The sequence below is a fragment of the Trachurus trachurus genome (assembly GCF_905171665.1).
Source record: "Trachurus trachurus genome assembly, chromosome: 21".
Lineage (NCBI taxonomy): Eukaryota > Metazoa > Chordata > Actinopteri > Carangiformes > Carangidae > Trachurus > Trachurus trachurus.
This window is the reverse complement of record NC_139899.1, coordinates 16,491,070-16,611,863: the sequence shown is the minus strand read 5'-3', so window position 1 is coordinate 16,611,863 and position 120,794 is coordinate 16,491,070. Positions and strand designations below refer to the sequence as shown.

At 40.6% G+C, this 120,794-nt stretch overlaps 8 protein-coding genes across 14 annotated transcripts in view; 6 read left to right on the top strand and 2 right to left on the bottom strand.

Moving 5' to 3' along the window:
* Positions 1–23,417: 23,417 nt before the first annotated feature.
* On the top strand, positions 23,418–33,224 carry chn1 (chimerin 1; the record flags this gene model as incomplete). Its single annotated transcript, XM_083997440.1, has 7 exons — positions 23,418–23,669; positions 24,959–25,043; positions 28,061–28,234; positions 31,114–31,191; positions 31,918–32,055; positions 32,556–32,661; positions 33,053–33,224. The coding sequence occupies 7 exons, from the start codon at positions 23,418–23,420 to the stop codon at positions 33,222–33,224; spliced, it is 1,005 nt and encodes a 334-aa protein (XP_083853566.1).
* Positions 33,225–38,631: 5,407 nt separating this feature from the next.
* Positions 38,632–45,341, top strand: LOC311004226 (acetylcholine receptor subunit alpha-like). The gene is made up of 9 exons (XM_083996182.1): positions 38,632–38,915; positions 40,023–40,165; positions 40,255–40,299; positions 40,871–40,980; positions 41,411–41,606; positions 42,503–42,740; positions 44,279–44,502; positions 44,755–44,991; positions 45,079–45,341. The coding sequence occupies exons 1-9, from the start codon at positions 38,873–38,875 to the stop codon at positions 45,205–45,207; spliced, it is 1,365 nt and encodes a 454-aa protein (XP_083852308.1). The 5' UTR covers positions 38,632–38,872; the 3' UTR covers positions 45,208–45,341.
* Positions 45,342–48,495: 3,154 nt separating this feature from the next.
* gpr155a (G protein-coupled receptor 155a) lies at positions 48,496–56,850 on the top strand. The gene is made up of 16 exons (XM_083996787.1): positions 48,496–48,730; positions 48,950–49,485; positions 49,995–50,394; positions 50,728–50,896; positions 50,994–51,149; positions 51,751–51,834; positions 51,970–52,090; positions 52,206–52,290; positions 52,599–52,689; positions 52,786–52,993; positions 53,794–53,883; positions 54,018–54,148; positions 54,516–54,611; positions 54,695–54,759; positions 54,892–55,029; positions 55,202–56,850. Exons 2-16 carry the CDS (start codon positions 49,044–49,046, stop codon positions 55,395–55,397), a joined length of 2,472 nt encoding a protein of 823 aa, XP_083852913.1. The 5' UTR covers positions 48,496–48,730; positions 48,950–49,043; the 3' UTR covers positions 55,398–56,850.
* Positions 56,851–56,934: 84 nt separating this feature from the next.
* scrn3 (secernin 3) lies at positions 56,935–60,277 on the bottom strand. The gene is made up of 8 exons (XM_083996788.1): positions 60,172–60,277; positions 59,755–59,927; positions 59,444–59,625; positions 59,027–59,226; positions 58,028–58,240; positions 57,760–57,922; positions 57,489–57,669; positions 56,935–57,405 (listed from the first exon to the last, which is right to left on the bottom strand). Exons 2-8 carry the CDS (start codon positions 59,908–59,910, stop codon positions 57,244–57,246), a joined length of 1,257 nt encoding a protein of 418 aa, XP_083852914.1. The 5' UTR covers positions 59,911–59,927; positions 60,172–60,277; the 3' UTR covers positions 56,935–57,243.
* A 726-nt stretch (positions 60,278–61,003) lies between these two features.
* Positions 61,004–66,852, top strand: cirsr (corepressor of RBPJ and splicing regulator). Of its 2 annotated transcripts, XM_083996471.1 has the most exons (10): positions 61,004–61,175; positions 62,619–62,713; positions 62,930–63,003; positions 63,128–63,141; positions 63,240–63,292; positions 63,390–63,438; positions 63,896–64,016; positions 64,723–64,829; positions 65,148–65,233; positions 65,670–66,852. In XM_083996471.1, the coding sequence occupies exons 1-10, from the start codon at positions 61,104–61,106 to the stop codon at positions 66,367–66,369; spliced, it is 1,371 nt and encodes a 456-aa protein (XP_083852597.1). In that variant the 5' UTR covers positions 61,004–61,103; the 3' UTR covers positions 66,370–66,852. The 2 variants fall into 2 exon arrangements, with proteins under 2 accessions (XP_083852597.1, XP_083852596.1); XM_083996470.1 differs by lacking the exon at positions 63,128–63,141 and having other exon boundaries at positions 62,930–63,020; positions 63,243–63,292; positions 65,670–66,847.
* Positions 66,853–69,105: 2,253 nt separating this feature from the next.
* Positions 69,106–70,988, bottom strand: sp9 (sp9 transcription factor; the record flags this gene model as incomplete). The annotated part of the gene is made up of 2 exons (XM_083996259.1): positions 70,871–70,988; positions 69,106–70,404 (listed from the first exon to the last, which is right to left on the bottom strand). The coding sequence occupies exons 1-2, from the start codon at positions 70,889–70,891 to the stop codon at positions 69,106–69,108; spliced, it is 1,320 nt and encodes a 439-aa protein (XP_083852385.1). The 5' UTR covers positions 70,892–70,988.
* Positions 70,989–74,404: 3,416 nt separating this feature from the next.
* On the top strand, positions 74,405–114,630 carry LOC311005123 (obg-like ATPase 1). Of its 2 annotated transcripts, XM_083997455.1 has the most exons (11): positions 74,405–74,588; positions 74,718–74,809; positions 79,796–79,939; positions 80,881–81,008; positions 91,957–92,132; positions 95,707–95,787; positions 96,190–96,287; positions 106,992–107,132; positions 107,682–107,778; positions 111,983–112,105; positions 114,165–114,630. In XM_083997455.1, exons 1-11 carry the CDS (start codon positions 74,574–74,576, stop codon positions 114,264–114,266), a joined length of 1,197 nt encoding a protein of 398 aa, XP_083853581.1. In that variant the 5' UTR covers positions 74,405–74,573; the 3' UTR covers positions 114,267–114,630. The 2 variants fall into 2 exon arrangements, with proteins under 2 accessions (XP_083853581.1, XP_083853582.1); XM_083997456.1 differs by lacking the exons at positions 74,405–74,588; positions 74,718–74,809 and adding an exon at positions 75,127–75,232.
* Positions 114,631–119,959: 5,329 nt separating this feature from the next.
* sp3a (sp3a transcription factor) overlaps positions 119,960–120,794 on the top strand; it is an 8,394-nt gene continuing 7,559 nt past the window's right edge. For 4 of the 5 annotated variants that reach the window (XM_083997402.1, XM_083997401.1, XM_083997400.1 and 1 more), the window contains exons 1-2: positions 119,960–120,114; positions 120,495–120,598. In XM_083997402.1, coding sequence (XP_083853528.1) covers positions 120,108–120,114; positions 120,495–120,598 — 111 coding nt within the window. In that variant the 5' untranslated portion in view covers positions 119,960–120,107. The remainder of the gene's footprint in view (positions 120,115–120,494; positions 120,599–120,794) is intronic. The other variant, XM_083997403.1, reaches the window with a different exon arrangement.

Here is a 120,794-nt window from a genome sequence, read left to right as displayed (position 1 = left end):
CTGGTGACCACAATACAAAACAACTTTGTCTCTGTCAGGGTAGATGAGGGTCACTGTTATGACATAACATGTAAAAAATGTGACGCTTGTGTGCTCTGTGTTTTTTTCAGTTAAATATTGTCACTGGCACCAATATGCTGGTTGCTGTTGATTAAAACGCACATAGACCCCCACTGCCTTCACTAATTGCCTCTGTATGCCTGAGCACATTAGACTGCAGGCCCCTGTTTTCATTCAGTCTGACTGAAAGCTGGGCCCTGCATCCAAATCATCTATGGATGAAAACCTTAGTATCAGTTTTACAGGAGTGTATGTGGCCAGCTCTGGTTCTGCTGCATGAGGTAAAAGAGGGTAAAAATTGTGTTGGATCATTTATCGGATTAAATAAAGAGAGAAAACACTGTGATGTCTATGTAAATGTGTCACAATCACAGACGTGGTGATATTCCTATTGCTCTCTCTGGTGTGATCTTGCTTTTATAACCTAGGCGAGTTAGTCCATGTTAGTCATCAGTAATAACAACAGATTAGTAATTGTTCAACAAAATGTCTGTGAAGGAGCATTTACGGGACTCAGACATACACGTTTACTTTTTATATCATATCATGTGAGCTGCTGGACGATCTGAATTTCCCTCCTAATGATTAATAAAGTAATAAATAATCAATAAAGTATTTTCTATTCTATTCTATTCTATTCTATGTGTCTCCTGTTGTGGAACGCCTCTCGTCCAATCAAATGACTTGGTTGGAACTAACGGTTGCATAAACATGAACTGATGGCGGAAAAATAAAGTGCTCCAGTTAAATATCGACCATTGTACGAAATATAATAAGGAAGCTGTTTGACAGCATGAACATAAACAAAAAGAAACAAATAGGACACCCCACCAAAAATATGTAATCTAGAGCTGAACGTTTTCTTAAATGAATCCACCAGCACCAGCTTCCAACTTCCAGCAGGTGGCGCTACATCCAAACCTAAGCCTCACAGTCAAATCTCTGGCTCGCATCTATTAGTAACACAGTTCAAATTAATGATGAATCCAAAGATATCACTCAAAATGATTCCTTTGGGTTCACCGAGGAAAACAAATCTAATTTAAAAATTTACTCTAAAATAGGACTTCACAAATTCAACGTGTCAACATTTCAAATGTCTGACATGACATGAGATCATTAGTCAGTGACAGTGATAGTTTATAGATTCAGCCGTGTGTTTTTCATCTTACTTTCAACACACTGACTCCCTAACAGTAGCTAACTGGGGCAGCCTTGATTAGCCGCTGATCACAGAGGGGAGAATTGTAAATGTTACTATGTAGGTCACAGTGTTGGTGAATAACAACACTTCTGGCCTGATGCAACGTATTTACAAAGCTGCAGCCCAATGATGCTACAGTAGGGCTCTGCATCTTTGAAGTTAAATCAAAGGGGAGGGGAGGGATGTGGGGGAGAGGGGGGGAGAGGAGCGTCAGTGCTATTTTTCATTGGTTTTCACCTCCACATGCAGGCTATTCATTTTAATTGTTGGATTAATTGAATTCCCCCTGGCAAACAGCACTGTGTTATTCATTATTCATTCCATAATGATTTTAATGTTAATTTCATGAGGTTTTCATTAATGAATGCAGAGCGTTTAGAGGTTTCCCCATTTCCTGGCTAATGCAGCAAGAAAGAGAGGCTTTCAAACAGACAGCAGTCAGACAGTCCTGGTGCTGAGCTGAACATGATCCACAAGCTGCTTTGTGGAATGAAAAAGCATTGTTTATGAATTTGCTGTTTTCCCCATCAGCGGACTCCATATTTCACAAAATGATGAGCCCCCCACCCTCACTCTCTCTCTCTCACACACACACATGGAGCCTTCACATGCAGCCACATACAGAGTTTAATTGGGAGAGAATGTAAAACAGAAATAAAGATGGCCAACATACCACAGGAGCTGCAGCCTCCTTGTTTTCAGCCTCTCGATAAATGAGCAGGATAATAATGTGGAGCTGATCTGCTGACAGACAGGCTGCTCCAGCTGTTCCCATAATTCGACAGGTATTACGCTTTGGCCCTTAGCAGTCTGTCTCAGCAGACTGGCACTTAATTAGGCAAAGATTAAGGCCAAACAGCCTCATTTACGTGAATTGTATCATAAATACAAAGTGGCTGCCCTCTTTCCTTCAGGGGGCATCAGGGGTAAATGTGAAAAACGCAGAGGTTTGCTGAAAAGATGGTGCCCCGGGCCTTGCACTCCAGATTTCTCAACAATGAAGACTCTTTCCCCCTGCTGAGGGGTGCTGTTTTTGAGCACACGCTTTAACCCCTCAAATCCAGGGAGACAGAGATGAAACAGCTTGATTTACATTTAATTCAGATTATGTAAATACACTGGTTGTGTCCCAAACCAAACATGGGACACAATACAAGCTGCCTGCAGCACCGAGCAAAGATGGCCTCCATTGTTATTCAAATTTAAGGGATAAGATATTTCTTTTATATGTGGTCGCTGCTTTTAATTGAACTCCTGATGAGATGTAATATGTTCCCCTCACAAATACTGATAACCGCTTATTATTTTCAGTTGGCAACCTCCACAGACTATCATGCTAAGTCTGTTTGCTTTTGCTCTTATTTGGAGGGCGACTGAACAGGGCATCTGGTTTTTGCCACCAGGGATGCGCATCTATTTAATAGCATTATAGGAGTGTATCAGCTATCACCCAGTGCACGGGTGGAGGCAAATCCCCAGTGGGCATGTGCACGGGGATGGAGTGAGCCCAACTCTGCCAGTCTTTCCCCTGGGCACAGTGGCCTCCTCCTGCGTCTGGAGGCTCCAGGACGTCTCCCCCTCTATTATTCTTTGCTGACATTAGTATGCATGAGGGTCTATGGTTTACCTATTACTGTATGTGTGGGTCCTGCTCCATTACCCAGTCCTGCTTCCCACATGAGTGTGCTGATTTTGTTATCAATATTTTATGGCGGTCCCTCCACTCACGTTGTTCTGATGGTACGAGGGTGAAACCACAGAGGCAGTGGTGCCGCCAGAGTCTTGTCAGGCTTCAATTTGCTGCAAAAATGCAAAAGTTATTCAGATTTTTCCTTTATGTTTTCTTTACATTCAGATTTTACTGAAGTACAGCAAAATATACTGAAAGAACTGATCTCTGGGTTTTTTTTTCTCTCTCCAGCAGCAGTGGATGGTTGTTTGTCTCTATGTGTCATCCCGTGACAGACTGGCAGCCTGCCCCACTTCTCACCTAACGTCAGCTGGGATCAGCTCCATCTGCCACCAGCTGTTTAGTCAGCCAACCCTCTCTTCTCTTCAGCTCCAAATACAAACTTTTTCCTTTAGTTTTGCCATAGCTGCTCCCTTTGGACTGACTCAGTGGACTTATACTATTCTATATTATTATCTTGACATTGTTGAGCAGAAAGATCCCTGATCTTTAACATTAACAATGAAAAAACATCCTGCAGGTCCCTTCACCACTTCACAGTGGGTAAATTATTTTAAATGTGAGTTATATAGTGTATCAATCGTCTCATCACAACAAATTGATTAGCACGATGGACACTGATGTATTATGATACTGTTCTGCTGCTGCATATACTCACTGGAGCACTGGTGCCTAACCTCTCCACCTATAACCTGAAGCATGAAGCATGAACTTCTTATTTACATGTTTATGAACTGTGAGCAGTTGAATTTAGAAGTTGAAGCTGAAATTGGCATAAGCTATATAGCATGTAGAAGGGGGCTTTTTGAAAATATTATAAATGACTCATGTCACATGATTTTGATCCCTTTTGAAAATGTCTCATACCCCCAAAATAGGATGTTCACACCAATAAATGCACAATTGGCTAGACTAGAGTTTGCAGAGTTGCAATATTTGCAGAAAATTATAGGCCATCCCCTTTTAGCAAGTTATTAAGTCTTTTTGAATAATTATACTTGATGTTTTGACCCAATTTACATCTTCAGAGGGAGAAAATAGTCTTGGTACTGAGGGGCAGGATGATGAGACAGAACTGAGAGGATGGACTGATAAATTAGTGGTTTTGGGTTTTTCATGGGATTTATTTACTGAAACACCAACCTTCCTTAGCCTACACTATTCTCACAACCTCTGCTTTTGTTCCTTTTCCTTTGTTCGAGATGAGAGACAAAAGCTGCTGTCTTCTCCACTGGCATCTCACTCTCTTTGTTCGTGACAGAATCTGAAGGCGAAACTGTCTTGATGTTTGTTTCTAATTCATAATTCATAAACATTGATTCACTGAAGAGACAACAGCAGTGGAATTGTCTTCTGATCTCACCGTGAGGACAATTTATTTTTTAATGATTTCAAAATGTGCTGTCAGCGTGCCTCCTGAGGTGTCTCTTTACTGGAGTGTTGATTGACCTTTTGCTTGAACATGCTCACACGAGGGAATCTTCTTCACTAACTGCTGATCAGGGCAAAGCCGTATTGATTGGCCAGGCACTTCAGCGGGAATCTGAGGATTGATTTTATCCAGAGAGATGTCAACAGGAATTCATATTAATTGCAAGAATTACCATATTCATATGAATTCATCAGGAGGCTGTGTGCTTAATTATTTCATGCTTAAGACAAAGTCCTCATTTCATCCTGTGCAGAGAAAATGAAGCTGTGCTCTTTTTAAAAGCCATAAAACATCATCACTGTGCTCTTGACATTGACTTGCTTTACACTCGACCCCTGTATGTGTGTCCCCTCCCCCTCTCCCCAGTCCTCCCCTCCACTGACCAGTGTTACTGATTGCTCCTGTATCATTGCAGGCACAGTTGTGTTGATTTATTGGCTCTGCAGCGATCTTGATCCCCCTCATTAGCTCCTTCATTACGCCGTCGATCATTTCACGGTGGGCCATATTGTACAGATTGTAGTCACTTTTATTGAGCTGGCTCTCTGCACAGTCTTGTGGTCGGTGGTTATTGTGATAGATTCCTTATTTTCTCACATTCGATCTTCAGCTTCTGTTCACTTTGTTGTCAAAAATAAGTAAGACGAGTTCAAGCACCAAAAGGTTTCCCACTGTTAACATGAAAAGATTTTTATTTGTCTGGTAAACGATCAGATTTTTGATAAATCAGACAAAAGCCAACAACTACACTGCAACTCAGTCACATTATTCACCTGTAAACCTTCTTATGAGATGTATCCTCCATACACTACATACTACTGATGAAAGTTGCAGCTATTTTCTTTCTCATTTGACTGCCAATGATTTAACCTATAAAATGTTAGAAATAGTAAGTAAAAATTCTCCATCACAGGCTCCTGAAGCCAGAGGTGATGTCTTCAGATGTCAAAAACCTAAGATAAAACAAAATATTCAGTTTACAAGGATATAAAACACAGAAAAGCGCAAATTCCTCACAGCTGCTGTTACTGTAATGCTGTCGTCTGCAGAAACACGACACTTACTGCTTATATGCTCTGTTCCCTGGTGTGAAGATTCTGTTCAAGTGGAATTTTTACGTTTAGGTTTTTTTTTTATTTTTTTTTATTACAACATTCATCTCTGTTACTCACTTGAAATTATATTTATCTTATGACACTTTGAAGTGCAGATGTTTGTGTGTATGTGATATTTTTATGCTTTGTTTTGTATAAACTGGTAACTAAGAGATTCAGAGATTCATCCTCTGGAGAACATGACATCTCATTTAGGTTTTGATTCTTTTTTATTGTCTATAAAAAGAACCAAAAACAGCAGACTTTTACAATATATGACATCTCATTGATTTTATTTTAGTGACACTTCCTGATTGTCTGGCATTTCCTCTTGTGCCATCATGATGTTTTCATTCAGACTTTTGTTAATAGCTACAGGTCAGTAACTAATGGATGGATTGCTGTGATGGTTGGTGGTGCACACATTCATGGTCCTAATAAGATGAACTGTTATAACTGCGCTCCCTTGATCTTTCATGTTGCATCATCATCTGATTCACATTTCGTTTTGTTCAATACTTTATAACTACTCTGTGTTCAGTGACAGTCCTGCTATCCATCAACATGCTAGCATTACCACTGTAGCCTGTATACATGCAGATCATGTTCGCATTCATCTCAAGTAGCTACAACCTCACAGACTTGACAACATGGCTTAGTCGTGTTTCAGTTCTTCTGCCGTGGCATTTTAATCCTCTTTTAAGTGATCAATATATTTATTTGTATCTTATATTAAGAATCTAAGATCTTCCTTCATTTTGGTTTTTGTGTTGACTCTACTAACCCACTTTACAGAACCATCGCACTAAATCAGTAAGTGTTCAAGTACATCCTGCATTGTACTAATCGTTGGGGCCTCACGTGAAGTGGGGGAAGGTTTTAGTTTCTAATTTGATGTGATGAACAAAGTAAGCAGCTTTAAAACATCTGTGCCTGCTGCTCTATTCATTCATTCATTCATTATCAAAGCAACATTACTATGAATGGCAAATTCAAGGTTACATGCAAGATCACACTTTCCTGTTGTAAAATGGACAAACTGTTGTCCTCTCTGCTTTGCAGTATTCAATAAAAAAATTTTTTGATTTATTGCAGTTATCTAGAAGAAACTCATTGACTTCTAAATGCTGCTTGGCTCCACTGCCCCTGAATGCATGAAGCAGTTGTCTCAGGTTTGACTCACTGTCATGCTTGGAGGCTACAGCTCCACTGAAATGACCTTGTGGGATAAAGGCTAGGTGAGGATTTCACATGTGACTCAAGATGATACAGTATGCAAAGAGGCCATTTTCTACTGTCACTCACAATTATATCGATCGAGAAACTGCTGTTTTATTTTCCACTGAATTGTTTTTTATGAAGTTAATAAATCTTCTTATTTCCATCAATAACCATAATGGGTATAATGAACAGGCATCTATCTATACATCCTGACGTACAGTGCTGCTGCATTTTTATATTCATTATGCGACAAGAAAGATGAGCTAAGTCCATTTTTGTCGTAACAGCTGTATTTTCCAATTTCTACAGCACTAACTCAAGTCAGTCACCCTTTAATGGGATTTCCATAAATCTACTAAATGGGTCTGGGGTGGATTTCAGAAATCCTTATGTGGACTTTAAAAATATGTTCAAGATGCACACAATTTGACAGAATTAGTTCTGTCTCAGCGAAGTCCCACATGGTCTCACACACAGATTTTCTCCAACAGTTAAATAGGGGTTGAGCTTGATGAAGTTAATGGGATTACAGAAGAGGCTGCTAACCCAGGATTTAACTATCAAATGTTTAAGAGCAGCGCTGCACTAATGGGGGCGCACATGAAGGGGAGTGTGATTACAGTGGTTTATCAGATGGCACCAGGGACTGTGAGGTCATTGCTTTTATTGGCGGTATTAAAGTCTGTCTTATGCTTCTAAAGCTCATAAACTGTGTTATCGAGGTGAAACGAGGATCGGGTCTGTCTGACAGGTCTACAGAGACTGAATAAACTCCTCAGCTTTGGCTGTCGCAGCTGTTGACAAAGCTGTTTGGCCAAAAACTGAGCTGTGAGAGGGACATGATGTCAGTTTTCTTCTGATATAGGACAATTATCTGCTGTTTACATATTCAGTTATTTTGAAGGACAAGTCATGTGACTTTCTAAAGACTAACGTTTTCAAGAAATCCCATGAAAAGTATAAAAGCAAGTACCAACAATTTTTGATGATCGAAAACATGATGTTTTCAATTGGCTGGTGGTGACATTATCCCACATGTCTGCATGATATGCATGATGACTTAATTCTACCATTCCACTGAAATTAATTTGATCTTTGTCTCTGGTGTCATGATTTGGAAATCTGTCTTTAAATAGCAGGAATTCTCTCAACCAAATTGTTAAATGGTCCAGTGAGCAGATTGGTGAGTCACAGCTTAATTTAGCATCACTGTGCACCAGTTACAGTTACAGTGGATAACTTGCTAGATCTTAAATGATGACTTGTGTCACAACCTTTGAATGATGAACTCATCTTCTTTCTTCTGGACAAAAGTTCATTGTCCCAAAGTGCAGAAATGAATACTATGAAAGGACCATATAACCTACCTACCCACCCACATGGTATTTCACCAAATGTGTATTAATCTGCAGATGACAATAGTCCCCAACAAATACACTGTTTATTGCTGTACCCTGCTGTGCTGAGCTGTGGTGCTGGTTCTGAGGAGCACTGAGATCTGCGTATGACTCATGACTACAAAGAAAAAATGTTGAATACTTCCACCAAATAGTTTTATTATTCAGCGTCAAGGATATTTTCATTCTGTCAACACTCTGTTCCTGCTGTAGACCAGACCGTGATGTCTGTATTGTTGCCCTATTAAGCCAAAACAATGACTCAAGTTCCCCTCTGTGTTTGAACTGTGAACTGTGAAGTCTGTGAGTTATGCTGCAGTAACTGGGACATTGTGCAGCTAACAGCATTAACAGTGGCTTTGTTCTCACCGTCAGCGGCAGGAGAAGCACAGGTGAAGCCTATTCTGTGAATGATGGCTCGGCTGCTGCATCAGGTGGAACAGGAAGTGGTGGCGGCGGTGAATCAGCATCCACAGAGCTGGACCCCAGTCAGAGCTGGATCGCCTGAATGTAAGCAGTCTATACTTGATTGAAAGAAATCAGTTTATTCTCACGTGTTTCTAATTTGTATTCCTTGCACGTCCTCCATTTTCCTTCCCTCCTTTCACATACAATTCAGTGTTGAACTGGATTAATTCGACCCATTATCCATCTGTGTGTGGCTCATAATATAGTCTATATAAAAACAACACTGTATGCAGCCCAGTCCATGGCACAAAGCCCACAATTAACAATTTGAAAGCAACAAAGAGATGATTACCTTGACTACCTATGGAAAAATATATTAAATCACGGTATTTCCTATAATTAAATATAAAAATCACAACTTGCTTCTGCACTCACATAAGCTCTGTTTAATGGGTCAATGTTTTGGTCTACTGACTTTCATCAGGACCAACATTTTACACTTGTTGTGTGGCTTCCTTTTAACACATCAGCACACTTATGCAATAAGTTGATTACAGGTGTGTGTGGTTATCAGAGGAAGTGACATCATCACAGAAAAGGAGAGGAAGTCATGGCTTAAAGCATTCAATTAAATAACAATACATTCTGGACTGCAGTAGAAAATGTGTAGCAATCTAGAAAAGAAGAGAAAAAAGGGATCAAATATAAATATTATTGTCACCAACATCTTGTAAATAAGGGGGAAAACGCTATAATTAACCCTTAAAACAATGTGGGTTTGATATGTTCCTGTTCTGAAGTCATGACGGATGGTTTGTGCACTATAATATCTTTTCCTCACACCAGACAGTCATGGAGATTGCCGTGTTGTGATGATTGCTGCCACTGATTAGCAGACTTGCAGCTGCTTGCTTTCACACCACTGAATGAATTAATCAAGACAACAAAGACAAGCTAATCACTGTTTTAACATTCGCCTATTAAATGAAGTGACGGCTAATTACTGTTTGTGCTTTAAGACAGGCTTTCAGGAATTTTTAAATTGCTTTGAAGTCAAATATCATCTCTGATTGATTTTTAAAAGCTCTCTTATTCTAACCTTACACTGATGGTGGCAGGGGTTCGCTCTGTTTGTGTGCACAGAGACACAAAATCCTCAAACTTTGTTTCATCTATGTATGTGATATATACACTGACAAAACTAAATATTTTCATTTTGTCACAGCATTTAACATTATAAACGGTTAGTTCTCAGATATTAAAAGAACATGAGCAGGAAATCTGAACATCAACAATTCCCCTCAAACCTCCTGAGGAAGGTTGTGTGATATGAGTGAAAGCTCCACAGCAGCCACTTAATGGACCATGTGGTAAATTAACTGTTTTGTGAGCTAAGGTCAGGACTCAGGAGTGAACTTTTGTCTCAACCTGACATTCTGAATATACTTCTTTTTGTTTCTTTTGTACCTTGTAATTAGGGTCAACCCTTTTAATAGATAAAAATAGTAACTTAAAATAACTTCTCACTGGAATTACTCTATAAACAAGAAACCATCCCCATGAAAAATGTTAGTAATGCAATTAACTAACAACACACTATCGTATATTTGATTTATTTTGTAGTATTTGATATTTTAATTTTCTTATGCAGCTAAAATCCATACACCACCATGTATTTGATCAGAATATCACAGACGTGATGGCTCCAAATGGGCAACCAGGGGTAACTGAAGACATATATGTTTAATATTGTTGGTAAACATTTAAAATCTGATTACTATCAGTGGATCTAATGGCCATTAGATGACAGTGAAAGTTAATCTGGTGATGATTTTGATTTACTGTTTTATTATTTTTGAAAAAGAAATTAGTCATCACGCACTATAATTCCCCGTAATAACCCTTTCAACACTCAAATCATTAGACTTAATCTTACCAGAGAGCAAATATACCCTCACAAAAATTGCAGTATTATTATGTTTTGACAAAACTGTTACACCATTTCTGGTATTATCAATTCCTGTCAAGCTGTCCAGTGTAAACACGCAGGGCTGGTACATGTAAGTCATGACAGATATTGATCATTCCAGACACACAGTGATATTTTCACCCTTTCATTACATTTATGTCTCAGTGCAAACACACCTAATGCCTCTCCACAGTGTGTCAAATCTAAGATTGCAGTTCTCCACTATTCCCCGGTCAGGAAAGCAATAATAGGGAATTAGGGCGACTTCAACCACAATCACTCTGTCCACCTCATAAGCCTCGCTTTGTGAAGACTGCTGGTGGACCGTGCACTCTGTGGGCCACAGCTCTCTCTGCTGTTATAGGCTGGTATTATATATCTATATCTGAGGAGAACACAGAACAACTGGGGAATGCTGAAGGAAAAGAAAAATACACAGACTTTATTTTGCATGCTTTTATTCACTGTATTAATTTGACTCATTTATGTATGATCAGTTCAGCTCCTGAGCTTCTGACCAACTGGTTGGTTAATAATCATTGTGCTATCAGTGGCAGTCGGTTGTGTTCATCATGAGGAGAAGCTTGAATGAATAATCAGAAAGAGGGCCCCATAATCAAAATGAAAAACGGTTTCCACATCAGTGCTTCAAGTTCATATCCATACTATATCCATTTAGTTCTGATGAAAAAAAAGAAAAAGGTGGTTTTTACATATAGAAAGATTACCTTGTAAACGGAGAGGAATCTCAACTTGAGATCCATTTAGTAGCTTTTCTGGAGCTTTTAGTCATATTATAGGATTTTCATCCTGAGTCAGTGGCCACTGTTGCTACGAGAGACAATAACACTATGCTTCTGTTTAGCTGAACACATTTTTAGTTTTTAGCCAAAACAACTATGCTGTTATAGCAGAGGTGAAGAAGAGTCATTAAGACAACAAATTGGCTCATTATAAGCATTATACAAAAACACTTACTCGAGCTGTCAAAATTAACACAATAACAACAATGGGTTAAATACCAATTCCTTCTAATGCCACTATGTTTTTTTAATATTGGTTTGTCACATTGTTTGAATCAGTTGCTGGAAATGAATCAGTTCACAGTTGCAAGCTCAATCATTATTGCTAACAGTAACCAATGGTTACCACTTGGACGGTGTCATCATTTGAATGTATTTTTTTTATCCTAAACACAGTGAGGACATTTGAGCTTTTCTGGAAAACATTTTTCACTGTTGAAACAGCATTTGTTTATTACTAAATGTCCTTTTGAGGTGCATACATTTTCAAAAAAGTGTGATTAATAGGAAATTAATCACACTTTTTTGAAATTACAGTAATGCGCTAATGAGCTCATTCGTGATCATGATTAAAAAATATTTTATTGTTCATTTATATAAAGTTTGCTGACATTAGGCATGACTGTAGCAACAACTATTTGTGACATGAGCACCATGAACAATGATATTTCTTCTTATAGAAAGTAACTTTATCCTGCTCAGAGGAAATGGACAAGATCCACCTGCTAGTGAAGGTCATGTAATGTGATGGAAAGCTCCAGAACAGCTACCTAATGGATTGTAAAGTGTAAGTGCCCATAGCCAAGTTAACAGCAGACACATAATTACAACTACTTTTGGAAATGGTGTAACTGTGGCAGCCAGCTATCATTAATCTACTTGATGGTATTGCATTGTAAAGAGTAAACACTGATCCATCATGAGTTACTCATCTGATGAATACAGAAGACGGGAGATGAACTCTGACTCCAGAGAGACAGGCCTCTGGAGGAAAACGCAGCCCCCTGAAAACAGACAACCAGCCTGGAGCAAGTGAGGTAGCGTGTCAACAATGAGCGAGATTGTCTTTGCTTAACGGTGCAGGAGGAGATGACGTATTTGACAATTTCACATTGCTTTGAAATGTATTCAGGGGAAGGAAGAACGGTACATGGTGATCTCTGCTGCTGAATTATGTCTGTGGCCAATTTTCCTTTTTTCTGCAGTGTGTGCTGTGTGTCTCACTGTGCAGGGAGCTCATAAACAAGGTTGGATAATAGTGGGTGGTGGGGGTGTGTGTGGGGGTGTTCAACCTCAGCGCTTAAAAACAAAGAGCAACCCTGTCTAAATCCTGGCAGATTACACTCATTAGCCCACTGCTTGTGTAACGTCTTATTCTGGATATTATGTAAATTAAAGATGCTTTTCTATGGACTAAACCATCCAGACAAAATGACATTTTTACTCCTGCGTCTGTTTTTCAGTCTCTCCTCAAAAACAGAAAGAAAAAAAAATCTGCTCTCTTTTCTCTTTCTGTCTGAAAATACATTTCTGTCTTTGATATGCTAAAAAGCAGGCAGCATGGGGAGAGCATCATCAGCAGACACCGGTTGACCAGATGTCCACCAGTCGCTCTGCTCTGTGTAATTTTGAATGATTTGATATTCATGGCCTGCTGATTTGAAAACCGCCTCGAGCCAAACGCCTTGTTTTCAAGAAACATAAATTCATATACATTTCAGTCTGCTGGCTTGTTGTTTATGCAGCAATCAGTGTCAATCATTTTGTCTTTGCCACCTGCCACACTACAGTTAGTTTGACATTGGCAGTGCTGTTTTTTATATATAAAGGATAACTCCAGGTAATTACAAATTGGGTCTTATTTTGAAAGCTCTGTTTGATTATGAAAACATAGTAGGCTACTCTCTGAAAACCGGGGACTGCAACATTACTAAAATGTCCAACAAAGACAACAGTAATGACAAAAAATGACAAATAACTGTCACAATATCACATAAAATGGGAGAAAACACTAGACAATAGCCAGATTATTGAATACAAACTGGAAGTAAAATCCAAATTAAAGTCAAACCTCATATTAGAAATCCCCCTTTACTGTGCAAAACTAAGAGAGGTGCGGTGGTACAAGGTGTCTGTAAACACAGACCAGCTATGTAACTATTTTACAGTTGACCTTAAATAGGTCTGAATCTAGGAGTTTGCATACAACTTAGATGATTGTGTAACTGCTTGTGTTTCTTGCCCCATTTATCTGAAAGCATCACGGAGGGGGGGTCTGTATCTACGTCAACTCTCACTGGTGCTCATCTGTGGTGGTCAGAGAAGAACTGTGCAACACCGATATTGAACTGCTGGCTATCTCCCTTCGCCCATTCTACCTTCCACGGGAATTTCCACAAATCTTCATCATCCTGGTCTACATTCACCCCAAAGCGAAAGCTTCTGCTGCCACTGAACATGTCAAGAACATCATGAACAGGTTAGAATCAGTTTCTCCAGATGCTCCCAAATTTCTTATGGGTGATCTAAACCATTGTTCACTTGACAAAACACTTAAAGGGTTTGAACAGTATGTTGACTGTACCACACGATTTGGCAAGACTTTAGATAAATGCTATGGTTCTATTCCAGATGCATACAGAGCTGTTCCCCTCCCCCCCCTAGGCTCTGCCGACCATAACAGCATTTTGCTTGCTCCTGCTTACCTACCTGTAGTAAAGAGGTCAGACAAAATAACTAAGAACATCAAACAATGGACCCCAGACAGTATTGACAGACTACGAGGCTGTTTTGAAACAACTGACTGGAATTGTTTACTGTCCCCTAGTAACATCGATGAGCAGGTAGACACAGTGACTGCATACATCTCCTTTTGTGTGGACAGTATTATTCCTACCAAAACTGTTACAATATTCCCCAACAATAAACCCTGGGTCACAAAAGAATTGAAACAAGTACTCAACAAGAAAAAGAGGATTTTCTTCACTGGCTCGGAGGAGGAAAAGAAGGAGGTCAGTCGAGAGGTCAAGCGTGCCATTAAAAAGGCCAAGCTGGATTACAAAAACAAAGTGGAGGTCTCCTTTACCCAGGGGAATCTTCGCTCCGCCTGGCAGGGTCTGAAGAACATGGCAGCGGTGAACTGTATTGCATCCAGTCACAAACCCATCCAGGTTGATGGCTGCAATACAACATCTTTACCCAATGACCTCAACTCATTCTTCTCAAGATTCGAAATGGACAACAGCACAGAGCTTAAGACCATCATCTCCTCACTCCATCCTGGTGACACCACCATCACCTTCAGCAGGGAAGAGGTGGTGAGAGCCCTCAAGAGGACAAAACTCAACACTGCCACTGGACCTGACAACATCTGTGGGCGGACCCTGAAGCACTGTGCTGAGCAGCTGGGGGAGGTATTCCAGCAGCTGTTCCAGACCTCCATGAACTGCAGCACAGTGCCCCGGAAGTGGAAACATTCCACAGTTATCCCCATCCCCAAGAAGGGCCCCACTAAGGTATTAAATGATCTGAGGCCGGTGGCCCTTACCTCCCTGGTGATGAAGGCGATGGAGAGGATAATTAAAAACTCTATCACCAAGTCTGTTGAGCCTATGATGGATCCATTGCAGTTCGCGTACAGGGCCGGCAGGGGAGTGGATGATGCCAAGATATTTATCCTGGAGACCATCCACAAACACCTGGAGACCCCCAACACCATCGCCAGGCTCCTGTTCGCAGACTTCTCTTCTGCATTTAACACCATGCAGCCACACATCCTTGCTGAGAAGTTAAATACTCGCTTTAACTTGGACCACCAGGTCATTAAGTGGGTTATTGACTTTTTAACCAACCGGTCTCAGAGGGTGTTTGTCAATGGTTCATACTCCAACATCCTCCACACCTCCACCGGCTCCCCGCAGGGCTGTGTCTTATCGCCCCTGCTCTACATCCTCTACACTGATGACTGCAGGTCCACTCAGCCAAACTGCCACCTGGTGAAATTTGCTGACGACACAGTCCTGCTCTCTCTGCTCTCTGTCCCTAACCTGCACCATGGCTCTGTATTTCAGGATTTTATTACCTGGTGTGAGGGCGCCTGTCTCCAGCTGAACTCTACCAAAACCAAAGAGGTCATTGTAACATTCTCCAGCAAGCAGAGACAATTAGCAGAGGCTGTCACTACCACCATCCAGGGGGAGCCTGTGGAGTTGGTGGAGGAATACAGGTACCTGGGCACAACATTCGACGGCCTTCTAAGGTTTTCCTCCAACACCGAGGAGATCATTAAGAAGTGCCACCAGAGACAATACCTGCTCAGGAAGCTGAGATCGTTTGATGTGAACAAAGATATTCTCCTGACCTTCTACCACTCCTTCATTGAGAGCGTACTTACATTCTCATTCATCTCATGGTTTCACTCAATCAGCCTGCAAGACCGGACACGCTTACTCAGCATCACCAAAGTCTGCTCTAAAATCATTGGACACCCTGTTAGAGCTTTGTCTGCCTTTTGTGACCAGCAAACACTCCGCACCGCTCACAGGATCCTACACGATTCCTCACACACATTACATTCTGTGTTCGAGTGGCTCCCATCGGGACGCAGACTGCGTTGTCCGCGCTGCAGGACACAAAGGAGGAGGGCCACCTTTGTTCCCACAGCAGTCCAACTTATGAACAATGACCCCTCCCTGTCTCAACAACTTTGCCCAGCCCCCGCCAGACTGAATGCACATAGCACTTTAACATGATGCACAGAGCACTTTGAAATTGACAGCTGCTATAATTTTTTACTGAAGCACTTTGTGAATGTTTCTATGTTGTCTGATGTCTTGTTTGTCTTAATGCTGCTCTTTATGCCTTTTTAAATTGCCCCTTGGGGACAAATAAAGTGTTTGATTGATTGATTGATTGATTGATCTAGTGCTGGTGTCACCGTTTTCCCAGGATCTCATAGTTGAGAGTTGGAGCATCCAGAGCACAATCAACTCTCTGTATGTGAAAAGCCAGAAGCTGTTTTGATAGAGATTTGCAATAGAAAGAACATATTCTAATTGGTTTTCACAGCTTTTCCAAATGGCACTTGTGAGGTGTGAACAATTAACAGAAACCGAAGATAGATTATTAGAAGGATCACACATACAGGCTTCAATTTACAGCTGATATGACAGGAGGTACAAAAGGTGACTGATCTGATGTGTGAATGTAACACAATGTAGCTGTTTAAAAAATACATCATGCTCCCGGTGGAACATGCACAAAGAGAACAGGAGCGGTCCCAGAACAGATCCCTGTGGTACGCCATAGGTCATTTTCACAGAGGAGGATTGAAACCTGCTAATGGCTATGCCACAAAAAAAACTTTCACCATCAGAAGTGCTCACACTGCTGTTTATAAACTGTCAGGCATTTTAATAAGCTGATCCCTGAACATTTTCAGGGATGATTAGAGCTGCAGGCTACCGTTCTGGAGAGCGCCATGCTGCAACGTTACATAATTACCGGGTATGTCTACTTTTTTTTCAATTAGTCATGATTTTTATTCTCTCTCCTCTCCGCATTACTTAGAAATGAGAGTGAGATGCATTTAGACATACATTTCTTTAACCATAAAACTACACTCAGTTCCTCAGAAAGCAGCATGCTTTCAGTTTAAAGTGCACTAATCAAATTATTCATACATCAGCACTTCTAAAATATCTATTAACACCGCCCCCTCCTGGGACTAGTTGGATCACTTCAGCCAGTAAGATAAGCGATGGTGTATAAAAGAAGTCTATCGACTCAGAAACACTGTTCTCATGGGAACGGGGTACAAAACAGATGCTATTCTTCTACAGTGAGTGAAACACAATATGGTCAGCAGTCCACAGGTTGTTGTCCTCTCCAGCCGGAGCAGGCAGCGAACAGATTACTGATCAGAGAGTCAAGCCCTGCTGCTTAGATGTGACTCTTGGCCACCTGTCCACAAACACTGAAAAACGGAGCCACAGGATTGTTACAGTGCAGCTTTATTCTGAAACACACATTTTCTTTCCATTGCTTATGTAGGCTACTGTAAGAAGCACGTACTCATACATGTATTTTCTTGTCTTGTCTTGTGTCTATAGCCTACCCACAGAGAATAGCTGAAGATTAAATTTGAGCATGATTTTTTTTTCTATCATTTTCTTTCTTTTCTTTTTTTACATTTAACCTTTGTGTTATTATTATAGCACTGATTAAATGTGTGTTATGCTCTCCATAGCTTTGCGTTCCTCATCATTGCCAATGTTCACCATAGAGTCAAACACTAGTATGTTGCTACAACAGCCTCTACTCTTGTGTGACACTGGTTGCAGGAATTGGTGTATTTTAGTTCTGCTGGTAATTTCCAGAAGAATTTCCTTGAAATTAAATCTTAAAAGTTTGACTTACAAGATTAGTTATTAATTAATTTAATTTATTTATTGGACATGTTGAACAACAGTTCTATTATGCCTATAATAATCATAATTCTTTCTTTTTTTTAGGAAATTAATTTATTTCTTTTTGGACAAAACTCTATATATATATATATATATATACATATATATCGAAGGACGTGTTTTGACATATATTTGATCTATATACGTTGAAATCTTTTAATCTTCTGTCAGTATTTTTGAAAGAGGACCATAATGCTTTTATTATAACCAACATGACGCTTGACATGACTAAAACACATAATGTAATTGGTATGGTTCAGCTTGCTTTGAGGATTTCTGTCATTTGTGGGTCCTTTGGGTCCAGCTCCAGCTGTGCACCCAGCTGCTTAATCTAGATATTTTCAGGAAGTGTAAATGTTCCTTTGTACATCACTTTCTCATCACTTGAGTCTTATGATTTCTGTGTGATGAGAACAGAGACGACCTTTGACCTGGTGTCTCTTATTGATAAGACCAAAGCTGGTTGTGTAAGAGCTGCATGAAACCTCTCTGTCCTCCAGGAAGCTGCAGGGACTGGCCTTTGTCTCTCCGGGGATGCGGAGGAGGAAGGTACAGTTACATAAGCGTGAAAAAAAATATATGTACTGGAGCTTCTCTAGCCATCAGTGATTACGAGAGCAGCGTGTGATGTTCTGCACCAGATTATTCCCACTGTGGATGCTCACAGGGAGTTTTTCATGAATATGTGAAGCATTAGCACACATCCACAGACAAGCCTGCAGATATTGTGATTTAACTTTTTCCTTTTCTCCTTAATTTGATATCTCTCTTTACTTGCAATAAATACAAAAAGAAAATCTGAAATCTGAAAGTGTGGAAACATTTAACAAGCTTCTATCTGAACCTAGTGAAGTGTCAGGTGAGTGGGGGGAGACTTAAAAGGACAAGTTCAACACTCGAGAGAAATATGCTTCTCTTTCTTTGATATAAATTAAATGTAATGTTTGCACAGAGCCGAAGCCAGCATGTGGTTTACATAGCTTAGGTTAACACTGCTAGCCTGGCTCCTCTTCTAATTAACATGTTGAATCTGTTTAACATCAAAATGTAATATCATCATTGATATAAATCTGGATTTTAAAAATGTGAAATACAGTTTTCATGTCATCACTCTTCCTCACTTTCTCTGAATAGTGCATAAACACAAAACACCACCAACATATTATTGACTGTGTTTATGTTTTATGGGAGTTATGATGATTACAGGTTGTGACTCCAACATCAAAATCCTAAATACGACTGTAAACCTCTGAAAGTTTAGATGTACATTCAGCCTGAAACCACCAAACATTGTTGCTTAATGTCAACCAAGTTCTGCTATTCACGGTAAGACAAAAATATTGTATTGTCAGTGTGTAACTTTTTTTTTTTTTTTCTTTTTTAGCAACAACGCTGTAAAACTCTTTAATTACAGAGACATCTTGAGTCTGAAAGTATGCTGTAGTGTAAACACAGAGATGTTTCCCATGACTATCCATGCTACGACATGCAATATTGGGTTGATGTAGATTTACTCATTTTAGTCTTCGAAAGAAAGGAACTAGTTACTCAAACTGTTGGACTAATCCTTTAAGAATATAGGTAAAGCATTTCAGGCATTAACTAAATCATTCTATCCTGTTATCATCACCCTGTTGCCAAAATAGCTGATGCACAATGAGGCATTCATCAAGCTCCAAACACTGGCATTCACACTGTTGTTGAGGGGGTGAGTGCTCCACACAGAGATAAAGAACCACTCAAGCTTTTTAATTATTCTTCACAACCATTTGTCATTCCATGTAAGACCCAGTCGTTCTTCATAAAAGCAGGTGATTCCCAAGTAGATGGCTGCGTGAAGACCAAATTGTTTCTCAAGATTGGATTAATGGTGGTGTTTACAATCGACTGACTGTAGCCTTATTGGCTTGGATCGTCATTCCACCACTATTTCGTGATTAAAAGTATGCATATGGATTCTTATATTTAAAAGTTAGGTTAGATTTTGTGCAACACTGTTTTGTCTACAACACCAGAATTTGATAAAAGTGTAAAGGCTTTCTATCAAAGTCATGTTGTTTACTGTGAGCGCAGAGTCTGACAGCAGTAATGTGATCACTGATTTGCTTCCATGTCATTGAAGCACTGAGTCACTGCTACATTTGGTACTGTGTATCTGGCATGTTCAGACTGCACTGCTTAAGTCATCCCATGCATCCATTGGGATTCAGGTTCAGTGATGAAATATTCCTCTTTTAAAAGGATTTCAAAGAGCAGACAGGTGGCACTGATTTAACCATGTTCATGCGGGTTTTTATCCCTCTGGAGGAAAAAAAAGGACAAGCTGGGATAAATCCACGCTTAAAATGCTGCTGTGACTATACCTTCACACTGTGCATTGTGTCCCACGCATGCTCTGACCTTGCTGCCTGAATAGCAAACAGTGATAGCAACCGACCATACATCACTGTCAAAGCACAGGCTGTTCTGGCCACATCCAGGTAATCTATCCGTTCCAGTGACTGTGGTGCAATTTGCTCCGTGTTTCCTGCAAGCCAAGCAAAACAGCAACAATTTGCGCCGCATCCTCTGCATATGTGGTATTTTCTGGCAGTGGCGGCTCAACCATATGGAGCCTTTGTCTATCTCTGATTCACTTTGGACTGGGCTTTTGGCTGCCAGGTCCTTAATGAATGATTATGTAATGAAAAAGTATTTTATTCCAATATCCTGCATTTCAAATAGCTAGAAAATGTAAATGAAACAGTTTAAGTGCTATCACAGTACCAACATGCAGGGCAGGATTCAGATTTGTTGTGGTCATTTCACACACTTGACGGCACGTAGCTCTCCTGAAAGTGACCAGTGAGCAGACATCCCACTGACTGACATCACTCCTCTATACTCTTGGTGTTTATCATGAATTCCTCACTCTCGCTCTCATCATCATGCTGTAGTTTCCGCTTACGTAACATTATGTAACAACATGATTTGCAGCTTTGCTAAAGGATGAGTTTGCTTCATGAGGAGCGCTTGGCATTAATTCGAAGCCCTTTAGTTGTTGCGCATAGCACTTCAACTGCAGGTCGTTGCTTTCGCTGTGAATCGTGAATTGGATTATGAGGTTATTTATTTAGCTCAAGTGAAGTGTGTTATGTGAGAGGCTGGGATGGAAGATAGAAATCATAGCCCTGAGAGTTTGCGATCAGATCACAGGATGTTCTCTTAATGGCTCTTATGTCTGTGCTGGGTCAGCTGTGCATTAGAAGAACATTTCATAACGTAACAACCACCCCTCAGAAATAGTCGCCAGAGTCTTCAGCAGCTTAATGGCTTAAAAGGAGGTGGGTGGGAGAGAGGACATAAAGTTTAACCAATGAATGTGAAAGTTTGTGATTGTGCTGGTTTCTGGGTCAAAGCAGAATCAAATTGTTTTATAGCAGAAGCAAATGACTGCATAAATCTTACAATGTGGCAGGATCCAGACACTCAGATAAGCTCAGATTTCCAGGCTGGACACAGAAGGACATTACAGAGATGGAGAAGATACAGCATTGTATACATCCATCCTCAAGAGTCCCGTCTCTGGACATGTTTTTAGGGGGAAACAGGCAAATCAATCAGTGTCAATTAGAGCTGCGTTCAAAGTAAACCACATCCTGGGAGTCAGACGCTCATTCTGCACTTAACAGCGGGAAACTCAGTTACGCTGCAAAAAAACCCTCTAAAGTGCTCAGGGGTCTGAGAGGATGAACCGGTGCATATAAAAGGCTCTTACAGACTTTTATCTATACCACTCTCAGGTACCCTCCTGAGCAGAGACTTTCACTGAGCACGGGAGAGGAGAGCTTCACTGGAAACCTTCATGTCTTTCATGTTTCTGTCAGACACCACAGTTTGGGATGCCATTCTACATAAGTACACTGATCTTCAAAGCCCTTCTCCCGCTCCCCGCCACCGCTCCTGCTCTCATTTTCCATCTACCCCTCTGCTGAGGATGGAGCGAGCAAGAGCTACAACAGTCACTCATTGATTTCCAAAAGGAGAGTGCGTGCAGTCACTTCCTCTCTCCCAGCTGTCTCCCACAGAGGTGAGAACGTCGCACTTTAGCAGCTGAGTCTGAATTATAGGCTCTGAGACGTGGGAGCGTAATCACATTTGACGTGCAGTGTGAATTGCAGGAGCAGGTTGCGGATCCTTTCTCCCACATCACTGTTGCGATGCTATATTTGATACTTCATTTGCATACACACAACACTGTGCTTGCATCAGTCTGAACCTCAAGGAAAATGAACATTCAGACAAAGACTGTAAAGACAACGACAACATCCCAGCCTCCCAATCACACGCCAGCCACAGACACAAGTCGTTTAATTCTTTATTGCATATTTTACCATAAAGGATGGAATAAATTGCAGAGGATGGTGAATATTGATTTATAGCACAAATTATTAAACTACTTTGTTATTGCGTGACATTTAAAATGATTTGAAAATTGATTCACTTGGGGTGTTTACATTATTTACTGATAAGATGTAGAGTCTGTCTCATAAACAAAGGCAATTCAGAGCGTTTCATTTAACCCAGAAAAAAAAAACAAGGGCACAAATACACAAACGTCCTCCTCTCAAACAGAGCATTGGGATTTTAATCTGAGTGTCACATTAAAAATTTCAAAGCTGTTTCTTCATCAATGGTTTGATGAAACACAATCTACCCTCTTTAATTAACAGAGCTCTTCATGTTTCTGTTTCTTTCTTCGTTTTATGTTTTGTTTTTCTTACTTTTTTTTAATCCAAATGCTGCTGAATATGAAATGTATTTTATCTTTATGACAGCCAGAGTATCACTATGTGTAATCGGTGATGTCATATATTGCCTTCATGCTTTTGTGCTCTTGCTCTTTGTGGTCCCAGTCATGACCAGTTTCTGTGGCAACACGATTTTGAAAATAGCTCCTCTCTCCAACGGCCCACTGCTGTCGCAAGTTGTGCAGCCTACTCTTGATGCATGACTCATTCATTGCTCATTATCATCCCACTCTCATTGCATACTATCCAGACCCCCCTCCCCTCGCCTCCCCTCCCTTGCCTGGGTATCTCATGGAGATGGTTGTGTTGTGTGGGGGGCGGGGGAGGTGGCTATACTACAAAGCTGGTGTATCCATGCTGCGATTGGCTGGTGGGGTCCATTTAATCTGCTGTGGCTGCTCCAGGATCCGCCCCCTGTTCCTCCTCCCCCTCGCTCTGACCGCCCTGACAGCATCCGTACACAACACTGTGCTTGCTGTCTCTGTTCCAGGGAGAATATCAGCTCCACACAGGGAGGAGAGGATTAGCGCAGCCACTCAGCTCATCTGCATACACGTTCCCAGAGAACCACATGAGCACCCAGGGCTGCACCTCTTTTGTATAAAACCTGGCACTCCTATCACAGAGGCTCCACTTGATCTACTGTCACTGCTGTGAGAGGATTTAATCAGGACCACTATTTTTTTTTTCTTTTGGACTCTTTTAGATGACTTCTATGATTTTTGTTGTCTGTGATGTCTCTGTTCAACTGGGACGATGCAATTAATATCATTTGATAGAGACTTGCTCTGAGCATCAAGGACTTTTACCCTTGTTTATTTTTTTTGTACTTTTCTTCTGGGTTTGTTCCTTCATCTTGTTTTGGGAAACAGCAGCACCAGCATGCCATCTAGAGAGTCCTACGAGGTTCACAAGGAAGAGAAGTCCCTGGTGCAAAAGGCCAAGCGAGAGGCCAATCAGGAGGATATTCTGGCGGCCGCTCTGGGGATGAGGATGGGGCCACAGAAACCTCCAGCCACTTTCTGGCAGCCACTTAAACTATTCGCCTATTCACAGCTCACCTCACTGGTACGCAGAGCCACGCTGAAGGAGAGCGACCGCACACCAAAATCTGAGAAAGTCCACAACTTCAAGGTGAGACAGAGTCAACTCCAGGAAGTCTTGTCAGCTGTTGCAACTCCAAATTGTTTCTTTTAATTTCATCATGATGTGTGGCCAGAGGGCTGCTTCCAGTGCTTCCCTTGTGGGAGATGGAAGAAGGGGTGGGGTGGGTTGTGTGTGTGTAACTGAGTGGGAGAGAGGGGATGAAAAACAGAACTGTTTTGGTCTGTCCAGTGAGCTTCTATCAAAAGAAAATCTGTTGGGTGGTCTGTGGACCACTGCTGTTAGTTTGAGCACCAGATGGACAGATTAGGCCAGTGGAGAGGGGAAACAGTGGAGGAGTGTATCCCTGTTTGGCTCAGGCTCTCTCTCCTAGTTTGGCTGGTTAATGGGATGGAGAGCAGGGGGTGAAATATTGCCTTCGAGGCTTTCAAACTGCTGATGCTCACTGGTTTATTTCTGTTGCTTTGTTCCCTTGTATTGCTGAATGTTGCATTTCAACATTATAAGAGCCTTCACGATCAAGCAGGAGTGTAGAATAAAGAAATATTTTGATGTATAAATGTACCAAACAGTAATATCTTTGTGTGAAAACATATCTTTTAAATTTAAAACTTTACAAATCAAGCGCTTGGATGGTTTTATCTTAACATTTATGTTCTTCTCTGTAACAATATGTTTGGGCTAAATGGTTTTGTCTTTTTTGTGTGAATTATTTTATATGATGGGGGCTGCTGCTGTTGTACACCAGTACATGTATCAGTTTGATACCTTCATATCAAAACCCTTTTGAATTACCCAAATTAATTTCTTTTAGTCAGTGCAGGTAGCACAGACTGAAGAGATACTGTATGTGCCACATTATAATCCCTCCATGCTGTACACATTAAAAGAAATGGCACATGACAACAACACTGCAGGTGATGAGAGCAGGAACTGGAAGAGGTGTGGAGAGCTTGTTCCCAGAGGCCTCCCTGATTGGCTGTGCTATTGTTAGCTGGTTAAAATTTGGGGGGTTCCCTGACAACCTGCACCTTCACTCAGGTGAAGTGTCAAATCCTGCTGTGCTATGATGGCAAACCCTCCCCTGGTTGCAGTCGCTGCTGCGCCCACCTCAGTATTGTCAGTTTGAGGGTCTGTTTGAACAACAACCCATAATCCTCCTCCTCTGCCTCCTCTAGGGTAGCGGCAGCACCTATGGGCCTGCTGTGGGAGAGGATGGGTTGTTTATGGCGGGAATGGGCGCTGCCACCCGCTGCTCTCCCTGCGTTGGGTCATCGCTCTTCATCACTAATATCTGTCTGTCTCTCTTTCTGTTGTAGGTCCATACGTTTCGAGGGCCTCACTGGTGTGAACACTGTGCCAGCTTCATGTGGGGACTGATGGCACAGGGGGTCAAATGTGCAGGTACATCTTGTTCTAATCTACACAGTGTTATATAAAACTGTCACATCACAGCATCTTGTTACATTCATGGCGCGCAAAGTGGGCATTACTCTATATGGGTTACTTGGTTTTTAGTGCATCTGGAGCTGGATTATTCAGTTGTAATCTAAAATCCCAACAGTAGTTTGTGGATTATGAGTTGTATAACAGAGTGACATTATGGGTCTATAGCCATGATGTAACAGGTACGTATGTTTCTCGATGCTGGGGGTCTTAGTTTTGACCTACTTTTGTCTTCACTGGGGTTGTGGATGTGCTGACAGATCTTTTCAACCAACTCAGTTCAAATTTTTATTCTTTCCTTTTTATTATTCGATTTACAAATGCTGACAAGTTCTTCTCAGCTAATGGTCATACACTTCCTGGCATCATCATGTCATTATTACATTAACATAGGCTGACAGTGTACTTCCATGATTTTGATGGGTAAAACACGAGGTACTATAAATGGAAAAAACACAAAAGCAACAAAACGGTAACTATATTCTCATGCATATGAAAATCTGTGTTGTACTTCTCGGCACTTTGATGAATGCATTATGTCAATATGAGCTACACATTTGAAAAAAAGAAATATTCACAGCCACTCTGTCTAGATATGTATTTACTTTGTGTGATAGATTTAACATACAGGCACTCAGTCCTGTCACTGTTAGGGAAATGGTTCAGTTATATTTACCCATTTGCTTGTCAGATACTGTGATGAGATTTCTGCTCCACTGTAGCTGTTTCTGGATTTCCTCTCCCATCCCAGAATAGTGCGATAATACACTCTGAAGTGTGTCTTCAATGTTTTATTGATGAAACAAAGTGTGTCATAGAAATCTGTGGGAGCTTCGATATCAATTATTTATGTTTTTGATTTTGAAAGCTTACAGAGATTGAAATAAAGGCACATATGATCGGAGCCGGTCTTCATCCACTCATATACAGTACATCCTCATTCCTTCACATTCAGACACAGCTACCAGAATCTAGGGCAGCGAAGTCTCACATGATGCTCAAATTTGCATACCAAAAAAATGTTCTTCCACCCCCTTTTTCCTTTTTGTATGTGTGAACTGTTTTTGGCCGAGTGCCAGAAATCCAGCCTCTGCTTGTGCTTGTTGTGCCACATTTCCTCATCAGAGTGAGCCCCCCCCCCAGCCTCATCCCATCATGCCCATGAAGGAAAACAAAGCTGGCATGTCTCTTTAATGAGGAGCAGGGGCTCGGAGCGTGGGGAAGGAGCTCTGTTTCCACACACATTAAAATTCAGCGGCTTCAACTAAAGAGCTAGGTCACGCAGCTCAACCCCTATTTAACTTAAACACTTGGTAGAAAAACCCAAAACATCTAACACATAAGAGCGGTGGTTTTTGTTTTACGAACCAGTCGGAGAGAGAGACCGGTTTCAACTGGTAACTCGACTTGGTTAGACACGGTGATAATGTGCTGATTAGAAATTAGCAGCCAGCCACCATTAAACCACTTCCCAAAGCCCTTTGGCCAAAACTGATCTGCAGCCTCCTCGCCATAGCAACGCAGACAGAGCTGACGGTGCAGTAAAGCAGCATCCCCTGTCTCCCGGTGTCCCTTGGGCCTATATGCCTCACCCTCACCCACCCCACCTGGGACCCCGGGCCATCAGTGTGCTCCCATGGACACCAGGAGCTCAGCAGACCTGTGTCTGATGACAGGACCGCCTCTATTATACTGCCTGTCTCATATCCTTAAGAGAATCATCTCTTAAGGTAATTACATTTCTGCATCAATGCATATAAATGCAGACTGCATGAATTTCTCAAGGGACCCATATTAATCTAAATATTGTCTGAGGTCCCGCTAAGGCTTAGATTCTTGGCTTTCAATGAGAGACATTTTCAGATTAAAAAGTAGTTAATCTTCTGAGGAAACAAAAACGTTACTTCTTATGTTTTAGAAATCAAAAAAGCACATGGCGTTTGTCAGAAAAAAAAACCCTTTCAGAACTTGGAAGCAGCTCAAAAGATCTAAGAGCTTGAAGAGCTGCCCCATTTTAGTCTGGGAAACTAGGTCTAGTGTAGCCCGCAGCGCCTCAATTGCTGCTTCCACATCCATTGTGTGTGAGCTTGGATATGGAAAAGAATAGAGTGCAGCAGCAGCAGCAGCAGCGGCGCTGATTGTCCCTCCTCCAGGCCACAGTGTTTTCACTGTTCCTCTAATTCCCTCCATGCATCTCCCTTACATCAGAGCTGCAGATTCTCTCTCCCTCTCTCTGTGTGTGCTCTGCTCTCCACGGGCTCCTCTGTTCCCGACAAGGTGAATCCTGCCCTGAAACAGCTGTGCCTCAGGCCCCGGCCACTGTGTCTGAAGACAACACACAATGTGGGGATACTTCCACTGACATCATGACTAATGTGCTATTTAAACACCTAAAGAGACTAATTTAATGTCTGAAAATAAAGAAAAAACGGTCAAATTGGGATTTCCTCACATGGTTACTGCAAAATTATCAAATAATTTTAGCCTGTTATTTAAATAAGAAGTGTTAAAAACAACAAGATTAACATCCTGCCTTCTGGTTCTGGTTCATTGTTGTTTCATTTATAATATATCTGATATTAGTGATAAATAAATGGCTCTCTGGAGGTGACTCTGGGGCTCAAGGTGACTCCAATGCCATGTGTGGTAGAAAGAAAGGAGCTCTCCAGTGGTCTCATGACATTATAGGCAGCAAATATTGATCAAGGGAATTAACACTGCAGTGCAAGCCAAAACACACACAAAAACCATCCAACCAAACTGAAATTAACCTGGTGCCGAATGTGAATTTCCATAATAGCCGTCAGTTGAGAGATAAAACGACTGAACCGTACGAAATCATTCAGTTGACTTTGTTTGCTGGTTGACAAATTTTATAGCGTAAATATGAACTCCGCCTCTCCATTATGACTACTGTTTTTTTTTTAATCCTGCAAAAATTCATGAGCTACACCTGCTGCTTCTCTCTTTTGTAGACTGCGGTCTGAACGTCCACAAACAATGCTCATCACTGGTACCCAACGACTGCAAACCAGACCTGAGACACATCCGAAAAGTCTACAGCTGTGACCTCACGACCCTGGTGCAGGCTTATAACACAGCGCGACCCATGGTGGTGGACATGTGCATACGAGAGATCGAGTCCAGAGGTTAGTTCAGGACATGTGTGTGTGTTTGTGTGTATGTTTGTGTCAAACACCTAGTGAGAAAAATAATCCCCAAGATGAACATGTGATAAATGAAGTTTAAATACCAGCTGAATCAATTTTAAGCTCCAACAACTTTAAAGTTAGACAGTAATTGGCTGAGTGGAGAATTTCCACTGAGGAATGAAATGCTGCAAAGTGGGGAGGGAGGATTATGGAAGTGAAGAAAAGTTTGCTGGCGCAGCGCAGGTGGCGCAAGGTAGCGCAGCCGGTCTAATGCAAGTTTCGACCAGCGCAGCCTAGCGCAAAGTCAGATTGGAAGATTGGCAGATCGTGCTGCGCTGAGATAGGCGTGGCCGCGCAGCAGGGGGAGGCGTCACAGATTCAGCTTGGTGCAGTGGAAGTTTTGTGCGAAAATGTCTCGCCGAGGTTGCGCTGAAAGCTCGCCACCTCCAACCAGGTCTATTCTCAGCGCAGAGCGGAGCGCAGCAGGTGCAGTGGAAGTTTGGCTGACTGACCTGCAGTGCACACACGTCACCAAGACCTCACAGGCAGATCTCCACAGTTCCAGACACATTTCAATGCAATAAATATCCACAATAACCACTATTTAATGCAACTAATGGAATCAACACGTGAATTTATATCTATATAGATTGTCCCGTCACATCTGACGTCAGATCAAAGCAGAGATCAAAGGCTGTCGGCGCGTAATGGAAACTCCACCTGAATTAACACAGCAGGGACGAACTGGCACTGAAAAGCAGCTGTGGATGTCCCAAGCAGGACTGAGGGTGGATGACTGCATGTCGCTGCCGTGTTGAGATACCACTCTGCCCTTGTGATGATCGCTTTATTTATTTATTTACTTATTAATTCATTAGCGCATCAGGCAGCCGTACAGTAATGAAAAACAAAACACAAATCTTCATCTCTCTTAGTCCACCACCACTGCCTCGGTATCAGATAGTCAGTATATAGCCGTATACTCAGCATCTCTATCACAGAAAAAAAAGAGAAAAAAAGAGACGGACAGAGAGAGAGAGAGAGAGAGGAGGACAGAGAGAGAGAGAGAGAGAGAGAGAGCGTCCTTTACGCTGATTTTATCCGTTACGCATGGTGTTTGTTTATGTTGTATTATACCTCTCATCTTGCTTACAGGGTTTGAATAAATGTGAGTTTCTTTATTAGTTTATTAGTTGTTGTTTCTTTCATTGGGCAGGGGTTCTCAGTGTATCAGATCAAACCTGATTAAGGATATTTGTATTATTATTAGTAAACTCATTATTGGTCACTCTGAGCTCGGACCTCCGGGGAAACAGCTGTTTCCTCCGGGGAGAGGTTCGGCCTCTGGCGTCGCTGTCTCCTCCGTCCAGTCCAAGTATAAAATGACAAACTTGCAGCGCGCATCGCCCTCCGCGCAGTTAAAGGTGAGGAGAGGAGCTCATTTGATTGGTGAAGATCTGACTCGGCTGTGTCAAACCCACTCCACGCCTTTCTCTCCTCCTTCTGTCTCCCTCCCGCCCTCTCTCCTCCCTCTTCGCCGTTTGCGCCGGTGGGAGGGACGAGGGGAGGGTTTACGCTGGTCTAAGTCTGACTGCGCGGCCCACGAATCTTGCGAAATGGACCTGGTCCAGCCCCGTTGGCGTGGCGAAGCTGCGCTGCACTTAGACTTCGCTCGGTCAACGAAACTAGGGCCCAAAGTCTTGAAATTCTCGACATTTTGCTCTATAGCTTCAATTTCAACTTCAAATTTATTTTGAACATTTGGGTGTTAACTCTCTCTTTTATAATTCCTTTTCATTTAACTGACAAAATGCAACCTAATGACCTGATAAAGGTCTGATCAATTTGCTCAAGATGGATTGATTATCTATAATTCTGAAGTTTAAAATGGTGTTGGACTTAACCCAATCCAATTTTGGCACTTATTTTACATTACATAAATTTGAAATCTGAAAATGACCAATTAAACAACTGAATATTGATTGAATACTAATTTGATAAAATCTACAAAGTAACGCTAAATAACGTTTTTTTCTTTGAGAAATTTTGCAGAAGGTCATTTAAACGTCATAAAATCCGAAAATTGTGAAAGGAAAGCATTTTAAACTATTAATAAAGTAGAATTTAAATACCAATTATTGATTACATGTAATTTAAACCAATTTAAACCAAAACATTACTGCCTTCTTTGCTTCCATAATTACATACTCTCAGTTTTATTATGACTCCTTGAAAACCATTCATTATCAACATTTTTAGCTGGAGAAAGAAAGCCTTTCATACGATGCCTTTAAAATGCAAGTTAATGGCTCTTGGTTATAGCCCTTGTTGTAAAATATCTTTCCTTTGATTTTACAGTCAGTGATCTACATTAGAAACTACAGACGTTGAGATTGAGGTGTTAAAAGTCAGACTGCATTACTAACTAACTAATGTATTATTTTTTTCTTGGGGTGGTGGGGGGTAGTGGGGGGTGTACTGTTGACTGGGAGGACTGATGAGTGTGGTGGTAATTGTAAACCTGTAATGAGGAATACATTACTCCGTTTCCTGCTGCCTTTGTTGATTGTGTTTCGGTTAAATCATTCAACTATGTAGGAAACTCATTGCTCCCTTATTGTCTCCCCTCTAACGTACATCTGTAGCTAAGTTTGATTTATGTCTTTATTATTTTACCCAGTGATGCAGAAAACTGTTTGCATCTGCCCATGTCGTTCCATTGTGTGACACTGTGGACATTAATTTCTTATGCATATTTAAGAGTGTTTAATGGTGTTTCCTAAATTACCCACGGCGACATGTGCAGGTGAATTTTTCCACATTACTTGTGACAGCCGTGACAACGTCTGAAAGGTTGTTTATGTTTGTTCCTGAAGGGCTGAAGTCTGAAGGCCTCTACAGAGTGTCGGGATTCAGTGATTCAGTGGAAGAAGTCAAGACGACATTTGACAAAGGTACGCCCTCCTTGTTTTATGGATTTCTGTCAGCGTACAACATGACAATTGACGTTGCGTGCTTACATATGTTTGCATAAGACGCACAGAACATTTCAGATTAATGAGAAAGTGACACATTAGTGAAGGATTAGTGTCCATCTGGGAGAGCAGATCCTATGCTGACATGTCCCTCTCACGCAGGGCTTCACAGTGTGGGCAGAGACCGGGGGACCTGAGGGGATACTAACCATGGATTGTACTCTCTCTGCTTTAAACAAAGCTGTAAAAAAAACTCTTCTGCTGTGTTGGGATTCAGTAGTATAGACTTAGTGAGAATGAGCCTGTCTTGGTCCAGCTCAGTGTGAATTTTAACTGTAAGAAAAACCCTGCAGCAGTCAGCTGAACTCTTAGCCAGATCCGCATGTGGGGGATCATCCATGACAGAGTGTCATTCCAGCTCACAGCACTGTGATGTTCAGTCTGCCAGCACAAGTAGGCCATGGCCCGCTCTGGAACGCATGCATAACCGAGGGAAAGTCAGAATAAAACAGGCCAGGCGGATGATAGCAGCTACTTTGCAAAAAAATAGAGCGAGAGTAGTTTTTTTCCCCACTCACTGTAACACAATCTCTTTATTCTTCAATTCACACTGTGATGTGAAAGTGCTGATGTGGGACATTTTTTTTTACAGTATGGCTATTTTTCTTCTTCTTGTCTCTTTTATTCCATCACGCGTCCTCACAGATGGCGAGAAGGCAGACATCTCAGTGAACGCCTATGAAGACATCAATATCATCACGGGTGCGCTGAAACTGTACCTCAGGGATTTGCCCGTCCCCATCATCTCGTATGACGCTTACCCCAGGTTCATCGAGGCTGCAAGTACGTCACAACTACACAGATTAGTTCACAACAAACCTCAGTCACTATTAAACTTTATGTCAAACTTTATAGTCATACTGGATCACTGTACGTGGCTGGTTGTTGTGATTGTGTTTTTCCTCCTGGAGCTATCCACCACAACCTCAATAATTAAGAGCTACCATTTTATGGTATATTGAGTGAAAAGAGACACAGCATTATTTACAAAACACAGTCAATGAGTTTCTAAACTCTGTAAAGTGTTCAACTCTCATTGTGCAACTAATTTGTGTCCCAAACTTGGATAAAAGAAAAAGACAAAAGAGAAAACTGTACATTAAACAGCACAGGGTTAATTTGCATAAACTATATCAAACTGCACGCCCTCCTCAGACTTCCTCTCAGAGACTAATGGCTTTTATTACCCCACAGGAAATAAGTACATTGATTCCTGTTTGTGTCCTACTGAGGTCAGACAGTTTTCTGGCCACTCTAACAGCACAATCCTCTCTGTTTCCCAGAGCTCACAGACCCAGAAAAGAAACTGGAAGCTTTCCGCGAGGCCCTGGCTCTGCTGCCGCCATCGCACTGCGAAACTCTCAAGTACCTCATGGCACACTTGAAAAGGTAAGCAGTCTGGTCAGACGCTTTAAGAACAAAGGGACTGTGTGAAAGTTATTACAAGGAGGGATTTCAGAAGAAGTGGTTGTTCATGTGTTTTCTGCTAGCACAGAAGACCTTAGTGGTACTCAAAGTATTGAATATGCAGGAAACAGGGCCCATCAATTATTTATCTTACCAATGAGTGAACTGCTGTGCAATTTGGTGGTTCAAATTATAACTATAGTGTTGACTTTGAGATATGATCAGGAGTGAGGTATGAGTGACTATGTTACAATGTTTCTCTTTGAGCAAATAAAACAGGACTTCTCAACAATAACTTTCCCTGCAGTCTCTAAAACACTTTCATTTCCAGAGTGTAGCCTACATCTAATCTAACTCTAACACCTATTTGCAGGGTAACACAGAATGAAAAATTCAACCTCATGAACGCAGAGAACCTCGCCATTGTTTTTGGACCCACCCTCATGCGTGCACCAAACCTGGACGCCATAACAGCGCTCAATGACATCCGCTACCAGAGACAAGTGGTGGAGGTGCTCATTAAAAAGGAAGACGTGCTCTTCTGAACACAGATCTGGACTTCTCTACAGTTCTCTAGTCATTCTTTTGTGTAAAGACTCGATTGACTGTTTGTATTACCTTTATTGATACATTTTTTTAAATGCCCTGTGTATGGACTAGTGCTGACCTAACATCTGTCCTCCCCTGTAGTGGGTGTGGATGATGAACCTGACACTTGTGCGTACTCTATGTCTCCCCATTTTTGTCGGGGGATTTTCGGAAACTGACAGGCCAGCATGCATGGTGCGAGGTCTTTGTTGCTTTGTAGTCGTAACCCAGCATGTGTTAAACATTGTGTAACGCTGTGATTTTGCTTTGGTCTGTTCTTTAGAAGTTATAGTCCACATTCCCAGCTGCCTGCTGCGCAGTTATTACCGTGAAACATTGTATAGCTGGATGTAAAAAAAATAATAATAAGCTACTGATTTTTCGGGGGTAATTTTTATGATGCTGTATTTTTTTATCTTCTCAACAGTTTTTATGTAACCTGCAGTTCTTAGTTGAATGAGCCTCTCCTGTTAAAGTGTACACACTGGTGCATTTGCCTGACCGTAACATTTTTATTGTGTTATAAAACAGCAGCATTATTTGTGAATTTAATTTTTTACCGTAATGTTTTTGTACACAACTTGTGCATGATCACTTTAATTTATTAAACCTTACTCTGAGAAATCAAATGCTTTATGACTCTTGTGAATTGCCATAATAATAATAAATAAAAAAACTATTTCTAATAAAAGCAGTAACCATGTTACAGCCATTAAGGTTAGGCTACGATTCCAATTTTCATTTTCGTTTACTCCTGTTTTTGGTCTCCACCGACTCTCACCGGATCTTCAGCACCACCATGATCCCCAGACGGATTATTGCTTCAGCTAATGCTATCAGTGGCGAAAGCAGTTATCTTCACATCCCAAGTCTCCATTTATAAATCTAGGTATTTCAAAGGTTTCCCGTTTACCACTGTTACACCGTTACCAGCAATATAAGCCTTTTAACCATAGATATATAAGAAGACTATGACTCACCCAACGCTGCTGCCAAATGACACGGTGTCGCCACATGGCCGCCATCTTGCGTCGGTCCGCTCGCTCCCTCAAAGCATTTTGCCCATAGGTAGAACTTTCTCAGTTTTTTGACATTTTTTTAAACGGTTAAGTTTGTTATGAACGTCAGAAATGCAGTTACTACTACTACTACTACTACTACTACTAATACTATACTGCATAGGCTACTAAAAATTACAATTGATTTTAATCATGTAATTTTCTATAAAAGTATTATGCAAATAGTTGATGTAATAGATAATATACGGTCAAGATTTCAATGAGTTATGAGTAGTTTTGGCAGATGACTGGATCACCCAATTTAGTCAGACCAGGTGGACCGATTCAAGATGGCTGCCTGTTAGTTACGTCTGCACCCCTTTGCATTTAACTGATCTACTGTTTGGCTTCACTCTGGAAATCGCTGAACCTGGTTACTGCAGTTTGTGTAATGCCATCATAGCGGCAGCAGCAGCAGCAGCGGTGAGTCTCTACATTTCACTATCATGCAAGCCAACCCTACCGATTTAATTATGTGTTTGTTCTTGATTGATTATTTGGTCATATCAACACCAGCAAGCATGGCCCCAATGTGAGTGTATCCCTGTGAATGATCAAATGATCTTGCAACTGAATTGGATTCGTTTACGTTCATTTGTGACTGAGAGTGCACCTGAGCTGAGAAATGAATGGATCTTCCCAGGAAGCCTAATTTAGTTCAATGAAACATTAATTATTTTGAGCACAACACTAGATATCTTGTATTTTCCTGTGAACATCTGCATCTGGAAACAAATGTGAGAATGAACCAAAACAGTATAAAGCTACCAGCCAAACAAACAATAGCTACAATGAGCTTAAAGAATTTAAAAAGCAGCTTCACATTTCAGATATTTTCAGTCTCTGTTCCTATTTTTTAAAAAGAGCTTTGTCCCTTGAATGACATAGTGTTGTCCAGCAAATATTTATTCCTTTGCGTCTGGCAATATTTATTTAGACATTTGCTATTTTGTAAACCATGAAAAGACCAAAATCAATCAATCCTTTTGACTGCAGCCTGAGCTATCACTGTACAACTGCACAATGCACCAGGTGACATGTTCCATAATTACCATCAACTTCCCCGTAGTAGTTTATTTTGAGTTAGCCCCACATACACTGCCCTCCTGCCATAAATACTCAACAGAGCAAATATGTGTTAATCCACCACTAAAAATAGTCTTCAACAAATGCACCCTTCGCTCCTGTTTGAATAATGTTTGCTACAAGCTACTATACCCAGGTGAAAAAAATATATCAGGCTACATTTGTGACCCACTTTTAAAGATTTTTGTCTTCAGTGTGGGAGAGCTCTAAAACAGAAATGTAAACTGTAGCTTTTGGTCTTTTATTTTTACTATAAGTAAAATAGAGCAACATTTAGTTTGGGGCTCCAAAATAACTATGACATATACTGATGGTCCTTCATTCTGTATATTCAGAATGACAGGTTGTGCCTAAAAGCCACGTCATGTGACTGTACATAAAGCCCCTCTAACAACACATCAGTCACCCTGATTCACTGTGAGATTAAAACTGATCACACAATACCTAAGGCCACAACACTCTTGCACAGGGGGAGGCTGTTAATTACTGGATATAAGTGTAAACAATGTCACATGAAATTTATGCACTCTATGTTTAATTACCCAATGGTTATGTATTTCCAAGCAATTTCCAAGAACCAGCCATGCACAGCCATCGGTTCCTTATTACACGATGCTGTTTAAACTCAATTTAAGTTGTTTGGGTTGTATGTTTATCATATACCATGTTTTTATGTTAAATCATATTTTTTGTCAGCAGCGAATGTGGACATATGAGCATCTAAACTGGATTATTATGGACAGCTTCACATTCAGCCACCGCCACGTTTATGTTTTTGTGCCTCAATCTCCTCCCACAAAGCATCTTAGAAGCAATCACTGCTTGACACTCAATCACTTGGGTTTTGTGACCACATCACACTGAGTTAATATAAGCCGAATTCAGTCCCGTCTGCGGTGATTGTGTGGCAAAATTGGATTTTCATCCAACCGTTTAGCCTCCCCTGCCATTATCAGCAATTTTAAATATATCATACCTTCATCTACATTATGTATTGACTGTGAAAGGAGGTAAACCATACCAATAATGCTATCAAGCTTTATATCTCTCCGTCACATGCCATGATAACACCACGCTGGAGTAATGTCCTCAAAATGTATTGTGTGGTGAACGCGCCTTATTCACATTAATGAGACTAAATTTGAAAGGCTCTGATCCGTGAGATAACTGACCTTTCTCTGTTGACTGGATGTTAATGCTTCCCTCGCTGCGAACAGTTGACCTGAATACGTTCTGAAATATTGAAATATAAAGAAAACATTCAGTACAGTCAGGTGAGGCATTGGAAATGAAAATGTTGATTGTGTTTAAGGCTTGATATGAACACAATTCTTATATTTCACATTAAACATTCTCAGCTGTTTTTAAAAGGCAAATCATTAATGTTGTTCTTTTTGAGTTTATATACAGTATCAATTCACTGTACATTATCTGTAAACGGTGTGTTTTAACAAACCATCAGATTTATTCTGAAAAAATAAAAATGATGAATTTATAAGATTTATTCATCTAAAGAACAGCCTGTGTTTCTATGTTGGAGAAATATATAATTCAACACGCATCCTAATCTTCTCTATGGAAACTCTAATCCTCTTAATCTTCATTGATGCATAAACATCCAGTATGTTGTCCAGTTTTCATCCAACCCCTGCAGATATTACACGCAAGACACTTTTATTCAGATTCAATGAACATTTAATCACTAACAGAGCAGATACAAAACATACAGCTTTACGTCCTCTAGGGGCCGGAATCGCACTGAGCCCTCAAAGTGCTGTAATGAGCACTGGGCAGAGCACAAAAAGTGTCCGCTTGAGATGAGGTCGACCGAGCAGATACAATGCTGCTGTCACATGTTACAAGACGGACTTGAAGGAAGGCGAAGCGGTACTAGCATGGTGTAAATTCAGGTGGCCTGAGTGATTGGGAAGGGGGGGTGGGGTTGAGACAAATCTCTCTTAATTCAGACATTGCCAAAATGGTCATTTGTCTCTAAGTGAGATGAATGAGGCTTGTGGTTGAGTGACTGGCTGATTGAACGGATTGGGGATGTGAGGAAATTGAGTTGCCTGACCCATCACAGGCCTGACAGGGTGGGGTAGAGCAGAGCAAAGAAAGGACGCATGGCTGAAACACCTGGCCTCCAAGAAACAAAAAGCTGTTTGACAATCTGAGTTATCTAACATAATTTTATTGTTTATTTTTAGGGTGGCAACTGGGTTTGTGAGGCACTGTGTGAATAATTTCAAAATAAAGTATTCAACATTCAAAGTCTACTAAGATATAGCTGCATTACATTTTCTGGTAAATATTTATTTTGTCCCTTCATAAACATTACCGTTTTTACTAAGCAGCTCCACCTGAAATTTGGTGTTCTTTATAAACTGAATGAAACTGATTGATGATACATTATCGTATCATGAATATACTGTATCTTCAAAAGAGAAAATTATAATTGCTGACAAAAACTGTCAAACAAAAATATTACATAATGTAGAATAACATATATCTAACTAAAACAAAACCTCAAAATATGCTCTCCTGTTCCCCTCTCTTACCCTCTTTTGACTTGTTAAGATCTGAACTCACTTCCAGTGAAACTCTTATCAATATGCATTAAATTTATTTCATCCCACTTCATCACATCAAATCTTATTTCAGCATTTAGAGATTCATGTTCCAGGGAAACCTTTGTAAATACATAATTATATGAAATAAATACGCAGAGATATGAATACTTATACATTCATATATACAGTATATAGGCTACATCTCATATTTACAGGAAATTCATAAAGCTTCAACAAATTAATATTTATTCCCCAGAAACTATTTTAATCTAGTGCTAGCCATACAGTATCTCAATATGACAAGAGCCACTGGCTACTGCTACCACAAGATTTTCCTTATCAGATAAAACCTTAAGTGCTGAAGGCAATTCTCATTTATATGTGCAATATAAATGCTTGTGCTGCCTCAGAGGTCCAGCTGCAGTTTCTGTTTCTGGAACGCTGGATCAGACCTTTTCTGTTTTCTTCACATACCAAACAGACATTATCACGCAGAACCTGCACATACAGAGTTCACTGCAGCATTAATAGTTTATTGCTGATACATTAAAAAAAAAGCAAAAACAAAACTGAGCCTAGAGGACACGTGTTAGTGTGTGGCCAAGTTCAAGATGAGATATTTCAGTGGCGGATTACTCTGGCATGTTGATCTTATAACAGATGACGAAGAATGTGGCCCTCCCAAATGACAAGCATTGGCAGCCGGTCACACACACATCCGCTGTCAGACAATAACAACAAGGGTGCCAGTGGAGAGCCTGGGGGTTGTACACTAAGTCAACTGCTGGTGCTAAAAGAATGTTTTAGCTGGATCGAACCTATTCAATTCTCAAGTGGTCAACGGACAGCGTGTTGAAGTTGGATCTTGGTTTTGGATGCCTGGCTGCAAGGATGAATACTGTGTTTTCCATTTTTTATGCAGTCATCCTAGCAGGTAAGAACTTACCATTAGGAAGAACTTAGTTTAAGAATTAAGGAAATGCATGCTTGTTATCTGTGGAAATCTGTCTGTTTTCATTTGAATTAGCTTCAGCTTTAGTTTCAAGCAAAGTTTGTTTTTTTTAAGTTATAATTCAAGTACAAAATACTCAGCTTTTTAATTATGTTGAATGAAACTACTACCAGGTCTGTGCTAGCTGATGCAATACAACAAAACTGATGAGAACATTTAAATGACTGCATGCACTGTTTTCATTCATCCATTCAACCTTTTCTATTTTTGTCACCACACAAAGTCACCTGCAGGATTAATTATGTGTAGGTGGTTCTTCAGTTTACTAAGTTGAATGTCTCCAGAATCATTCAACCATACAGATAACATGTTGCTGTAAAATGACCTTCGTTTCAAGGTTGGCGGAAAAAATGAAAGAGGATCTGGTTCTGGCTTGTGACAGATATGCTGCGGAAATAGCGTGAGAATATCTCTATTAACGCCCCCCTTACATGGGCGCCGTCATGTTTAAAGGCTGTATCGCCAAATTTAGACCCCAAATCCAACACAGTTAAGAAAGAGACACACATACATAGAGCTATAGGCTATATGGTACATTTTCATCAGAGGCCTATATGTTTGGGAACAGAACATGTGCTTGAATATGGTTTGTAATTATCTCTAAGGAACCTCAAAAATATATTTTTCAACATGTCCTTTTAAATGTATAAACTTTTCAAAGTCACCAATATTTATCTATTTGATACCTAGAATTTTCAAACCTTGACAACACACCATTCACCATGCCAGCCATTTTTTTTTTTTTTTTTAGAGTAAACTAGGTCTATGTACATGCATATTCAAAAACATCTTACACCTATAGTATGGCACTTGTCACATCTATTTTCAGCTCATATTAAGTGAACTCATCTCAAGTATCATATGTTCTTAAAGGAATATTCTACTTTGGCACAGTATGAACATTTTCCATCACACTGAGAAGGCACCTTGAGGGGCTAAAAGTCACACCAACCTCCCCACCCCGTTACCCCTCTGCCAAAAATATAAATTTCAAGTAAGCCTGTACTCATAGTGTATTGTTTATTCTAGGTGCTGCCTGGGCCTCTACTGATGAGACAAATCTAGTTAAAACTCTTTTTACCGGCTACAATAAGGTTGTCCGTCCTGTCAACCACTTCAAAGACCCCGTGGTTGTGACCGTAGGCCTCCAGCTCATCCAGCTGATCAGTGTGGTGAGATCCCATGTCACACACTACCACCCAGTCTGCATTAAGATTCAACGTCATCAGCTGTCTAAACACATTTATCTGTATCTCCACAGGATGAGGTCAACCAGATCGTCAACAGCAACGTGAGACTGAAACAGGTTAGATCAGATAAATATGCTCCCTTTTTTTTTTTTTTGATATAATAGAAAAAAGACAGTGAACCAACCATCATATTGAAAGAGCTTCAGTAGTCAACTGCTATTAAGAAAAGGACAAAATACATAATGATCCTACTGGTGGCTATAAACTATACATGAAAAACACATCCATGCCAATAAATTAAATTAAACCACACATTTTTTTTTTTTTTATTTAAGGTTTGTTGAAAAATATTCGTCACATCAGCAGAATACAATTCTGATTACTGACTTCACTTGTGCACTTTTACACCATGTGCACTGCACAAAGGTCTTTGGACCAGAGAGACTCTCTTTGACTGAATCTGCTGACAACACCGACACATGTTCAGACAGTATTAAGCTCAGCATGGGTTCAGTGAAAGATACTATTCTTGAATTTGAAAAATTCACAAATACATTTTCAGAACGAAATTCAGAATGAATCTATCACATTCAAACAAATCACTACTTTGAAAATGATCCTTCACAGTCTACACGATCACTATTGCCACACTTCCCATTATTCTGGTTTCTGTTATCTGATTCACAGCAATGGAAAGATGTGAACTTGCAGTGGAACCCAGAGGATTACGGTGGCATCAAAAAGATCAGAGTCCCCTCCACTGACATTTGGCGACCTGATCTGGTTCTCTACAACAAGTATGTCATCGGGCTATATTTGATCTATGCTGTGGCCTTTTCTCTCTAAAATCCCTTTATTTTTCATTACAATGGGCTTTACCTGATGTGAAGCATCCAGACCTCTAGAAACAATCAGCACACCTGTCAGCGATGGTTTGAATTACATTTTCCTATGCTCCAGTATTGGTTCTTTGAAAGCTCAAATTTCATCAGGCTAAATCTGGCCCTCGCAGCCCTCGTGCCCCTCCTCCCTCCCCGCACCATATGCTGCATCCCTCCCTGACAACCCCACACCAACCACAACATCTTGTGCCAACCAGAGTGCCGGTTGGCTGGTGCTGTGCAACAGCAGCAGCAGCCCGTCCTCAGGCACTGATGTCCTCCTACGTTAACATTTAACTTATTATCCCCCCATGTTGATGCCTCCTGTGCTTGTCTTTGCCCGCAGTGCTGACGGTGACTTTGCCATCGTTCATGAGACCAAAGTGCTGCTGGAGTACACGGGGCTGATCACATGGAACCCACCTGCCATTTTCAAGAGCTACTGTGAGATCATTGTGCTGCATTTCCCCTTTGACCTACAGAACTGCAGCATGAAGCTGGGCACCTGGACCTATGACGGAAACTTGGTCGTCATCATTCCTGTAATTCCATTCAGACCTTTTACTTGAAAGGGAGGGTGCTTATAATTTCATTGAAATACACGAGAAGATTGATAGCAGTCTGATATCTGTCGGTTAGATATTAAGCTAAAAACAGCAGCCCATTAGCTTAGCTCAGCATGTTGCAGCTAGCCTGGCTCTAGCCAATGATTAAAAATAAATAAATCAACCTACTACTACCTCAGAAGTACTGATTAAACTAATGGTAGAGCCACGTTACCCCCTCATCTCGGAATTTCAGTGTTTTTGCTAAGCTTAACCACGAACTGTCTGTGGTTTCATGTTTACCCTACAAGTATGTGAGTGAGAACGATCTCCTTGTCACTTATTCTATCAGGAAAAACTGAATAGGTCATTTCCTAAGATCTCTAACCATATATATATATAGTGCAAATCCTTCTAAACAAACAATAACAAGCCTTCATCAGATCACCATCAGAGAGCGTATTTCACCTTTCTTTATTTTCACCTTCATCACCTTTTAAGCAATGAGAAGTCTTCCACAATGCTCACTAGATATGATAACATGAATTCACACCTCATGAAGTTTATTCTACAGAATTCAGATGTAGCCATACAACCTATACACACATTTCATTCCTATATAACACTCTTTTGAACCCAAAGATCTAACCCTAACCCAAGATCACTTTGGCCCATCAGCAGACAAAACCAAAACAGAGAAAAATATTAAACCACTGTAATGTGTTCAGAACTTTACATACAGATAAAGTGCTTTATGGATGCTAAGCTAATAATAAAACTGTTTAAACATCAAGGACTAAAACTATTTGAGACTGATGTGCATGGGAAATAAGAGTGAGAGATTTCATGTTTAGATTTCCATCACCTTCTTGACTCTGAGCTCTCTTCACCAGGACAGCGACCGCCCTGATCTGAGTCACTTTATGGAAAGTGGGGAGTGGGTGATGAAGGAATCCCGCAGTTGGAAGCACTGGGTGTATTACTCGTGCTGCCCAGACACCCCTTACCTGGACATCACCTACCACTTCCTCATGCTGCGGCTCCCACTGTACTTCATTGTCAACGTCATCATCCCCTGCATGCTCTTCTCCTTCCTGACTGGCCTGGTCTTCTACCTTCCCACAGACTCTGGTATGTTGATGAACCTTTCCTTTCATCACAGGCATATGAGGTTAAGTTATCAGTGAATTGAAAAATTAAAGATGATGTTGGATTAGGGTTAGGTTGTCTTTGCTTTGGTTTTACTTACACAGTTGTTGCTGGGCTGAGGAGAGTCTGCACATATAAAGTTACTAGAATAACATGATTAATACCACTCTCATGTCTTTATGCAAACGCCAGCAGCACAAAGACCAAAGATAGCAAAACTGCTAGCCTGCCCAGGTTACCAAAGCCATCTAAGCATCCGTACTACAAAAGCTCTTCCCTGGAAACTCTACAGTGGATAGATATGCTGGTGTGTGGTGCAGCCTTGTCTCTGATTACACTTTAAAATCTAGGTAAATAACTGATACACCCACCTGGAAGTACACAGACACTGTGTATTAGAAGAGCATTTTTTCTCATTATCAATGTTTTCATAATATTAACACCATGTTGGACAAATCCTGTCTTTAATCCTGCCTGGCTGTCACTCTTGTGTCCGTACACTGGCAGCTCCAGGAACTGCACTGCCTGTGTGCACATCTGGCTGTGTTCCCAGTGTGTAGGTCTGCCTCATTACCCAGGGTCCCTCTGTGCTGTCAAGTCTGAAAGCAGGCCTTTGCTTTAATGTATAATACATCACTTGATCCCTGTTTCTGATATGGCTGCTGACAGGATAGTGTGAAGCTGACGAAGAAGCTGGTGCCAAAATACGCTCTCTCAGGGATAACTGCTCTTACTGAGCGACAAAAACAACATGTCTTGCTTTTTACTTCTGTCTGTTTACTTCTTCTATTGTTGGTCTTAGAAAAAAAAGCTGCCTCTCACTTTTCAAATATGCTTGTGTGGGTGAACAGTGCAGTTATTGTGATGCTGTATAAACACTCGACATGGACTCTTTATTGGATGACTGTGAAAGGGCTCATGTATTAGACTCATAGAGACCAGGCTCATAGAAACAGCTCTCCCTTGTGGCAATCTAATAGGACCGCATGTTGACATATCATAAGCTCATATAGTTTACAGTAATGTGGCTGTTTCACATTTTCAGCACTATTTTCACAATTACCTCAACATGTCCTTTAGAATTAAGATATCTTTCAGAAACATAGAATATGTCATTGTATGTGGAAACACAATTTCATATCTTATTACAGTAATAAGAAACATCTCAGCCCTGTAGCCCCCCAAAATTAAATTGTGACCCGTTTAACTGAGCATTGGAGTAATTTGTCCAACATAGTCCCACCTGTTTAATTGGGAGGATGTTTGGAGAATTTTTAGAGTCTATTATTCAGAACTAAAAAGGAAAAAGAAAAAGAAAAACTAAAGGAGGTTCTTAAACTGTGTATTTATAGATTATTTGAATTCATAGGTTATTTAGTAATACTGGAAACAGCACCAACATAGAAGAATGTCACATCCATGTCCTTTGAACTCTTTTGAAGCTTTTGTGTTCTACTAAATGGACCTTATTCCTTCAGACTAAAAAGCCAGTAGTGACGATGGTGTGCTGTGTCTCCCAGGTGAGAAGATGACTCTCAGCATCTCTGTCTTGCTGTCTCTGACTGTGTTCCTGCTGGTCATTGTGGAGCTGATCCCCTCCACCTCCAGTGCTGTGCCACTCATCGGGAAGTACATGCTCTTCACTATGGTCTTCGTCATTGCCTCTATCATCATTACTGTCATCGTCATCAACACCCACCATCGCTCCCCGAGCACTCACACGATGCCAGACTGGGTCCGCACGGTGAGGACAGGAGCAGAGGGGAACACAGTGATGGCGTATATCATTTTGATTGATTCGTTGAATGGCTAGAATTAAATACATCAAATTGCCAAGCTTGGCAGGCTTGAAAACTATTCTGAACCTTTTTTTTCTCTGCATTACGTTGCCATCTAGTGGTACAGAGACAGAATGGCTGTGTGTTTAATTAAATCGCTCCCATGCTGTATACTCCATTACACAGTGCTTATCCTTTTTATCCTCTTTTTATGGCAGATTTTCATTGAAACCATTCCCAACATCATGTTCTTTTCGACAATGAAGCGTCCTGGGAAAGAAAAACCAATCAAAAGCAACTATGGTGGTGATTTTGACATCTCAGACATCTCTGGCAACCAGGTGTCTAGTGTTCCCTACCACTCGCCCATCACCAAGAATCCTGATGTCCGCAGTGCCATTGAAGGAGTCAAGTACATCGCAGAAACCATGAAATCAGATGAGGAATCCAACAATGTAATCTGTCCCTCTCAGAAAGTGTTTCTAATATCGTTCTGTCTCGATTTCATGTGTGTGTGACACATTGTCCCTCTTTCTCCCCAGGCTGCTGAAGAGTGGAAGTTCGTGGCCATGGTGTTGGATCATATTCTGCTGTGTGTCTTTATGGCTGTGTGTCTTATCGGCACACTGGGTGTGTTTGCGGGCCGCCTCATTGAGCTGAGTATGCTCTGAAGGCCTCTGCCTTATGTTTTATCTGTTGCTCAATATAAAATGTGTTATCTTTGTGTTTGAATCTGCAGTATCCTGCCCTGCAGCATTCACTGTCCGTTCTAAGGAAACAGGAACCTCTGTTTGTTTTTTGTTTTTTTTTTGCCTTCATTTAACCAGGTCGGTCCCGTTGAGACACAATGGCCTCTTTTTCAAGGGAAGCCTGGCCAAGACAGCAGCATAGAAAAGTCACTACACTTAGAAATCACACAGCACACAGATAAATACATTACAAGACAGAAGCAACAGGACTAAAAGTTCGGATTCACATTAAAACAAGAACAAGTGCGGTATGAAGCTGCTCCAATTTCTCTCACGCGAGTTTTCAAAGATCCAAGGTTGATCAGCTCCTTTAGCTTTAGAGTTTTCTGCAGTGCATTCGAAGCAGCAGGTGCAGCATACTTAAAGCAGTGCTGACCAAGTTCAGTGTTAACTTTGGGCATGTTTAGTAAAAAAAAAACTCATTTGAACGTAGGCGGTAATTGCTTTGGGATTTGGAGAGGTAGTTACATAAATAGTGGGGGAGCAGACCCAAAATAACTTTATAAATAAAAATATGCCAATGTATAAGGCGGCATGCTGCCAGAGATGGCCACTCGGGCATATAAAGTGCAGTGGTGAGTGAGGGCTTTACATCCAGTGACAAACCTTAAGGCACCATGATACACGGTGTCCAGAGAGCGCAGACAATTTGCAGGGGCATACATATACAAGAGGTGTTTGTTTGTTTGTTTGTTTATTTGTTTGTTTGTTTGTTTGTTTGTTTGCTTGCTTTTTGGTGTTTTTCTTTTACACAAACATGTTGTATGCAGTGTACTTCCATATGAAAGCAGTGTTGTTTTATGTGTGCAATTTTAATGTTGAATTGATCCAAAATAAATCATACTTTTTTGGATATTGTGCAGTTTATAGGGAACAAATTAATAAAAAGGTTTTTGTCCATTTTCAGGATGAATGATTTGGCTGGAACATGGTATTTTATTATAATAATAATTATTATAATTATTTTATATTATTATTATATGTTATCAAATCCTGTATGACCTCTTTGCTGACTTACTGTATGAAATTTTGGTCAATTGGCCAGTTATGTAGAATATGGTATCATAAAAAGTTAATAGGAAATGTAGACTTTTAATTATCTGTTTTGTCATATATGAATCTTAACAATAAAATGAGTTAACAACAGGCTGAAGTTCTGACTCCAATACTCTTAAAAGCTGTGGTTGATTTGTACTTGATGGGCAATAGTGATTCGCTGAACTGAAGCGTCTCCAATCATGCCTTTCTTCACAGATTTCTGACTGTTTTCCATTGCACTGCTTATGTAAATGTTTCTACCAACTCTCTGTTTGAGATTCAAATGCAAAGGCAAATACCTGCCTTTGCATGTTAAACTTGAAATATGTTTTTGCCTCGTTACTTCCTCATCTTTTTTGGAAGGATTCAGAGGCCCAATCAGTCTAGTTGCTCTGGTGTGACATGGGCCAGCATTAACCAAGGCAAGACGGGTAGCTACCAGTCTTCGTGGAATGTGGAGTTTTACAACCTGGGTCAACTTTACATGCATGATGGTGGCATGGTAGACACTGTTTAAAATCAAATGCTTTTCCACCACAATAATGCATTTGGTTCCTATTACTTTACAGACATAGCCTACATTACAAAGGTTTATGATAAAGCATTCCCTTTTCTACTTTTTGGGGCTTTTGTGCCTTTTTATTGTGATAGGACAGTCAGAGAGAGACAGGAAATGCGAAGTGAGAGAGGTGGAATGACACTGCAGCGATGGACTATAGCTTCTGTTCATGGGGCACCTGCTCTATCAACTGAGCTATGATGCCCCAAGCATTCCTTATTTTTGATAGCTGACAGATTCTGATACACAGTGCCTTGAACATAATGTGGACAACTCTTGGGATGCACTGTGGCTCAGTTTTGTCCTTTAAAAGACTCAGTATTTCCGGCATTCCTTTGAAACCCAATAGATACTCATGCAACAAACTGCAAATACTTCACATACTTTCAACATAATTCATTGTCACAGAGTTACATGATCTGTTATTAAAGTAAAGATATTGACTATTGCAGCTTTAACAGCACAACTGAAATTTGAGCACATTTCTTGTTTCTGTTCAAACATCCAGAAGAGTGGAAGTTTGTAGCAATGGTGTTGGCTCATATTACACTGTCTGTCTTCATGACTGTGTATCTTATTGGCACATACAGTATGTTTGCAGGCAGCCTCATTGAGCTGAGTGTGCTTAATTAGTCTGACTATAATTGGTTGATAATAATACTAAAGTAACTTACTTTCTGGAGGCTATATAGGGAACGAGTTTATAAAAAGGTTGTTTCTCCGTTTTCAGGGAAAATGATTTGAGTGAAATGCTACACATAGCCTAGGTGTACGTACGTAATATTAATTTTGTTTAAAACAGACAGAAATGTAAACCGTGCAAGAGTGACCCTGTTGTGACAAATAGTATCTGAAAACACAGGATTATAAATTCCCCTGCTTTTTAACAGCAGTGTTAAAATACAACTGAAGGTTTATTTGCACCAGTAATTTGTGTTTAGCATTCATAACAAATAGACCCTCAGGGTTCGAATGACAGCCTATACTAATATGGTCTATAGGGAGCTGCATGTTGTAATGCAGTTAAAAAGTAAAATATTGGCTACTGTGGGAGACTGTCAGTAGGTAAAAAAAAACAAAAAAACAAAACAAATTGATGCTATTTTAGGTCATATTATTTAAATTGCCAATGGGTGCTATATTAATATTTTAATTGCAGTAAAATAAGCTAAATATTTGCTGTAATTTCACTGTGTGCCACTGCAACGTGGCATTATTCTATCTATCTATCTATCTATCTATCTATCTATCTATCTATCTATCTGTCTATCTATCTATCTATCTATCTATCTATCTATCTATCTATCTATCTTAGCCTCATTATTATTTATATAAATAATAATATAGGCTATGGGTATGTAATAGCCTATCTATCTATCTATCTATCTATCTATCTATCTATCTATCCAGTCCAGCTGATAACTGATGTAACTGATCCAGGCTCATCACATGAAGTGGCTGTGTTTGCATGCCGAGCGGCCTGTCAGTTGGAGGGGGGCGGGCACCGCGATAAGCCCCGCCCCTCCACCGCCGCGTTCAAAACATGATTGGTGAAGTTGTATTGACAAATCGCGGATTACGAAAGTTGCGAGGGTGGGAACCAAATGAGCACCTCTCAGACACAGAGACAACAAACAGGCAGCGTTACGGGAATATCCCACGGCCCACTGACACGACACAGACTGTCGGTAAAGTTGTTTCATCAACCGTTTTTCTGCAACGGCCGCGGCGGCTCAACGTTAGCTAAAGTGGCTAACTGTTAGCTTCTCCCACCGGCTGCTACTAGGAGTTGACGGCACATGTTTCCTCAGAGGGCACATCCGCTGTCAGACACACACAGGCAGAGAGGTGAGGGTGACTTTACAGTAATAATAACTGTATTAAAATGGCCGTGCTTATCAGCTGCATGATAGCAAGTTAACAACCGCTCTGGAAGGAGCAGTTTCCACTCGTGTGGTGCTGGTGCCTTCTCGAGAAGTTCTCTGTTATCTTGTTGCTACCTTTGAACCAGCCCGGCGGGTGTAAACTGAACTAATGCGCCTCTTCCCTTCCCTCTTGTTGTATTAGGCAGCGCCGAGCAGTGACGCCCTCTCTGCATTAGTAACATGAAAACAAGCCAGGCTCGATAAACTGTCACCAGAAGGAAGAGAGGACCCGCAGGATGGAGACACCGGGCGGAACCACCAGCTTCAACTTCTCCTATGATGAGGAGGGGGAGGAGAGCCCGGACTCTGTGGCTCTGTCTCCATCAATGTCCATCGACAAGCTCTTCCCGGCTCTCCTGGAGTGCTTTGGGATAATCCTGTGTGGATACATCGCCGGGAGGGCAAACATAATCACCCCCACCCAGGCCAAAGGACTGGGTAATTTTGTGTCAAAGTTTGCCCTCCCCGCCTTGCTCTTCAAGAACATGGTGCTGTTGGACTTTGGTAATGTCGTCTGGTCGTTTCTCTGGAGCGTCCTTATTGCCAAAGTGTCGGTGTTCGTCTTAGTCTGCGTGCTCACACTGATTGTCGCCAGTCCTCAGAGTCGCTACAGTAAAGCTGGACTCTTTGCAATATTTGCCACACAGAGCAATGACTTCGCTCTGGGATACCCGATAGGTAAGTGTGATGCCTTAAATCCCACCACCCACAGCGGCTTTCATGGTCTGCTGCAACTGTAATCAATCATTATGCTGTCTTACAGTAATGCTGGTCTATCCATCAAAGCAGAAGTATGACTATGCATTTGTAACAGTGCAAACAACCTCAACTTCTCAGTTAACTCATCAGACTCGAGTGCAGAGTTACTTAAATATAAAACATTTACAGACCCTAGAGCCATTTGTTTACATGACACTTGTGTACACTAGCATGGTAGTTTTTATGCTGAGGTTCACAAGGCAGGTGGTATGTTGTAATCATGTAAATATTTCTTTTTTTGTGGGAGTGGTTTAGGGCATTTTTGTGTATTAGTGAATGAGCACTTGTTGTGTAAAGCCAGTGCATGTGTAAACAAAAGTATTTCCTGAGTGTGCATGCTTGTGCAGCTTTGCATATGTTCAACTCCCTTTACAACAGTTGACCATATTACAATGTACCCAAACATTTGCCTTCATCTCTCTCCACAGTCGAAGCCCTATACCAGAGCACATACCCAGAGTACCTACAGTACATCTACCTGGTTGCACCTGTGTCCTTGATGCTTCTAAATCCCATCGGCTTTGCCTTCTGTGAGATCCAGAAGTGGAAGGATGAGGGAAACCATCAGCAGAGCAAACTTCTGATCGTGGGACTCGTAGTTCTACAAGTTTTAAAGAACCCTATTGTTTTCATGGTTGTTATCGGCATCATCGCCCACTTTGCCCTGCATCAGACAATTCCTGCCTTCATGGCTGAATTCGTTGATGGCTTGGCCAACTCTTTCGGGGGAGCAGCTCTGTTCTATTTGGGTCTGTCCATGGTGGGGCAGTTAAGGAAACTGACCAAATCCACAGTTGTTACACTGATACTACTCATCACCGCAAAACTGTAAGTGGAATACTGAGGGTAATTTCATACAAATGGCGACTTTGTGTAATCAGATGACTTTGCATTTCTAAAATGAGACTCTAGCAATGTAGAGAGTCAGCAACTTGGAGCTTTGTGAAGTACTCCCAGTGTGTGTTTTGTGCTGATGCTTTGGATGAGTCACAGCTGACCACAAGTCTGTTACCAAATACATGACATGTTAAGAGGTGTCAGGAGAGTGTAGCACGATAACAGCTAGTGTATGTAAATATTTATTTTACATTGCTGAATTCCACAGCATAGTGTCAACTAACCCCTCAAATAATGGCAAATTTTCTTTCTTTTGACTTTCAGGTTGCTAATGCCCCTGATTTGTAAGGACATGGTGGAACTGCTGGACCACGGTAACACCAGCACTTCGAACCACTCAAGCCTTTCCAATTATGCCTTTCTTTATGGAGTGTTCCCTACTGCACCAAGTGTGGCTATCTATGCTGTCTATTATAATGCTGAGTTAGAAGTGGTGAGTTGTTTACATCTACCTGCCGTTCAGACACCATACCATTGAGTTTTTTCTTTGTAACTTACTGTACATAATTATCTACTCTACCCCCCAACAGGTAACATCTGGGATGGTGATCAGCACCTTTCTCTCAGCTCCGATAATGTATGTGTCTGCCTGGTTACTTTCAATGCGCTGGAAGGATCCTCAGTTTTTGGTGAATGCACTGCAGAATATCAGCTTCAACATAAGCATTGTGAGCTTAGTTGCACTGGTGAGTTGCACAGAGACACTTCATTGTGCCCTATAGACATCTATTGTCTTATTAATTTATATGCAGATTATTTTGCGTATTTTTTTCATTTCAGTATTTGGACACTGAAGTACCTGAATTTAAAATGGCTCCACAAAGCATGTTTCACTTCTTATCTGAAAGGGTGGTCATGACTTCAGTCAGACAATTCACTGCTGACACAAGTCTCTGTTGCTAGTTTCTGTTGTTGCGTCATTTCAGACAAGCAAAGGGAAAATACAAATGGCTAACTCTTGGATTTGTCAAACTTTGCATAACTTTAAAAAACTCTGTTAGTTAGAAGATGTGTGAGCAAATTCCTTCCTGCCTCACAGCCTTACTTCCTTAGTTTATTCTCACTTTCTATCTTTTAAGAAATCTATATATGAGTCATAATCATGGTTTAATTCCTCTTCCTTATTGTTTCTGCTTACTAATTTTCAGTTTCAACTTATTCTTTCTTTTTAGATAGAATTGCGCCACCAGCCAGCAAAGTCAAAAATTCGTTTTTTTAATCAACTGTACAAACCTTTGTGTGTTTGTAAATATGCTTAATTTGAAATCTCTGTGTTTTCTCTGACAGGTATGGACGATTGTTGTCATGTTCTTGAGCAAGAAATTCAAGAAGCTACCTCATCTGTTTACTGTGAACCTTTTCTTGGCACAGGTGAACACATGTATAGGCTACTCTAAACTGGTTTAATTACCATCACTTAAACTGACAGAGAGAAATCTAACTATCTGAAAGTAGGTGCAACTTCACATCACTAAATGCCGATATATGTTTTGTTATGGTCTCTAGTTTCTAACTTGCATTGGGATGATCCTGTGGAACTTTGTGGTGCAAGGAGACAACTTCATTGGGCAGGTCCTGACTTTCACATTAATAAGTGCCTCACTCTACAGTAGTTATTTGTGGCCAGGTATGTTGTGCGAGGGTATCACATTAACTTTACACTAAACTGTATTAAGTGGCCCGGGTGGGTTCTGACATGACGTTTGATTGCTAATGTTGCAATGCATGTTTTGTCGTTGTAGGTTTGATAGCACTCTCACTTGTGCTCTTGAAAAGGTTTGAGGATCTGAAAGTCTCTCCGGGCATGTTGGTTATTGCAGCCTGGGGGTGAGTCGTATTCTGGAACAATGAACAGAAATGAAACTATACTTGTTATTCTAGCTCACTGAAAGGTGGAGCTAAAACCACAGTATGCACCTGAAGCAGAATTCACATATTGGGGCATGTTATCTAAAGACTTTTGGTCAGGAATACTGTGTGTTGTTTTACTTGTGGATGCTGACACATCAGTTGAATTATAAAACAAACATTTCTGAAAATTTCATGGATAATTCAGTGTCACTGAGCTGGTTCTGGTTTTACCTGTTTGATACGGCCAGTAATTTGAATTAAACTGTTTGTCTCTTTATTAACAGGATATCAGGTTTAGTAACAGCTGTGTTGCTCATGTTCGGGGAAAAAACATCTGGCACAATTGACTCATCATTCTTTTACGGCAGACCACAGGTAACAACACGAATGACAATTATACTGTATACCTGTCCTCTGATGGATAGGATCTGTTTGAATCTGTCTGAATACTGTGTGTGTGTGTATTCACAGATAATCTGCACCACAGTTGTAGCCACCTTCAGCATACTGCTGGGAGGGGGTTCGCTTGTATGTCTCAGTAGAGAAGGCTGGGCCCAGAATGACCATATTCAAGAGGGAGACTCTTCATTTGGCCCCAGAGAAGATCTTGTAACTGAAGTTGAACCAGATGACCAGACTCTGATTGAGCCAGTCACAACATCAGGAGATCTAAACAGAGGTAATTATGATAAATTGGGAATTTGAAAATTCAAATTTAGTTATTTACCATCTGTTTTGAAGTTTACATTTTGATGACACTGATAATTAAACACAAAGTAACTTAGTATAATAGTTTGGTAATGTCAGTCAATCCAAGTTAGAGGGAAAAGAAAGTGAACAATCAATAATCCAAAATTGAGGACTTACCCTTATCTACAAGTTTGATATCCACTCTGCCTCAGATCATTTTCATTTATATGAGTTGGAAGAAGCTTTTGCAAAACATACACTGAAGTGTTTAAAGTAGGAAGAGGGTTTGTTAAATGTCATTATCAGGAGGAAACACCCAAGTCCTGATAAGTTTAGTTCCCTGTTTAGTATGAACAATGCATTAGTTATGAACAGTAATGCATGATCTCCCAGAAATGAAGTTGTTGAAAACATGTCACATGAGCTGCCATTTCTTAAGTTTGTTAGATATCAGCAAATAAGTGGTGAACTTGTGACAGTAACTGCATGAGTTACAGTTGCTAATCAGTGCAATTGTGCAAACCAGTGGGGCCATTGTTTTATAGAAATTAATGTGATTTGTAGTATAATTAGTTGCACAATGCACAATGATTACAATATTTTATAGCACATGTGTGTGTAAAACATATTGATAAAAGTAAATCACAAACAGAACATAGTAGGAGCTGCCCAATAACCACAAAAGTACAAATAGAAAGTGGGTCACAAATGAAGTTGTATGAACACTGTCTGCTCTTTGTTTCTGTGTGAAGGAGGGTGGTGTTGTAATCAGTTTCACATTGTTCCTAGAATGCCTCATATGCGACTGTGGCCAACCCCAGCCCATGCCCGACATGATCATGAGCACAAATATGAACAACACACCAACCACTCTCCCAGGTAAATGTATTGATGAGCATATTACATGAATTTTAATTCATATTTGCACATGACAATCACAATCATTTAACCAATTTTTCTAAAACAAATTCAATAGCTGAAATCTTTGTTCTCCAATCTCCATCCTCCCACAGGTCAGTGTGACAATAGGTGTGAGTCAACAGACTGCCTGCTTGTCCAAGTGGAAGAGCTCCAACAGGTTGCGGATAGACAAGTGGCCCGTCATGTGCTCTTATGTCTGCTTCTGACTGTCAGCTTGCTTGCTGTGAGTAAACCACCACCTTTCACTTGTTCACATGAAGTCAGCCTTTCTGCCTACGTTATTATATTTAGTGCATCGCAAACCAGATCAGACACAAATGGCTGAGCTGTGTAATTTCTACCTCCTGTCAGTGTCACAGTAAGACTTCTCCAAAGATTCCTGTTCAGGGAATCCATTACAAAACACAGATATGGTTAAATAGAAATACCATTACATCTTGTGGCGTGGGGTTTTACGATTCTGTAAATCTAAATAATGTGGAAAAAAATACTCACAACTTTTAAGGCACTTCGGTTTTCACTAAACTGGTCCAGTCAACAGAACCTGTTATTCTCAAATCTAAAATCCCTCTAACTTGATGTTATGACAGAACTTATCGAGCTGCTTGTGGTTGCTCTTTACCCGAGTTCCTGGGAGACTTTACTTGGAGCTGCAGTTCTTCTGTGCCGTGGCCAACTATGGGCAGGTAAGGCTCAAATAATGTTGTACTAAGATTTTTAGTGTGTGTTGTCACAACACATCAGTGTAATGTGTAATGTCTGTTGCCAGGGTTTACTCTCCTTTGCTCTGTTTGGGTTGGACAAGCATTTGATTCTGATACCGTTCAAGAAAAGGTAAACAACATTTATGTTCTGAAACTGATGCTGAAAAGCACATCTGAAGGTTTTTCCTGTGTATAGTTAAAACTGCACTAAATAGTTCACTGTGTATTTGTTTTAATTTTGTTTTTTGTGAATGGTTTTTAGGTTATACAGTTTGTGGCATGGAAGGAAACAAGAAGAGCAGCAGCAGAGTGATTTGCCAGAGGATATCAGAATGACCTGCACCCAGTTCACCAAATACCACAAAGACCAGTGTTTTAGTGACATTGTTAAAAAGAGAAGGTGAGATCACAGAGTCGTTCTCACTGCTCCTCTGGTTGGAAGTTAAGAGTAATTCACAAATTGCAGTGCTTAACAAAATCATTCTCTCTGTGGGCTCTGTCTGCCTGTCCCCTGCTTCTTGTTACTGCAAATGAAAATTGACTTTTGGGTGAATGCTTCTTTTGACTTTCAGGTGTGGGAAGAGGACTGTGGTGGACTGTTTTCTTGGCTCTGAACTTGTGGACTGGCTCCAGCAGGTGGGCTTGGCTCAGGACCGTAGTGAGGCGGTGCTTTATGGGACGCGGTTACAGCAGGGCGGTGTGCTCCAGCATATCAAGCAGGAGCACAGCTTCCAAGACAGTCTCCTTTATTATCGTTTCATGGCCTAAGACAAACAGGTCAAAGATGACAGTTGTTTGATCCCATAGGTACATGTTGATGTGGTCTAACAGGAGGAACGAGTACTTACACCAGATTAAAAAATCTGTTTGCACTGCCGTGCTCTTCTCCACACCCTGTGAAGAACACTTTACAGTGCTCTATTGTGCATCAGACCACACCTGACTGTAGTGTTAGATGTGTTCAGAAGCACAACAGACTTGAAATCTCCAAACTAAAAAGTGAGGGTACTATGCATGTCATGCAGTTGGTCTAATAGGGAATTGACTATGTACATGGACAACATGTATAGCAATGCAAGGGATTTTTTTTGTGAAATTACCCTGTCTTATTTTTGCAGTTTCATATTTAACATTTCGCTCACTAGTTTAATTCCAGACATAAGGGACAGTGAGACAGTTGTTAACAACAGTCAATCAGGGCAGGAACAAGAAGCTGTCAGATGTTCATAGCTGCATGGTGAATTCAGTGTATTAGAGTTTAATCAATTTGGTTTTCAAATTGTAACAAACGTCTATTACAGACATTTTAATAGTAACTTAACTTTATTTTGTAATGCAGGAGTTAAATGAAATGTTAATATAACTGATATGACTAATTCCAGAGCTACAAAAATAAGACTTGAAACATTTTCTTTTAGTATGTTTTTAACACATACAGGCAATTCAAATCTTTAGGGGTGGTACGAGACTTGCATGATTTTTTTATGCAGTAAATATGTGCACATAAGCTTCGGGTAGATTTATTTTGTGCAATGATGGCAGTATTCACAAAAATCTGCCGTGATATATCTAATTAGATGTGCAAGCAAAAACTATTGTGTTGATGGGGTTGTATTTTCACTGTAATGTCAAAGCTACTTGCCAAAGAAAAGAAGGGAAGATGCATCTAAATCTAAACCATTGGTTTTGGTTTGTTTGTTGCCAGTTTAATTAATAATTCAGTTATTTTTGCCAACTACACTTACTGTATGCTTCAGCATGTCGCATAAATAGTGGTGTTTCATTAACCTGCAGCTGAGTGGGACTCGAAATAGTAGACCAGTACTGTTTAACAGGACTATATGAACACAAAAAAATTTGAAAAAAGTTTTTATCTTATTATCTCCATTGCCATTTTTAGGATTTTTTTTTTTTTTAATTACAACAAAACAAAACTGTCTGTTGGGAAAAATAGCCATCATCATTAATAAGTCCCAGCCATAAAATGGTGACAAGGCCCAGAGGACTGAATACCTGATCAGATGTCAGAAGCAAGTATTAATGCACATGCTTACCGAAAAGTGTTTCATCACATAGTATCCTGCACATAAAGGTAATGAACCTGAAAGCCTCAAGGTAGAAGCTGCTGTAAATTATAAATTTGTCTCAGGTAGAAAATGTTTTCTTTTTTTAAATGCATAGATTTGTTTATTTGTGTAATAAAAACCATGTGTAAAAATAATTGCTTTTATTTATTTTTTTAATAAAAAATACTTTAATGCAATATGTAACACACAAGGCTGCATATCTGTGATCACATCTTACAACTGAACCCTAAAATCATTTATCACATAATCGATGCTTTCTGTCCTGTATTTCTGATAAAGGATTCCACACATAAATGAAACCAGAAGATCTCGTCCATCCTCTAAAAGATTTTACTACCTGAGAGTATCCTGCTTTGTGTTTTACACAGTGATGTTAATTAATGTTTAGCGGTGTCCTGATTGACTGGTTTATGATGCAGGCATGTTTGTGTACTTGTCACTGACTGAAAGATAAACAAGCTACTGAAACATTTACTGCTAATTTAACTCGGAGAGCTGATGTGTGGCTCCAACAAGCGCCACCCTTCTCATTTTTTGCTGTACGCAGCCAGCTCCTCGTGGACGGAGGTCGAGAACAGATTGACCAAAAAGTCAGGCTCCTCAATGCCCTCTGAAAGAAGCTTCTCCATCTCTGCCATCTTCTCCTTTTCTAACTGCCTCATGCTTTCTGTGATCTTCTTTCCTCTCTCCTGAAAAGAAAGTGTATTATTTATTAGCACATTTTCTGTAGGAAGGACAAATGTAGGCATATGTTTGATCTGATTTGTCTTGCCTTGTTAGTGTCAATGATGGCAGCCACCACTTCATGCTTGACAAACAACTCGTGTTTGCGGTCAGGCTTGCTCTGGAAGCGGGGTTTCTTCTTCACTGGGTCATCGGGGCCATAACTAGGAGAGGTCGTCTCCTTCAGCTCCTTACTGTGCTTCACGAAAATGAACGGCTTGAACATAGACCTGTTGTACCGAAGAATAACTGTAAATCATCCTGTGGTGAATGGATTTTAAATTATATTTAACCAGCAAAAGTGAGATATAGTTCTTCACCTTTCTGGATCTGGAGTTGCTGTAAAATAGTGAACTCCTGGCAGTTCAGGGTTTGTTGGAATAACAGACACCATACTTCCTGTAGTCATGAACATGCCCTCCATGTTGATACCACTATCTTTATCTCTCAGGATGTCCATCATCGTCTCCCCAGTGATCTGACCTTCGGTAAACACAATCAACACATGTGTAAACAGTGGCAGGAGTCATGTAATGGTTTCTCCTGCTGCAGACCTACGTTTCCACAGTGAGGTGTGCATTAACTAACCATTGCTCTTTTCCAACATCGTCTTCCCCTCACAATATCTGCTCCCAGAGGATTCAATCCTGGCCGTAGTCATAAAGGAATAGACTGTAGCAAAGTTGAACTCAGACTTTCCGTCCCACCAGCCCTGGCTCCGTGCATATTCCCTCATCTCTGGGTGTTCCTTGTCGATCTTTGTTGTTATTCCGTACTGGTTGGAGATGTTGCGATACCCATCTAGAGAAAGGTAAAAATTTAATTATGCATGTACCAGTACGATTCAACATCAACCTTGAAACAGTGCTGTGTGTTATAAGAAAACTGCTACTAGTTCTTGTCTTGCAGGAGCTGATACAAGCTGTCTTAAGGTATGACTGCAGTACCTCAAAAACAAATGAAAGGTGCAAAACCAAAAATACTACTGTGGCCTGACTGACTGTCTTTTAATGCACATACCATTAATGAGTCTTAAATTTTGTTTACTAAAGAATCATAACCACCCTATGAACTAATGGGACATTTGATTCATGATTCATTTTTGAAAAATAAACTTAGCAGCGCTCTCTGGTGGTCAAACTATGTTATAAAGACACTTTCTGAACTGCCTCAAACATACAGTACATTTATAATTTTATACTGCATCAGCTTTGTAATAGATGTTACAATACACAGCTATAAGTTCACATCTGTTAAAGTAAGATGATTTATATAGTGGGCTGTATTTGCAATGTAATCTAAACTCACAATCTTTTCCTCAGGAAGTATGAAGCTTTGAGCACCCCAGCATTGCTTTTTATAGCACAAATAGAGCAGTTTTTATTTATGTTATGTTATGTATGTTTCTGCACTGACTGGTTTCTTCCTTTGTACTTATTTATACTTTTGACCATGGACTCTACATAAAGGTAAAGACCTGTTTATGATGCAAAATTGAGGCTACACAATGAAAACCCATTTCACTGCCTGGGCAGAACAAATAGGTGCCCATTCCTAATGTTTTCTTTTTCCATAGGTCACTCTTACCTTCCACTCTTTCTGCAGCCCAGTACTTCCCTGATGTTTCCAGCAGCCATGCCTCCTTTCTGTCCGAGATTAGGAAGCTGTTGTGGTAGGTGAAGCCACACTCATCCTCCATGCAAGATCCTCCCTGTCCGTATTTCTGCAGCAGCTCAGTAATAACACTCACCGCTTTCTCAGCTGTGTCGGCTCTCTCGAGTCCGAGCCTGTGAAATTGCAGGGTAACAGATTTCATGTTTTGTCTATGACTGTTTCTCATAAATTTATTCAGAACTGACAAAAGCCAGCTGAAGAAAAAATTACACAAAATTGTTTCTGGCTGCTACTATGTCATTAAATTTCCTTTTGCATCACAAGATGAGCATAGTTTTGCAAGTCACAAGGGCTTGGAAATACAGACAACTCTGTTTGCAGGGAGTTTACCTGACAAGATCCATGCCCAGAAGAGCCTCCTCTTCATCCGCACTGTCTCTGCCCCACACTGCCTCATTTCCAATGCACACTTGATGCTCATTTGCGCCCATCTCTGCCCCCCACAGCCATGCTGGTTTGCTCAACACCACCGCATATGTGTGGGAAACCTGCTCAATCTCTATGTAGGTACACTTCCAGGACAAACAAGACACAGGGGCAAAGTCTGTTAATGGTTATCTAATGGCTCATTCACCGAGGAGCAGAAACAATGTGGGAGACTGAAAATTGGAGGGCAATAACAAGCTGCCTGTGTGGCCTACCTCAAGCTTCTCCTCTGCTCCATAGTCTTTGGCAGGAAAATACACCACTTCCTGGACTTCATCGCATGGCCTGTCAGAGTTTTTGCCAAAGATGATGCGTTGTCCCACAGTGGAGGGGGGCAAAGCCACAAATGTGTCACAGGAAGATGGGTGCATGTCGAACCACACACTTGCTGAGAGTAAACAGACAAAACAGTTGATTGGTTAGGTAGCAAATACACAGACATGTATATAATGGTTAGATTAAGGAGCATCGTTACCTTTCCACACAAACACTAGTATACTGACACTAACCTGAACATACCAAAGTGATCTAAATTCAGATTTAGAGCTGAATGTAGGCTAATGTCCCGTGTGATGTTTGATGTCAATTAGCCAGTAAGCAGTGTCATGTAATGTTATGATCAATAGCCTTACCTGTGTTCACCAGTCTTGTTGAGGGCTGCCACTGTCAGCGTTAAGTTTCTATTCTCAGCTGTTTCCATATGATTCATGCAGTTCACTCTCTGACACGGAAACACTGCAGTCACGTGACTGAGATGAAGTCAGTTTTATATTCGTAGCAAAGCGAGTTGCAGGCTTACATTTTTATTAAATGCTATTTTTAAACCCCTTGACTTAATTCTAGATTATTCTATTAGAAAATAAGATGATCGTTTATTAGTCTCACGATGGGGAAATTGTATGACTTATATTTATTTTAAATAATAAATAAATAAAAGACTGCTGGCATTCTTGCAACTTTACCATTTGACTCCAACTCCAACATTTCTATGGTCGTTCTTATTTTCTATAATTTCTATCATCAGATTTTAATTTTACACAAGTAATCACTGACTTATATGTTTGTGAAGTAGGTTTGTCTTCTTTAAGGACATGCACAAAATTGTTATCGTTAATTACTATTGTAGCGTTGCGAAGTGTAAAAGTCTTCTAAAGTCACTCTTTTTTTGCTGACAAAAACTGAAGAACATAACGTTACTGTTTCTTTGGAGCTAAACAACAAACTCGTTTATTTTTCTTCTCTCACCGGCCAACTCTGTAACAACAACAATGTCGCCTCTTGAAGACGTCACACTCGCGCCCCACGCCTACACTATTATTGATAATTAAAAAATATGTTGTTAATTACACTGTGTCGTTTTTGGTTCATGTATTGGTTTGTATAATGTAAAAAAAAATAATAATAATAAATTAGTTGACCGGTTGACGCTTCGTTACCAATGTAGAACGAGCTTCACACGGGTCCGTTTGTTTACAAGCGGTGGAAGCTGTGGTGCTAACGGCTCCGCTAGCTAACGTTGACGCTACGTTTTCAGTTCAGACACCGACATAGACCGGCGTCAGCCATGGGGAAATCGTTTGCAAATTTCATGTGCAAGAAAGACTTTCACCCTGCGTCCAAGTCAAATATCAAAAAAGTAAGTACTAGTCACAGCTGAGACTACTACACAGCAGATTAGCCTACTAGCTAACACTGTTTGTATTGCTTCCGCTAGCCTAGCTGCTAGCTAGCAAGAGCTAACATGATGCGTGTTGTAGTTGTTCGACAGAAAACCCTGAATTCAACCTATTTTATTGTCTATTCTTTATTAATCATGAGTGTAGGCCTCTTGTTTAAGAGGGGACACGTGTAGCGGCGTAGCTGATTAAAGCTGGCCCGCTGTCTGGCGTAATTTAGCTACGTGAAATTTACAACATTCATTATAACTTTAAGTTCACCTCTCCTGAAAAGTGTATTAGTTTTAATCCATGAATTTAATTCTTTTTACTCATAAACTAAAGCTGACCAGCCACATTCAATCAACCGTGTTGTCATTGTGCAGAGATTTTAAATGAGTGAGCTGTGATATTTAGTAAATGGCAAGAATAACTGAAGATACCATAATTAAATCGCCATGTTTCTTCATATGTTTGCGCTACACAATCCACTTGTTAATGTGATTTTAAAAACAAGTCTTGTGTGAGAGGTAGTGTTTTTTGTTTTGTTTTTTTACCATGTGCACAGTCAAGGATCTGTAGGTGAAAATATGTGCACTCTGTTTGTTACACTTCATTCAAATGTATCATATAAAGAATGAATTTATCCATTAATTTGCTTGACTAAAAGTACCAACACTACTTTTGACTCACGAGTGTGTAAGTTGTTAATGATTGTTTTCTCTATGAAATATATTCAGAAAAATTAAAATGTCCACTGCAGTTTGTAAGACCTCAAGTTGATGCTTTATTGTGCAACATACAGTCCAGACCCCAAAGATATTAAATTCACCATGTACAAAACAAGTTAAAGGAGCAAATGAAAGATGAAACCCTCAAAAGTTACTGCCAGTTTTCAGTAGGACGACTGGTTAACTAATAGTATTCAGTAACCTACAGCGTAGGAACAGGGCAGTGATTTCATGTAGGGTGCAAGAATTAAATTCTCTTGTAGCTGAGTAAAACAGGCAACATCAGTGACCACATTCAAAAACACAACTGCATTGTGTGTGTGTGTGTGTGTGTGTGTGTGTGTGTGTGTGTGTGTGTGTGTGTGTGTGTGTGTGTGTGTGTGTGTGTGTGTGTGTGTGTGTGTGTGTGTGTGTGTGTGTGTGTGTGTGTGTCAATGTGTCCCCCCGAGCATGTATGTAGACGTGTGATACTGTTTTGATTTTGTCTTGTTTTAAATTTGCACTGTATTAATTGTTTGCACTGTATTATAATTGCCCTGTGCATGAAATGCGCTTTATAAATAAAATTGAATTGAATTGAGTTAGTAACGTTAGTTTTTGTGTGTTGGGTAAGTAAGCTGGCTCAAAAGATGAATTGGATATGCATGAAGAATTTGAGCAAATGTATGTTATAACCCTCCTTTGATCTTACAGGTATGGATTGCAGAGCAGAAGCTGACATTCGATAAGAAAAAGCAAGAAGACCTTATGCAGGCATACCTAAAAGAACAGGACGTTTACAACAACAGGTTAGATAAATATACAGGATGATATCTTATGAAACCCTTTGTCTCAATGCAAGATTTTTTTCTCTAGACAAATGTATTTTTAGTTGCCTGATGCATATTGGATGTAGGCTGCTATCTGTGGAGAAAGCCAGTGTCTGGAGACATCCTCCGAACTCACATGTTGTCAAAAAAAAAGTCAATAAAGTTCATGACTTCACATTGTTTTCTATCCTCTAGGTTGTTGATGGGTGATGATCGTGTTAAAAATGGCCTCAACTTCATGTACGAGGCTCCACCTGGAGCATCCAAAGGTAAAATAATCACTGGGGTCAGGTCCCTACTGATACTCTTTACACTCCGTACATTTGCCAAGTAAGAAAATGTTTTAACATTTCAATGCCTGTTCTTTTTTTCATGATGTCTTTTCCCCTGAAGAGGAAACAAAAGAGGTAAAGAAGAGAAAATAATACACTTAGTGAACACTGGTTTCCAATCATTTATACCATGAAATGTAAACTTACAAAAATTCATAATGTGTATTTGTCAGGAGGGGGAAGAAGAGTACAAATTTGAGTGGCAGAAGGGGGCTCCTCGAGAGAAGTAAGTGGTTGATTTTATACGCAATAAGATTTTCTCGCATTTTTTCCAATGTTCATATGTCATACATGCTATATTTATCTCTCCCTTTCTTATACAGATATGCAAAGGATGACATGACTATTAGGGATCAGCCATTTGGAATCCAGGTACATGATGTTTTGTACTTATTTGAGAAATACAATGCTGTGCCGTCACTCTAAACCTGAGGTTGATGAAAGAAACAAAATGAGTCATGTCCATTAACACAATCAATTTTATTTTCATGTGACTTCTGTGTCCTCCTGATCCTATAGATGAAACAGTTAAAAAGTCCCACTTTATTTGCAGTGTTTGCAACACATGTTGCCTCTCAAGCCAAATCTTGTGACGAGGACTGGCATGTAGACAGTGATTTGTACGTGTAGAAACTACACATAAGACATATTTATAAATAAACCCAGGGCTTGACATGAATTCAAAGTGGAATGCATTTTGCCTTTTAATTAGGCGTCGTCGTCATTAAAAAAAAAACGTATGTAGTGCATGCTTTTGCATGAATTATTATTCATGCATCCCCAGTTTTGAGACAATTGTCAGTAACGTCTGTTGTTGTTAAATTCATAGGTTCGCAACGTGAGATGCATCAAATGCCACAAATGGGGCCACGTGAACACAGACAGAGAGTGTCCTCTCTATGGGCTGTCGGGAATCAACGCCAGCTCTGTGGCCTCAGAGGAGGCAGCAGGTAGGGAACATACAATAATTGTAGAAAATGTAATTGTAAACATGGTCTCCTGCAGTTCCTTTGTTTTATGTGTGGCAGTCAATATAATTAAACCTTAATATGCTTTGATATGTACATTAAGAAGAAGTGGGGAAAAAAACTGTGATTTTATACAGACTTAGGTTTTGTTGTTTTCAGTTAAATGTGTTTGCAGTTAGTTGTTCATTTTAAAAAGAGAATCATTTCATATGTACAATGAGAAAGGATTTGCAGAATATCTGCTGCTCTATATTTTCGCCTGTGATTTAGCTGTCGTCTGTGACTGTGCAACTATACAGCAGGTACACCTACTGTACCTCTCCTCAGGTTCCAGCTGCAGCTCCCAGTCTTGAGCTGATTCGGAGTTCTGCAATCAGAGAGTTGAGTTGTAAAGTAATAATGTTTACCCTGGGAGAGTCCAGTCAATGCATGGTGTTGATGGTGGAGTGCTGTAATGGTCCCCCTCCTGTGCCTGAAGAAAAAAATGTAATTATTGTGTATTCTGATTCCCCTAACTGCTGCTTTGGCAGAGAATGATATTGTATGATTTGCTCAGCCGGAAGTGGAGTGAGTTGATTTGATGTCCCATTCTGTTAACAAAGCCGCCCCTGAAATTCCCACTGTGGAGATAGTGGTTGGCATGGGTTTGACATCAATGGGACTCTGAGGCTGTGATTTGTGCTAACAGGTCCATCGATGCACCCCTCAGAGTTAATGGCGGAGATGCGAAACAGTGGGTTTGCCCTGAAAAAATGTGTCCTTGGTAGGAATGCTACTGTTTGTGATCCATCGCAGGTAATTGTCTGTCTCGCACCCCCATCATTGCACACATAGGACGATATACGAACATACACACACACATATACACACACGCACACACATATTCTACCCTTCAGAGAGAAAGGACTAACTATATCTATACATGTACAAATGCTGCAGTGACCAGTTTTAAGAGCAACAAAAGTCATTGGTGTCAAGTGAGCGGATTAGATTGTACAAATTTCCTCCTTTTGATGTGATCAAATATAGATTTGCAGTATTTATCTGTACATTGTTTTTTGTTTTTTGTAATATCAATGCAGAATGATTTCTATTTGTCTACTGTTTTTATAGGAATTTGTTGCCAGTGAGGAAGAGGAAGATCCTGAGGTGGAATTTCTGAAGTCATTATCCACCAAGGAAAAACAGAAGCTCCTCAGGTAAAAAATATAGCAACTCTTTGTCTAGCTGAAGGTTAAAGGAACTGAACTGCATTGTGATTATCAACCTTCAAATTAAATAGCATTTTATTATAACGGTTTGAATATTTTTAAGCATCATTCTGACACGATAGTCTGGATTGAAATCCCTTATAAGTGATTTTATGAATTGCAAGGTTTCCGTGATATTTTTAAATTTTGAAAAGCTTGTGTGTTTTTACTGTGTGTGTATGTGTTAAAAATATGAATATGCGTTAACATGATATAATTTTTTTCCTCCCTTTTGTAATTCTATTTGTTAAGCCTGTGTGTCCTTCAGCATTCACCTTAATCCTTATTGTGATTCATATACCTTATTTAACTAATATTAGACATCTATCAGCTGCCTTGTTGGAAAATGTTGATTGAACAGAGAGTTTCTGTTGCTGTTTTACAGAAAACTGGATCGCCAGGAGAGGAAGGCGGCCAAGAAAAAGAAGAGCAAGAAACAGAAGAAGAAAAGCAAGAGAAAACACACAAAAAAGCATGAAAGTAGCAGCAGCTCCAGTGACTCCTCTAGCAGCAGCAGTGATAGTGACTCAGATTCAGACAGTCATTGCAAGTTCAAGAGCCAAAAGAAAAAGAAGAATAAGAAAAAAGATTCCTGTCGGGATAACAGCTCTAAGAGCAAGCGCCGAGTCAAGAGTCAGAGAAAGGCCTCTTCTCACAGGAGCAGGTCACCGAGCCCCCACACAGGACAGAGGCGGCCTGAAGAGGAGCCCCGAGATTATAGACAAACACGGACAGAGAGGGGAAGGAGCAGGAGTCGAGATCGCAGCCCGGAGAACAAGATCAAGTCAGAGGGAGGTCAAGAGAGAAAGAGACACACCAGCAGGGACAGGCAGAGACCTAGCAGCTCCAAGTCTGGCTTGGACAGAAGTAGGAGCCGCGAGAGAGGCAGGGAGGACAGAGGTAAAGACGGGCGTCGCAGTGGAGATGGTGAGAGGAACAGAAGTAGCACAGATGGAAGGAGAGGGAGAACAGCAGATGGGAGGAGCAGAAGCAGGGAAAGGGGGAAAGAAAGGGAGGGCAATGGGAGAAGTAGGAGTAGGGAGAGAAGAGAGAGAAGTCAAGACAGAGGCAAAAGACAGCGCTGACTTTTCTGTTCAGTCGTCTTTTGCCCTCCTACAGTAACAACAAAGAAAACGTGAAAGGGTCCTGAATTTTAAATTTTTCATTTTTGCAGTTACAGTTAAGTTAAGTAGTCCTCTTAGTAACCACACAGACCCCCCTGTATTTAATCATCCAACTGCAGATGTTGTGTGTAGGAGTCCTCTTCTCTTTTCTTCCAGTAGAGGGAAGCAGTGGACAGAAAATATCAAGATGCAGCTCATTGCACTCTTGTGTTGTCTTGTACTGTATGAAAGGCTCTAAATTAATTGATTACCATTGGAGGCAATTTGCAGCTATGATCTGTTGATGGGGAAATGTCGGACTCATTTTCATGGTCAGTTGGCTGCTACAAAGACTATCTCTGTTGCTGCAGTTTTTTTAAATCCTCCTTTCGTTATTCGTCTTTTTGGGGGGGTGGGGGGGTCGACATTGTTGTAGTCTAACGCTTCTCGGCTGTTGACGTCTGCAAAATCAGGACTTTTATTCTCTGATTAAATGTGTAATCCTCTCAGTTTGACACGTTTATTTGCCATGGATTAAATAAATCAGCGTCATAGAGCGGATGGAAAAAGAAAATCTGGATTTCTCAGTTCATTCTTCAGTGTACTCCAACTGTATTGTCTTTAAAGTTTAAGACACGAATTATTTACACTTTAGCGCACAGTATTTTTTTCAAATATTTCTTGAAGCAATCCCGCCCTCTACCAAAATGACATGACATGATGGGCGCTGGCCCTGAAGCCGATATACGCCCCTCTGTTTTTTGCGGGTGTTAAATTTAAACAAAATAACTGACTATTATTATTATCATTATTAATATTAAATTAAACACAGAATATATTAGAAAGGAATCAGAAGCACGCAGTGACAGCGTGGAGATGATTTTTTTTTTTTTTTGAATAAATGCTGACCAGTATTTTATATTCGGATATGGGTAAAATGTATATGCAATGTTTATATTTTATACCACCCACATAGAACGGTTTCCCTCCTATTATTTACATTTTTGGGTCCAATATCGCAAATACTTCATTTGAAACATCCAGTCAGCAAAAACAATTTAGAAAAAAACCAACAGACTGTTGCAATTAATTTAAAAAAAAATCTAAAATGGAAAAAAATAAACAAATGTATGTGAATTGCTAAATGTGTTGTATAAAAGCTTAAATTTCAATATTTCTTTTCTTTAAGTGTTGCTGCTATGTGTTTTTGCAATCTAATTTGATAGTTTTCACTTTCCTTCAAGCCGCTGTTGCACAAAAGGAAATGAAAATAATTTCCCTTCTATTGCCTTCTGGTCAATTTAACATCCTCTTCAAAAAAAAAAAAAAAAAAGGAGGGTGTCTGGATGAGATGCTTTTCCCTGACGTATTCCAAATCCTGGACTCACGCTGTAATTATTCCCCGGCTTTTTCTTTGAGAGTCGGACGCTGCACTGGGTAAGCACAAAGAAGTCAGAGAGCATCCTTGAACCCTTTCAATACGGGGCCACTGATATTCAAATAACATGCAGGCACCATTTGTTTGCGCTGAGCAAGGACCATTTCAAATTCAACATTTGCATGTGACTCTTTGCCCCTTCTTTTTTTCTAAAGTTTAAAAAACTGTTCCCATAACATCTATGTGGTTTCTGGCGAAGAGAGAGGGGAAACCATATCCTTATTCTCGCTCCATCGATTGGTATGCAAATGAAAGCAGTTAATTTGGACAATTAGAATAAATATTCAGGGACCTTTGTCATCAAACCCCCTTGGAAACCCCCCGATAAAGTGAAACTGAACAAAAGATGTCTCGGAGATTAATTAGATATTTGATAAGACACGAATCCCTAATCGCAAATACAAGACACATGGGGCTGCGATGTGCTCCAAGTCATAATTAATACCATTTAACAAGATTTTCATTTAGGCATGAAATGTCTTTTCCGGGGCATTAAACATTGATTTATTCCATAGGGGAAATGGTGAAAGTCTAGGTATTGGGCTATAGGTGAATTTTAAGAAGAAGAGAAAAAAAAAGTCCATGAACAGCACAAATAATTTTCTGCATTGAATTATTTTTTTCCCCCAAAATTAAAACCTATAATAAATAAACAAAAAATATAAAATCTACATCACACAATAACAGCCTTTTTTAAGATGTTTTAATTACGATAAAATGAAAGTCTTATACGTGTGACTTTATACAGGTAAACATTTATATTTATATATATACTTTTTTAGCAAAGAAATAAAATGGTTAACCAAAGTTGGAAAAAGCTGTGTACATACATATCCACAAAGTGCGTCGAAAGTAAACTCCCTGATTTCCAGGATACCAACACGAATAAAACAATCATAGCCTAACATTTACATGAAAATAACACATAGTTTAGTGGTCAATATACAAGATGTGACTCACACTGTCCAACCAAAGTTCAACAGGTTTCGCGCGCCCTTTAAGCAAACATCCATTTCATTTTCAAGTTGTCCCTAAAATGTTTTTTGTTTTTTTTCCCCCAAAGGCCTACAGTTTAAATCTCTCTGTGGTTTCTTTAGATGGGTTTTTCACGGATGAAATACTCGTTACGCCCGTGGAGAATATATTTTTTGAGACTTGGCAATCGCTTCTTGAAATATTTTCTCCTTTTATTGTCTGTCAGATAAGACCCGTTTTCAACGCTGTGCAGTTATGAATCTGATTTGATTTGGGGGTGGGGGGTGAGGGGTAGTTTAGCCTGATTAGGGCTCGTCGTGAGGAGACGGATCCTTAACAGTGATTCTGGGGTTTACCCCGTCCAAAATAAGTTCTGGGGACTCGGACCTCGGGGTCTCCAGGTTACTGGTGTCGGTGTCACTGTCGCTGCCCTTTTTGCCTCCTCCACCGGCCGTGTGCGTTTTGATGTGCTTGCTCAAATGGTCACTCCGCATAAAGCGCTTGTTACACACCGGGCAAGCAAACCGTTTCTCGCCGGTGTGCGTGCGTAGGTGTCTCTGGAGCTCATCGGACCGAGTGAACCTTTTGCCACAGAAAAGCCAGTTGCAGACAAAAGGCCGCTCGCCGGTGTGCCATCTCAAATGCGCCTTGAGGTGAGACGTCTTTCCATACACTTTACCGCAACCGGGAATGTGGCAGCTGTGGAGTCCCTTTCTGCGCAGGCTGGCCCCGGCGGGACCGAGCCGCTCAGCCTCCTGGCAGTTCGGACAGTCACATGTTGCTCTGCCGGAGTACCGCCTGGACGACCTGGAGGAGCTGCTTATTCCTGAGCTGCCCCCAGATATCATGGCGTTGGCGGCAGAAGCGTCTGTGTAAGTGGGGATGACTGTTTTGAAACCGTCCTGCGTTAACAGGTGCTGACTGGTGGACAGTAGATGCGACGCGGAGGGGCTGATCCCAGTGGAGCTAAACGCCGAGTGGGTCAGCGAGGAGAAGTCCGGGTTGTAGCCACTCAGCTGGGAGTGGATGGCCTGCGGCGTCCCGGAGTGCAGCGAGGTCTGGAGGGTGCCTGCAGGGTTTTGGACATCGAGCCACGAGCCGGGGTTAGTGTGGACATCCCACCACGAAGACGCGCCGTTGGCGACATCGCCAGAGATGGTCGAGTGGAAACCGGACTTGTACCACGACTCGTACGGATGCGCCATCCCCACCCGCGGGTACAGGGTCTCTGCTGATGTGTGGACCTTGGAGATAAAAGCCGACTGTCCAGCCTCTTGGGATGTGACGCTGGCGGAGTTGGAGAACAGACCGCTGTACTCTGTGGAAAACGCAGACGAGGTCGGGGAGGTGGAGGCTAAGCAGAAGGCGCTGTTCCCCGTGCCACTGGTGGGTGTTAGTCCTGTCGACGCGCGGCTCGTTGCTACTGTGAAACCGGGCAGACTGGATCCCAAGTTGCAGCTGGAGGAGGATCTTTTCCACGGGTGAAATCCACCTTTTGAGAAAGCGCTCGAGTCAGGTAAAGTTGTAAGAGGACTGGTGTTACCGATTTTGTTGCAAGTTGCAGCCAGCATAGCTAGAGGTGTAGTTCCAAACCGTGGCTCTTCCTGAAAAAGCACACAGAAAAGTTGGACTTTACACACAGACACAAATGAATTAAAGTAACTGCAATTCACAAAAGTGTATTTAGAGGTGACATTTGTTTAAAGATTGATTTGTTGATTTATTTTTCTGTTCTACCCCACGTAAAACAATAGAAAATACAACATAGTCTAAGATTATTTTTTTTAGAAACTTTCTGAAATGGAGTGGGAAATACTAAAACACTGCAGTTTGACCAGGTCTGATTTGGATAAGAAGCCGCTAAGCATTATAGACATTTCACATTTTACTGATAAATATCCACCTAAAGACGTCATGCAACGGTAAACGACACCATAACAGGATACACGTTAAGTCCAAACTTTAACGCATGCTTGTTTGTGAAAGCAGCCGCACTGTTTTAGTTGTGGCCAGCAGGCTACAATAACTTTACGCACAACTTTTGCGCACAAACACCGAGTAAAGACTCACCCCAAGTATAGACGTAGCCATATCCAGGGTCTGTGCTGTGGTGAGAGCGGTCGCGATTTCACTGCAGTAAGTAGCCTACGGCTCCAGTTTGATTCAGACTCACCGTGTTTGACTCGGGTCACACGGTTTCTCTCTCTTGGCTCGCAGCTCTCAACACTACCTAGTTGTAGAGAGCGTGTTCTTTGAAGTACAGCTGGCGAGGACGCGCAGCCAATCTAATGGCCGCATTCATGGCTGGGGGGATGAAGTCAGCCAATGAGAGAGTCGACCGCAGACAGAAACACCAAAAACCCCGCCGTCAATCATCTGTTGTGCAGCTTCTGCTCAGACTGTCATACAAGACACGATTTGGTATGTTTTTTTTTTTTCCTCCCCTCAATGCATACCGTTATTTTTATGTATTCTCACACGAAGGCTCAATGTCTCCTTTTCATTGCAGAATTGAGTTCACAAGTCAGTTCTCCTCGAGGTAAGCTTTTCACTCATTTCAAAGCGTTTGTGGATTGTGGTGACACTCTTCTCCTCCGTGCACTGCCAGATTTCCCTTGTGATTTTTCAATATTCAGACCATGCGCAACACGTCATAGAGAAATTGTTGTGAGTCCAGAGTGTCTTGAACAATGTGAGCGACGCTGCTGCCGCCGCTGCTGCTGCTGCTGCCGATGATGATGATGACTTTATCTAACCAGCCCGTAGCCAGTGCATGCTGCATGTTATATAAGCGATGTCATATGCTGCATCTTAAATGTGTAAAGTGCTCGAGTTTCTACAATTTTGGGGGGAAAAAAAGAAATCACAGATGGATTAAGTTTGGTGATGAAGTCCCCGAGGAGGCCTGACAGCGCAGACTTCACTTCTGTCGCCGCGGTTTGATTATTTACGAGCTGTCAGAATAAAACGACTTCCCTCTGAAGGCATGAAGGAATAAAAAACGCACACACATTGTGATAGATAAACTAACAGTTTGTTTATTTCCAAAACCCTTGCGCGGCTGTGCTCTTGCGCGTGCTCGTGTTCGCGCGCGGCGGTGCCTCAAGCAGTCCCCCCTCCCTCCCCAACCTCTCCATCCCATCCAGCACCCCCTCCCCTCCCTCCCCCCTTTGCTTACTTGTTTGGGGTTGGGGGTGAGGGGGGGATGCAGGTGAGGGGTTAATTAAAAATGACAGCTTGCTTTATCAGCGCGTGTTGTAGGTCTCTTTTAAAAGACAAGTATTTTATAGGCGGGGGGGGGGGAGAAAAGTTTCAGCATCAGGGGGTGTGGGGGGGTGGGGGGTATACCTGCTGTAAGGCCGCCAGTCAACTCCATTAAAATGATTTAACACGAGGGACGATGCCTGTCCTGTAGCTGAGGAATAAAATTTAATGCCAGCACATTTAATTAAACTGTGGACAATTAAGAGGATGCCGTGTATCACAAAATGTCCCGAAACTGGAAACTCTTATTCTGTATTTTATTTCTTTTTTTCACCCATTTTTTTTTGTTTTTTATCATACCGATTCAATAATCCAGCATTATATTCCATATAGCTTGTTAAAATGCTCAGGGATAATGGCACAATGTAAAATTGACCTGCTCTGATGTGAATCATCATCCCTTTAAAAGTTAAAGCAATTTTCCAGAGAATGGCTTGACCGAAAGATGTGCATTACAGTATTCAAAACGGGCAAATAATGCTCCATTATAGAGTATGAATGCTGCCAGTCAACACAGGCGCAATTTGTTCAAATACTCCTTTTCTTTTTTTCCCTTTTCTTTTTGCTTTAAAACCCCACCTTTGGAAGGGTGAATAAAAATCAGTCTCATCAAATACAGAGCGCTGCCAAGAAAATGGAATAATTTTTTGCAATCATGACAATTTGGCAGAGTGCTGTTAACAGTATTAAATGCCTGCTCTACATAAACAAAGTTGATTGTTGCTGAAAGAAGTTCAATTAATTCGAGCGTTAAATGAAAATTAACGTAGATTTCTATTCAGTATATTTCCATTATGAGAAAACGGAAAATAAATGTATTCCCCAATAAAGTTTTTTTTTTCGTGAATAAAAACACAATTTCATCATTTTACTTTGAAATTAATTTTAGAATGATATTACAGCCTTTCCCTCCCGTCTATTTAGATGTTCATTTTCTGATTATTTGTGTACTTTTACATCTTAATAAGGAGCAGTGTGAGCTGCTCTGCTTGGAATAATGATGCCCCTTAGTCCTAACAAAGAAAACTGCACAGACATCACAGAATCTTTATGCAACAATACACACATTTGTCTTATTATATCCCCCATGCCTCAGATTTATTTGGAGGAAAATGTATTTGTCACATTAACCCAGAATAATAAAATAATAGAGCTTTTTTCAGAGGATGTTTACCTGAGACAAAAGGGGAGAACATGATCTTACCTTGTGATTCAAGTGAGAATTTTGAGTTGAATCTGTAATTCTGGACTCCATTCGTGGGCACTTCTCTGTGGCAATTAGGAGCCTATTACAAGCCATTAGATTGATCAATGTACCTTAAACAATGGGAATGATTTATATGGTCGAACAAAACGCTCTGCACCTATTGTGATGAGTCTAAGTGGGGGTGCATCCATCAACAAAAGATAAATGATTAATTCAGACCTATTCATTTAAATTCTTTCTACAAAGCCAACCCCACTTGCCTCAAATCCAGATTATTAGAGCCTCATTTTCTGCATGTTAAACTAGACAGGCTATTGGATTGGGTGATTTGGTTTTTTTTTTTCTTTTTTGCTGCTTGTGCCCCTGTGTGTTTTAATTTGTATTTCTACTGCAGGAAGTTTATTTGAGGACATTTAACTAATTGTAGTGATTTCGTGTGTTCATGTGGCTACACCTGTTCCTCCCAAAGGGGGCTGGAGGAAACTATGAGTGCAATGATGCTTTACTTTATCTCTCTGGTGCTGAGGCTGTATATTGTTGGCTACTTGATCAGAGGACACTTAACACTAACATACAAAAAAAAAGAAAAGAAAAAAAAGTGGCCACAAGTATGTAGAATTAGTCAACATCTTACTTTTCTCACAGATAATTCAGGGTTGTGATCAGACTTTGCAAAATACAAATGATGCTAAAAAGCAGTATTTATTCTTATCTGTTTCGTTATTGGTAGTTTTAAATGAAAACGTCCTTGTCTTATCTGCTTTGTGAATTTGTTTTATTGTTCAGATGCCAAAGGAAGGAAATTTAATTGACACAAGTGAAAGTGTAATGTGAAAGAGAGAATAAGGATTTAATGCTATAGGAATTGAATAAGGCAGCAAAAAGGGTACGTGGCAAAATTGCTCCGACTTGTCAGTATAGAAATTCAACTGGTGGATGTCTTCAGTTAGGCAACTGTCAGGCAGACAATTCAAATGGTAATAGAAAGTACACAGCTGTTGTCAAGCCTCTGATAAAGATTAACTCCACTTTTCAAGAAACTGTTGTTTGTGAGGTTGTCTCATCCGCCCGCATTGATAGTATCAACTTCTATATCTGGAAGCACAGGTCAGCTTGCCAGTTTACAGTGTCAACTTCCATTTCCAGAGGCTGCACGTTCTATTTTGAGCGTGGGGAGCGAGCCAGTTGAAGTGCAGTCGACTGGTTACATTTGAGGACTTAGCTTAGCCCATTTGCTGTCAATGAGTGTTTTTTTTTCTCTCTGAGTTGGTGTGGAAGTCAGCACAAACTTAAGAGTGAGAAATGGCTCCGAAGAAGGTGCGCTTTGTTGAAGAATAGCTCATTCAAAAAAAAAGAAGAGGGAGAGAGAGAGAGAGACAGCACAGTAGATTATGTAATGGCAAGTGCTTGTTCTGACTGCACACGTCTCCACATTGTCTTTATTAGGGGAAAGGAGATGATGCACCAAAGCCACCACCGCTGATTGGAAGGTTTGGCACCTCATTGAAAATAGGAATTGTCGGTCTGCCCAACGTTGGGTAAGTAAACGCTTTTTGCATAAATACTACTACGGCCTTCTTACTGTGCACTCCATGCACCAACATGTGCTCTGTCCACATTCAAACTGCACTTGCTTCGCATGAACTATACTTAGCCTCCGTAAGGCAGGATGTAAACCGAGCACAGTCAAATGCATGACCATGAGTCCAAATTAAATATAAAGAAATATGTGAGTTCATATGTGAGATGCTTCAAAATAGTATAGAGCATGGTGCACATGGTTTTAGACGTAAATAATAAGCTGCTCCTTATATCATCCATGGAGTTTTTTTTTTACATTGTTCCTTAACAAGATGGATAGTGCTCCTATGGCTGTTGAGTGTCTGGGACCATGTGTGCCCCACTCCCTAAGGATCAGATCCTGTGTCTCGCCCTCCATGTCTTGACTATCTATCTTTCATGTGAGTTACTTTTACAAAATGCTTCAAACATTGCCTATTTTTTGTGTAATAACAGGTTAGTGTTATAATTGTGGGTAAAACACAAAAATAAATGGTATGCATGAAATACTAAATTCTGATCATATATAATATGAGTATTTAATCTGTATTCTGTATCCCGTTTATACATGTACGTTTTATTGTCACAGCAGTGTGTTTTCAGTTGGAGGAAATGGCACTTTCATTTTCTGTGACATCTTATTGATGAGTTTGTCATGATCCATCTACATCTGAATGACACTGTATGACAGCAAACAACAATGAACCTATATTCTTCCTACCACTCAGCTGTGGATGTGGAAAAGAACATTTAATGACTGAAAAACATTAACAAGCCCTGCCACCTATTCATGTTAAATACCCACTTATCACTGGTCAGAGCATGCACATGGTCAAAGGTGAGGGTACATCCTAGACAGCTCTCCAGTCAGTCACAGGAAGAAAAAAAAACACATACTGCAGACTTACAACACAGTCCCTATTACATTCATATGTCAGGCAATTTAGAGTTTCCAGTTCACCTAACCTGCAGCCTCCGTCTTTGAACCGTGGAGGAGAATCTTTGAAACCAGAGGTGACCCACATCACAGAGCGAACACGTAAACACAGGACTTTCAGCGCTCACTGTACCACTGACCTGTCACGCAGGCCAGGACCCTGCATAGTCATATCATTTAACAAATTATATGACTCTTAATATTGACACAGACAGTACCTCTAATACGATTCATTTTGTGAATTTTCAGGAAACTGTTAGGGTCACCACTGCCTTCAAAGCAGAACAACTTTCAGTTTTACACTGTTACTCCTGCTTGAAGGGATTGGGAATTGAACACGTGTATTTGTTAGTTAGTTTAGTTCAATGAAACTGTAAACTGCTGAAAAAATCCAACTAACTGAATGACACTGACTTCGAGTCCAGCATGGACACAGACATCATCGTACCCTGATGTGTAATTATGTGTTCTTTGTGTATCATTTCCTCTAAGGGGAGGGGAGAGCCATCTCATTTCATGTCCTACATACATATATGTATAGTAATTATGATTATTGTTATATTCTAAGAAGAGCAGGGTTTCAGGATGCGCAAAATGTGTTTTGGTGTCTTGCAATTATGAAGGAACCTTTTGTGGCTCAGCCCAAACATCTGCAGCTGAATGAATCAGAAGCACACAAGATAAAACCCAATGAGATTCTTGCATGGTCTGTTTGTTTTCAAGTCACAAGATGTGACTCCCCAGTTATAAGGTGTTATTATAGGCGGGCAGAGAACAGGCGCTTGTATTATGTAAGTGGAGAGGGTGTGTTTGAGGAATTTATGTAAATTAAGTTTACAATGAGAAACTAGTGGTAAAATTATAAAGGTGGTACTTAACCAAGAGGAGTGTGTGGGAGTGTCTATTTGAGATGTTCTCAAGTTCTTGTTGGTCAAAAGGTGTAGGTAACCAAACCTAGCGCATGATGGTGAGGGAGTTAGGAGAGGATTTATTGGCAGAAGGGACACATGGTGATTGAGATTCTTATTGATGATGTGGAGACAACTTGACAAGAGTCAGTACTGCAGTCATGTGTCGCAGGGCCTGTGTGTGTGTGTGTGTGTGTGTGTGTGTACTGACATACTGTCTGCATGTCACATCCGGCCAGAAAAATCCACTTTGTCAGCATCTACCAAGACCTTCAGCAACATCACTGACAGGGCATAATCACCGGGCAGATCCAACAGGACTTCCGTGTAGGATTTGTTCCTCACCTTAGCGCCGCAGGGAAGGGTTACAATGATGGGTCATCTTCTGTTCATCTGACAGGTTTTCATCTTTTTTTCGAGCTCCTTAAATTTCTTTTTAAGAGACCTGTTGTTTTCAAGCAGCCAGAGAAAGTTTTTTGAAATAACATTGAAAGGCCCATGATGTATAGATTCAGTTTGTGCTTCTTCACTCGTAGTTTGTTTTAGCTGCTCTGCCAGATCTTGCAGCTTATTCCACAAAGATCTCTCTAGTGTCCCGTGTTTTCATTCTCCACCGCAGAGAAACCACAATTTCTTCCTGGTATAAGACGTAGAACTCATTGAGGTTGTGGGCTGCCATACCACATTTGTGTCAAAGCACAACTTGTCAACCCTCTCATGGTTTCTTCATGAATGTGCTTCACATGCCAGCCTGCTGTTAGTTGGGCGTAACTGACCATTCTCCACACACATGGGAAACTTGAGAGTGTGATTCATCCAACTTTGCAGCTATTTCTACACTTAAACCAGGGCAGGTTCTATTTACTGTTATTCTCCTGCTCATAGACACAAAAAGTCCAGTATCCTCTCTGTTTAACCCCTTATTAGGACATAAAGGGGTTTATAGTATACAAAAGATATGGCCTTACTGTCTCCAGTCAAGTCTTTCTTTAAGTTCTCCCCAAATCTCATACTTTGACCAAAATTACTTTTAATAGATCCTTTTTGTGCATTATAAACTAAAATCCCATCAGTTAATGCATCATGTTTCACTCAGTCCCTGAAGATAATTAAAATGGTTCCTTTGTCTATATCTGAATATCAGCAGTTATTATTTTTATTTATTGATAGCTGATACTACTAAACACAAGAAAGTAAAAAAAGAAAAAAAAAACAGCTGGTTTAACAACATGTACTATTGTACCTGACATAAACTATCCATGAATCCAAGTTGGCATCTTGCATGAGGATAAATAAGATCATTAATAGATTAACAGGGCACAGAGCAAACTAGCAGGGGAGTCTGTTATTTCTCTGTTGTTATAACAAGTGTAATCGTCAGCATAGAAGCATTTGAGACACTGAAATTTGACATGTTAAACATAAAGTTACTAACATGAATTGTCATTGAGTTACAGGCTGCACCACTTAAAAGCCAATCATTTACACAAGAAAATGTATGCGTTTGTGTATAAGGATTGTCAAAAATCACAAACTATGTTGTTTTCTTCTTTGTCCTCCTGCTGCTGTTTTAGTTTCACTTGGTGTTTATCCTCCATTCACCTGTACGAGACAGATTTTATTTTATGCCACAGCCATTTATTGTTGACCACCAACAATAACTGCACACTTAAGGAATTGCCATGCAGTGACTAACCTGCATTAATCAAGAGAACCTGATTTCTAAACGTAGTTGATGCTGGAATTACAAATATTACAAAGTTATAGCAACAAATTTGTTTGTTTTTTGTTAACCGCAGCTTCCCCCAGGACACATGGGTCAAACAACACATTGGTGGGTTGACTCTGATTAAGTAATGTGGTATATTGGAATCAAGGTAAAAAGCCATAGCAGGCTCTGACAAAGAACTGAGCACCAACCAAGAACAAAATGTGACATTTAAAACCCTCTTAGTCGCAAGTATGCTTTTAAGTTAAGGAAAATCAGAAATTCAAAGTAGTTGAGTTTGAGTTTATGGTACTAAATCTTGTAATAATTAAAGTTTAAAATTAAGTTGTGTCTTAACTTTTGACCACGAAGACTTTGATCACCATGACATTTTATTATAATAATAATAATAATAAATCCATTTGCATCTCTTTTGGAGATTTAACAAACTCAGCATCTGGAGTTTGCACAGTTGTCATTGTGATTTAAGTATAGAACTATGGTCATGTGGTGTATATGGGTATGATAAAAAATTTTGATCTGTTTTACATCTTGTTGTCAGGCATAGTGAGCCTAAAAATATGTTTAATCCATCTGTATAAGAAGACATTTTCAGCCATCAGTGGAAAAACATTGGTCCATTTTACTTCAGTGAACTTCCCATTACAATTAAATCTCCTGATGCTTATCAGGATATTGCACTTGTTTCATTTGAACTTATGTTATAACATAACATAATTACGTTGTAATAACATATGACAGTGGTTGTAGTTTTGCCGTGGATGTTTTTCTTTCTTTCTTTCCCCAAGGTGACCCAAGGAAAGCCTTCAAGTGTGTTAGAGAAACAATCTAGCTTTATGTAAGGAATTAATGCATGCACTTTAGCAATCTCAAGCAATTTCATGCCTATGGGACTTAGCAAACAATCATTTCAATGTGAAGCACCGAGTGAGGGGATAAAGACGGAAAGTCCTGGATTATAGTTGACTGCCATGCCATTATTACTCTTAGACACTTGCCATTGTCTGTAGATTTTGAAGTACACTTGAGCTGCTTGTGCCGTAGAAAATAAATCTCTCTGTGATCACAACATGGGGCAGCGTTTGGCCGATCCAGTTCAACAGCTGAGATCTATCAGAAGTGTAATTTGCCCCTTGATTCCATGTACAATTGATCTATTATGGGATTATCTGACCTTGTAATTGGGTATATAGTATTTTTTTTAGGTTTTGTTTCAAGTGCTCAGATATTCAGTCCATTAGAATAACCTTTTCCTTCTTGCACAGAAAATCAAAACAAGAAAAACTTGCATAATTTACTGAAGTGTTTCAGGATCATTTTGCCAAACCATCAGGCTCTGCACACTGGCACTTTTAGTTGGATTGACCTCACTGCTGTTTTTTATTTCCAGGAAGTCAACCTTTTTCAACGTGCTGACAAAGAGTCAGGCTGCAGCTGAAAATTTCCCCTTCTGCACCATTGACCCAAATGAAAGCAGAGTGCCCATTCCAGATGAACGCTATGATTTCCTCTGCCAATTCCACAAACCTGCCAGGTATGGGGTCTCATCGTTCACATATTATTCACACTTCAGATGTAGTCTCTGACGGCCTTCTTGCTATAGGTATGAGAAAACACATAACAATGTTGTTGACATGTAGCTGCCAGATCAGTATGATGTATGATTGCCGCTCTCTTCCAGGGTTTTCTGTTAAAGAAAAAGCTGAACCTCCAACACCTGGTTGTCATACACATTTATAGAGGCTGTTAAAGTGGGTCGAATTCAGATTTGCTGTGCCACACTGACAAATTACTGGCAAGACATTTTTGACTGACAAGAATAGGCTCACTGAATACCACAAGACATTTCAGTGCATGGATTTTAGTGACCAGAAATAAGATCCATGGTTTCCAAAGAACAGCATGAGTCTCACTAACATGCTTGTAGTTCTGCCTGAGCTACACTGAAAGTTTAACACATGCAAAACAGATTCCATGCACAGATTCCAACATATTTCTTATTGTACAAAAGGAATCACAGGAAAATGACAAAAAAGCAACTCATTGTTCCTACAAACAGAATATTCAAAACATCACAGAGCGTATTTATGTGTGTATTGTATACATACATCAAAATGTGTTAATCGTGCGTCATTTGGGAATGCTGCTGTATTGGATGACTTGCTCCTCCATTACAGCGAACATGTGCACTGCTGTTGTTTTCAGCCAGTGCAACCTGTAAATAAACATGCATTTGTGCATGGAATGAGCACAGAGCAGAGTAGGGCGGTAAAGTTGAGAAACAGACTAATCTGCCATTGATTTTACGTCTTTTTATGTGGTTTAACAAAAAAAGAATTGTTGACTCCACACTATGGAACATTTTTGACTATTTTTAACAGGACTGTTTTGAATTGCAGTACAAACTGATGCAATCTGTTTGTTTTATTTTTAATTTTTTTTATACCTCTTTTCCTTTTACTTAATGTCTTGCAGCAAAGTGCCAGCCTTCCTTAATGTTGTGGACATTGCTGGCCTGGTGAAAGGTGCTCATGCTGGCCAAGGCTTGGGAAATGCCTTCCTGTCCCATATCAGTGCCTGTGACGGCATCTTCCACATGACACGTGAGTCACAGGTGGGGGGTTGATTTTCACCCATAGGATTCCCAGATCATCCACAGTTTGCATAGGCTACTGCATGTTGTAGCAGTTGTATCAAACATCTTATACTACAGTGAAAGCATTGCCATTGAAAACATTTGAAGACTCCACCATGAGGCCTTAGTTGTGCCGTAGCTTAGCTTCACCAGTGGGAAATCTAGTGACATTGGCGCCAAGATCAACAGAGCAGTCAGGATTAATAAACTCAGACCAAACCATAATGTACGTTCTTACTGGGGTGCTCCCCGAATGAGAATCACAGAAGTGGGAAGTGAAACTGCCTGCGTCTGATTTAAGGCTTCACACACTCAGCATCATGTCCTGAGGCTTGGAAACATTACAGGACAGTTTAGGAGGACCACCACACAGTATTGTAACATGATTCCTAATGCCACTTTTGATTAAGCGTGAAAACCATGGAGGTAAGTAAGTTAATATAGAATGAAGCTCTCTTTTTCTTTCCCCTTCTATTTTGTTTTTCTTTTTAACAACTTTAATTCAAATAACTGTGCTGATGACAGTAATTGTAGTAATAGTATAATGAATCGTGTGTATATATATGTGGAATGATTAGAAACACTGCCTTCTGGTACTGTGGTTGGCTCAACAAATAATTCCCATCAAACCCCATATCCCTCAGCAAGGCAGCCTTAAAATCACTTTCCCTCTGCCTCAGGTTCTCCTGTGTCTCTGACATGGTGGTTGTCTTACACAATTAAAGTGTTACACGGTAGAATAATTCAAATTACATGCAGCAACTGAAATGAATGCACAGGCCCTCTTTTTAAAAATAGCTGAATTTGTTTACTGATTGTGTGCTGTTATTGACTTTCCCTCAGTGTGAAAGGAGCTCTGATTAGGGAGTCGGCGGTGGCAGGCATAGAACAACCAGATAGAAAGGGTTAAGATTATGGCCATTTTCCTGTATTGTTCCAAAGTTGTGCCTCTGTATCACTGACAAGTGCACTACTTTTGTTCCACTGCAGTTTTCAAATAGCCTTTCTGCATGATGACTGTAGTTTGGGAGAAGTATAACGCCACCCAGACTTTGCAATGATTTACTGAGTATACGACAAGATACGATAAACGGCTCCGTTGTTATCAGACCCAAACCCAAGTCGAAAGCATAAAGGTTGGTGTTATTCTATGTATTTTTTTGTTGTGAACAATTCCCATGAAAACACCCAAACAATGCATTAGTTCAACTCTCCATACTTACCTTTCAACTCCAGTCTGTCGCTCAGTCTCAAGCTGATTCATCCCCACTGCAGATGGAAATATTTAATAACAGATCGCAGATACACTTAAATAAATGAAATCAATGCTACGTTCATGATAGTTATTATGTTGTTTGCGGATGTAGTTTATGATGCTGTGAAACTGCGATTTATTATAAAGTGAGATGCTTCTGTTATTTAGCATTTATTGTCAATGATATAAATAGAGAGGGCAAAACATCACATACAGTCGGCTACACCTGTTAGGATTCGAATGCTGTACCATTCAACAGCACAACATACGATAGCCTGGAAAATGGTCATACAGTTGGATCAACACATCTCTAAAATATTTTTTGATAAGAACTGGACAAAATAATCTTCATAAGGGTGTAATTTATTTTGGGGCTTTTGTATTAGACTAAATCTATAACAACTAGGTGCCTAATAAACTGGTAACTGGGTGTTTGTGGTAAAAACAAGGGCTAAATACTTTAGGTAATAATTCAACATAACACTTCTACTTCTGCGGTCTATGTGTGCATTCATTTACATTATTATCTAGATGGTTAGAAATGCCACACAGTTTTTTTTCCTCAGTATGTACCAGATGTATATTACAGATCCTCACCCAAAACCAACTCTTTTGTTTCTGCTCACACAAAGAGGACAAACATCCACAGCAATCAGAAATAGGATGATCGAAAGCTTCTTCTGTGTGTGTGTTTACATCTGTCTTCTCTGGCAAGCCATTGTTTCCACTCTCGTGAAGTCCCTGGAAACAATGTGGTATGTTTCACAAGTTAACCATTAAACATAGCTGGTTTGTTTCGTAATTATATCTATCTGGTAGCAGGGAGACTGCAATGCTGTAGCCGCTACTTTTATATAGCTTGATTATATGGTTGTGGGGGGATCACACTTTTCCGTGTCTGGAGTGGTACTTTTTTTTGTCTGGTAATTAGTAGAGGGGTCTATAAAGATACTACAGAGAGATGAACAGCGTTGGTAACATGAAACAGCTCAATGCGATTGTTAGTGCTCACTGAGAACACAAGCAGTTGACCTGAATCTGTTGAAACTGAGTTTAAAGTCTTGTTAAACTTTAAAGATCGGCTCCTAACTTTCTGCCGGTTCTGTCTATAAAATAATTTTATTGTTTATTTTTCTATATCTGTTTTACAGACCTTTGTGAAGAAGTAGGCTAGGGGAATTTGAGAAATAGTTTTACAAAGACATGAAGGCAGAAGAGTTTTTACCATTTTTTTCTGTGAACAGATTCAACTTTTTTATACTGATTGGATTTTCCTCATGATGTCTGCTCACAAAATTACCTCAGTGGTGTGCATGTTCTGATTAATTTTCAGCCCTTTATGTCTTTGAAAACCTGCGTAAACAGTGGATCTGTTTCAACGATACTTTCCAAAACCTACTTGGGCCCATGATGACATCCTGAAAGCTGATTCTGTTGATTGCCTGGTGTTCCCTGGTCTCATGACCAAATGGTTTGCAGGCTAAGTGTTCCCAGTGCCTCTGCAGTGACTGGAACGTGGCTGGATCCTCGCTGTCTGAGACCAGACACAGACATGTTCTACTTCATCTACTCCTCTGTTCCCCGCTAGCAACACTGCCAGCTCACCTGGCCTTATTCCCAGATGTTTGGTTTCCAGCAATTAGATGTTTGAATGCTCACACAGTGTCCCCCACGTCATCGTAGGAAACCTCTAGCTCACTTCTAATGAAGGCTTATTTACGGTTGCGAGATTCTAGCCTTAAGATACTGTGGTATAGCGCATTTAATCTTAAGGGACCAACTGTGGTTGTGGGCAGCCGACTGGAAAGTAGCTGTTATTTTTGGCGCAGACTCTTCTCTCACTGTGATATTCATGCTTTCAGCACCTGAACTCCTGGTTAAGTTGAGGCCCCCCACCCCCTGCCGCCTCACTTAGACACAAGAAACTCCACTCATTGTTTTTAAGGGGAAGGAAGTTGATTAGTCTCATGAGATTTTAGCAATAGTGTAGGACAGATGTTACCTAACTGTTTCCTTTTGTAGAGCTGATCCATTAGTCTGTCAATTGATTATTTGATTGGCAGCATTACAAATTAATTATTGAGGCATTTTCCAGCAAATGTACCAAATATTTTGTGATTTCTCTTTCTTACATATCATTTTGATATGAACACCTTTTGGTTTTAGATGAGCAGTTTTCACTATTTTCAAGCAAACAGTTGTCATGTATTATGCACTGGTTTCCATCATGGGTCAACCACATGGCATCAGTGTTGATGTATTGTCTTTTTTTTTTTTTTTTACAGGAGCTACTAAAGATAATGTCATAAGTATTTTGGCATTCCCATTTTAAATGAAAATACTTAGATTTAGTAGCTGTCTGGTGTTAGTTTGTGTATTGAAAGACCTTTCAGACATTCTGTTTCTGTTCTTGGTGGTGGATCAAATCAAGTAGTTGGCTCTATTTATTCCCCTTGAAAACTTCTAAACATCTCCCAGGTCTTCAGTCTCCTGCATGTGAGTCTTTGTTAAATCCCTGCTATCACTTTTGAGATCTTTTATTTGTCTACGTCAGTCAGGCGTCAGCCCACACACCACTAATTGCTTACGGCGATCAAATCAGAGTGATTGTTAAGCTACAGGCATTAAAGAGCGAACTGCATTGACTGCTCAGACAGAGCTAAAGATTTATGACCAAACTGTCTCCTCTCTGAAGCCGGGAGTGGCTGTTATCCAGAAACTCTGCCGTATCACTCAGCAAGTCACACATTTTCAAACTTGACAAACATCCAAAACACCTCAGCCAGCCCACTGACTTCCTCATGGGTGACTGTCTAAAGTCTAAACAGATCACGCAGTGAGTAAAGGGAGAAATTCAGTTGCGCAACTGGTTGTTGCATTGATAAATTAATTTCACCAGCAATGCTAGTTAACAACATTTGACTTGTGCTGAAAGTATTTTGCATATTGTTATCCTTCTTAATGGTGATATCTGCATGTTTTTGTTTTGTTTTGTTTTACTAACATCACCTTTCTAATGTCTCCAAATGCAGTTTAAAGATGAGGGATAGTGTTGTTTGGTTTTTATTCTCAACAAATTCATGTCTTTTAATTTAATATTTTCACTTCTGAATTCTTTCAGACTTCACAGAGTTTCATCTTTGCCTTACACAGATTTTGTAGAGAAGAAGAAGAGAGGTTTTCTAAAACAGCCGGACAATGTAGTTTCAGGCTTGTTATTCAAACAGGAGTAAATTGCTCATTTTCCTCCATGTATGTGGCATTGACTCGCAGTAAACGACGACGGGCCTGTTCATTGCAATGAAGAAACATGTCATCTTGTGCAACAGTGTCATTCACTGATGTTTCTTCAATAGTTGTTAGACATTAATGGAGGTGTGCGGAACAGAGGAACACGCTACATCAGCTTTTAGGGTCAAAGTCAATACTTGTTAAAAGGTTCAGGCCATTGTTGTCTTAATTGTTTTCATGGGATTTATTGATAATGGAAAATATACAGAAACTTAACAGAGCTAGCCTCAAAGGTATGCTGACCAATGCATCAGGGTGTCCAACATTTAGGTTGCCTTTAAATACAATCCATAAGTTTGTACAAACAGCAGGAGTATCAAACTTTCATTTCCATGGTGACACTAAGAAACATACTGTACAGTTAAGGCTCTAAAATCACGTGACTTTATCCTTTGCCTCCGTCAAAATTACTGCTCCAGTTTCAGGTCAGGTTGTAAAAGCTACTACACAAACAACACATAATTAATTCAGCTTAGCTCCCTCCATGGATGTTTATTGGATGAATTAGCATCTCTTGATAAGTACAGAAGCAAACATCAATGGTATACTGAACATTTTCCCAAGTTTAGCTCTTATTCCATGATCAAACTTGTTTGTATGGTCTGTTTATGTGTTTAAAATGAGTGTGAGTAACTACTCTTAGTATTGTTTTGATATTATCATAGATACTGGGTGTACTATAGCATCAGGTGTCATCATATTGTTTATTTATCTTTATGTCTTTATGTTCAGTTATGATGTACTCTACTATGATCTCTATTGTTTCCAAAATGAACTGGTTTATAAGGAGCAAGGGACACACTTTGCTCCCCATACTTAGACAAAAAGACACTTCGTTGTATGACGGTCAGCTGGGTCCTAACACCTGTCCTGTCCTACAACTGTATTTATGAGAAAACTAAATACTAATATGGCACTGTACATTAGCCAGATAAAATAATCTGCCCTTTGTTGTATGCCGCTCTTTGTTTATGCTAGTTGTTGTTTTAACCAATACTGCCATCCATTCTACATCTAGCTCATTGAGCTGTAGGGATCATCCTTCTTTTGTGTGTTTTCGGGCTGAGCCGAGGTGCTGTCACAGCATTTAAATGAGCATTTTGCTTCAGCGAGAATGAAGCGTTTTTGTCAGCCTCCACTCATCGTGGATGATTAGAGCAAAATGTCTACCCATCTTGACTGGAGATCGCCACAGCTCCAGATAACATGCTCGGTGATTGAAGGTCGCAATATTTTGAATTCTAATGGGGCTGCAAGATGAATTGCCTGAAATAGACTGTATGAATCTTCCTGCTTCCTCCTCGTGCCCCCCTTGCCTGTCCACTGTGAAAAGAACCACTGGGAATGGCAAGGCCCGATGATCATAGAATTATTGGATGGTGATTCTAAACCCTTCAAAGAGGAGTTGCTATGGAGATCTCGTTCCAAACTGTGAAATGATTCACCTTTGAAAGGCTGGAGGGCCTGAAAGCTGAACACATCATTGTTCAGGTGGCGGTTGGTTAGGAAATTGCTGGTGCCTGTGCAATCAGCAGCACTATAGTAGTTAAGGATCTAAAAAGGTTTGTTCGCTGAATGATGTGGGACAACAGTGGTGTGCATATGACGGTTCCTTTCAATCAAGGCACTCTCATGCTCCGTGGTTTAACAAAATAAATGGAATGACAGAGGTTAAGCTAATGATAAGGGAATTAACACTGTTGTTTTCAGTCAGAGTTCATGAAAACGGAAACCTCCCCCATGCAATCACTTTTCAACAGCACACAGAGCAGGCTTGTCTGAACGGCTTTCCTGTACATGTTTTTTTTTCTTCCAGTCAGTGATATCAGACATGGTGGAAAGATGCACCTTTAATACTCGGTTTGGTGTGAGATACTACATCTGACAGTAGAATACATAGGAATTGGAGACACTTTGTGAGGTACTGATTCATACTATCGAGCACTGTGATTTCACTGTGATCTATTATGAAAGATGGGATCATGTAGAAAACATGAGTGTATCTGTGAAGGGCTCAAACCCACCATTTTCTGGTGTGAAACTGCTTTTTAGCACACAGTGTATTTGCCATAATTGACACATGCAAAGAAACAAGGCTGAATGTGCCGCAAACTCTGTTACACAAGCAGCATACTACAAATAGCTGTTAATTTCACGTATCTTAAAATGAATGTCAAGAAGATTTCTCCTGAATGAACATAAATACCCTTGTGTGCATTGCCAGTGTTTTTATGCTGTGGAGACATCCATAATGTGCTTTTCCTGACAGACTCATAAAATAGCTTTTACTGCTCTGAATACCAGGAGAATTGCGGCACTGAGTTTGCATGAACATTTTAAAAGCAGTGCGAGGAATGCAAGTTCTTTAGATGTGCTCTTACCCATCTTGCATGTGAAAACATGCACAGGAAGTTAGAAGTCAATGAATACTGTAATTTAACTGAATTATGTTGACCACATATCCTCCCAGGTAGCAACATCAGAGGAAGCAGCTCAATCAGTATTGATCTTGGCTTGACTCAGATGACTGCCTTGTCTGTGTACCTGACAGAAAAGTAATGGTATAAGCTAGCATGAGCCTGCACGCTGCTCTAAGGTGTTACAACCGTGCTAACTGAAACTGAAATAGAGAGCTAATTAAAAGTCACCTTTTGTTCCTTTGTTTATACTGTTCATTCTTACCTGTGGTACAGGGGTGAGGTTAATGTGAAAAAAAAAAATTAAGAAAGTAAATCATACACATTCTGTTAAATATATATTTTTCTTAAAGTGTTTTTCATTTTTAAATGTCAGTTCATGGAGTTTGTCTCTTCAGGATATGCCAGCCTGTAGTGCTGCTGTAAATCCTTAATTTTGCAGAGATTAGCCTGATCCCTAATCAGGCCATTAAACACCACTCACCCTCTGGAGACTAATCCTTTTGTTCCGTCAATAAAGGAGCACCTGTTAATAATGTCCTCAAAACATACACTATTTGAAATGAAGCGGTAACATTTAAATTGAGAGACGGACCTGACTCCTGAGACTGAGTCTTTCCAACCTCTTTCTTCTTCATTTTATTATGTGTTTTTACTGTCTTGCATGTGGCTTTGTGTGGCGCTGCAGCCTCATAAGAGCTGTCTTCACAGAGCCCTACCCAGGCCCAGTTGTTAGAGGACTAATTGTGGAGATTGCCCCCTCAGATTTCTCTCCTCTCTTTCACCTCGTGCATTTGTTCTCCAGCTCTAAGCCCTGAATGGGACGGCGGTAAAGTAGATGTGAATGTTAAATTAGGCGAAATTAATTAAAGCAAATTACTTTGGAATATGTGGTCGTCAGAGGAGAGTGTCAGCTGATGACTAAATAGTGAGTGATCAGCTGCTCCTGCTCTTTCAAAGACTCTTTGAATTTTTTTCTTTCATTTAACAGCTTTTGTTATTATTAGGACATATAAGAATGATCAGCAACTGTTGATTACTTATTTGACAAAGTAAGAAATGTTTTTTTTTTTAATGATTGTCCATATAGCTGTTTCTAATGCTTTCATTAACAGTGATTTACACCAATCATGAGTGATTTATTAACCATGCAAACTCTTTTTAAAGCTCTCTGCTCCTAATTAACAAGTACTAAATTGAGCAACAGACTGCTAAGCATTTTTCCACAGTGTATCAAAACTGTACATTGTAATTGTTTATAATGTATGTATATTCTTGCAGCTAACATTGCATTATATTTTCTGAGTTCATGCAGACACAATGGCAAATTTTCATTCCAATCAGTGCTGAACAGGGAGCTGGTAAATTGGAGCAGCAAAACAATAATTCCACTGATTAGCCCCTTTCTGTGTGGCGTAAGTGAACTGTTTATACTGTGGAGTACCTCTGCAAGAGGAGAGGAACCAAAACAGCCTGATTAGGCAAAGAGTAATTGGATAAGTTCATTTCACCATGAGGACAACGCACAGGATGACAGCTTGCACAAAAGTCTACGGCTTCTGTCGACTTGCATGTGTAATAAAGCCACTGGTGTAGGGTTTTCGGTGGCCTGTCATATAGCTGTTGAGCTGTATCTGTTTTACAAGAGTGATGCTTGATTGTAAAAGCCCTGTAGTTTACTTCTATGGAAAATCAGACACTTATCCCCCCTTAACCCAGTAGTGCAACATAATATGATATTCTGTACATGTGGGAGATCACCAGGGAGTTGGTATTGGATCATTTTACTGTTTTTGTGTTCCTTACTACTGAAAAACACTCAGAGCTCTCTGAATGAGATTAAAGGGCTGCATACATGTTAGCAGCTCCACCAGACTGTCTTGTGCTGAATGCACATGTCAGCACGACAACAAGCTCACAAACACAGATGTTGAGCAGGTGTAATGCTAATAAATGTAGTCATAGTCATAATTTATCCTCTGGCAACACGAATGTGCCAGATTTCATGGCAAATAGAAAATGTGCAAACAGTACAGGACCGCACTCCAAATTCAAGTATTTGGTAACCATTCAAACTTGTCGACGTGTTTCACTGGAAATCACAAAAGCAAAAACTGGGCTGCCACTAGAGGAAAGGTCACAGGCTATATCTGGTGGACCAGGATTACCAGTCTTAAAACCAACTTACTATTGTTTCTGAGATGAGATCTGTGTACACAACAAGGACACGGATCTGATTAATGAAGCAGAAGATGACTTCAGAGCCAAGGAAACTTCTCCTCAGCAGACTTTACTTCATACAGGACCAGTTCTGTAAAAACAATACAGGAATATGACTATGCTCCCCATCATGACAACTACGCACAAACACATGAATCATCAACATTTTCTACATGTATCACTGTCTGGACTTGTTGAGGGATGACGTGACAGCGTCGTGATGAGTAATGTGAATCACTGCGGTGACGTTATTATCTCATGGGGCCTCACCTGTCAACGGGTCTCACACTCGGGTGTCAGCACATGAATATGGATTGTTGATAACGTTTAGTGGCTCAACCATGCACATTCCAAACATAGTGTCCCTCAACACAGCAATACTTAACGCCAAGTCATCATTTGCTTAGACATCCGTTTCCCTGTTGAATGACGTGGCATTCCCATTATGCCACTGTCTGATACTCCAAGAGTTACCGTTGGTGACTGATTTACCAAAGAGTTTGTAGGTGTATTCAAAATCTGACTATACTTAGCAAATATACCTAAAAACTGAACCTCTAAGCTCATATCTGAGGTATTTGTTTTTGCTTGCTTGTTTTGCACAATTTCACAAAGCTCGACTCCTCTTTACTTTGAAGGGGGGTATTATACCTTACTTTAAATTAATTTTACAGATTTAGTTATGAGACATTTTACACCTAATGTTTAGAAGCAAATGTATATATTTTATTCTCTTGAATAAAACAATAATGTGCAGTAATAGCTTTTTTTTATCTCTTTTTTCCCCCAGTAAACATTTCAAACTATAGCTCTATTGGTCTGTTAGAAGAAGGTAGTAACTTATTTGCATCAGAAATAATCACCCAATTATATGTAATAGTAATATATATCAGTGTAATGAGTAATAATACTTTTACAGCTGACACATTTCCCTAACAGTGCTTCAGCTTAAGTGACATATTTATTGCAGGGTGTGTACTTAAAGTCTGTATTTTATATTGTAGCACTGCTGCTTTTTAAATTGTATGTATCATATTGAATGTATAGGAACATTCAGGAGAACAGTCCACTACAGTTGCCAGTGGTAATGTGAATGGCTGTCACTCTCATGTGACAGATGTACACCCCCCCTCCTCCCCCATACACACACACACACACCCGACCCCCCCTACTGCCCTCTCCTCCCTTAACCCTGAGCGCTGCTGGAGAATCAGAGGGAGTCCTGAGAGCTGCTGCTGGCTAAATGGTCTGAGAGCCTCATTACCTAATCACAAGCACCGCCACGGCTATGACGCGTGATTAGGAGAAGACTGTCCTCTTTCTTTTAAAATTGTTGATATTTTTCAGACCCACTCTTTTTATTACCCATATTTTTGCATTAATAGCTAATAGTTTTAAGGCAGTATTAAATACACAACATGAAGCTCTCTGCTTCATGTAGGTTGTTGCAACTCTGTGAGATGGTTTCTAATTATTTTATCATTTTTCTTTTGATTTTTCTGTGACTCCCACTGTGATTTTTCACATGGATGTTTATTTTTCCCACGTTCTCTGCAAAAGCTAACGATTTTCTGGGATAAATCTAATCACCATTTCACAGTCGATCTCAAGAAGTCAATGACATTGATTCTGTTGCTTGTACCATATATATGTTCATGTAAAGCAGTGTTTTTTGTTCGAGTGGAAGAAAAAATTCTATACTGATATTTTCTCTTTGTGTCCCATCACCGCAGGTGTTTTTGAGGATGAGGATATCATCCATGTTGAGGGTACAGTGGACCCAGTGAGGGATATTGAGATCATCCACGAGGAGCTGAGGCTGAAGGATGAGGAGATGATCGGCCCTGTTATTGACAAGCTGGAGAAGACGGCCATTAGAGGTGGTGACAAGAAACTCAAACCAGAATATGTGAGTCAATGTCCCAGCAGGCCCTTTGCTCTCCCTCACAGCAAGGCACAAATAATAACCCTCCCACACACATGGCCAGGAAGAAAAAAAAGTATGTTTTTTTTAATCTCCCTCCAATAGGTCTCACCCCTCCCCCTGCCCCCATTTTTTTCCCTTTCTGAGATTGAAAGTGATCAGGGGTCAGGGGTTTTCTGCTGTAGAAATCATTAATAGAGAGTTACTTATTCAGCTGCTGACCCTGGGTCACAGCACTGGGCTAATGAAAGTGTTTCCACACAGCTCTTTTCATCTAAAGTAATACTCAAATCATGGCACAGCTCTTGCTCATGCTTATACACCTACAGCAGCGTGGAAATTGTATGAGGCCATACAGCGGGTGACACATGTGCCATACACCTCGCTATGAATACCGTAAATGTTTAGAATATTCCCTGACAGAGGACTCTCGGTTATATGCAACGAGGTGCAGGGCAGAAACGCAGGGTGAGATCAGAAAAAGAAAATCCATATCCTCGATGTCAGATCAAAATGCATGTGGATGCGCACACGTTCAGGTGGTCATTTTGTTAAGGTAATGAGGCTTAGCACCCAACTTTAGCAACGATTTGGCTGTAAATGTCTCACGATGCCCCCTCCATCATGGGAGAGGGATAAGATGGGGCCCAGCACGCGAGGAGATCTGGCCTTTCACTTGGAGCCGTGTGCCCAATTTCAGGCCCCAACACACCGAGGCTCTGACCACTCATTACGCTAACGAGAGGGGCTATTTCACCTGCTGCCGAGGCCTCTTGCCTGGTTGGTTCCCCTCAGACTCAACCCGCCCCCCCCCCTCCTTCCTTCTCCTCAAACACCCTCCACACCCCACCCCATCCTTGCAGCCAACAGCACTTCCCCACACCCCTGTAGCCCCACAGACAGGAGCCATTCAGGCTAGGCAGGTGGCCGCTTACGCACATAATTGCTAACAATTTTAGGCAATGAATAAAAATGATCTACATTACTTGTCAAAGGTTGCGCACACGTCGGCAAGTGACAATCTATAGAAGACCTCTTTAGATGGCAAAGAATGGTGCTTCTCAAAGGCTGTACCAAGCTTTTAGATGGCGGTGGTGGTGGTGGTGGGGGGGGGTTGTGTGATTGTCTCACAGACTGAGTCTGGCGTTTGACACGCTCAGCTGTGTGCACACACATATGCGCACGTTTATGTCAGCATCTATATGCAGACCATGTGCATCTCAAAACACAGTTTAAAGGAAACAACTGTGTCTGTACTTTCTTTTGTGGAGCCACAAGATGCTGTGAAATTCGGTGCAACTATTTAGATTGATCTACTGAGTGATTTGAAATAAGATCTAATTTCCATTGTCACACGGATACGTTTTACAGGGTTTTTTTTTATGTGAAACTGAACTTTTGTGAGCAAAAAGTGCTTTTAATCAGCTTGTTGTAGATTTTAAAAAAGGCACTGAAATGAAACAGTAACTTATTTAACCAGATTTTAGATATCTGTCACTTTAGTTGATCTGATATGATTCAAGGTGACAAAACACACACACACAGAAATACACACAGAAATCAGATTCATGTATGTATCACGTATGTTGCCTGAAAATAATACATCTAAAACTGTCATGAAAATATCCCACAAGTTACTGTGACTCAAAAAAATGTTGTTCATAATGAATATATAAATGCAGCTTGATTAAATGAACACCTCAGTTAATGTACTTTTGTATTTTGAAATGAAAGTGCAGAGAGAGAAGTGGGCACTTTGACTTGTTATGCAAGACAAAGAAACAGTATTACATAGTTATTATGGAACACTGCTGTGTGTATTTGTATATGATTATGCAGTATAGTCTCATACATTGTGTTGAATAATATGTGGCTTGTGACGGCAATGAAACATGAAGTGTTTTGACGAGACGCTTGATTTAATGTACTTGCTGAAACAGGACCTTGGGGTGAGACACAATACATAAGGAGAGGATTAACATTGTCAGCTAAGAATATAGATATCAGAGGTTATCTGATAGGTAGGGAGCAAATAAATGCAAAAGAAAAATACTTTATATTGATAATGATATTAGTTTGAATTTCCACGCATTTGCTGCTGCAGAGATTGCAGTAAAGAAAATATGAAGAAAAAAAAGAATTTACTGTAAACAGGTTATTGTTGTAAAATCAGCCTTGAATAGTTGCTTAATATAATTTCATTGTTCCTTTGAGCTGAATGCATTTGCATGCAGGAGCACAATGCTCAAATGTATGCATTGTTATAAACATTTAAATCCATTTTGCTGGTGCTATGTTTACAAGAACAATGTTTCATCGCCTTTTGTTCATATGAATCCTCAAAATCCCTATCCTTACAAAACAATAATAAGAAGCCGGGCCACCAGTGGCGCTTCATGGTGGCAGGCGTATGTGTTTGACCCCTGTGGGACCTATATGCCTTTTATTAACACCTGCCTGTTAGAGGAACACTGCACGGCGGCTGCGAGCTGATGAGGGAAACCTGGAGCGGGTTCAGCCTGTGTCACCGGCCGTTTGCTGTTTCCATTTCACAGATGATTAATCTCTCTGTGAAGACTTGGGCCGGCGCGGGCGGAGTGTATGCAGCTCTTCCTGCGCTCTCTCCCGCTGGCTGCACTCTGGCTGCCTGACTAAAAGGCCTTTAGAATTCCTGTGGAGAGAGATGTGCAGAGAGTGAATGCAGCTGGCTGGGGGTCAGTGTGTGGAGCTTTTTCTGCCATTGTGTAATTGAGGCTCTGGCAGGATTTTTTCCTCAGTTCTTTCAAAAGGGAGTGTGATTGTGAAGTGCTGCAAGGGTTTGGGGAGGGAAAAGGAGGTAGGGGGAGTGTTGCAGGGGGTGGGGGAGTTTTTATATGAAGGGGGAGGTCAAGTTGACAGGAACAAAAAGAATGTGTTCCGCTAATTTCTGTGGGGCTGGATCAACAATAATAGGCTCAATTTCTTTATTACAAATTTTATAACTACCTCCCTCCCATTTTCCCACCCTTTTCCGCTTCCAGATCCTGTCAAGACCCAGTCTTGCCTGTGGTCTCAACCCACAAGTACCTCAGTAATGAATGTGGCATGCATAGCTGCAAATGCTCAATATTTTCTCCAGAGGAAACAGTTAATAATTTGTTCTGTACCTCGCGAGCACTTATTCAGTGTGACTACGTTCTGCAAAGTGCCTGAAGAAGGACCAATAATTTACACCTAACTAACCAACTTCCAATTAGTTTCCTGCTCTTTCCAATTTTGTCTCCTCTCTCTATCCTTCTCATTAAACAGTCCCGGTGGAATATTGATGTATAAAACTGCGACTCTGAGCGAGACACCCCAGAAGGCATTTTGTCATGATTTAAAGGAGGGAAGGGGGTCTTGTGCATGCCATCCCCGTCAAAGCCAGGCCACTCCTGCCTGAATGCGAGCACAGCCATTGTTCATTTTGGCATCAGGATGCCATGCATTTAGGAAATAATTACCCCATACCCTGCTGGGTTTATATTCTTTTTCATCTCCTTTAATGGCTTCTTGTTCATTCTCTTTTAACCCCAAACAGGACGTTATGTGCAAAATCAAGAGCTGGGTAGTGGATGAAAAGAAACATGTCCGCTACTATCATGATTGGAACGACAAGGAGGTAAGCCTTTGATGTGACAGTCCAATATATTAACGTGATTTTAAAGATTCTTTTGAATCTTTTTTTTATCTGATCCAAAAGTACAACTGCAGTTTCTTTCTCTTTAGTTTTCTTTCTCCCTCTCGAGCAGAACATCTTTTGTCCAAATCACAAGTTAATATAACACACTGTCTGTTGTCGGTTGTATTTCAACTGTACTTTTGCACAAGCTAATGACATCTGGCCAAGCTGATCACAATGTAAAGGCTTTATAGTTACTTCCCACTGAGGCTGTATACACCAGACTCCAATGTTGTTTTTAGCTTGACTCATCTCTGTCTGTGCCTCTGCTGCTGCTGCTGCTGCTGCTGCTTTGGAAAAAGTTTGGGTTCTCAATACTTGCCTTGTCTGTCTTCATCACAGATCGAAGTGTTGAACAAATACTTGTTTTTGACATCCAAACCTATGATTTACCTTGTTAACCTCTCGGAGAAAGACTACATCAGGAGAAAGAACAAATGGTAAGTGCTTCTAGGATGGGCTGGAGTTGACTCGTTGCACTAATGAGTCATCACCAAAGAGCTTTTCTTCTACTCATGCAAAGGGCAGTGATGACTTATAGTAACCTCAATTGAAACTGCATTTCAGCTATAAAAAAAAAAAAAAAAAAAGTATGTGTGCACGGGTCGGCATGTGCTGGGGTGTGTATGTGTGTGTTACCTTCCACTGACTGTGGTGTCCTGCTGACAGAAGCGGTCATATCTCTTTTTTTTGAGAGGATCTGCCTGGAGGTGACACTAAGTAAGCTCAAACACGACATCCAGCTCTGCAAACCCCCCCCCCCTCGTCCCAACCACCACTCCACTTCATTAAGCACATACTAGCATATGGTCTTAATTATCCATCAAAATATCTCATTTCCATACACTATCAAAGAGAGTGACAACAAAAAAAACATGTGTACAGTCGTAGCCAAACAATAATTAATATCATCTGGAGGCAGCGAATAACTTTGCTTCAAATATTTGTCATCACTTTTGTTTCCCAAGTAGCATTACAAGCTTCAGTTTACAGGCATGAAATTCCCACAGATCACTTCAAGGCTGAGGGTTTTTGTGTGTTAGGTATGCGTGTGTGTGTGTGTTTTTAATGCTAATACAAAGGTATTTGTACTTTTTACTTTGCAGGTGCAACTCTTTTTATAATGTGAACTGACTGAGGATGACCTTTAATGCACTAATATAAACTTCTTCAGTGTGTTTGCAGCTCTACGATCCTCTGCTCCGTTACAAAACACTTTTTATAGTAATGTTGTCATCTGGCCACAGTGAGAGATGATCTAGACGGCTGGTGTTAGACATCCATTATAGCTGAAAGGGCTACTTTTCCACACTACAGCCGTTTTGTCAATAACACCAACTTGTGGATTGTTATCGCACTTTACCAATTGCCCTCAAGGCTTGTGGTGTCAGTTCTTCTTAAAATTTTGTTTTTAGTGCTTTAGTTGGCAGCATTGTATTACAAGGGAAGTTGTTTACCTGTGACTGTTTGTTAAAATGTTCCTGACACGAAAGTATGACTGTCAGACGGTGGGGGGGGGAGGGGGAGGAGGGGGAGGAGGAGGAGGAGGAGGAGAACTCATAAATCAAATGATTCATGGTATGTGGAACATCCGTCATCAGTAGGAAGAGAGCTTTTTTTTCACGTTGCGTGTGTGTATATGTGAGTGTGTGTGTCTTTTGAAACGCAATAAATCTTCATGTGTTTTAAACAGGCAAACTGTAGTGCTCAGGTGTCCTGAGGGCTCCACGGTGAACAATGCCGACATCAAAGTGTTGATGTTTGACAAGTGATGAGTCACTTCCCTTGTCCAGAGAGGAGCTCACACCTGTATGGAGATGATTACAGGTAGATCTAGTTGGCCCTAATTGTACAATAAATGCTGCTCTCAGCCCTAATGGCAGCTAGTCTGCAGCAGAGACGCCAGACTGCCATTTGGCTGTCGCCATGCTCCCGTGTTTTTCCAGCAGCACAGTTGAGATGATGATATGGTTAAGGACTATTCAAAGCAAACAGCAAGACAAATTGCAATCTCAGCTTTAATGTGTGGAGGAAAAGAAGGCGACTCCCAGAATGAGGCAAATAAGCCAATTTTATCAGTGTCTCTCAGGACACCCATTCAGGCCATTTCACAAGTTCAGTACCTGCCATTTCTAAAACACTGTTTTATATTTGCCGTGTTGTGTTGTGTGCAAGCCGCCAGTCAGGCTTTAGCTTGATTTTATTTATTTTAGCAACATGCTTCACCACACATTATTAAATCGTAGACACTTCTAGAGACAGTTAGGAGAATACTATTGAATACTGCACCATTTTTATTCCAGCACACATGGGCAATTACAGGAGTTTTATCAGACCTTTTGAGCCTCCACAAACAGTTCATTGTTAACCAAGATCATCCTGTTTGGAGTATGGGAACCACATACCAAGCTGCCCTTGTTTAGACAAGAATACACAGTATTAGCTTTAGCAAGCCATCATTAATGGAGGGATCAGACGAGGAGCAAGGCCTCCTTTCATCCCCAGGTTCTCTGCTGGAGACAGTACATCATTTACTGTTGAGAGGAGCACATGGCTCCAATCCTATACAGTGTATGTGTATGAGAATGCGTACATGTGCATGTTTGAAGTCTGTTTCAGAGGCGACTCCATGCTCATTTGGATGCTGGCGTAATTGCGGTGTGGAGATCAAAGGCTCGCTGGCCGAGTGATGTTCCAAAGGAGACTTTACCACACAGCCCTCTCCTCTGTGCAGAGGGGGCCGCCTGCTGCTCGCCGCTCCCCTCTCCCCTCTAGCCATGCACTGCCCCCTGCACATCCCCGCTCGTAAAAAATGATTAAGGCCGCATTTGTCATGTGTTTATGACTGAGAGGCATTGCGTGATAGGGAATGGCATCTACAAGAGTCTATCAAGAGGCTTTCTCCTCTTTCCCCGGCGTCAGTGAGCTGCCTGGAAGACTATTTCTCCGCATCACATACCGTAGTTTGTGTGTTTAGAGAGGGTCATTAGAGCACTGTTGATGATGTGATGTGGTAGTGCGGCCGGCCCAGTATTGGTGTGTATTCACTTGGCGGTTAAGATATTCTTTATTAAGCACCATCATCATCTTTATCAGTCTATATTTCTTGTAATAGATTTGTTATCAGATATCAGTTGTATGTACCTCAGCACACTAAGAGCAGTCACATTGTATAAAGGCAAACGACACAGACAACACTCCAGATATGCAACGATGATTTTCTTTCTTGAATATTTTTTCATCTTCTTTTTTTGGCCAATGTGCATTAAAGTAAATTGGTGCCTCTTAAGTAGATGAGTTGACCTTTAAGGAAACTAGCAAGTGTGACCTGTCTGTGAGTGCCGCTGTGGTGTGGGTTCTCCTGGTAAGCGTAAGAACTGCAGGGTACTATCGCTTGAAGCTTTTATTACTGTAACTGTGTGTATATATATATATATATATATATATATATATATATATATATATATATATATATATATATATATATATATATATATATATATATATATATATATAGACATATATGCAAGTCCATATACATACACATATGTGTAAATGTGTGTGTGTGCGTGTCTTGGTTTATTTTTCTGCCTGTGTGTGTGTGTGTGTGTGTGTGTGTACTTGAACTACACTGAATTTCCTTGAGTGTTATTACCTCAATTCAGACTTGTTCAGTACTTTGTCTCTTTGAACATTATTTCCACTAGCCTGTGTTACATTAGGTTTCTCCCTCTCTCCCGTACAGTTGCTCCACAGGTCAACATTTTTAATCTTTATGTCCTGCCATATGAACTGATCTCTACTTTACATAATTGTCAGATGATGTGTAATTAAAAAAAACAAAAAAAACAAAAGAAATGTACACCATGCTCTTATCAGCCATTTCATATAACCATAAAGTTGAAAAGGTCGCCTGTGTATGGACACCAAGTGATCTGTCTCAGTGCCTCAGCAGACTTATCTTTGTTTAACAAGTCCCAGTCTGATCTCAGCAAACAGCTTTATTGAAGTGGTGTTGATCAAGAAACTGAATCACTGTCTCTTCATTTGTTACAAGTAAAAGGAGAAAGCCGGAAGTACTCAGTATTTTTCCCATTGTTGACAGATCCGTAACAACATCAAATCCAACAATGCATTGATTCTACATTATTGTTTGTGCACCCAGAGCCTGATGTAGTTTATTCCTCTGTGCCTCTGAGATCCATTGTTGTCGGAAAACTAGTAAAAACACATCAGTCAGCCACGCAGATGCACTGAGCGGCTTGTGCCTTTATCACAGTGAACATGGACGCTGTACTTTATTTTGAGGCAATCCCACATACTCTGCCTTGCTGCCATAAATACAAACTCACAGACATAATGTGTATCAATCTGCAGAGGAAAATAGTCCCCTGACAAATGCTCTCTTTACTCCTGCTTGAGTAGTGTTTGCTTTAGGAAATCATTCACACTTTAAAAAGAAAATTAAACCATGTATTTGTATTTATTTATTTTTAGATTTACATCCATGAACAGGTGGGAGGGGAGTATTAAGAGATTAACACAAGCTGGAGTTTATATACAGAATATATTTGATGTAAAACGTAAAAGAAAATCAACCATCCAAATCTGACTGCAGAGATTAATGCAGTGAAAACATGAGGTGGCATCTTCGACGCTAAGTAAAAGAGAAATCCAACCACAGTTTAAGAAAGAGAAAGGCAGGAAAATGCCTGTTAGTTGCTGTAGTTGGCCTGTAGGAGGAGCTTTGACAATTAAAGTAAAGGCAGCCCTGACGGGAGCAGCAGCATGCCACTAAGTGGACGCTCTGTTTTGAGAGTTTACACCTATTTTTCCCAGGCTTTCTTCAAACAGAACATATGGAGGAAAGGCTTTTTCATATACACAGACTTTTATTTTGTTAAATTCATTCTTCTTTTTCGGTTCTGAAGAATATCTCTAATAAGTAAAGCATGCATTTTGTGTTTCTTTTTTTTTTTCTTTTTTGGGATCATTTTTGATAAACAGCCAGCTATTGCTGAGCATCCGTCAAGAGTTACAGACAGAAGAAAAAACTGAGATGAAGGAGGGAGGAGGGGGTGACTATTATGATTCACTGAAAGCCACTCCATGAAAGCAGTCACTGCAGCCCACTTCAGCTACTCCAAACCATAATTCCCATAAACACAACTGAAACTTTATTGAGTGCAAAACCACTGGCTCCATCCAAGTTTTTAGAAACTACTATCTGGGGAGTTAGAGTTGACTTTTCAAAGCCGTGCGGGAGATATATGATGACTCGCTCCTTTTTATTTCATGCACGGTCGTCCACTCTCTGCTCTTGCAGTGTGAGATCCTGGGAAACACTTTCCCATGGTAAGATGTGTACGCTACTGCCTGCAGTCAGTCCTAATGGATGCCTTTAGCGAGCTTTCAATGAGAGAAAACAACAGGAGAGGTTGTATGGTAAAACGGAAACAGATGGTGCTAATAAAGTCCTGTCGGTACAGTTAGTCTGGTTATTGACTGTCCCCAGTCCTGGTAATGAAAGGCCACTGTTAACATGTCACATGTCACCCAGTTGTCTTTGTTGTGTCCTGGTGGTGAAAATGCAACACTGTTGCTGTAAATAATGAGACAGACCCTAAACTTCAGACTAACAGGGACTCTTTTAATGACACTGTGAGAAATCAGTTTGCTCCACAAAATCCAGTACAAGTTGGTACTTCTCATTTATCAGACCCGAACCCAAGGACATTGACGCTGAGTGAGTCTCCTGCAGCTCATAACGTATGGATACACCTCGCTTTCTTCTGGGGGGCCAAACCTGTTGCTTTGGCATTGCAGACATAAAGAAATATCTGCAAGTCTCAAGTCTGTCTAATGATACATTTTTTAAAGCTCTGGCTTTGTTGAGCTGTGCTTTTTATTATCTTTGTGATAAGGTTAAGAGTGAGCACACATGTCATAGTAAGTAGCCTGCAGCCTTGGCAGCTCTAATGAGACAAATAAATGAATTTAGTGTTACCACATACAGCTCCTGAATGCTTATTATCAGGATTATTATTGAATTGTTGTGAATGAAGGAGAAAAAGAAGAAGAAGAAGAAGGGGGGGGAAACGATGCCGGATTGGAAGGGGGCATGATTGGCTGATGTTACATATGTCCTTGATTACCTTCCTTCTGCTTTTATTCTAATAAGTGGCATTCTTTGTACTCCCTAGGACAGCTAGACAGTCTGACACACGATGAGAATAAATATTGCATGTGGTAGACATTAAGCTGTCATCCTGGAAAAAAAGAAGAGATGGAGAAATCCGTGTGGCGTTCTTTGGCGCTACACTTTGCCTGCTCTTGTCACAATTGTCACATCGTGATGACTCCCCCCACTCTCCCCCCCTCAGCCCCCTTATTTTCTCTCGCCCAGTCAACTGCCGTGAATGACAGCATGGATACCCCATATAGAGAATTATTTTGGGTGATGTAGAACGTACTCCTCTGGGTTACAGTTTGAATTTCTGATGTTTGCCCCCCTCCCACAAAAAAAAGAAGAAAAAAAAACCACCATACCCCCCCCCCCCCCCCAACAAATAGGCTTAAACAAGGCCACAGCTTTCATAGCTTTGATAGTGTGTTCTCGACTTCCATCGTAAAGAATGATGGTTTGTTAGGGGGGTTTTATCTATCATGTGCAAACATTTAAAGTCACAAGATTTGTCTTTAAAAAATTTAATGGGTGTAGTTATCAAAGAAAAGAAAGTTGTTCAAAAAAGCTTGTTACCAGCTCACCCTCGAGGTTTGTTTGAGGTATGATGTGAGATGATGCCCTTAATTAAAGCTGCTCCCATTGTGCCTGCACCATGTTCTGTTTCCTTCAGCTCATGATTGCTTTGAAGGCTGAAAGAAGTTGACAATATTGGCGATAGTGTGTGTGTGTGTGTGTGTGTGTGTGTGTGTGTGTGTGTGTGTGTGTGTGTGTGTGTGTGTGTGTGTGTGTGTGTGTGTGTGTGTGTGTGTGTGTGTGTGTGTGTGTGTGTGTCTGTCTGTGTGTGTGTGTGTGTCAGATCTCCCTCCTTCTCAGAGACTGATGTGTAATGCCTTTCCATCCGGCCACGGCCGCAGGGAGCAGAGAGCGTCTGCACTCTTGTTGCTCAGGAGCTCACCACTGGGAGGATGAAAAGCTTCCCACAGAGCCCCCGACTTCCCAGCCTCAAAAGCCAACATGAGCTCATACCTCTCATTTCTGTCTCTCTCACAGAGGAAGGGAGGAGGAGGAGGAGAAGGAGGAGGAGGAGGAGGAGGAGGAGAAGGGGGCGGGGGGGGGGTTTGCGCGCGCCGTGTGCCACAGCATCCTCACCCCCTAGGATGCTCGTCCCTGCAACCTGGGACCAGCGATACAGAGGAGAGACCCCGGGTTTATTACTTGATGAGTCTGCGCCTGGCGTGCAAGCCGGCAGCTGCCAAGATTTGTGAACTGGCACGGTGACACGCATGGCTGTTGCACCCGGGTTCAGGTGCTGGCTGCTCCACCTGTGGGTGTGTCAGAAGATGTAGGTGTAGTGGATTTACTCTTCAGGTCCGTCAGCGTTCAATTGCATCTGAAAGGCGACGCTCAAACTGGAGGTGTTGGCCCACCTTTTACAGGCTTAACTGGCTAAGCACTCATAATAAAGCCAACCTGTATGAATGTATGTCAGACGCAAGGCTCAGGTCATTGTCTCAGGTAGCTGCCCCTGTATTTTAGAAGCTCCCATTGTTTTCCCCTCCTGAGCCATTTAAGCAGATCAAAGCTCTGACAAAGCCCAGGGAAGCCCCAGGCATGTGGAAACACAGGAATTATCCCCCCCTCAGGATTCCCACACAAAAAGACAAATAGACTAGCTCCGGAGGGTGGCCCCCCTGAGGGATATCTCCATTCAGAGTCAGTCTGTTGTGGAAGCTCCACTTGTTTTTTTATATATCTTTTTTTACATTATGCTTTAAATTAGATGTATTGTAAATACAACAGGCAGCGAATCTAAAGATTATAAGAAGTAACATGACAGGTGTTTTTTCTAGGTGTAAGATAATTCTAGTATACAGATATTGACGTGTTTTTCAACATAAACTAGAATAAATAAAACATACCTTTTTTACATTTGTAAAAATCACAAGAAAGCTATTTTTCTTACTTTGAATCGAGAGCAGCAGGAAAAGCACAAACATGGTTTGTTCCTTAGCCTTGTTTGAGCCTTCAAGCTGGTGAATGATTAGCAGAAATAATGTCCCTGTCACCCTTAATCACATTAAAACGTGGTTAACATTTAATTTTTCCCACTTGATATGCAAAAATTTCCACTTGATTTGCAGCAAAGGCCATTGGAATTCCATTATAAAAAGAATAAAAATTTCAGGCATCATTTGTTCAGAGAGGGATATCAAGACCAGAAAGTGCTGAATCTTTCTATTAACCGAGCACTGAGAGATGGCATTCAATGCTGAGACATAATGGGAGACTGACAAGACACAGACACACACACACATTTCTAGCGAAGACTTGTGAAACATGAAAATATACTTTTTATTTAATGTTTTACTATTGAATTCCAGCTTTCTCTTATAAGATGTAGCTAATAAGCAGAGAGGAAAACAGCCAGTACACAGCCATTAAAATATGAGTTGAGCTTGTTTCTGACATTGAGCAGAGTTAATTGTGAACAGCCATTGATGTACAGAAAACAACACTTTTATTTCCTCTCAGACACAGAGTCATATGAATAGATGTCATAATGTCGATGTTCATGAATGACAGAAAGATAACAGCAAGACAAAAAAAAGACACATCCGCAGTGTGTTTTACATAAACATTTCCCCCAATTTACAACAAAAATTTCACACAAATAATTGGAAAGGACATAAATACAAATTGCACGTTGGCAGCGGTGAAGTTGACAGAATTGGTTTTGGGAGTCATGTTGATGGAGCATCAAAGCTCTTAATTGACAGTGCTTTGTTTCTGGAGTTGAGAGAAGGGGGTGTTTCATGTTCCTGTGGCAAGGTGTTTGTCTGGTCCTGTGTCACTCAGTGCAAGGACCCGGGGACCCCCGTGCTCATTTGCAGCTCACGTTCTCCGTCTCGGCTTCACATTATTAAAATCATCCCTCAGCCTTCCACCAAGAGCCTCTTTGTTACTTGGCTGGCTTGGCTCAGCTCTGTCAAGTCTTCACCAATTACAGTCTCAGGTACAATGGTCTATTCAAAGGATCACAGCCCTTGACTGGTGTGGAGAGAGTGATTTGTGAATCATTATTCAGCCGCCTGTAGGGAACGCAATACCTGAGGAATGCAAATAACGTGCCACCAAATAGACAGCTGTGCTGCTAAAAGTGACAAACTACAGCTGTTATTATCTCAGATTGGATTTTTTCCCCTCTTGGAGCGCCTGCCATCTCCACTGTTTTCAGGGGGGGGTTTTTTGGCTTTGACTAAATGTGTTTTATTTTTCTGTCCTTTGTTGGAGAGACATCGGCTACCACCTTATTGCGGTGGCAGTCAAACATCAACTCGGCACATATAGTATGAACAGAAAAGGAAATATGAGGTTACGGCTCTTAATAGATGTGCATCTGAATAGACAGACAAACTGGCATATGAGGCATTTCAAATTTACCCTGTAGTGTTATTTGCAGCTTGTTGGGGGTAGAAAAACATCCAATCAAAGCAAAACTGTGCTCTTCCTACTCTGTCATATATTGTATATTGATAATCATTAGGTAGCAGCAGTGATATGGTGCTGCAGGTGATAAAGCAGTGACATTGTTATTGGAATAGATGTGGTATTGAGGTGGTCGGGTCCCTCCCAGTCTTTGATTGTTATGGGCTTTAAACAGGAAACTAGGATTACAGATAATGACGGGGACCCCTTAGAATCAATCCAGCCTAGGAGCTCTGTCAGGGCTGCCGTGTGAAAATGGATTTGTGTGATGCTGTTCTTTGAGATCTGTCCAATCCCGGCCTGAGAGCTTGTGGGGCTAATCTCATAATTGCCCATAACCCCCTTATATTGTTCTGACTGAGAGTTACCATTAAGTGTAAGGATATCTTTGTCCTGCAATGTCAGGTGTCCTGCTGTACTGGAAGACAAAAAGAGAAAAACAGGGGAAAAGAAAAAAAAAACTCACGTGGTTAAGAGAATGACATTTATAAGTGAGGTAAGACTTAGTGGTTAGTGGCTCCCTACTGGCTTTACCGTAAATGTTGGACACTCAGCAGGTGCACGGCTTCCTTTGTCTTTTATAGTCAAAATTAGGCAAAGCAGCTGTGCGTGTGTGTGTGTGTGTGCAACTAAGTTTGCTTTGGTAAAAATGGGTGTAGTTACTAATACTTACTGTTTCCTATTTAATGCTACTTCATGATTCACTCCTTAAAGCCTTATTTTTCCACAGGTGCACTAACAATTTAGTTTTTTCAAGTTGCTTTTCATTTTTTATAGCAATCCGCCTTGTTGTTTTTTGTTTCAAGAAGCATGTTATTCTTTCCTTATCAGACAAGGTGATTTAAACTAGAACCAGCTTCAGATATTTTTACTGCAGCGGCAGATTTTTCTTCAAATCACTGAAATGGCTTTAAAAATATAATTCTTGCAGATTAAACCGTCCAGCAGTACATTGAGTGGTTAAAATTGCTTCCATCATCCAGTAAAATGCTACTTACCCATTAATGCCTCAGTAATTATGAGCCTATAATATGTATATAACTCTTATGATGCATTATGAGCACTTTTACTTTAGATACATTTACTACATTTTGATAAAATTACTGTACATTTACTGAGGTTTAAAAGTAAGCAGTATAACAATGTGGAATGTTAGTATTTCCACATTGTTATATTGCAACTATTACTTCAGTAAAACATACTTTTTGCACCACAACTTTTGAAGGCCATATTAAAAATGTGAATCTGCTCTTTGCGAAGAGCACATGTCAAATCAAACGTTCAGTTGGAAACTTCTGTGGAAAGAAAGTCCAACTCTGCCACCTTTGGAGTGCAGTCTCCTGCAAACACTCATATGTTCAGCTACTCTCATGAATATGCATAGACCAGCAGATAACAAATACTTTTGTTTTAATCAAGTCCTCCAACTAGTTTTGTCCCTGCTCTTTTTCCTCTCTTTTTTTTTTACCAGGCTGGTGAAAATCAAAGAGTGGGTGGACAGTCACGACCCCGGAGCCTTGGTCATCCCCTTCAGCGGCGGCCTGGAGAGCCAGCTACAGGACATGAGTGAAGAGGAGAGGCAGAAGTACTGCACGGAGCACAAGACGCAGAGGTTAATTAGCATTCAGTCTCCCCACACTTTATTATCAGCTGTGTCCTCCATGCACTCCTTTAATTGCATGTGCTGATAGAATAATAAATGGCAGAGTAATTACCATTATAAAGCAAAGGATCCCTCTTCTTACTGAACAACTCAGTCAAAGGGTTTTCCTCTAAATTAAGTTTTTAACTGTCATCTGTCATCTGTAGGTATAATTATAACTTGGGCATTTTGGGTTTATTGTTCTCGTGTGAAAACCTCTATGGAGAGAAAAATTGTGACAGCAGATTTTTTTTTTCTCTCAGCGCCGAACGAGGCATCGGGTTGAATTCTTAAAAATGCTAAATGAGTCTACGGGCTTCTAATTAATCAAAGAAACCATTGGAGAGTTGAATGTCTTATGTGAAACGAAGTGACCCATCTTATTCACTTAATGAGTTTATATTGGAATGAATGGGGCCTTGCCGCCACTGAAGTGAACTTTGTCGAGGCATCAGTGGTGATAAAGAATACTTAAACAGTTCAGACCCCCTGATTCAGGCTGAAATTTCTCTCCGCCAGCTCCCTGAGCAAGATCATCAAGACAGGCTACGCCGGCCTGCAGCTGGAGTACTTCTTCACTGCTGGACCAGATGAGGTCCGTGCATGGACCATGCGGGTAAGAGCCAGCTGCCTGCTGTGCACATACATGCAGAGAGTGTGAGAGTGTGTACCACATGTCCACACACACACAGACACACACACAGACAGACACACACGCACACACAAAGAAATACACACAGTGCCCCACGTTCCACTCTGCTGGCACCCTCACTGATATCACACACTTTCAACTTGGTTTCAACTTGTCATGGTTGTGCCTTAGCTAGTCATTACAGGCCAAGGATAACTTCAATTACTGGTGAGCTGCTGAACAGTGAAAGTGGGGGCTACATTGATTGAGGAGGGCAACAATTGATTTTGCCCATTACGTCCATGAGAATGTTTCCATCCTGTGCAGATCTGCCTGCCCTCCTCCTGCCGCTGGAGATAAGGAGCCTGTGCATTGTGCCTGCCTAATCTGTGTGACGGAGGTTGTCTGTGCCAAAATTGATGTCGCTTTTCATTCGACTGTTTGTGGGCCTTGCTGGGGGCTCCTCCCTCCCTGTGTGTCTCAGTTTACTGAGCCCGGCCCGCCAAGAGCTTTGTGCAACGGGATCACAGGACTTACATCAATACAGATGTTGGCTTTGCATCCTGTTGTTGTGTGTTTGTTTTTGTTGTTTTTTTCCCCCTTGTTTTTCAGATGCAAACCTCAGAATTAAGTGCAGATATAATAAGGTGTTTGAGCCGTTGGGAGCTTCATATTACACCCCATGTAGTTGGTTTAATACTGCAAAGTAACATTTAGAGAAACTTTTTTTTTTTTTTAAAAGAAGAAACTAAATATTTTTGGTTGCATCCTGTACTTAATCATATCTCTTCTTCCATCCCATCACATTTTTCAAGGGTTTTCAATTTCTAAATCAAACTGTTACAGCGCAGAAAGCTTTCAGTCCCATAAACATAACTTGGAGGAACATTTTCAAAAAGCAATTTTCAAAGACATTTTCACTTAGAAGATCAATAAGATTTTATTCCCTGAATGTAAGCCTCTTCAGGGACAAATAGTGAAAAGTTTTTCCAAATTCACTCATAAGATATGTTCAATAGCTGTGTTGAATAGACTGCTATAAATTATGTTTCTTATTATTGAGGCAATATTGATACATACAAGTCAGCGGAGGAGCAACAATCAGACTCACTTTTACAGTAAAACTCTCCAAAATAGATGCAGAGGACATACACACAGTTGTCAGTTTATTAGGTACACTTAGCTAAACCTTTGTGTTTATACTGTGTTATCATTGTACTGTATAGACTGCAGTTCATGTAGCTGTTGAGCTGAAGTGCACCACAGAGATGATCCTCCAAAATCATTATCAACACCTCTGAACTGTAGGCTACATTATAAACTTCCTGATGGAGGATTTTCTATTAGACTACATTTGTTAGATGTACCTAATAATCTGCCTACTGAGTGCACATAAGTACGTGTGTGTGTGCGTGTGTGTGCGCGTGTGTGTGTGTGTGTGTGTGTGTGTGTGTGTGTGTGTGTGTGTGTGTGTGTGTGTGTGTGTGTGTGTGTGTGTGTGTGTGTGTGTGTGTGTGTGTGTGTGTGCATGATAGATGACTGACATGACACAACAGTTTTCATTTTCAAGAGGTTATAAAAGCCTCCTATTGTGTTTTTAAGGTCTTGTCTTTGTACTCTTCTCTGAAGAACAAGTACATTTTAAAATCTCTAGAGGTGTAAGATGTTTATTCTTCTTGATAAATCAACGTGACGGACCGAGAATGTGCATTGTGGATAAACAGAATTAAGACTGATATTTCTAATTCAATCTATTTCAATTTCTGTACAGCAGCAAATAATAAATGCTACATAATAGGACATTGATTTCACATCAGTCCACAAAAGAGTTTAAACTTAAAAAAAAAAAAAAAAAATCAGTAATATAAAATGAAGCAACCTTTCAAGATGTTTCCTTACATGGGATTTTCAATTTTTAGCTTGGCTGTAGTTAAGTGTATACAGAGTGAAATAAATAGCATTAGCAGTAAATTGAGTGTCCTCATTCTGGTCTTGGTGTTCAGTCAGAAACTGTTAAAAATTCATTATTAAAACAAACCTCATGCTCAATAGATTCATTTCAGTTTCTTGAAGTGCTGTTGTTTAAAGGAGGCTGTAGTGAACAGAACTAACTCGGTATGAACCCCAACTAGAGATCTGCGGATTTCTGACAAAAAAACAAAAACAAAGCATTAATCAAAAATATTTTTTCCCTTATAAATCCCATTGAGTTGCAGTATATGCTGTCATGACTTAACAAGTTAGCTCACAGGAGGATATGTAAAGACGATACACAGCTTCTGATATTTCTGTGTTGTTTTGCAGCACATAAGAACTCAGTAACCCATGCTGTGTGCTTCTTTTTGAAGAGGATTTCAGGGTGTTTTGCTTTTATAAGGTGGTCTGACAAAAAAGGGGGGAAAAAAACAGCAAGTTAAGGAAGTGAAAGCCAAGGAAATAACATGCAACAAACCCCCTGGTCGGGTATGAACACAAAGCATGGCAGTTATCTACAGTATGAGGCTCAGACCGCCTGTGAACAGGAGGCCCAGTGCTGAAGCTTTAGACAAATATTCACATTTTGATCACAAATTCAAATTTAATCAATTCCAGTAAATGTCCAAATTCTTTAGAAAACAAAGTAAGGCTGAAGCATGAAAAAGTAATATATCTCTAAATAAGGGTAAGTCTAATTATCCATGATTTAATATTAATGTTAAATGTATTGTTTAAATGATATGAAACACATGCAAACACAGACGTTGGTAAATATTTTTACAGGCCACAGGGGAAGTGAGCTCACTCCGTCTGCTTTAACACAGGACATATTACAGTTAAGTCGGATGACATCACCGTGTTGAGACGCACGCTGGTCTCAGCATGACTGATGTCCTCGCTGTTTACAAAAAAAAAAGTCTCCAAACACTTCAAAGGCATCCTCAAAAACACGCCTGTCCTCCTCGGCATAACTGATTACAGCCAGCCTTGATTGTGTGTGAGGGGCATTTAGTCAGGTAAGCATCAGTGGGTAACTATATTAAGCCAATACATCTTGCATTGTAAAAACTACACTCAGTAATGTCGTGTTCCTAAGTCCTTTAACATGCTTTATTAGGCAGCCTCGAGGTGACCATTATCTATCAGGCTGCTCTGCATAGCTCTTAACTGGGACAATGTGGATCTCTTGTAATGCACCATATGAAAAAAATCCCTCCCTTAATCTATTTTTCTCCAGATAGACAAACCTTGATGCTGATTAATGGTAGTTAAACTCACAAGCACTCCGTCAATGAGATTGCAAAGAGATGGTAATGTATTAGAGTCATTAAATACGCATCATTCTTTTGGCATGAAATATGTTGACCCCAACCTGATTATATACATAATTAAAACTGCTCAACAGTTCCTGAGCACAGAGCTGCGGAGCAGAGAGAGAGCGAGCAGGTCGACAGGCAGGAGTCATAATGATACACAGCAGCCACGTCACTTATTTGGGTCATTTGTCATTTCCGCCCAGCATTATTTCAGCGCATATAAATTGCACATTTTATCAGTCACCAGTTGTGTCTTGGAGTGTTAAAGAGAATTCAGGGCACAAAGAATTTATAAAACTATTAAATTGTTATTTTGTGCTTTTATTTTTCAAATTGGATTGAAATAACAACAGGGGCATATTTTAATGTATGTTTTGAAGATAAAATCATCACCGTCTATTTCAAGTCAATTTGAAAACCATCAAAAGCAGTTTCACAGCCGCGCATCTGCAGTTGTCAAATATTATTAAATGTTTGGATTTGAATTACCAAACTCTGGAGTAGCACAGAAGCGAGGCCTGATGCAGCGAGGTCTGCACCACCACGGCCTCTCACTGCAACACCAGGTCTTCTTGCTGTCATGACCAGAGAGCTGAGCAGCGACCCACAATGAGGCAAGATTGCTTGGACAGAAATCAATACCCCCACGGAATGGGAATCAGAAGGCATTGATAGCAGTGCTGGCTCCTTATCGGTGTCCAGGCCGCCCTAGCAGGGCACAGCCGAGTGGAAAGCTATCCAGAAATCAGGACTGAGGCAAGAATACCCCCAACTGAAAACACCCCAGAGTGATGCTCACAACGCTATCACCCTATCAAACACCATGTCGCTCGCATGCTGTAATCCATCTTCTCCAAAACAATTCATTTGTCCTCTCTTTTCCTTCCTTGTGACAGAAAGGAACTAAGGCTCCACAGGCCGCGGGGAAGATCCACACAGACTTTGAGAAGGGCTTCATTATGGCGGAAGTAATGAAATTCCAGGATTTTAAAGAGGAAGGCAGCGAGAACGCTGTCAAGGTGAGCAGTCAGGGTGCCAGAGGAGATGAGGGGAAGTCTCCTGTGATCAGTGGAGCTGACAGTCACCACACAGCTCCTACTGCAAACTGCTCTTCACCTTTACTCAGGGGAAGAAATTACTGCACACACTCCAGCACTACTCCTGACAAGCCAGCTGATTCTGGCTCTAAACACTGCCATTCTGCTCCAGCTGTGCATATCTTTATCACAATGTGTCTTAACTGGCTGACGGTAGTTCTTGCTCGTGGCTTAGCAGCGCAGTCGCTCTGAGGTAGCACTTCTTCACCTCACCAGGCATTTATCAGATCTATAGAGTGTGCTGTTAGCTTAGAGCTCTCTGTTGCCAAATCCCCAAGCCACTGCAGGCATGTGACAGTGATATAAAGCGGCAAGTTAAATAAAGTGTGAAATTCCTCAAATAAGGACTGTTTCATGGATGGGTAGCGCACAAATGTGACTTGCATATCTTATTTTTATGATGGCCAGTGTTTGTTTTGACCTTTTAACTGGGCTGGGGGTTGTTCATGTGCACACTCCTGTCAAATGTAATAACTGATTTCATGGTAAATTTGTGAAGACAATAACTGGGCCCCAGCTACAGCAGGTACTTTGCAAAATGCTTCAAATTGCTTTTCTTCCCCGTTACAAGCAATTGTTTCAGGTTTGACATCAATTCAGTGTCGTATCAATAACCTGCAATTAAAGGTACAGAGTTAATAATCCCTTATTATTAATGGGAATGTATTTTCTGTGTAGACGCATTTTTTAAAGTTAATTTTCAATTAGCTGAATTAAAGCAGAAATCAGCCTTGCTATGTGTGACATTTGTGAGCAGCAGCTGTAAGCCATGCTGTTACAATCCCAATATCACCACCATCAACTCCATGTGCCCACTTACAGACTCAACTAATGCAATCACGGTGACACACAGGGACCTGCGGGGACCATGCAGCGTGGAAAGGAAACACTGTGAAAACATTCAAATCTCGTTACTATTCACGTCCCTTTTTTTTAATAAGCATTTAATATTTAATGCAGCAGCAGTGTATTGTCCACACCCCTCATAAGCTGCAAACAGAGGGTGAAATGTGTCGGTCTCTGGGGGGCTTCACCATTGTTATCCGAGGTTGAGATCTGAGTGTCAGGTCCTTACTGCATGCTCTTTTACTAATCCCTTTTTGAGCCTCATAAGAACATGGAGCGTTTCTGACTGTGGCATTAAGGTCCATGCTATTTAATGCCAGTTGTGGGAATAGGCTGTCTGAATAGGGCCAGTGTACGAGGATATCACATTATTAGTAATCATATCTGCTTAAGCCAAGCTTGCTGCTCCAGATGGCTGCTTTCAAGTGCAAATGAACCAGTTAGACATGTCTGGTTTAATACATACTCAGGAATCACAAATAGCCATTGATTTTTTTTTCTCCCCTGTCTCCCTCTCCATCCAGTGTTTCTGGTGGTATTGAGCTTGGATTAAATGGTCTCCTGAGCCTTTAAAGGGACATTGATTCTTCTAATTAATTGTGCGCTGTGCAGAACCAGAATGCATAAACCTGTCCGTATTAGCACTTCAAGTCAATTATTTTGAGTTTGCCGGGAAGGAGAACAAACACTTACTGTATACAAAAGAAATGTTAGAACTTATTTTGTTTCCTTGACAAGTTTGATAGTGCTGTAATCAAAGACTTATTAACATTTTGTGCTTGTGTACATGAAACTGAAATGGGCAGAAGAGAGGATTATTCTCTCAGTGGGAATTCAGGCACCCCTTGAACAAAACATTGGTGTGTATGTCTCTGTGTGTCTGTGGCTGTGTGTGTATGTGTGTAGAGAGAAAGAGAGAGAAAGAGTGACATTTGCAAATAAAGTTAGTGAAGGAATTGGATACTAATCATTATTTTCTATTTTTATTTACACTATATAATTTACTATTGTCTATTATGCTAATTAATGGATATCTAAAATGTGCAACAGTCCTGAGCATTATAATGTTTGGTTTGTTTTTTGATTCTTATTTTTTTATTCTAACTCTTTTTTTGTTTTTTTTGTCGCATTACAGGCAGCCGGGAAATACAGACAACAGGGACGAAACTACGTTGTTGAGGACGGAGACGTCATCTTTTTCAAATTTAACACACCAAATGCAGCAAAGAAAAAGTGACAATCTGTTTACATAAATGACTGTATTGTTACCCCTTTCTTTTCTCTCCCCCTTTTTTTTGGCAAATACACACTGCCACTTTCTCACTTTTTGTTTTCCATCCTGTATGATCGAACCCCCCCCCCCCCCCCCCCCCCCCCCCCACTTCATGTGCCAAAGCGCAGGTTCAGTAAACTCTGACAGCTTTGCTATTTAAGATCAGGATCGGCCCCCACTCCAAATTGTAGCAGCATTTGAAGGAGCATATTACTCTCCAGATACTTCATTAATCTCCATCACGGGTGCCAGCACTGACACAGCTGACAGCGGGGACAATGCCACCTGCTCCTCTCCCCCTTCTACAGATAATGCATGTTTTACAGTAGCCCAGATGTCTACACTCAATAAAACATTTGAAAAAAAAAACAGTCTGTGTGTGTTTTGGGATGTCTGTATTGAGTGGGAAGCTGCATGGTGATGGTGATAGCGGTCCTGCCGACCACTGATTAGAGAATTAAAAGACACAGCTGACACTGACTGTAGCAGAGAGGGGACAATTATAATTAAATCTGTTAAGTGATGATGATTTTTAGAAGGGCACATGCAGGATGCAGGTGTTTCGACCAAAAGAACTGGTCAGTTTAAATTATTGTTTGCAAAGTGACTAAGTTAACCTTTCATTTACAATTTGTATTTCATTTATGATTAATGAATATGTGCGTCCTCTCCTCCAGTGCCTCTATAATCTTTGAATATTGACATAAAATAGCATATTTGTTATGTTTACAGTTTCCCATCCATGAACAATGAGGGCAAACACACACCTACCCCCCCAAAATGAAAAGAAATATTTATTCAAACCATATTTTTACAAAAAAAAGTTGACATTTTATGATATTCTGTATAGTATGAAAATAGAAGTTGACACAATCCAGCGGCACAACCAGAAAACGATTCCTGTTGTCAGAAGTAGTGTTTTTCTCGCCCCTATACTTTGTGTGTAAGTGTTTGTGAAGCGTTTATGCTGATGGAATTGTATGGCTGCAGCCGCAGTGCTCCAAAGTAAGATTGTGTTCTCCGTGGGAGTCCCAACAAAGAGCTGTAGATCAGCAGTGCTTTGCTGAATATCTTGTAACCATTAAGACTGCAGAGAACAAAATGGCCTTTTGATGGGAACAAAAAAATTGAATAAAAATGGTCATTTTACAGAGATAGTATTGCATATCCAAGTTTTGGATAGGATGTTTTATGGAGCCGAGCCTGTGCTAGCACTACAAAGCACAGTGTTTGTCATGGAAATAAGATGGATTATAGTCTTTAAGGTTTGAGATCAGTGGCAAAATATAGGATAGTGTTTATTGTGGTTAGATGGAACGAAAGACGGACGACGTGTGCATCAAATAACATTAAGCTTACGTTGCTTGGTAGCTTTAGCATGAAGCACTGATTTTAATCACTCAGACAAATTTCATCCAGCAGATCAAGTCATCGCTACCAAAGTTTACACCCATACACTGTCCTGTGTACAACAACAGTCTGTTTTCTGGTGACTGTTTTCTAAGTGAAACCATACAAATCCTCTGAGAGCACAATGGGGGCTTGGGACCAAACTGTTTTTGCATTCTTCTCGGGGTGGTGGTGGCGTTGGCCAACCTAAACCCCACATAGAAAATTATTTATCTGCTGTAGTCTTTAGGCTCAGAGATTGACGAGTTGTTCCCAGTGGTCTGGGCTGTGGAGTATTTTGTTTTTCATAAAGTGACAATAAATCTTCTCGGAGTGAGTAATAAGGCGTTTTAGAATCACGCAGATGCTGTATAGGAAGGAACAAAACACCATAACAAAAGTCTCTTTTCCACAAACAGGCTGTTTAAGGCTTTGATACCAATAATTTTTCTGTCACAGAAGAAGCAAGAGTGGATGACTTATAAACTCATCGCATGTCCTTCCTGTCCAGACATCAGAAAACACATTTCAGAGCATACATTCGAACACAACCGGTTGTTTTACTGATGAAAAGAAATTAGCATAAAAGTATCCATAAACATTATCATGTGACGTAGGTTGACTGTCAAGACGGTCCAACTGGTAGAAACTCTTTGAGGAACAAAACGAGTCTAGGAATGTGGCAGATTCTCTCTGTTGGTATATGTTCTGTCAGCACCATCAATCAAGCGGTGCCACCATGCCCCGAGGCAAACCACAGCAGCATCAAACCAAGGAGGGCACAGAGTGGAAAGCTCGCTTTAAAATACACACACACACACACACACACACACACACACACACACACACACACACACACACACACACACACACACACACACACACAGCAAAACAGACCACGGCCTGCTGTCGTAAATCACATACACACCAAAGGCCTTTGAAGAATCACACAAAAAAAGAACATTTGAATTATAACAAATAAACATATAAATAACTACAGCATTTTTTCAGCGCAGTAAATATGCACAAGGGATTGTGTTGGGAAATTCAATGGTTATTATAAATGTACTGTATCATATTATTACAGAGAGGAAATTATCTCTATTTTGGATGACAATAAAAGTGTTGCCATGCTGTAATTATTGCCATTGTGTGACTTCTCTGTCTGACACTTGTGCTATACTATACACAGAACAGACATGAAATCAATATAGAATCATGCTTTGACTAAAATAACACTTCATGTTCACGTGTGACGGTTTATGCAACAGTTTCCTCCTCATTTGTGTCGTGCTATAATGACATAGCTTTGCACTTTGATTTGTTGCTGTCTCCATCAGTTGTGTTGTTGTTGTTGTTGGAAGAAGAAATGCCTGAAAAAACTCATCATAACTTGATTTAAGGCTGAGTCAAGGTTGACAAATATAGCTTTAACAAGTGCTATTTCTGAAAAAAAAAAAAAAAAAAAACTTTTATGTGCTGTTACAGATTATTTGTTAAAACAGGCACAGTATTTAAAAGTTTTAATTTGCAAAACATGTTTAAATGTTTCTGAATGTTCCTTCACACAACTATACAATAACCCAATAACACCAATACAAACTCATCCTATGCATACTGCACATGTTATATAAAGCATAGAGGACAGCATACACATTGTGTAGACACAAATGCTTTATTTATTATTTGTAATGTGTATTCACTGCTATGCACATACCATACTACACCCTACAAACCAGACCACAAGCTATTTCTTTTCATTCTGTGGAGACTGTATTTTTTTGTCTATTAGTGTGTGTGTACATATAAATCTCTTTTATGATGTGCATCCCTATATAGATGTTGAAAATACAATAAAAACTCCCATGCACCTGGCTTTGACTTCCACTTGTTTGTCCAACAGTTAATTCTTGGTACCTCAGACAAAGAGCAGTGTGATCGTTCCTGTCTCGAGTGCCTCAGAGTTGTCTATAACACACATTTGATATTCCATCCACACTTCCCCATGCAGCACCAGTTTCAATTTTCTCTTTCAGGTCCCATTTACAGTGTCCCACAAGGTGCCTCCAGCAGGGCAGTTTCTCTCCGTGGGGTCACTCTCTTGGACTGGCCTTCATGAAAACAACTGTCAGTATGTTAATCTGAAACACTCAGAGCCATTGTGGACTCGCTCAGTTACTCCTCTTATCATTCACATTTCTGCCACAACAACAACAACAACGTCCGTTCCTTGAGGATATTGAGAAGTGGCTCTTGCATTGAATAACACTGTTTTGTTTAAAAAGCCTCATCCATAATTTCATGCAGATCTATTAATAGATATAGTTTTATAATAAATTTGTATCACATTTCCCCACCATAATGAAACGAGTACTGAAAGTTGAACAGTCTGTGTACATGCAATGAAAGGTCATAGATGCCCCTATTTACAGTCATATCTATCACACTGAATTCCTTATAGTTGTACTGAAACTCCCACTGGGTAATTGCTCCGCAGACTATCAGCGATTCCTCTCATGAGGTGAATACAAGGTCTGTCAATATAGTCTCATTTCCTTTGTTTGCAGCTCTTGCTCAAGACAACACTCACAGGTCCGAAGACAAACGCCGTGGCATTTATATCTGCCGTTTAGGCCACTGTGTCCTCTAGGGTGTTGCATTTGTGTTGCTTTTAGGATATTTGACTTTTCCCTTTAACTTGGAGGTCTTTGTAGAAATTGTTGATATGTTTCCAAGGACTCCTGGAGTAAGACAGACACAGCTGCAAGGTTTTTCTAAAGCTGTTTCCATTGGCCTGTGTTTACCTGACACTTGGATTGACAGCAGAGTGATTGGAAATATCCACCATTCACTGCCGTGAGCTCCTGAGTGCACGGAAAGTGCTTTTGTAGTCTGGCTGTAATGGGCCAAGTTTGAATTGAAGGTTGAGAGAAATAGCCTCACTGCGGTCGCGCACTATGAGGAACTGACACACCACAAATAATACTCAGAAGTGGGGTCCTGATAGCATCAGAGGCACAGAGCAGGTACAATAGCATGCAGGTTCTCATTTCAATGCACTTTCACAATGTCGTAATGTGCACAATCAGATGGAGGGGAAGAAATCCAGTCAAATGCAAACTTAGATTGTGTCTTGATAGTGTGTTTTTGTTCAAGCAATCATGGAAAAAGACATCTTAAAACTCAATTGCTGATCACTTTATAATTCACAAGAAAAGACAATGCAGCTGTTAGTTTTCAAACACAATGTAAGCAAAGATCATTGCAGAGTGAATCTGTTTAAAGGGAATACACTGATCTAATCAAATGTAGTGATATCAGTCAGGACTCAACTGGTCCACATTAAAAACTAAATGTCTTTGGTTATTATAAGATTCTGTGGTTGGTTACTTTCATTCAGGCACAGCAGGTCACCGATTCAGTTTTTAAAGCCACAGCAACATGCTTTGCATAACATGTAAAAAATAAATAAATAAATAAAATTATATATATATCACAGGACTTTCTGAATAGTGAAATATACACATTTAGATTTAACAATTAAAAATTAAATTAGACATATGTGTCTAATCCAAAAATGTTTCAAACTGGGTGCTATAGCATCCTGTTTTCGTATTATATTCCATGCAACATCTGCAAATGTGTTTGTCTGATCCATATTGAAAAACTGAGGGGTAAATGTATTTTGAAGATATATATTTGACATTTCTGGTGTGAATGGTGCCAAATATGAGAAGATGGTTTGGTATTGCTATCCAACATTAGCGTTAACAACTAGCCTATTTACTTACCAGTCTAGAAGTTGCAAGTTTAGCATCAAATTTCATAAAATGTGCTGAGCCATTTAAACTGTACCTCAAAACAAAAACCATTGTGACATCTGACAGGAGGACATTTAATGGTTTGTCACATTGCTCCTGGGTTCAATGCTGTGGATAAATACCATGTATTTCAGGTATCAATTAATGTGACTGCATCTTTGTGTGTCAATATATTCTTCACAACAAGCAACCTTTTCTCTACACAGGTCTAATAAATTCACTGGGGACGGACGGTAACCCCCCATCAACCATCAACGCCAATACTGTAAAAACTGAAAATGCATAATGATAAACAGGAAGAGTCCAACAAAGGATGATTGACAGGTCGACTGACCAGTTAGAACGCGATGCGCGGAGCGATCGACCAATCAGCTGCGAGGACGATCGGCGGGATTTCCTGTGTGTGACGCAAACACTCCCACTAGTCAACAGTGCAGGCCCCACCCTTTGTGTTTCCCACCGCCCGTCAATCAAAATACAAAAGAAATCTGACAGTTATCACCTTTATTGCTTCGCGTATACAATAACTATAATCCGCCGATCATGTCCGGTGGCTTGTGACTATCAGGACTCCCGTTTCACGACAAGTGACGCAATGACCGGTAACGTAACATCTGTCTTTACTCTTCACTCTCGGAGGCTAACGAGCTAACAGGCTAACACGGCTGCCTTGTCGGTGATGATGCTAATTAGCGCCGGGCTAACTTAGCATTAGCCTGTTTAGGACACACCAGCCATAGTGAAAGCTCTCTCTTTAACTAATTATCCAGCCTACGTCGCTTTTGTCTCCGTGTGGTTGTTGTGACTGTGTCGTTAGCTTTAAGTTTACTGGCGTTACAGCGACGTTAACTTACACATATTTACGTTATGTGAGCACCTTGGTTTGTTTAGCTAACGTTAGCCTCGGCAGCAGCACCCTACCACACTGTGTAAAAGCTATTATGTTTTTTGTTTTTTTGTTGTTGTTTGTTTTACTTCTTAGCACCAGAACATCCAATGAAACCAGACGATATGGCTGCTTTGGACGGGGACAGCAGTCAGAGAGACTTTCTGCAGCAGCATCAGGAGGACGGCAGAGGCAGCCAGGTGAGGTTTCACTCTCTCATTTAACGGAGCTGCTGCGTTTTCAGTAACTGAGTGGCGCTCGGTGAAGTGCACACATTTCAAACTTGCAGGGGGGGGTATTGTACCCTGACTTGAACCTCTCAGGAAACACTTCCTCCCAGGCTGCTTTCCAAAATCCCACCTCTTTCTGCTGGGTTTTTAATGTGACAGACAGTAA

Bases quoted from the DNA above. Each gene is read 5' to 3' on its own strand.
- LOC311004226 (XM_083996182.1), top strand. From the start codon at position 38,873: ATGAATACTGTGTTTTCCATTTTTTATGCAGTCATCCTAGCAG. The intron at 40,300-40,870 runs GTTAGATCAGAT...TCTGATTCACAG, and splicing joins GCAACGTGAGACTGAAACAG to CAATGGAAAGATGTGAACTT. The intron at 42,741-44,278 runs GTATGTTGATGA...TGTGTCTCCCAG, and splicing joins CTACCTTCCCACAGACTCTG to GTGAGAAGATGACTCTCAGC.
- gpr155a (XM_083996787.1), top strand. From the start codon at position 49,044: ATGGAGACACCGGGCGGAACCACCAGCTTCAACTTCTCCTATGATGAG. The intron at 49,486-49,994 runs GTAAGTGTGATG...CTCTCTCCACAG, and splicing joins CGCTCTGGGATACCCGATAG to TCGAAGCCCTATACCAGAGC. The intron at 52,994-53,793 runs GTAATTATGATA...CATTGTTCCTAG, and splicing joins ATCAGGAGATCTAAACAGAG to AATGCCTCATATGCGACTGT.
- scrn3 (XM_083996788.1), bottom strand. From the start codon at position 59,910: ATGCACCCATCTTCCTGTGACACATTTGTGGCTTTGCCCCCCTCCACT. The intron at 59,227-59,443 runs GTAAACTCCCTG...GCAATTTCACAG, and splicing joins CTGGGCATGGATCTTGTCAG to GCTCGGACTCGAGAGAGCCG. The intron at 57,923-58,027 runs GTTAGTTAATGC...TGTTTACCGAAG, and splicing joins GATGTTGGAAAAGAGCAATG to GTCAGATCACTGGGGAGACG.
- cirsr (XM_083996471.1), top strand. From the start codon at position 61,104: ATGGGGAAATCGTTTGCAAATTTCATGTGCAAGAAAGACTTTCACCCT. The intron at 61,176-62,618 runs GTAAGTACTAGT...TTGATCTTACAG, and splicing joins CCAAGTCAAATATCAAAAAA to GTATGGATTGCAGAGCAGAA. The intron at 65,234-65,669 runs GTAAAAAATATA...GCTGTTTTACAG, and splicing joins GAAAAACAGAAGCTCCTCAG to AAAACTGGATCGCCAGGAGA.
- LOC311005123 (XM_083997455.1), top strand. The intron at 81,009-91,956 runs GTGAGTCACAGG...CCATCACCGCAG, and splicing joins CGGCATCTTCCACATGACAC to GTGTTTTTGAGGATGAGGAT. The intron at 96,288-106,991 runs GTAAGTGCTTCT...TTTTTTTACCAG, and splicing joins ATCAGGAGAAAGAACAAATG to GCTGGTGAAAATCAAAGAGT.